Raw genomic sequence first — 143,167 nt, forward strand, 5'->3', positions numbered from 1 at the left:
GTTTTCTTAGCAGGGGCTTTTAGGACCCTTGATGGCTAATCCAGCGCCCTTATTTTAGAGACACATCTGAAGGGGTGCAGAGGGAAACCTACTTTTTAATACTGGGCAGCCCATACTGCATTGTGGGGACCATATAATGTTCCTGTTGGGTTATCATTTAATAATATTAATAAAAGTGACAAAACAGTAACTGTAAGTAGGTGTGGTGTGTGCGTGTGTGTGTGTGTGTGTGTGTGTGTGTGTGGTACAGGAGAGTGAACCCAGGGCTGCTCTGTCACCGAGCTACATCCCTAGCCCTTAAAAACTTATTTTTAGGGCTGGGATGTAGCTCAGTGGCAAAGCGCTTGCCTGGCAAGTGCACCGCCCTGGGTTCGATCCCCAATCCAAAAAGACAAAAAAAAAAAAAAAAGAACCCCTTTAAAAAAATTTATTTTTAAAAATTTTTATTTTGAGATAGGGTCTTGCCACGCCGCCCAGACTGGCCTTGAATTTAGGATCCTTCTGCCTCCGCCTCCCGAGTTTCTGGGATTACAGTCATGTGCCACCGTGGCTAACAGGAATTTTGTGTGTGAGTGTGTGTGCGCGCACGGTAGGGATTGAACCCGGAGGTGCCCTACCAATGAGCTATATCCCCAGCCCTTTTCCGTTGGGAGACAGGGCCTCACCGAGTGCTGAACCTGCCTGTCTCAGCAACGCTAGTCCTGTCTCAGCCTTCCACGTACTGGAATTACAGGCATGCGCCATTGTGCCTGGCAGTAATTTTGATTTTTAAACCCAAACCTATTAATGCAAAAAGGAAAAAAAAGCGCCTAATATGGACAGCACTCATCCTCCCAGTAGAGGAAGAGCCTTTATCACACCTGTTTCTTGGTTTTGGGTGAGACAAGATTTGCATGTGTTCTTGGGCAGGCAGGGAGAGCATCCCATGGGCGCTGGTGAACGGCCAGACCCTTGCTCATCTAGTCTAGAAAGAAGATCACATGTCTCCCCGGCCTGAACGTGAGGGGCTACGGCAGTCACTCAGGCTTTGTGGCTCTGGAGAAATTACTGGTTTGCTTGATAAATTCGAGATGGGATGACTTTTGTGCGTTGTGCTGGGGACTGAACCCAGGGGCACTCTTCCTTGGAGCTACACCTCCCCCCTTTTTATTTTGGAACAGGTTTTGCTAGGTTGCTGGGGCTGACCTCCAACCTGGGATCAACTTGTCTCAGGCTCCCAAGCACTGGGGTGATGGGTGCGTGTTCTGCACCCAGCCAGCTTGCAGTAGGATTTCAGGCTTACTTTTTGGGAGGAAAGTTGGCGATGACTTAGAACAGCTCAGCGAAGAAGCAGAAAACACTGAGGTTAGCCTCAGATGGCCACGGCCTGCGGACTGCTCCCACTGACCATCTTGGTGTTGGCTGTCACCTTTCCACTCTCCCAAGTTTATTTTGGCTTTTACAGTTGAGCGTTGTTGGGAGTCCCCGGACGCTATGGTTGCAGTAGGGTCTCACGCCACTGCTTTCTAGAGGCTTTGTGGGCTGTGGGTGTAGCTCAGGAGTAGAGTGTGTGCTTGGCTTGCACAAGGCTGGGGTCCAATCCTAGAATCACACATGTGTATTATTTTTTGTTGTTGTTGTTGCTGTACTGGGGATAGAACCCAGGGGCATTCTACCTCCAAGCTATACCCTTAGCCCTATTTTTTAGTCTTTTATTTTTTGAAACAGTTTCTCACTGAGTTGTGAAGGGCCTCGCTAAGTAGCAGAGGCTGTCTGGGAACTGCGATCCTCTGATCTCCGCCTCCCAAGTGCTGGGATTACAAGTGTGTGCCACCACGCCTGGCCACAAATATTTTTTTAAAAAGCACTTGTTAAGTTTGGCGTGGTGGTGCACACTTGTAATCCCAGCACTTGGGAGGAGGCTGAAACAGGAGGATTGCAGGTGCAAGGCTACCCTAGCAATTTGGGGAGACTATGTTTCAAAATAATAAAATAGGGCTGGGAGTATAGTGTGAAGGTAGAATGCCTCTGGGTTCAACCTCTAGTACCATAAAAAAAAAAAAAAAAAAAAAAAAAAACTTATTAGCTGGGTGTGGTGGTGCAGGCCTGTAATCCCAGTACTTGGAAGGCTGAGACTGAAGGATTGTAGTTTTGAAGCCAGTCTCAGCAATTTAGGGAGACCCTGTCTCTAAATAAATAAATAAATACCCATTATGGCTCTGGGCATTCTACCAGCACCAAAGGAAAAAAAGGACCCAGCCATTGGGGGCAGGGCCAGGGCTCCCTCCTGTCCTCAGCGTGGCTCCCCTCTTGGTGCTTCCAGCAGGACTCTGGGATCCTGCTGCCTGCCAGCCTGCCCCTGAGGAAGCCCAGGGTAAGGGAGACTGCATCTGTGTGTCCTCCACCCCCAAACGCCCGTCCCGAGTGAGACTTGCTCCAGCCTGCTCGGCTCTTGGTGTTTCCTGAACCTCTTGGTCACAGCTGCTCAGCAGTGTCCTCTGATGAGAAAGAAGCGGGCGGAGACGAGCGCTATGCAGTTGTCATTCTGGCATTTCATGGCAGGCGCCAGTGGAGACACCCTGGCCTTCGGCCTTTCCTTTAAACGAGGTTCTGGCTGCTCCTTTGGACTTAGCTTTAAGGAGATTAGGCGACTAAAGGCCCTTTTTGGGCACTGGATGTTGAGTCCAGGGGCATTCTACCTCTGAGCTACACTCCCAACCCCATTTTATTTTTATTTTGAAACAGGGTCTCATCAGGTCGATGAGAGTCTCACTACTTGCTGAGGCTGTCCTCAAACCTGTGATCCTCCTGCCTCTGCTGGGATTACAAAGGTGCGCCACCATGCCCGGCCTAACCATAGTTCTTTTGAAAGAAAGGGAAGTGTTAACACAAAGTTCTTGCTTTTGGTATGTTTAGCTTACTCAAAACAAAGAACATGGGATGCTCTTAGGAAATCTTTATTCCTTAAAGCTTCCCCCCCCCCTCTCTCGTGCAGGAGTGTGAACCCAGAGAGCTAACTCTGAGCTAATCCCCCACCTCATTTAATTTTTTAACTTTCTCTCTCTCTCTCTCTCTCTCTCTCTCTCTCTCTTACTGGGAAATGGAACCTAGGGACATTCTACCTCCAAGCTACACTCCCAGCCCTGGTCTTTTTGTTTGTTTGTTTGTTTGTTTTTTGTTTGTTTTTAATCTTTATTTTGAAACAAGGTCTCACTAAATTGCAGAGGGCCTTACTAAGTAGCTGAGGCTGACCATGAACCTGGGATCCTCCTGTTTTAGCCTCCCAAGTACTGGGATTACAAGCATGCACCACCTGCCCTGCTCTAATTTTTAAAATTTTGAAACAACCTTGCTAAGTTGCTAAGATCCTCCTCCTGTGTCTCATCCTCCAGGTACTGGGTATAAGCAACACCAAGCCCAGCTTCTTCCTCTCTCTCTCTGTTTTTTTTTTTTTTTTTTTTTTTTGTGATACTGGGGATGGAACCCAGAGGCTTTCTACCTTCGGGCTATACTCCCAGAGCTATTTTTTATTTTTTTTGGAAACAGGGTCTCACTAAGTTGCTGAGAGCCTCACTAAGTAGCCGAGGCTGGCTTTGAACCTGTGCGATCCTCCTGTCTCCACCTCCCAACCACCGGGATGACAAGCGTGCGCCACCACGCCCGGCTCTTCCTCTCTTTTATGAGTGTCAACCAAATAGGAAATCCACACTGAGGCCATAATGCTGCTGGGTTACTAACAACATCTGTATGGTCATTGTATTCTTATTTTTCTGGCATTGGGGATTGAATCTTAGCCCTTTTTATTTATTTTTTCAAGTTTGAAAGAGGGTCTTGCTAAGTTCCCGAGGGTCTGGTGAGTTGCAGAGGCTGGCCCCAGACCTGCCGTCCATCTGTCTCAGCCTCGCGAGTCCCGGGTTATAGGTGTGCACCACCTGCCCAGCGAGAAGTGGGACTTACTAGTACAGCACACCAATGGCCAGCGTCCCTTTGAGTCACCGGGAAGCACTCTCCCTACTTATCAGTTCCCCAAGAAATTTCCAGTTTTGGCTTTAGATAATGATCCAAGTATGTGTCCATTCCTGTTTCATTTTCTTTGATTTAGAATCGCACACCGTCATGGTGGCTCTTGCAGAACACTGCTGTCAACCGGCGGGAGCTTTGTAGAGGCTGGGGCTCACTTCTGTGACTGCGAGAAGTTCTGAACCTGAGATTTACCAGGTTATCGAAGGCCCTGTAGAGATGAGGCTGCCCATGACCCCATGCCTGCGGACCATGTGAAGTTCCTGGATTCACCTTAGGAAGACAACTCCTAGAGCCAGGCAAGGTGGGCACGCGTGTAAACCCAGCATTCAGGAGGCTGAGACCGGAGGATCACGGTTTGGGGACAGCCTCAGCTACTTAGTGAGGCCCTCTGCAACCCAGTGAGTACTGGTTTCAAAATAAAAAATAAAAAGTAGGGCTGGGAGCTGGGCGTGGTGGCGCACGCTTGTAATCCCTGTGCTTGGGAGACTGAGACAGGAGGATCACACAGGTTAGAAGCCAGCCTCAGCTACTTAGTGAGGCTCTCAGCAACTTAATGAAACCCTGTTTCCAAATAAAGTATAAAATAAGTCTGGGAGTATAGCCCAGAGGCAAAGTGCCCCTGGGAACCCCCAGTACCACCAAAAAGAAAAAAAAAAGAGAAAAAATAAAGTCAACTCCTCAGCCAGGTATGGCGGCATACACCTGGCACCCCACTACTTGGGAGGCTGAGACAGGAGGATTGCAGGCTTAAGGCTGACCTTAGCAACTTGGTGAGGTCTTGTTTCAAAATACTGAGGCTGAGGGTATAGACCTCTGAGCTACAGAGTGTCCCTAGGTTGAATCCCCAGTACAAACAAAAAGTTAGAGGAGGAAAGGGCACCTGGCGGTTGAAGGGCAGGCTTTGTGAAGCATGTGGAACCTGCGACAGTGTCGCGGCACGCTCAGTGTGGGTGACCTGCCCTCTGACCTGGTGAGGATCGTGGAGCTTTGAAACAGCTGAACCTGAACGTTGCCTTCTGTGTTGGAGAAGCAGGTTCCGCCCCAGGCGCCTCCTGGCCAGCCTTGGCCTGTGGCCTGATCTCTGAGAGTCAGTCACAGCTGTCCCTCTTCCCGCTCTGTCTCTTGCACCGTCTCTCTGACGGCTTCCCATTTGATGACTTGTCTTGGGCTGGGCATGTAGCTCTGTAGTAAAGTGCTTGCCTAGACTCCTTGAGCCTGCGTCTGTTTCCCAGCACCACAGAAAGCAAACAGATAAGCCGGGCATGGTGGCACACACCTGTAACTCCTGTACACCTGTAACTCCTGTACTGTAACTCCTGTTTCAAAACAGAAAATCAAAAGGGCAGCCAGGCATGGTGGCGCACGCTTGTAATCCTAGTACTTGGGAGGCTGAGACAGGAGGAGCTCAGGTTTGAGGCCAGCCTCAGCAACTTAGTGAGGCTTTCAGCAACTTAGTGAGACCTGTTTCCAAATAATAAAATAAAAAAGAGATAGAGATGTAGCTCAGAGTTAGAATGCCTTTCAGTTCAACCCCTATTACAAATAAATAAATAGATAAATAGCTAGCTAGCTAGCTAGCTGGCTGGCTGGTTGGCTCGGAGGTAGAATGCCCCTGGATTAGGTCCCCAGTTCCCACTCCTGCAAAGCAATCAAAGAACGTAAGTGCCTTGGGGAGACTGGTGTAAGAGCATTTTTATGGCGTGTGGAGATACAAAGTCTGGCGAGTTGGTGATTTCCTTGTTAGCAGTCAAGCATATTATGATGTAAAGGTACAAGGTAAGTTTTTGGGATGTGTTTCAAGGCTGGCCTGAGCAATTTATTTTATTTATTTATTTTTTTATTTTTTTGTGGGTCTGGGGATGGACCCCAGGGGCATTTGACCTCCGAGCTACACCCCAGCCCTATTTTTTTTTTTAATTTTATTGGTGCATTATATTCATACATCATATTGGGGTAAAAAACTTGTGTGTAGAGACATGCACACATCACTGATTTAACCCCTACCCAATTCCCACCCCGTTCCCTCCCCCCTATTTTTTATTCTTCATTTTGAAACCGGCTCTCACTAAGTTGCGGAGGGCCTCACTAATAGCTGAGGCCGTCCGTGAACCGCGATCCTCCGGTCTCAGCCTCCCGAATGCTGGGATGACAAGCGTGCCCACCACGCCCGGCTTGGCCTCAGCAATTTAGTGAGAGCCGGTTTCGCAGTACAAATGGCTGAGGGCGCAGCTCAAGATAGCGTGCCCAGGACTCGGTGACGCTTAGTTCCTGATGGAGGGAGGCAGGAGGGAGGACTGCTAATCCGTAGGCCCGTAACCCAGTTCTGTTCTCTTCTGTAGGAACACAGCAAGACCCGGACACCGTCTTCTGCCTCCTTGGCTTCTGCAGTGTTCGCATGGTCATCTCTCCTCTCGGGTCCTGGGGTGGAACCCAGGGCCGCCTGCCTCTGAGCTGCATTCCCAACCCTTTTTGTTCTTTTAATTCAGAGGCCAGGCCTTGCTAAGTGAACTGGAGGTCTTCCTGCCCCGGCCTCCTGAGTTGCTGGGTCGCAGCGCCTCTCATGAGCCCCCCAGCGCCCCGGGAGGAGCCATGACTCTGGGGAGATGGAGGCTCAGGAGGAAGACTCTTTGCCTGTGGAAGAGGCGGAACTCTCTGCTGTTGACAGCCATGGCAGTTTTCTCTGCTGTGCTTCTGTTCTGTGAATTTTTAATCTATTACTTAGTGATCCTGCAGTGTGATTGGCCTGAGGTGAAGACTCCGGCCTTTGGGGGTGCAGGGGAGCCCGTGCTGAAAGCCATGTTTCTGGCTGACACCCACTTGCTTGGGGAGATCCAAGGCCACTGGCTGGACAAGTTGCGAAGGTGAGAGGCGGAGCGGGACTCTTTCTGGCGCTTCATAGGCAGAAAGGTGTTGCCCTCTCCTGACAGGCCAGACCCAGTGCCTTTTGGCTCCTCTTCTTTTCCTCCAAAGAAGGACTCGGGGGCATTGACTTTGCCTAGAGTTTAACGTTTACTGAGCATCTATTGTAGGTGGCTTTGTAACTCAGGAATCAGGACTGGGCCACGGATGAGCTTTGGACGAGGTGCTTGGGTCCCCCTGAGCCCCGCCTCCTTGTTGGTGCCTGCGTTAGTGCTCAGCGATTTAGCAAGGCTCTGTTTTTGGTGGCACTTAGGATGCAATCCGAACTAAGCCCCCATCCCTATTTTATTTTATTTATTTTTTTATTAAAAAAAATTTTTTTTTTTGGTGGTACTGGGGGTGGAACCCAGAGGCTTTCTACCTCCGGGCTATACTCCCAGACCTATTTTATACTTTATTTGGAAACAGGGTCTCACTAAGTTGCTGAGAGCCTCACTAAGTAGCTGAGGCTGGCTTCGAACCCGTGCGATCCTCCTGTCTCAGCCTCCCAAGCGCGGGGATTACAAGTGTGCGCCACCATGCCCGGCCCTATTTTATTTTTTATTTGGAAACAGGGTCTCACTAAGTTGCAGGGGGCTCACTAAATTGCTGACTCTGTCCTGAAACCTGTGATCCTCCTGTCTTAGCCTCCCCAAGTACTGGGATTACAAGTGTGTGCCAGGACATTCAGCAGCAAGACTCTCTTTTCTTCCTCCTCCTCCTCTTCCTCCTCCTTTTTATGGTACTGAGGATTGAACCCAGGGGCAATCTGCCTCTGAGATACACCCTCCAGCCCTATTTTTTATTCTTTATTTTGAAACAGGGTCTCACTGAGTTGCTAAGGGCCTCACTAAGTAGCTGAGGTTGTTTGTGAACTGCGGTCCTCCCTTCCCAGCCTCCTGAACGCTGAGATTACAAGTGTGCACCACCACGCCCGCTCACTTAGTCTTTTTTTTTTTGCGGGTCTGGGGATGGAACCCAGTGGCATTAGACCTCCGAGCTACACCCCCTGCCCTATTTTTAGGTTTTTATTTTGAAACCAGGTCTCACTGAGTTGCGGAGGCCTCACTAAGTAGCTGAGGCTGTCCGCGAACCATGATCCTCTGGTCTCTGCCTCCCGAATGCTGGGATTACAAGCGTGCGCCACCACGCCCGGCTGACTCAAGTAGCCTGACTCAAGTAGCCTAGAAGACAGAAGTGCCTGGACCCAGGAAACAGAGCACCGCCTTACCTTTACCTCTGCTGCTGTCCTCCAGGGAGTGGCAGATGGAGAGAGCCTTTCAGACGGCTCTGTGGTGGCTGCAGCCGGAAGTCGTCTTCATTCTTGGTGACGTCTTTGACGAAGGGAAGTGGAGCTCCCCCAAGGTGGGATCCTGTTGCCTGGGCACCCTGCTCCTGCTCTGAGGTCAGGGTGGCGGCTGGACAGTCCTGCAGCTTCGTTGGCTCAAGTTGGACATTTTGCTTAGTATCGGCTTTAAAAATTTAGTCTATTTTGAAGATTCTAGGGATTTGTACAAAATAGTAGTCGTGTGTGTGTGTGTGTGTGTGTGTGTGTGTGTGTGTGTAAGAAAGAGAGGGAGAGAGAGAGAGAGAGAGAGAGAGAGAGAGAGAGAGAGAGAGAGAGAGGGAGAGGCAGAGACTGGATATCAAACCCAGGACTGTGCATGCTAGGCAAGTACTCCACCAGTGAGCTACATCCCCAGCCCTTTTTATTTTATTTTATTTTATTTTATTTTGAGACAGTCTTGCTAAATTACCCAGGCTGACCTCAAACTTGGGATCCTCCTGCTTCAGCGTCGGAAGTAACTTGAATTACAGACGTGTGTCACTGGGCCTGACTCATAGTGCTAATCTTTTCTTTATTTTCTCATTTTTTTTTGGTGTGTGTGTCTATTGGGGACTGAACCCCAGTGCATTCTACCTCTCTGCTACACTCTCAGCCCCACTTATCATCATCATCGTCGTCATTGTTTATTGTACTGGGGTTTGAACCCAGGGGCCTTCTACCTCCAAGCTATACCCCCAGCTCTTTTTTTTTTTTGGAAACAGTGTCTCATTAGGTTGCTGTGAGTCTACCTGTATTGCTGAGGCTGGCCTTAAACCTGTGATCCTCCTCTCTCAGCCTCCCAACTACTTAGATTATAGGTATATGCCGCCATGCCTAGCTCCCCCAGCCCTTTTTATTTCTATTTTTGAAACAGGGTCATACTAGGTTGCTGCGAGTCTTGCTATGTTTCCGAGACTGTCCTTGGACCTGAGTCTTCCTGTCTTAGCCTCCCGAGTACTGGAACTACAGGCATGTGCCACCATGCCTGGCTTCCTCATGCTAATCTGCAGTCAGGCTTTGCTGCTCTTACATTTGTCTGTGTATGAGGTCTGTCCACGAATCAGACATCATTTGGTTGGGATGTACCGTCCTGTTAAACTTTGCGAAGGGGCAAGACAGGAAGATGGACGCTATTCCAGCTGTCACCAAAATGAGAGCGTCTGTGTTGGAAGAGCATCTCATTTGCTGTGCGTGGTGCCGGCGTGGGTCCCGGGGCCTCGCGCTGCCAGCGGAGTGCTCTCCCACCTGCACCCCGCCCTGCTTTACGCACGTGAGGAGAATTGTGCTACCAGAGTTCCTTGCTCCTCTCCTGATTGTCTTCTTTCTGAGAGAGAAGTGTAAAGGAGCCGTGGAGGCTTGAGAGGAGCCCGGTACGGGGTGGCGCAAGCGTCTCATCCGACTCGGGGGCAGCTCGCCCTTGCTGGCTTTGCGCATTGCATTTTGAGAACCAGCGCTGGCTCTTGCAGGATCTCAGCCAGCCCCAGTATCTTAGTGAGGCCCTCCGCAACCTAGACCCTATTTCAAAAATAAAAAATAAAAAAATATTGCTGGGGGTGTGGCTAGGAGGTAGAATACCCCTGGGTTCAATCCCGAGTGTGGGGGGAGACGAGCAGTAGGTAGAATGGGAACTCACTGTTTACAGAGTTGCAAAATCTGTGGAACTTAGTGTAGGCTTTAGCTAACTATGAGATCACAGAAATATTGTATGTAAAACTTAGACACTGTTTCCAAGTGAAAATGAAAATAGGGGTAGGGGCATAGCTCAGAAGTAGAAGGCCCCTGAGTTCCATCCCCAACTCATGCACGCACGCACACACGCACGCACGCACGCACGCACCATAGTACTATGGGTGTATCTCTGAGGTAGAATGCCCCTGGGTTCAATTCCCAGTACCACAAAAACAAAACACCCACAACACTGAGAGGCCCCTCCTCATCACTAGCGTCCATCCGTGGGAGCAGGGAATTGCTGGCTGAGCTGAGGTCGCGTGTCCGGTTCTGCTTGTCACCGTGACCTTCCTCGTAGGCCTGGCAGAGGGACGTGAAGCGGTTTCAGAAAATGTTCAGACACCCGGGCCACGTGCAGCTGAAGGTGGTTGCTGGCAACCATGACGTGGGCTTCCACTACCAGTGAGTACCTCGGGCCTGGGACCCCTGCCCCTCACTCCAACCCTGTCACAGCAGAGAAGGCCTCCTAGGTGCAGGGTTGAGCAAATCTGTCTTCTGAAAAAGGCCTGAGCTCCTTAAATGTCGGCACACGGCCCCCGCGACAGGTGTCTGCTGCGAGGACTGATGTGCCCTTGGCAGTGGACCTCCAGATGTTTACTGACTGGCCCGAATCTCCTTAGGGTGCCGGAAGCAGCACTGCTCTGCTCTATAGCCCAGACTCAGGTGCTGGTGCGGAGTGTGTGCGGCCTGTCTTCTTTACTTGCACCACTGTTTGATGAGCCCCACGGTCCTGTCATGCTCTTCTGTGTTCCCACAAGGACTGGCCCTGGGGAGTGGAGCAGCAGCACAGTGAGCAGGCCATGCTGCCAAGATTGGAACCTGCCGAGGAGCTCAGCGGGAGCCCTGGAAGTCACCTTCCATGGGCACGGCAGCTCCCATGTGCGTGGTCTGAAAAGTGTTTCCTTAGCTGGGCATGGTGGCGCACACTTGTAATCCCAGTACTTGGGAGGCTGGGACAGGAGGACTGCAGGTTCATGGCCAGCCTCAGCTACTTAGTGAGGCCCTCTGCAACTTAGTGAGACCCTGTTTCAAAAAATAACATGGGGTTAGGGGTGTAGCTCAGAGGTAGATTGCCCCTGGGCTCAATCCCCGGTACAAAAAAAGTGTTTTCTTTTACAATTGAATACAGGATGAACCAATATAGAGTAAAACGGTTTGAGGACGTCTTCACCTCTGAAAGGCTGTTTTCTTGGAAAGGAGTTAAGTAAGTACTATTTGAGAATTCTTACACAGACATAGATCCTTGGAAGCTGGGTGTTTTTTTTTTTCTTCTTGGTGCTGGGAATTAAATTCAAGGGCATTCTACCTCCAAGCTATATCCCCAACTTTTTTTTATTTTTATTTTTTGTGGTACCCAGGATTGAACCCAGGAGCATTCTACATCTGAGCTACACTCCAGCCCTTTTCTGTTTTGTTTTGTTTTGTTTTGACAGAGCCTCACTAGATTGTTGGGGCTGTTCTGAAACCTATGACCCTCTTGTCTCGGCCTAACTACGGTAATTACAGGCCTGCACCGCCAGGCCCAGCTTTCGTTATTTGTTTTGGAACAGGGTCTTACTAGGTTGAACTTGTGATCTTCTGTCTCGGCCTCCCGAGTACCGGGGTTACCAGCCTGCGCCCCTGCGCTTGGCACTGTCCTGACTTCTAGAGCAGAGCCTCCCTGGCCTCGGCTGGCTACTGGCATTGGTGCCCTGGCCAGGCCATTCTGATGCTGCTCTCTTGTCTCTTCCTGGTCTGTGTGTTTGCAAGACAGTGGCAGGCCTGCGCACACTCCCTGGTGGTAGACGCAGTGGGGAGGGCCGTGGAGAGGTGTGCACGCACCCTGTGCAGGAGTCCCACACCGTGGCTCTGGCGCCAGAGAGACTCCGTAGAGCACCTAGAGATGAGTTGAGTGCACCCCAACACTTTGCTCCCCCTCTGCTGGAGGGGAGTCCCTCCTGGGCAGCTCCTTTCCTCTGTCACCATGGAGAAATGATGCCTATTTGGGAGCATTTCTCTAGTGTTTTGGAAACTTTAAAATTGTTGATATTTCTGGTTACCTGGTAACTGAGTTCCTGAGCACTATCATTTGTCTAGATGGCAGAGTCTTTGCTGACAGATGCTGTTTCTGACCAGGTGGTGCGTGCGTAGGGCAGAAACAAGTTCAGGGAGCGCAGGCCACCCCAGGGCTGGGCTGAGGGAGGGGCCACGGTGTGAGGACGGCCCCCTTAATTAGCAGGACCCTGACCCAAAACAAAAGCGAGCCGGGCTTGGTGGGCACCCTTGTAACCCTCGCTCTTGGGAGGCGGAGACAGGAGGATCGTGCTGGCTTAAGAGACCCTGTTTCCAAAAAAAAAAAAAAAAAAAAGTATAAAATAGGTCTGGGAGTGTAGCCCGGAGGTACAAGGGCTTCCAGGACCACCAAAAAAAAATTGGACTGGAGGTGTAGCTCAGAGTTAGAAGCCTTCCTTGGTTCAATTCCCAGTACCACATATGTGTATAGACATACATACACATACAAAAGCATATGTATAGTGGGAATCTTTAAAAAATAGAATTAAGGCAAAGTTTCTGTAGAGAGTTGAACTTAGCTTCGTTAGTACCCTCGTTTGGGATCGTCCAGATCCAGGTAGCTCTGACCAGCTTGTGCCCTCTGCCTCCTGGAGCGCACCTGGGTGCCGAGAGCTCCCGGCTTCCCGCGTGGACACAGCTCCTGGCTCTCACTGAGTACTTTCTTGGCACTGTCAGCACGGCTGACTTATTTCACTTAACCCTCCCAACCAGCTGATGGCCGGGCTCTGTTCCTAACCCACCCTACAGCTGAGGCTCAGGGCGAGGGGCTTACCTGAGGACACACATTTCTGGCTAGAGACTGAGCTGAGAGGTTGTCCAACCTCAGAGCTTCTGACATCTGGGATTTCTCACAAGTTTAGGGGTAAACATCCTTTGGCGGTGTCTTGGGTACAGCTCCTAGTAGTGCAATTTTTGCTTGGTTAATATTGTCTCATAAAACACGGGCATTTAGCTGGGTGTGGTGTCCCACACTTGTAATCCCGTATGTGGGGGACTGAGGTGGGAGGATCGCAGGCTTGAGGCTGTCCCCTGCAATTTAGTGAGATCCTCTTTCACTGAAAAGGGCTGGGGGTGTAGCATGGAGGCTGAATGTCCTGGCGTCAGTTTCCAGCGCCCTCGCCCCCTGGTTCACCTAGCTGGGTTTCAGGCCCTGCACCTGTAGTCCTGAGTTTGATTTCCCCAGACCCATGGGGGAGCGCAGGCGTTGCCCCGCGGCCTGACCGTCTGCCCGCCCATCTGCCTCAGTTTTGTGATGGTCAACAGTGTCGCTCTGGAGGGGGACCGCTGTGACATCTGCTCTGAAGCAGAAGCTGAGCTCGTGGAGATCTCTCACAGGCTGAATTGCTCCCGAGAGGTAGGAGCCTGCTGGGCGGCTGAAGGCCCGGGCGCCTTGTCCCAGCCTCTCAGCACCTCTGCCCTTTGTTGAGCGCAGGGCTGGCAGTTTAACCGGCTGACTCCCGAGCGGCAGGAGCGGCGTGCCAGGCAGTGTGGCGAAGGGCAGGGGCTCCCTGCGTCTGCCCCCATCCTCCTGCAGGTGAGCGGGCAGGGAGGGGGTGGCGCGCACTGGGCAAAGCCACTGGGTTTTGTGACCTTGCCCGGCCCCTCTCTGGCTTCGGGCAGCATTACCCGCTCTACCGGACCAGCGATGGGAACTGCTCGGGAGAAGACGCGGCTCCTCTAGAGGAAAGAAACGTCCCGTTCAAGGAGAGATACGACGCGCTCTCTCGGGAGGCGTCGCAGAAGGTGCGCAGATGGTGACGACTGTGCCCTGCTCAGGGACCTCTGCTGGGCGGGAGGACCGCAGCCCCAGCCGCTCCCTCCTGTCCCTCTTGTCCAGTACATCCCCTCCTTCCTCCCAAGCTGTTCATCTAAGTGGCTTTGGAAGTGTTAAGGGAGCTGAGAGTCAAATGTTTAGAGTCTTAACTAAAATGCACTTTCTTAAAAAAGTATACACGATATATAGCATTTATAGACGATAAAGTATATAATTTATGTCAAAATTTATGTCTGTATTCTTACACAAGTAAATATAAATGAATATATTTGTACTTAACATAAATTTAACATGCATTTATACCTCCAGCACTTGTGTGTGTGTGTGTGTGTGTGTTACTGCGGGTGGAACTCAGGGGCTTTCTACCTCCAGGCTACACTCCCAGACCTATTTTATATTTTATTTGGAAACAGGGTCTCACTAAGTGGCTGAGAACCTCACTAAGTAGCCGAGGCTGCCTTTGAACCTGTGCCATCCTCCTGTCTCAGCCTCCCAAGTGCGGGGATTACAAGCGTGCACTTTTTGTTTTGAAAGAGTTCTGCTAAGTTGCTAAATGTCTTCCTAAATTGCCCAGACTGACCTTGAACTTGTGATCCTCCTGCCTCAGCCTCCCAGGTACTGCAGTTATAGATGTGTGGCTCTTAAATATTTTTATAAATTTGTTTCATAAATATGTTTATAATTTACATTTAATATAAATATATTTACAGCACCTAGCAAGACTGTTTCAAAATTTTAAACAAATCTCAGTTGTAGAAAGCCCCAGGATTTAACCCCCAGTATGAAAAAAATCTTTTTTTGAAAAAAAAAAAAAAGTGTGATAATAAATGTATCAAATCTGGGATGGGGCCCGGCATGGTGGCGCACGCTTGTAATCCCTGTGCTTGGGAGGCGGAGACAGGAGGATCACGCAGGTTCGAAGCCAGCCGCGCTGGCTTAAGAGACCCTGTTTCCAAATAAAATATAAAATAGGTCTGGGAGTGTAGCCCGGAGGTAGAAGGGTTCCATTCCCAGTACCACACACACAAAAAAAATCTGGGATGGGAAGAGTATATTCTAAGAGGCTCCGTATAAACTAAACACAGGGTTTTGAGGAAAGTGCCAGCCGATGTAGCAGTTGGTCGGTGGGCCTGGCCAGCAGGGGCGCTCCTCTGAACCTGTCACCTTGACCCACAGCTGCTGTGGTGGCTGCGGCCGCGCCTGGTCCTGAGCGGCCACACGCACAGCGCCTGTGAAGTGCTCCACCAGGGAGGAGTCCCTGAGCTCAGCGTCCCGTCCTTCAGCTGGAGGAACAGAAACAACCCCAGTTTCATCATGGTAATGGGAAAGTTTATTTTTGTCTGAAAGCTCTCATAAGAATTTAAGCCAACATAGTCATCAACTATTTAATTGCTGCAATCTCGAAAAAGGTACAAAAGCCAGAAACACATCCACCCCCTGCGTACTTAGATTCGCTGCCTCCCTCACCCCGGCAGGCGCGCAGGCGCAGAGGCTGCCCCTGCAGTTCCCTTCCCGAGGCACCAGAAGAGCTGCAGACCCGGTGGGCAGGGCGGTCGGCACCCTGGCCACACTAAGAACAGTGCGGCTTTCTGATGAAACCGGGCCGGTTGCCCCTCAGCTGTACTTGGCGGCTCTTCCTGCCCACGCGTGCCATTTGCCGGTTGATAAGTGTGTTTCACGCGATGTTTTAGCTGTGGGCTTCTGCACCCGGTTCATGATGACTTCATGGCAGTACATTTCCTTAATCAAAAGGCTGGGGACCCTCCCGTTTTCACATTCACAGCAAATGACATTCTCCACTTCATTTGATACCACAAACCTGTCTGTAAGGAGAAGCCCTCAGAGGGGCTGGGGGTGCGGCTCTGTACAGAGGGGCTGGGGACGCCGCTCTGACCCTGGCTTCCACCCCTGGTGTTGCAAAATCAGCCTGCGTGTTGGGTAACAGCTTATTTCTGCATCAAGCGGCATAAAAAGACCTTCACGTTTCTTTTCCAGGGCAGCCTATCGCCCAGCGCATATGCCCTTCACAAGTGCCACCTCCCCCTGGAGACCACAGTTCTCACCATCTACTGCACAGCAGCCGGACTCCTGCTGGTCCTCGCCTTTGCCCGGGTGGAGCCGTTAGCCCTCTGCCTTCTTCTTGGTTGGAACTTGCTCAGAAGGCAAACTCTGGGGGGAAGAGCAGGCGGCCGTCGCATCTCATAGCAAATATCAAAGCCAGAGACGTGGGACTTGGGGTGCTGCTCACTTCAGAGTCCTGAGAACAGGACCCTCCTCAGGCCGGTCTATGCAATCATGGAAACCTGAGTCATCGGAGTGGCCGCAGAATAAATAGTTGACCCTACTGTTCTCATGCTGTGAAATGAAACATAAACTCAACAATAAATATGGTTCCCCACGCTTATCAAATCTATGCATAATCAGGTGCATCTGTACAGTGCGGATACCACTGGTGGGCACTTGCATGCATGACAAGTCCTGTTTCCTCAGCAAAGCCGTGGCCCTGGCACGCACTGCGAGTACGTGGCATAAACCCTGGATTTGCTGCTGTCTGTGAAGCGGCTCTCAAATCCCGATATATTGCTGTGCGCGTAGAAGTACAGAAGTGATGTTTTTATAGACTTTCTGTGCGAAACCGTTGAAATCAGATTTTTAGATAAGTGGAAATATTCTCCTGGTGACCGTGGTGTTATTTCAGAAATTAATGCCTGCCAGTGGTCAAAACATGAAAAATGGCTTTTGATATCTAGAAATAAATATTTTAGTAACTTTAAATCAGGTATAATGGATTTTTTTTATCTCCCCAGACTTTTTTTTTTTTTTTTTTGCAGTACTGGGGATGGAACTCAGGGCATCAACCTCTGAGCTACACCCTGCAATCCTTGTTTCAGCTTCCCAAATGCTGGGATTACAAGTGTGTGCCACCACACCTGGCTCTGGCTCTCGTTTTTAATCCAACTTCTATATATGAATGTATGGTGGTACTGGGATTAAACCCAGGGCCCATGCATGCTGAACATGTACTTTGCCACTGAGCACACTCCCAGGCCTGCTCTTTTTTTTCCCCCATTGGTACTAGGGATTGAACCCAGAAATGTTCTACCTCTGAGCTAGCACCCCCAGCTGTTTTATTTTGAAACAAGGTCTCACTCAGTTGCCACTTGCTCCTGGCCTCGAACCCCCCCCCCCCATTTTGGCCTCCCAAGCACTGGGATTGCAGGCTGTTTCCTTCAGGAGTAACAGTTGGAGGGGAATTGCTGAGTAATGATGTCTGACTTCACTTTTTTCCTTTCCTTTCGTGTGACGGTGTCGTTGCTCCCCGTTTTCTTCCTGTTTTACTTTGAAAGTGACACTGAAAATCCTTTCCGGCTTCTGGGCGGCATTCACTTCTGTCAGCAGTGGAGGGCGGGAGGCAGGGACCGCGCCAGTCCGCGGAGTAGGAGTAGGCTTCCGCGCTGGCTGACTACACACTGTCCTTTCTTGGAACAGGAACATTTAAGTCTGGATGAGTTTATAAAAGATTATAAAATGCTGATGTATAGAGTAAACTTTGCTATAATACAGACTGAAAGGAAATTAATGCAGACATGGAGGCTGTCACTTCTCTGGATATGAAATGCTGGAAATTTAACTGCAAACTCTACAGATTATTTTGGCCGGAGAAAACTACCCAACGAGCCGTGGCCATTGCTGCAGCAGTTCTAACTTTTTAGGTCCTGTACCGTACATTGAGGCTACATTAGAAAATCTTGCGTGTCTGAGAAATAGCCATATAATTTATCTTTATATTTCAAATAAAGGTCTTGTGGGGCTGGGGCATAGCTCTCTGGATTCCATACCCAGCAATAAGGGTTGTCATGTTTCTTCTTCAGAAGATAAATCAAATCTCAGCCAGACACGGACGTCTGGCCCCTCAGCTCCTCTCCCGTCACGTGTTGACTGGCCAGTGGAGCCTCTGTCCAGAGCTCCTATCCAGGGAACTTGAAAGTTAGCTAGCGAAGTAATCAAGAAACATTACTGGGGGAGAAAAACCATTCCTGGTTCCCAGAAAGGTTAGATCGCAATTTGTACCTGGAACTGAGTGTAAGTTTTTGCAGCTGAGGCGCAGGGAGGAAGCCGGTTGCCGTGACGGGGCCAGGTGGGGCGGCCTTGCTGTAAGGTGGAGGTGGGTTTTAATTAAGGAGTACTTGGTAAAGTGACAGTCTGACTTTTAAAAAGTCCCCACATCTCCGGATGCCATTTATTTCTTTGTTGGAGTAAGCAGCAGGTTATGTTGATATTAAGCTGTTTAGTACAATAAAGACACATTTTCCTTAATTTTACAGGCATCGCCGTCAACAAGGCACAGAAATCTACAAGGATTTTTCTTGAGTGATACAAAAGAATATTAGGTTTTATGGTCCATACAGTGTGGTAAGCCGGCAGTAACCACCAACAAGAACGTATAAGAGAAGACTGTGCCCCAGGTCACAGGGTAGGGAATGGCTTTTAGACTGGACACGGTTCCCAACAGTGGAAGGAGCAGGTTTTCTACCTAGATGTAAAGGCTTAAGGGAGTTCTAATTCAAATGCCTGCAGCTGACAGTGACTGGAAATGTGGCTGGAAAAGGCTCTCTGCTGTCACGGTCTGGGGACTAGTCTAAGCCAGGGGCCGGTGTAGATCGGAACGGGGTGGCCACCTGTCAGCCTGCAGCTTCATAAAGGGAGACCTAGCGGAACCTCAGCACCCGGCGCTTTCACGGGCCCTTACAACCATGCTGGAGAATTCGAATTAGAAAAATAAGTCCTTCCCCATCACCAAGGTCTCCTTGATAAGTCAGCCCACCAGTCAGTGGGTGAAGGGTCCCCACCCGAGAGGCTGCCCGGCCCGGAGGCTCCCAGGACACAGGGGCGGGGCGGGGAGGCGGGCGGCCGCAGAGCTCACAGGAGCTCGTACTGCTTGAGGTGCATTCGCTGGATGATGTCCCGGCAGTCGTTGAACACGCGGCGGATGTTCTCCGTGTCCACGGCGCAGGTGAAGTGCGGGTAGCAGTAATGTTTGCCGTCGCCGGTGGCTGTGCTGATCCTCTGCAACAGGGAAGGAGAGCGCTTGCCGGGGCGGCAGGCTGGGGCACCTGCGGGCAGGCAGAGCGGCCTCGGAGAGGACCAGGCCGCCAAGGACCTCCAGAGAGGGGCAACTAAGTGGGTGTGATGGCGTGCTCCCCAGGGAAGGGTCTCCATCTGCCCCCCTTTTCTTTTCTTTTTTTGAGTACTGTGCATTCTACCACTGAGCTACACCTCTAACCCTTTTTAGTATCTATTTTGAGACAGGGTCTTATGACCTGCTGAGGGTCCAAGCTGCCTTGAATCTGCGATCCTCCTGTCTCAGCCTCCCAAATACTGAGATCACAGGCATGTGCTGCCACGCCTGGCTCTGTTCATAATGCACACGAGGTCCATTCACAAACATATCAAAGTCAGTCACTAAGCCAAACATGGGAGGGGGGGGAGGGAAGCGGGAGAAGCTAAATGAGTGATGTGTGGTGTGTGCCTCCACCATCGTGTGCTCTATGAAGGTGTGTGGCTACAGGGCACCAATGAAAAGTTCAAAACGAATGATAGAGGTAGACGGGTCCAGGAGAATCAGGCAGGCCCAGATGCTCTGCACGGCTGGGTCCCTGGCTGCCACCCAACTCCCTGAGGAATTCAAGAGAAAACAGAACCAAACCTCACGTGTGGCTGTAAACTACTGGCAGGCGGCCGAGGAGGCAGAAGACCTGTCACGGTGCTGAGCGCGGATGCAGGCGTCACCCCGTCACCAGCGTCTGCAGCAGGCAAAGGCTGGCGGCTCTAAACCTGGGCTCACGGCTGGCTCCCAGTCTGAGGACAGGGCTGCTCTCTGTGACCAGCAGAACCCGGGGGCTGGCGCTTGGCTCTCCTGCTCTCGGTTCCTGGTTCTAAGTTCCTTTTGCCTGTGGGATGGCTCCTGCCTCACACTGGGAGGAGCAGACCCTGTCTGAGGCAGACCCCCGTGGCTAGTACCCTTCTTATACAATGACCACAGCCTGCATCTAAGGAGATTGCCCACAGAGCATGTGGCCTTTCTCAAAATGGACTCAAAGCACACTCCGAAATCCTAATACTTAGGAGGCTGAGACAGGAGGATCACAGATTCGAGGTCAGGCACACCAATATAGTGAGGCCTTCAGCAATTTAGTGAGGTCTTGTTTTCAACTGAAAGAATAAAATAGGACTGGGGGTGTAGCTCAAAGGTAGAATGTACCTGGGTTCAATCCCCAGTACTAAAACATATATTTGGTCAAAGTATGTATGTTTGTATGTATGTATGTGTGTGTGTGGGATTATGATGCTGGGGACTGAACCCAGTGGTGTCCTATGGGGGTAGAACATCTCCAGCCCTATTTTTTTTTTTTAATTGAAACAAGATCTCACTAAGTTGCCAAGGGCCTCAGTAAAATGCAGGAACACCTCGAGGTTGAGGGCCTCCACCGCAGCCTCCCTCTTATGGGGGTGACGGGCGTGTGTCACCACACCTTCCTGAGCAGGTCTATTTTTCTGTTAACCTTTATCTGCTTTTGGGTAGAGGAAGTTGGTACCAAAGCAGGAGTGCTTGGGTTTCAGAGTGCGCTGGAGGGCTGTCCTTGTTAAAAGGCAGTGAGCTGTCCCGGCCATGAGAACTGTCACCTCTGGCCTCGCAGCCCGGCTGTGAGATGAGGCGGTGCACCCACTCTCGCAGCTCATAATTTTGGGGAAGATTCAATGACATCACAAGATGGCGAGCGATTTGCAAAGGACAGAGAACAACAGAACAGTAGGTGAAGGGGAACTTAGCAAAATTGCTTACCAAAAACAGATCTCGGATAAAGAACTTGGCTCTTGTAACTTTGGGGTCTTCTCCCGCATCTGGTGTTGCTGTAGAAATTAAAAATGAAATTTTAAGTGAGGTAAAAGATATAACTGTGTGGAAATATCGAAAAATTATGAAATGGGGCTGCTGTGTTAAAATACAGCATTAAATATGTATATGGCAGGTAAAAGTGAAAATGAAATGTCCATTTCCTCTTTTCTTTTCTTGTGTTGCTGGTTATTGAACCCAGGGGCATTCTAACTCTGAGCTATACCCTCAGCCCTATTTTATTTTTTATTTTGAAACAGGCTCTTGCTGAGTTGGTGAGGCTGGCTTTGAACTTGTGATCCTCCTGTCTCAGCCTCCCAAGTACGGGAGTTATAGGCATGGGTCTTCTCTCCTGGCTAACCCTAGCCGTTTTTATTTTTACTTTTGAAACAGAGTCTTGCTAAGTTGCTGAGACTGGTCTTGAACCTGTAATCCTCCTGTCTCAGCCTCCCAAGTACTAGAATTACAAGTGTGCACCACCTGGCCTGACGATTTTAATATTTCTATCTCTGGCAAAACTTTTATTTAGTATGTCTGGAAGTGAGAACGCCCCCTACTCTGATTCCTACAGAGAAACCTGGTCTCCAGTACACTGGGCTAAGGGGTTGCCTTTGGAAGGTGACTGGGTCTTGGCTCTGCCTTCGTCCGTGGGATCAGTACCCTTATACACGAGACCCAAGTCACTTTGCAGACTCCTTTCACCCTGTGAAGATGCAGCCGGAAGTGCCATCTTTGAGACAGAGAGGAGGCCACACCAGGTCCGAATCTGCTGCTCTCAACCTGGGACTTCCTGGCCTCCAACCGTGAGCAGGAACTTCTGTTGTTTATAAATCACCTGGTGAGCCGGGCGTGGTGGCGCACTTGTAATCCCCGCGCTTGGGAGGCTGAGACAGGAGGATCGCGCAGGTTCGAAGCCAGCCTCAGCTACTTAGTGAGGCTCTCGGCAACTTAGTGAGACCCTGTTTCCAAATAAGTATAAAAAACAGGTCTGGGAGTATAGCCCGGAGGTAGAAAGCCTCTGGGTTCCACCCCCAGTACCACCAAAAAAAAAAAAAAAAAAAAAAAAATCACCTGGTGAAGGTAAGTTTTTACAGAAACCCAAATGGACTTTGATACTGGGGACTGAACCCAGGGACATTCTAGCTCTAAGCTACACTCCCAGGGCCTTTTTATTTTTAATTTTGAAACAAGGTCTCCTTAAGTTGCTGAGGCTGACCTCAAACCCAGGGGCCTTCTACCTCCAAGCTACACTCCCAGACCTATTTTATATTTTATTTGGAAACAGGGTCTCTTAAACCAGCTGAGGCTGGCTTCGAACCTACGCGATCCTCCTGTCTCAGCCTCCCAAGCGTGGGGATTACAAGTGTGCGCCACCACGCCTGGCTAAATCTGTGATCCTCTTGTCTCGGCTTCCCAAGTACAGGGATTCCAGATTCAGTATCAGACACTTTAATACAAGTTGAGCATCCCTATACATATGTGTGAAATCTGGAATGCTCTAAAATCCAAAACCCATGAGTGCCAGTGTGACACCACTTTGGCCTCTTCCACGCTGAGCCCATGGGACTGGTGACACGAGCCCAGGGCTGCCGATACATCCCACTCATCTGCTCCTGAGTCTGGGCTCCACCCCAGAACTGCGCACACCGGAAAGACAGGTATGCTAAAAATGTCTTCTATAATATTCTTCAAGCCAGGCATAGTGGCGCACGCTTATAATCCCAGTATTTGGGAAGCTGAGACAGGAGGATCACGGTTCACGGACAGCCTCAGCTACTTAGGAGGCCCTCTGCAACTTAGTGAGACCATGTTTCAAAATAAAGAATAAAAAATAGGGCTGGGGGTGTAGCTCAGAGGTAGAATGCCTCTGGCTTCCATCCCCAGTACAAAATAAATAAATTAAAAAAATCTTCAGGCTCTGTGTCTACGGTGTACGTGAAGCATGAATGAGTTTTGTGTCTAGGTTTGGGTCCCATTGTCAAGATATCTCATTACATGTGTACAGATTTTCCAAAGTTAGAAAGGTGTGCGATCTGAGACTCTGGTGTCCCAAGCATTCTGGACAAGGGACGCTCAGCCTGTATCTAGCGTGTTAGGACAGGACAGAAGGAGAGTGGACTGATGGATTAGTGACATTTCTTAGATTCATCAGATGTGTTTGAATTGTGGGTACAGGACTCCTGGAAATAGAACCCTATTCCTTAATTGTAAGAGCCATGTTTTGAAACCTACCATCTTCAGGAACAGTGTAATTTGCGTATTCTGGGAAATAGTCTTCGATCTTTGACTTCCCCGCTAAGACCTTCTCTGCCAGCATATCCTGCTTGTTCAGGAACAAGATGATGGAAATGGTCCGCAGCCACCTGCAAAGGAGCGGACCGCACAGTCTCACTCGTACTCCATGGAGGCCCTGGCGCAGAGGCTGCTGGGTTAAAGGGGGGCCTGCAGCTGGGGAAGTAGTTGCTGTGTGCACCTGCCTCGCAGGCGCCAGGCCCTGGGTGCGGCCCAGCACGGAAGGGGCCAGGTGTGGCCTTCTGGATGTGGGATCGGTGGGTAGACCAGTACCCCAGCCGGCTGCACCGAGCAGTGACAGATGCAGGGACCCAGATAAGCAGCAGGAGGGCACTTCCTAGTTCAGCTCCAGCGAGGACAGCAATCCATTGATACTGAAGCTGAGATTTATTCACATGATGGGCACCCTGAGATTTTCGTGGTGTAATTTAGTAATAATGGGCCAGAAAATGCACAGAGAAGAAGTTAAAATGTTAACAGCAGCGGCAACAACAGACTAATGTGTTGCTTGTGAGCTAATGGTCTGGAGCTCAGTGCGCCGGCATGAGTCGCCTCCCACTCCTCTGAGCAGGTGTATGGGGCTTCATGGGACGCCTCATGGGGAGCGTGACCTTTGAGGGGACTGAACTCGGGGGCGTTCCACCTCTGAGCCACACTCACAGACTGATTTTATTTCTTACTTGGAAACGGGTCTCACTAGGTTGCTGAGAGCCGCAATGAATTGCTAAGGCTGGTCTCAAACCTGCCGTCTCAGCTTCCCAAGGGCTGGGATTTCAAGCGTGTGCCACCAGGCCCAGCTTTCCATTCTTATACCTGTTGTTCCAGATGCTTTCGAATAGGTCCAGGGATTCTCGGAGCCTGTTGGTGTTGTTGTCTTCCCGGATCACCATGTTGTAGCTACTGCAGGCAGCGACGTAGATGATAGCTGTGACATCTTCATGGAGAAAGAGAGAAAGAGGCGTCCCTTAGTTGGGTAGAGACTCGCTAGCTGTGGTCAGGCACACACCCGGAGCCTTCAGACCCACAGACGGCACGCGTGGCACAGGGGACAGCGCTGCCCCAAAGACCCATGGGAGCCGCTGTGTGACGCTTGGGTCACGCCTGGGCACCCCGGCCTCCAGGGAGCGCCACGGCCGCATGGTGGTGATCACGAGACAGGTGAGCTGACCCAGGCACCGCGCCCGCCATGGGCAGAGAGAACGCAAACGTCACCGTTAAAGCACTGGATCCACTTTCTCCTCTCGTCCCTCTGGCCGCCAACGTCAAACATGCTGCGGGAGAGCAGGGAGGCGTTACTCAGGGCGCTCTGAGGACGTTCGAGTCCCTGCCTGGACAGACCTTCAGGTGTCTCATCCCAGCTCTCAGGGCACTGCGCCTCACCCCCCACCCCCAGAGAGAAAGTCTCCCTGTCCACCTGGCTCTGTCCACATCCCTCTCCGATGCCTCTGTCCCTTCTGTGGAGGCACCATCAGCCTCTCTACTCCTCTGCAGGTCTTCTGCCGGGATGGGCCCCTCTTCTGATGGCTGCCTGCTCAGTGACCCCTTTCCGGAAGCTTCTGTCCATGGGAGGGCGTCTTTGCACCCAGCCGACTCCGCTGGGCTCCCAGGCCCGGCCAGCAGCTGCTATGGCCGCTCCCTCCCACTCATGACACATGCTTTAGGAGCACACAGCCTGTTTTTTTTTTTTTTCTCTCTCTCTTTCTTTCTTTCCTCTTTCTTTTTTGGTGGTACTGGGCATGGAACCCAGAGGCTTTCTACCTTCGGGCTATACTCCCATATCTATTTTATATTTCATTTGGAAACAGGGTCTCACTGCGTTGCTGAGAGCCTCACTAAGTAGCTGAGGCTGGCTTCGAACCTGTGTGATCCTCCTGTCTCAGCCTCCCAAGCGCGGGGATTACAAGCGTGCCCACCACGCCCGGCCCCACAGCCTGTTTTTAATTGGCTGCACTGAGAGGGTGTTGGGCACTGTGGGCGTCTCAGACCACACAGAAGAACACGGAGCTCTGCTCTGAGGACCTCACCATGGACTCAGGAAAGCACAAAGGCGCAGAGGACCGAGTCCTGGGCTGCACAGCGAGGCGTAGGAGTTCCAGGGAGTTGGCCTGGGCCGATACTGAAGGCTGCTTGTCAAGACATCTGTCGTCTGCTCAGCCCTGGCAGCACCTGGGGCTCAGAGGGCAGGCTGAGCAAAGGCCCTGTGGCAGGAGCATCGGGGTGGCGAGGCCAGGGCAGGGGGCAGGGGGCAGGGCTCAGGTGTGGGGGTCTGGGCCACGGGGAGGCTTGGGCCCTAGGGGTTGGAGGCAGTGATAAGCCTGCAAATCTTTACTGCTCTTGGGGAAGATTCATGTCCTGGGGGTGGGCAGGATGGCCTGGAATGGGTAGGCGAGGCTTCTAGGTGGTTGGAGGGAGGAGGGCTAGGGCCACTGCCTCAGCGCCCCAATGAGCCCCAATGAGCCCCAATGAGCCCCAATGAGCCCCAATGAGCCCCAATGAGCCCCAATGAGCCCGCAGCAGAAAGCTCGGGGCAGAATGAACTTTTTATACAAGGGAGGAAAGTGAAGACATTAATCTCATTCAGGGAAGTGGCGAGGACAGCTGGACAGACTCCTCCAGGGACGGAAGAGGCTGCTTCAGCTCTGCAGCTCCTGGCTTTAACAAAGGGCCAGCGCTGAGTGTGCTGGTGAGCAACTGTATCCCGGTACTTGGGAGGCTGAGACAGGAGGATCACAGGTTCAAGAGCAGCCTCAGCAAGATGAGCGAGACTCATCAACCTAATGAGAGTCTGCTCCTAAATAAAAACAAAATCGGGCTGGAGTGTAGCTCTGAGGTAGAATGCCCCTGTGTTCCGTCCAAAAAAAAAACAACAAAAAAACAGTCAGTCAAACCCACAGCTAGGGGAAACCGTCCTCGTAGGGGTTCTTTCCCTTTAACCCTAACTACTTCTCGTACTTCTCTGGGTGCACCGCGACAGGCATCACAGTGAGACGCGGGGCTCCATTCCCACCTGCCCACACTCCGCACCCCCATGCATGCCAGTGGATTTGGCGTGACACCTCTGTATATGGACATGGCGTTATTTGAACTGTCCTGTCCTCGGCCCTTCCCCATGGCCCTCCGCTCTTTGGTCTCCCCTCAGGTTGGGCCTCATTTTTAGGTGAGGGGCTGGAGCCGAGGCCTCACCCAGAGGGCTGGCCAAGCGCCTTCCAGAGAGCCCCAGCGCCCCCCGCCCCAGCGTCCCGGCCCGGCCTCTCTGAACTCACTGGAAGTTCACTTTGTCCACTTGGAAGCGTGTCTCGAAAATCCCGGACGTGAGCACTCTGCACCTGAGGAGGTCCTGCAGCAGGGAGCACAGCAGCCGGGCCCTGGGTCAGCCCAGATACCAACCACAGCCTCCCCCACCGGCAGCTAAAGACACGCGCTCGGGTCTTCCCTCTCTTGAGGAAAATCACAATGGACATATTGGTTTGGTTTTTAAAGACTTTATAGCCGGGCGTGGTGGCGCACGCTTGTAATCCCCGCGCTTGGGAGGTGGAGACAGGAGGATCGCGCAGGTTCAAAGCCAGCCTCTCTAGCTTAAGAGAGTGTAACCCGGAGGTAGAAGGGTTTCCAGGAACCCCAGTACCCCCCCCCCACAAAAGACTTTATAACTGTGATTTGTTTTCTTTCAGACTTAAAAAAAAAAAAACAACTTTGTATCAGCTGGGTGTGGTGGTGCACGCTTGTAATCCCAGCATTCAGGAGGCTGAGACATGAGTATTGCGGTGTGTGGACAGCCTCAGCTACTAAGTGAGGCCCTTTGCAACTCAGTGACACCTGGTTTCAAAGTAAAGGATAAAAAAATAAGGCTGGGGGTGTAGCTTGGAGGTACCACAAAACCCCCCAACAACTTATTATCATTATTTTTTTGCATGTGTGGTACTGAGGATGGAATCCAGGAGCATTCCACCGCTGAGCTACACTCCAGTTCTTTTTATTTTTATTTGGAAACAGAGTCTTGCTGAGTTGCTGAACTGGCCCTGAACCTGTATCCTCCTGTCTCAGCCATCCAAGCACTGTTGTGATGGACATGTGCCATCCATCATGCCTGGCTAAAAGTCACTTCTGACCGCGCCGTGCTGTCTGCTAGGTGCCTGACAATCAGGTCATAGCGCCCAGCCTTGGGGAGGGACCTTCCAGGTGCTAGAGTGGGGGCTGTTCAAGTCCTGGGTCTTTGGGCCAGGTGGATGTGGTTGATTTGAGCTCTGCTCTCCCTCCCCAGAGAGCCCTGGGCTTCACAAAGCTGACGTCTCAGTTACACTGGCAGATGTCAGGGTTTTTCTTACCGCCAAATCCATCCTGATGTGAGTGAAGCGGCCTCAGCATCGATGCCAGAGCAGCCCCACTGCTGTGGCAGCGTGAAAGTGTGTAGGACAGTCCTGAGGGGCCGTGCCCAGAGCGGACCTCAGGCCTCCAGGGAGGCAGAGGCCCAGCTTCCGGGACCAAGGATGCTGAGAAGGGCTGGGGGCAGTTTGAATGGAATCCCTATCTTTCTTGAGGGTCACCAGCTCTAGAAGCATCTGGGGACCCTAGACCAAGGTCCCGGGGCTCTCCAAGCTTCTTACATGCCAGGAGGCTGAAGGCACATCGAGAAACCCTCTGTGCTACTGACAAGTGTGGAGAAGGCTGCTTTGCTCTGCCCGACCCAAGGAGACATGCTGGGCACAGCCAGGGGCCCCCACTGGGCCCACAGCAGGACGTTCAGTGTGTGCGGGGGAGTTGAGGTTACAGAAGGAACAGGAATCCCACACTCCTAGTCTGCATATGACCTTCCTTCCAGTGGCAAATCAGAGGTCTGCAGGGGTTGGAACCCCAAGCCAGGGAGCAGGGCTCAGGCTGGCGATGTGCACACCACGAGGGGCAGCGGCGAAAGCAGTTACCATTGTGCTTATTATTTCTGGTACTAGGAATTGAACCCAGGGATGTTCTAGCTTCGAGTTACATCCCCAGCCCTTTTTATTTTCTGTTTTAAAACAGGGTCTTGCTAAGTTACTGAGGGTTTCCCTATGTTGCTGAGGCTGGCCTCGATCTTGTGATTCTCCTGCCTTAGCCTCACAGGAACTGAGGACACGGTGTGCGGCGTTCTTACTCTGTTCTAAGAGTCGCCAATGACCTGTAAGTCTGCCTCAGAACTGGGGGCAGAGGTGGCCCTGCGGTCACATACCTGGTCCGTGGGTGTGTAGTCCACTAGGCTGACGCTGTCGATCCTTTCCAGGAAGCTGCAAAGAAAGCCAGCAAGTGTTGAAGTGCTGAGACCTTTCTCCAGGTTCAGTAAGGCTGAGGCCGAGGCCCCCATCCCTGCATGAAGTCAGCCTGGATGCCAGTAGTCCTGATGGATGGCAAAGGCCTGATTTTTTTTTTTTTTTTTTTTTTTTTTTTTTGGTGCTGGGGATTGAGTCCACGGCCCTATGCTCTAACCACTAAGCTACATTCACGGCACTTATTTATTTATTTGTTTGTTTGTTTATTCGTTTGTTTGTTTATTTATTTATTGGTACTAGGGATTGAATGAAGGAATATTCTACCTTCAAGCTATACCCCCAGCCCTATTTTATTTTTTATTTTGAAACAAGATCTCACTAAGTTGCAGAGGGCCTAAGTTTCTAAGGCTGGCTTCAAACCTACGATCCTCTTGTCTCCACTTCCCAAGGACTAGGATTATAGGTGTGTGCCACCATACCCGGTCCTTTTTTATTTTTTGCTTATTTTTTGTGGTACTGGGTATTGAACCCAGGAAATAAGCCCCTAGCCCTATGTTTGTATCTTGAAACAGGGTCTCACTAAGATGCTGAGGATATCAAACCTGTGATCTTCTTGTCTCAGTTTCCCAAGTACTAGGACTGCAGGCATGCGCCACCACACCTGGCTCCCTTTTAATTTTGAGACAGGGCTTCACTAAGTTGCCCAGGCTAGCCTCCAGCTTGCAATCTTCCTGCCTCAGCCCCCAGAATGGCTGAGATGGCAGGCCTGTGACGCTGCGTCTGGCTTTTTTTGTTTTTTAACTTCTGTCTCCCCTCTTTTCCCTTCCCCATTCCTACTGGGCTGAGAATTAGGAAGGGGATGGGGCCTTCCTTCCAAAGCGAAGCCAGCAGACGGCCTTGTGGCAGATATAAGGAAGGCATGTTCTCCTGTGGTGTGATAAATCCTAGTAAGAACCTAAGGTGTGGGTGTGGGGTGGGCATGCAGGTCTGTGACGAGCTGTACGTGCGCCTGTGGGAGTGTGGTGGCTGGAGGCGGAGGGTGAGCTGGCTCAGCGGTCCCTCCAGTCCCACCCGAGGGGGCGGGGAGGCCAGGAGTGCCAGCACGGCAGGGCAGGGCCACCCCACGCCATCCTGGCTGGGCCTTGTGTGGGGCAAGGAGACTGAGCCAGGGCTTCTAAGCTAAACCTCACCGGTCCCAGCCCTTTTATTTTTTATTTTGAGACAGGGTCGTGCTAAGTTGCTGAGGTCGGCCTTGAACTTGCCATCCTCCTGCCTCAGCCTCCGGGTAGTAAGGTGCCAGGTGTGGTGCCATCTGTCCCAGGCCAGCTCACTTCTGTAGTTTTTCTTTCCTTTTTCTGCCTTCCTTTCTTTTCTTGTTTGTAGTGGGGATTGAACCCAAGGGCATTCAACCACTGAGCTACACTCCAGCCTTTTATCTGGAAACATCCTGCTAAGTTGTTGAGCTCGACCTCAAGTCTATAGCCTCCCAAGTACTGGGAGAACAAGCACTACTGTTACCACACCCGGCTCAGCCCTCCCACCTGTACTTCATAATGACACATGATTATAATGCATCGGTAAATTAAAAAACGAAGAACAGGACTGGGGTGCAGCTTAGAGGTAGAATGCCCCTGGGTTCAGGTTCAATCCCCACTACTTCCCCCTCCAAAAAAGAAAAGAATATCCTCAGTGTGTTACTGAAACTCAGCTTATCATACCTATCAACAAGATATAGCAATTTTAGTGGAGAAAAGCATTACCTGTGCCCCTAGAGGACGCCTGGCAGTCCCAGTGCACCGCAGGGCCGCTCCAAGCTCCTTGGGGGTCCCCGGCCAGCGGCACCCCGCCCTGCTGGCTGGCGGAGGCTGAGCCTGCCGCTGGATCTCGGCCCAGGCACCTGGTAGCAGCCCAGGGGCCTGGGCAGCGGCGCGGCGCCCCTCCAGGCTCTCCCGTGCTCCTTGCTCTGCCAGGACAGTGGTTCTGGTGACTTCTGCACCTGCCCCTGTCCTTTGGTAATGCCGACGTGCCTTTTTAGTACGGGGATTTAACCCAGAGGCTCTCTACAGGTTATATACCCTCAGCTCTTTTAAAATTTTGAAACAGGGTCTAAGTTGCTGAGCCTGGCCTTGAACTGTGAGCCTCCTGTTTCTTAGGTAGGGGGATTGTGCCCAGAACAGTCTGCAATTTAATCCGGCCTCCGTCCAGCCTCTTTCCACCCTCTGTCACTCAAAACTCAGTCAGCTCAAATCTCCACGTAGTTTTCGACCTCCTATGTTATTCACACCTTTATTTTCTTTCCTAAGATGAAAATCCTACCTGGGCCCAGAGGTCCATCCCTTTCTCCTAGTACTTACTGAATCATGACTGGATGAGCTTGGGGCATCGCCTTATGTTGTGATTTATGTCCTTGATAGTAGTTGAGGTATAAGACACATAAAGCATATAAACTGCAGTAATATATATATATATGTATATATATACATATATATGTGTTATACATGTTTATGTTTATACATGTTTACATATATGTTACATATGTATATACATATATATGAAATTTATTTTAAAGAGACAAGGCCTTATCCAGGTATGGTGGTGCCTGTCTGTGACCCCAGTACCTGGGAGGCTGAGACAGAAGGATTCCAAGTTCGAGGTCAGCTTCTGCAATTTAGTGAGACCCTATCTCAAAATAAAAAAATAAAAAGGGCTAGGAGTATAGCTCAGTGGTAGAGTACCCCAGGTTCGATCATCAGTACCAGGAGTATAGCTCAGTGGTAGAGTACCCCAGGTTCGATCATCAGTACCCTCCAACAAAACAAAACAAAAAAGCCAAAAACCAAAACGAGAAGGAAGGGAGAAAGGCAGAGGTAGGCATAGACAAGGTGTTGCTGTGTCACGATTCTCCTGCCTCCAGGATCGCTGGGACCACAGGTGTGCACCACCACGCTAGGCCTGGCTTCCACTAATTTTAAGTGTTCATTTTGATGATTGTTTTTACACTCATGTCCATTTCCTTTTTATGTGAGGGTCCTATCTGTCTAACTGTATTTAATGACATTTAAGAGCAGAAGTAGCGGCTCGGTGGCGCACGCTTGTAAATTGGGAGGCTGAGACTGGAGGATCGCGGTTTGCGGACAGCCTCAGCTACTTAGTGAGGTCCTACACAACTTAGTGAAACCCTGTTTCAAAATAAAGAATAAAAAATTGGCCAGGGGGTTGTAGCTCAGAGGTAGAATGCCCCTGGGTTCCATTCCCAGACCCACACACAAAAAAAAGAGCAGAAGTGTCTTTTAATTTCTAGGAAGAAATGCCCTATGTATTTTGATCTAATACTTTTACTGTCCCCCGCCACCTTTTCTTTTTTGTGAATCGGGGGATTGAACCTAGGGATGCTCTATCACTGAATTACATCATTAGCCCTTTTAATAAACTAATTAATTAATTATTGGGCATTCTCCCTTCAAGCTACCCTCCCAGCCCTATTTTTTTATTCTTTATTTTGAAACACGGTCTCACTAAGTTGCAAAGTTGTAAGTAGCTGAGGCTGGCTGCAAACCTGAATCCTCCTGTCTCAGCCTCCCAAGTGCTGGGATTACAAGCGTGTGCCACGTCTGGCTAGCCCTTTTTTATGTTTGAGGCAGGGTCTTGCTAAGTTGCTAACTTGTGATCCTCCTGCCTCAGCCTCCCGTTCAGGTAGGAGAGACTCTTTATAAACCCGTGGGAGCAGGCAGTGCTGTGAAGAGCAGGGACACGGTACTTCCGGAGATGGTTCCTGAGCCTGAGCTTCCTGCATGGTGTTGCCATGTGGGTCAGCTGCCATCAGAGGGCTCCAGACACTATCACGGAGGACTCAGGGGAGGCCTGCATTCGCCTTGCAGACATTCACTGCCAGGCTCCCTGTGCCAGAAACCACACGAGGCCAGGAACTGCCCAGGGCTGACCCGTCTGATTCTGTTTTCCATGGCCCTGACGGTCAAGATGTAGAAAAATAACCTTGGAAGCTAGATGTGGCACGTGCCTGTAATCCTAGTGCGTGGGGGCTGAGGCGGGGGACTGCAAGTGTGAGGCCAGCTTCAGCAGCTTGGTTAAAAATAAAAAGGGCTGGGTTGGAGCTAGGAGGTAGAATGCCCCTGGGTTCAACCTCCAGTACCAACAAATAAATAATAAACTTGAGGTGACTTAAAAATAGAGGTCTATATGTCAATTTAATACCCCCTGGCGTATAACCTTTTGTCAGTAGTACCCAAGTCTCGAGTTTGGGGTCTGGCTACAGAACTACCTCTCTTGAGCTCTTTCTTTTTTTTTCTTTGCTGGGGATGGTACCCAGGGCCTCACACATGCCAAGCATGGCTCTACTACTGAGCTACATCCTTGGCCCACAAATTACTTTAAAATAGGATCCAAGGCAGGTGTAATCACGCACACTTATAATCCCACTATTTGGAGCTGGGCGTGGTGGTGCATGCTTGTAATCCCTGTGTTTGGGAGGCTGAGACAGGAGGATCGCTCAGGTTCAAAGCCAGCCTCAGCTACTTAGTGGGGCTCTCAGCAACTTAGTGAGACCCTGTTTCCAAACAAAGTATAAAATAGGTCTAGAAGGATAGCCCGGAGGTAGAAAGCCTCTGGGTTCCACCCCCAGTACCACCAAAAAAAAAAAAAAAAAAAAAAAAAAAAAAAATCCCACTATTTGGGAGGCTGAGGCAGGAGGATAACAGGTTTGAGGCCAGACTCGGCAACTTTGTGAGACTCTGTTTCAAAATAAAATTAAAACAGGACTGAGGGAGTAGCTCAGATGTAGAATGTCCCTGGGTTCAATTCTCAGTACCACAAAAACAAAACACCAAACAAAAGCCAAAAAAACCTATAATCCCCACAACAACCATACTTGTATGCAATTATATGCAGTTTAAAATGATTTATTAAATGCATTTCTGTGATTCACATTTGACACTGAATCAACTCCAACAAGTGAGGAAAAAACTCATGGATCTGTAGTGCTTCTGAAAATAATATTTGATTCATAAAAATGTACATTCATATAGTATGTAATGAACATATTTTAAGAAACTTCAAGCATATATAAGCATTATTTAATCTCAAAATATATTTTGATGGGACTATTTGCACTATAAAAGGGTTTTCAATTATCAAAGGATTGGAGACCAAGCTATTTCTTGGGCTGTAACTGGGCCTTTCTAGTCTGAGGGGGTTAGGACCACTCACAACTCGCTGCCTGCTCACTGTGTGTAGGAGGACAAGGCCTGCCGTGGGCCTTGAGAGATGGAGGCCCTCAACAGGTGTCCCCCACGGCAGACTTCTGAGCAACAGCTGGTAGGTGGGAAAGAACTTAACTATGACAGTCATCTGCATACACCCATTATTTCTTTCCTTAAACACTCATTCACACTGGAAAACATGTTTTAACAATGAATATTTGTTATAGATTTTTCAAAGAGCCTAGGAGAGTCTCTACACTTATTTTTGGAAGCACTGGAATTCTTTTATGGAGAAATATTTAACTTAATATACTGCCAAGTCCAAAACTAGCTGCTGTTCTCCACGTTTTGAGGCTATGAAAAAGTGGTAGCTGCACGATTTTCTTTTCAGCCAACACACACTGCCACCCCTGGAAGATGCATAAGTTACATATTAGCTCCAATCTTTCTCTTCTTCCACTTATAACTCTGTTTCTTCTTTCATAACTTTCAGATCCAAACTCTCTCTCCCAACCCTAACTCTGTTTCTCTTTCATAACTTCCAGACCCAGGAATGCTAGCTGCACATTCTGATTATTTTCATCGCTAAGTAAAACAGTACAACTTATAAGGTTTTTGTGCCTTTAAGACAAAATAATAAATGCAAATAATTAGAACTTAAAATGCAGTTCTAATTTTATTTCACTTTTGGTTGTTAAACCAAAGCAAAGCCTATTAACACAGTCCCAGGCCAATCAATAGTTCTTTGGCAATGTTAGATGTGTCATGTGACTGCCAGGCTAATTAACATTATGACAAGTCTGATTAAAGTGTTTTCTTAGGAAAATAACTATCGTCAAATGTTAAACCTTCTAAGTCTTTTTAAAAACTCTACTTCGTAAAGAAAATATAAATGAACAAATTTAAATTTTTCCTGATAATAAATTATGTGGGTTTTTTTTTCAGTTACACAAACCCCATTATTACATAAAAAACTTACAGAATGTAAACAGTAAGAGTATTATGCAAAATCTCCTAAGGTAATTTTGATGTACGTTGTGAGAACAAATTAAGAGTCCACTGCAGTTTTGCTTTGATGGTAAAAAAAACAAGGAAAAAAGAACCCCAAACAAAGGACATACAGAAACAGCCCTATTCACTGAATAAATTTAAGTGTTTACAGTTGTGTAACCAAACGAATCATTCCCCCTTCTAAGTTTAGTGCACCACCCGACATCCTATGTATCAACTGCACGCACACACACACATTCACACAAAACAACCTTTAACCTGATAATTTTTAGTGGAATACTGAATAATGGGAAGAAGAGTTCTCACTGAATTTTTGAGATGCATACACACCAACTACTTCTGTTAGAAGGCAGCTATAAAAATACACATCATCACAAGTTATACAGAACTTTAAAATCCAGTAAAGAGTGGTGAAAGACTGAAATTTCTTAATATATCTGGAGCGGGCTGTAAACCCAAATGTGGAACGAAGGGCTTTTGAGCATTCTGGCATGTTTCTAGGGTACGGCATCTCTCCGACATCCGGGGAGCGTGTCCAAGGTGGCGCCTGCCCGGAAGCCTCAGCGTGGGTGCTGCTATCCATCACACTTGATCCCGAAGGCGGGCCAGTCTCTGGGACAGTTCGTCCTGCTCGGCCGAAGCCACGCTGGTGCCCACGGAGCCCGTCTGGCCCTGCGGCAGCTCCATGTTGAGGTCGAGGCCCGCCTCGTCGGCCATTTCCTGGAGCAGCAGGTCTACTTGGTTCTGGGGAGTGGTCAGCGTCGTGGTGCTGCTCATGGTGTCTTCCATTTGCTGCGTCTGGACGTCCAGCGTCTCAAACTGGTGCTCGAACTTGTCCATCAGAGCAGAGATCTTCTCCAGATTCATGGTCTTCAGCGTCGCGTCCATCGACTTGACCACACCGGCCATCGACTTGGTCACCTTGCCCATCGTCACCGCCGTCTGGACTCTGGCAGCCACCGCGTCGACCCGAGCACTCATCCTTAAGAAATTCACCGCCTGGTTCTTCTGGCGGATGGCATTCTCTGCGTGTATCCTGGCAACTTCCATGTTGCCCTTCTGAATGGCCTTTTTAATTTTGGCCTTTTCGGCCTTTTCTTCCTTATCGCATTTTTTGGCACTCCTGCTCAGTTCTTTGGCCGCGAACTTCAGGTTGAACAGGTGTTTCTCCATGTTGGACATGACTGGACGTCTCCTCGGGATCCCAGGCCGGGACCGGGAAAAGAGCGGAAGAAAGAAGACGGAAGACAGGTCAGCTCCCGACCGCCGCTCCTTTGTTTTGGTTCCACTTCCTGCTTCTACCGAGCGCGGCGCAGACACTGACGTCAGAACTTGGCGCCGGGGCGAGGCCTGTGGTACAGAAAGCGCGGGCGGGGCAGGCGGTCTAGGGTGCAGGGGCGCGGCCCACGGGTCAGAGGGCACCAGGGGCGGGCCCAGAGAAGAGGGGCGGGGCCTGTGCTATGCTCGGCGCCGGGGGCGCGGCCCACGGGTCAGAGGGCACAAGGGGCGGGCCCAGGGGCCAGTGCGGAAAGGGCAGGGTCTGCGGACGCACGGCGCGGCTCAGGGGTCAAAGGGCACAGGGACGCGGAAATGACGCGAGGGGCGGGGCCTGCGCGACGCACGGCGTCCGGGGGCGCCGAGGCGGGGCCGGCGCAGGTAGTGGCCGGCGCCGGGCTGACCTTGGCGCCTGCCAGGCTTTGTGAAGCTTTAGGGCACGAAATTCACACCAGCAATGTCCCCAGCGCGTTCTCAGGGACGTAGCCAGATCCGCACGGATAAAGTACGCAGGCTTCGGCTTCACGAGGGTGCCTGTCCAGGGTGCTCAAGGCCAGCGGGGTGCCCGCCCAGCCTGCTCGCTGCACGGCGACTCCCCGGCCTCGGGACCCTGAAGCCACGAGTGGACACCACCAGACGCAGGCCCAGGACCGTGCGGGATGTGACAACTCCAGGGCCCTCCTCCGCCGCCGCGTTGATCACCCGCGGCCCCTCTTGTGGCTGAGCAACGAAAAGACCCATTTTTGGCTGGCACGATTCTATCTCCTTGATGTTTTAAAAATATCCAGGAACTTCACTCACTTTTAAGTTTGACAGGCGCAGCTGTCATTTTAAATTATGCAGGCAGAGAGAATGGTGAGGTGCTGGGACCCACACGCATTGGCAAACGTCAGAACTGTCACACACAAAACCCTTTAAAAATAAACGCAGAGCCCGTCGTCGTAGCTGGCCACGCTTGGAATCCCAGCACTTGGGAGGCTGAGACAAAAGGATTGAACGCTTGAGGCCAGCTTCAGCAATTTAATGAGACTCTCAGCGACTTTGTGAGGCCGTTTTGAAATAAAAAGTAAGACAGGGCTGGAGTGTATGTAACTCCTGTCAGCCTCCCAAGCAAGTTCTGGGATTATAGGTGTACGTCACCATTCTCTGCGGAAAGATGAACCCAGGGGTGTTCTACTTCCAAGATACACCCTCGGCCCTATTTTTTATTCTTTATTTTGAAACAAGGTTTCATGAGGTTGTGAAGGTCCTCACTAAGTAGCTGAGGCTGGCCACAAACCTGTGATCCTTCTGTCTCAGCCTCCCTAATGCTGGGATTACAAGTGTGCACCATCATGCATGGCTAAACCTCTGAGACTTTTAACTCCTCAAACCTTCAAAAATCTGAGGATCACTGTCCCTCAGATTATGTTAAACTTCCAGGAGTGGTGTCCTGAGACAGGAGGGTGGAAGGTTGGAGGCCAGTCTCAGCAACGTGGCAAGACTGTATTTCAAAATAAGAAATAAAATAGGACTAAGTCTAGTTCAGAGGTAGTATATGTGTGTGTGTGTGATTATACTATTAACATATTATTATAACATAGTAACATATAATATACACACATATACAAACCTGCTGTCAAATTTTAAAAGTGTGAACAAGAGAGAGGGAAAAGGAAGCAGAGAACTGGCACATGGCTGGAGCTCCGCCCTGCTCTGTGCCTTGACATGCTGGTCTGTTAGTCCTCAGGGTGGTGAGGGAGCTCGGGCTGTAGGGCAGCCTGACTGTGGCTGTCCTAATGCGCCTGCCCAGCACCTGCTGTTTGCTGGTGTAGGGACTCCTCTGCACTCAGCAGCTGCCCTTCGAACGGCCTTCGGGACTCGGCACCGGGTGGAGCAAAGGCTCCTTGCCCTGGACTTCGTGGTAGGTGGCCTTTGGATTCATTCCCAGTCTTCCTTAGAATAGAGAATGATCGGCCAGGCGTGGTGGCGCTTGCTTGTAATCCCAGCATTCGGGAGGCTGAGACTGGAGGCTCGCGGTTCAAGGACAGCCTCAGCTACTTAGTCAGACCCTGTCTCAAAGAATAAAAATGGGGCAGGGAGCCTAGCTTGGAGGTTGACTGCCCCTGGGTTCCATCCCCAGATCCGCAGGGGAAAAAAAAATCAATAGTAATTCTTTTAGAGTACTCTCTATACGACTCTCTCTGCTGAGAGTAACTTCAGATTCTCCTTAGTTCAGCCTTTTGTTTTGGTCCTGGGGATTGGACTCAGGGGCATTCTACATCCAAGCCAAAGCCCTGGCTGTGTTCTATTCTGTCACTGTTGTTTGTTTGTTTGTTATTTCTGGTCCTGGGGATTGAACCAAGGGGCATTCCACCTCAGAGCTATACCCAGCCCTGGTTTACTTTTTATTTTGAAATAGGGTCCTGCTAAGTTACTGTACTTGCTGGCCTCCACCTACAGTCCTCCTGTCTTGACCTCCCAGGCACTGGGATGACCGGTGCGGGGCACTGTGCCCGGCTCACAGTTCAGTCTGACTTAACGAAGCCTTGGACGTCCCCAGCACTGGACTCAGCGTGGTCGTCCCGGGCAGGGCCCCAGCTCTACCTCGTCTGGAGTGAAGCAGCGCTGTGGTTTGTGTGAGCAGACTCAAGCTGTCTTCTCCAGCATGCTTCTCACTTGCAACACTGGGAAACGAGATGTACGATCTAACAGTTGGTGTCAGCACCTGCGCCAGGTCTGAGCACAGGGAAGTCCCCGGAACTACTCAGTCCCCCCAACCCCCCGGCAATCTGTGTAGATTCACTGTCGATCTTATTAGGGGAAGTTATTGAATGTCTTTTTTTCCCCCTGGCAGTTTGTAAGGGGACTTGCAAATCGTGCAGGGATCTCCAGAGTGCTCTGCGGAATAGAGCAGGAAGCCTGTGTTTACTTCTCTACGTGGGGAATGTTGTATGGGAAGAAAGACTGTTCTACTTAGGAGTAGAACTGTGAGTTCTACTCCTAAGGAAGCAGGAGACACCAGCAAGGACTAAAGAGATGTGGCAGGAAACTAAGGACCTGAAATGCTGGATTTTAGTCCTGCTGATTGACCCCAGAGACATTCTACCTCTGAGCTACACCTCCAGCCTTTTGACATTTATTTACTTATTTATTTATTATTTATTGTGGTACTGGGGAGGAACCCAGAGCATTCTACCTCTGACTAACACCCCGTCTCAGCCCCTGAAATGCTGGGATTGCAAGTGTGTGCTACACGCCTGGCTGGGTGAATGGCTGTTCTGCTTTAGTGTCTCACTTACGCTAGGTGTAGTAAATCTCACTCTTACTCCTCCTGCTGCTCTGCAGTTACATGACCAAATGTGTAGAGAACTTGGAATTTTGGTGCTTGGGGCCAGACCCAAAGCTTTTGCTTTCTGAGCCTTTACTAGTGAATAAAGAAACCTGCTTTCCACTGTCTTCTGTCTTTAGGTCCTAGTTTCTCTGCAACACTCCTTCAAAACAAAAAATGTAAAAAGGGAAAGGAAAAAAAAAGCCACCTAGCTACAGCAGGGTGGAGAGTGTTCCTTCCAACAGTCACATATTCTGGGAGCCGCTGACAACCTGGCGATCCTAGCCTGACCTGAGCTGCCGGGTGCATGCTCTCAGAGCACTCACCCTGGGCTTTTCTTTTCTTTTGGTCAAGGAAAACCTGAAATCTAACTGAGTCAAAACAAAGATTTTTTAGTTTAAGCTAGTAACGTTAGTTAGAAAAATGGCACTAGAAATCAAATATCGCTTAGTGAGTCCTATTGGAATTAATTTTAAATGCTTCTAACTAGAATGTAAAAGATTCTATAACAAAGGAGAATATTTTTACCCGTTTTTGAGTCTCCCTTATTACCTTAAACTCCAGGTCGGACTCCTCCTCACCTCTGCACACCGGCAGTTCGTCATATGACTGCAATTCTAGGTCGTTCGCCCTGAGTCTACCAAGTGCTCTTGTCGCCTGCCGAGGCTGAGGCACAGAGTGACTAAGGCACCTTCCAGATCTGCAGGGACCTGCAGCTGCAGACCCTGGAACAGAGCCTGAGTCTGCGGTCACTCCCCACACTGCAGCACCTGGGGCCCCACGGACGCCAGCAAGCCACCAGGACTGAGTGGGACAGCGGCCATGATGTTACCAGGTCCCCCAAGTGCAAGGTCTTCTCCAGAGTGCCCTTGAAGAACCAGAACAGAAGTGATGCTGGCCTCGGACGCTGCGCCTCTCCGCCCTGCTGCCAGCTCTCCTCTGTCCCACCCTGCAGCTAATGCTGGTCCCAGAGTGAGGCAAGGATGCCGTCTTTCTCATCTTCCTGACGTGGTCATGTTGATTAAAATTCCTTTCCTGCTCTTCACCATTATTGTTCCTGTCTGATTTTGGGGTGAGCAGTCAGCCTGATGTGTCGGTACCTCAGCATCAGTCCTCTGGATTAGGACTCTGATAGCAGACGGGCCTCTTCTGTTGAGGCACAAAGGTGTTGGCTGAGCGTTCTCAATTGATATGTTTTCTGGTCCTGGAGTTTGAACCAGGGGTACCCTCAGCCTTTTTTTTTTTTTTAATGTGGTACTGGGGGTGGGACCCAGGGGCTTTCTACCTCTGGGCTACTCTCCCAGACCTATACTTTATTTGGAAACAGGGTCTCACTGAGTTGCTGAGAGCCTCACTAAGTAGCTGAGGCTGGCTTCGAACCTGTGTGATCCTCCCGTCTCAGCCCCCCAAGCGCGGGGATTACAAGCGTGCCCACCACGCCCGGCTGGCCCTTTTTTATTATATATATTTGAAAAGGTCTTACTAAGCTGCTGAGAGCCTCGCTAAGTTACTAAGGCTTCAGACCAACCGCTGGGATTACAAGTGTGTGCCACTGTGCCTGGCTTTCTCAAGATTTTTGACAAGTGAGGCATCCTAGCAGATGTTTTTCTTCCAGAAACCGCCAAACAGACTTGAAAGTTATAATAAACCTTAGCTAAGATCAACATCTGGAAAGCAATCCTGAGCACAGCATCCTTTGAGGAGTAGTTGAGGAATTCAAAGAGAATTCCACCCAAGCTGAATTTCAACTCTGCTATTGGGAATGTTGCCGATTCCACACTCATTAACGTGAACTCCACGAGGAAATAAGGACAGAGCGCATCCCGCCCGGTCCCTGGTGTTTCCTCTTCTCTGCAGACCCATGGCTGCTTCTGTCCAGCTTCATTTCCCAGATGTGCCCACACCCCCTGGGTCCTTACGAGGGAGCTGCTAACCAGAAGAGGCACATGGTCAGCAAGAGGGGAGAGAAAGCAGCTTCGGAGGGCTCCTGGGTGAAGAGCACCTGAGACGGTGCCCGAGGCCAGACGCAGTTGAACCCTGGACCCACGAGCCCCACATCTGTGGATTCACAGCCGCGGGCCCCAGGGAGAAGGAAAGGAACTACTGAGCACGTGTCCCCCTCCCCCCGCCATTAATGAACATCACAGCAAAGCTCACAGACACAGCACTTACGCCCTGTTAGGCGTGACAAATGCTCTCGAAGCAGGCCTGGCGACGCATGCCCGCAATCCCAGTACTTGAGAGGCTGAGACAGGAAGATTGCAGTTTCGAGGCCAGCTTCAGTAACTTAGAAAGGCCCTTAGCATCTTACTGAGATCTTGTTTCAAAATAAAAAATAAAAACGGCTGGGAGTGTAGCTCAGAAGTAGATGCCCCTGGTCCCAATCCCCAGTACCACCACCATAAAAAAAAAAAGTGATCTAGAGATGATTTGAAGTATATGGAAACTGGGTGTTGTGACCACCTATAATCCCAGTACCTGGGAGGCTGAGAGAGGAGGGTCTCAGGTTTGAGGACAGCCTCAGCAACATAGCAAGACTCTTAGCAACCTAGTGAGACCCTGTTTAAAATAAGTAAATAAATAAATAAAGGGTTGAGGGTGTTTCTCAGAGGTAGAACACCCCTGTGTCTAATCCCCAGTAACACACACACACACACACACACACACACACACACACACGGATATGGGTATGGTGGTGCACACTTGTCATCCCAGTTCTTGAGAAGCTGAGAGAGGAGGATCACAGGTTTGAGACCAGCCTCAGCAACCTAGTGAGACCGTTTCCAAACAAAAAATAAAACGGGCTGGATAACTTAGAGACAGAATGCCCTTGGGTTCAATCCCTAGTGCTGAATACATGCACGCGCGTGCATGCATACACACACACACTCACACACGTGAGATGTCATTAGAATTCCCTTTTTTGGCAAAACGATCTGTTAAATCTTATCTCTCTCAGAAGAAGATATTTTTAGCCACCACACGTAGCTTAGCAGAAAGTCACAGCAAAGCAGCTTCTCAGAGATGGCTGCCTGCCTCAGGTGGCCAGGTAAGGACTCTTTCGTTCCTTCACAGCAATACTGCACGTCCCACACTTTTATAAATATCCAGTAGGACGAGAACAAGTGCGTCCTATGAACAGAATCGAAAGCAAGCGGGACTCTACTTGCATTTAGCCCTCCTAACTTTGCTTGTTTGTTTATTTATTTATTTTTTGTGATACTGGGGATTGAACCCGGGTACATTCTACCTCCAAGCGACACCCCCAGCCTGAGTTTTTATTCTTTATTTTAAAACAGGGTCTCACTATGTTGCAGAGGACCTCACTAAGTAGCTGAGGCTGGTGACGAACCTGCGATCCTCCTGTCTCAGCCTCCCAAGTCCTGAGATTACAAGTGTGTGTACCATGCCCAGCTAGCCTTCCTAAGTTAACATAATAATAGAATAAAGCTTATATTTCAAAGGTAGTTTTTGTTGATATCAGGGATCCTGGTTATTATGTGATCAGTGGAATCTGGTGTAATAAAGATACTTAATTCTAATCACTGATGCATGAAAGGTTTTTCTTTCTTCCTTTTTGAATGCTTTCTTTGATATAAAATTATCAAAGAGCAACTTTCTTACACCCTGAATTCTGCCTTAAAAGCTTTAACTACATTTCTTGATCTCATGAACACATTCTCATTATTTACCGGGAGGAGGGAAGTCCTTACATAATGGACCATTACAGCTTAACGTGTCCTCCAAGACAGCAAACTCTGGTGTTCTTAAGAAAGCCAAGTTGCAGCATTTGCCAGAATTTTATTCTTTTCTTTTTGATTCTTTTAACACTGGGATGGAACCCAGAGCCTCACCTGCTAAGCCCACCCTCCACCAATGAGCAGCGTCTCCAGCTCCGAGAACTCGCTGTTTTTACGCCTGAATACTATCGCTTTGTTTGGCCGCACCACATTTGTTACCCACTCGCCAGTTGATGAACACGCAGTTCCCTCCTTTTGGTCACTGTGAGTGCTGCTGATGTGAACAGATGTTGTACTTTTATTTTTTTGCAGTGCTGGGGATCAAACCAGGGCCTTGCATGTGCTAGGCCAGTGCCGTACCCTGGAGCCACATCCCTGTCTTATTTAACTAGCTGAGCTTTATAGAAAAACTAAGTTTGTGCACATGAGGATGGACCATGATGGTAGAGAAAGCAGGAAAAGCACACCTGTAATGTAAAAATGCACTGATTTATAAGCTCATGGAATCTCCACTGCGCAGACGCGGTGGGGCACTCCAGTCCACAGTGAGCAGCTGTCACATACCAACCAACCACAGGGAGGAGCTCCTGGATCCGGAGCAGGCCCCTGCACCCATGCTCTGGAGCCGCAGAAGCACAACCCTGTCACAGCCTCTCCTGGCAACAACACGCCCCGTCCATGGAAACGACTTTGTAAAACTACCTGGTCAAAGATGCCTTGTTTTTAGAGATTTAAGAAAAACTGCCGGTATGAGAAACACACTGATGACAGATATTCTGTCACAGAGGGCATGTGACTTTGGAGGGATCTGTTCCCTACTTGTGTGTGTGTGTGTGTGTGTGTGTGTGTGTGTGTGTACTGGGGATTGAACCCAAGGGAGTCTACCTCTGAGCCACACCCAGCCCTGTTTTATTTTTTTAGTTTGAAACAGGGTCCTGCTAGGTTGCTGAGGCTGTCCTCAAACCTGCCAGCCTCCTTTCTCAGCTTCCCAAATACTGGTATTACAAGTGTGCACCACCACGCCCAGCTGTTGCCTACTTCCCAATGGCATCTCTTTCACGTAGTCTCCCTTTGTGCTGTAGAGGAAGGCCCGAAACTGGGTAGACTCCGATGATTAGAAGTCTCTAAGTTAATTTTACTGACACGTCCAAGAAAGTACACTATCCAATGGCTTTGTTGCACATTCAGACTCCCATGGCCATTTCTCCTCACTGTTAGAATGTTTTACTCACTCCAAAAAGAAACTTGTACCTGTTACAATTGCTCCTGGTCTCTGACTCCCCACTGCCAGCCCCTGTGACCCTGGCCCACTCTGCCCCTGCAGATGTCTCCATTCTGGACATTTATGGAGGTGGAATCACAAACATGTAGCCTCCCATGCCTGGCCCCAGGACTTAGCATAGTGTTTCCAGGGCGGATCCTGTTGTCGCAGGTAAGGGATATTCCACGCGTGGGCGTCTCTCCCTCCACCCACTCAGCAGCTGCTCCGCACTGAGGTGTTTCCACTCGGGATAATGCCGCCGTGGACGTGCATCCAGCAGTTTTTATGTGGATGAGAGCTCTCGGTTCTCTTGGGAATCACCTAGGAGCGGGAGGGCAGGCCCCACAGTCATTGTGCTCACTCTGGAAAGGCCCTACTTCTTACCGACATGATTGTGCCATTCCACATCCCGCCAGCAGTGGCAAGCAGACGGTGCTGACAGCACCACATCCTGGCCAGGTGAACTCCTCCACTACTCCTTCTTCCTCCTCCCTCCTCCTCCTCCTCCTCCGCCTCCTCTTCTTCTCCTTCTTCTTCTTCTCCTCCTTCTCCTTCTCCTTCTTCTTCTTCTTCTTCTTCTCCTCTTTCTCCTTCTTCTCGTTCTCCTCCTTCTTCTCCTCTTCCTCTTCTCCTCCTCCCCCTCCCCCTCGCTCTCTTCCTCCTTTTTGGTATGGTACTGGGGTTTGAACCCAGGGACATTCTTCCTCTGAGCTACACCCCCAGCCCTTTTTCTTTTCTTTTTTTGGGGGGATCTGGGATGGAACCCAAGGGCATTTGACCTCTGAGATACACCCCCCAGCCCTATTTTATATTCTTTATTTTGAAACAGCATCTCACTGAGTCGCAGAGGGCCTCACTAAGTAGCTAAGGCTGTCTGTGAATCACGATCCTCCTGTCTCAGCCTCCCAAATGCTGGGATTACAAGGGTGCGCCACCATGACCTTTTTATTTTTTATTTTGAAAGAGAGTCTTACTAAGTTGTTGAGGGGCTCGCTAAGTTGCTGAGGCTGGCTGCGGTCCTGTGATCCTCCTATCTCAGCCTCCCACCACGACGCCCAGACAAGCCATCCTTTTTTTATGTATTTCAAAGAATGTGAAGACAGATAAGGGTCTCCTTCCTAAATATGTCAGCATGAGGATTGTTAATGATCTTCAATCAGCTTGTTCATTTAGTTTTTGTTTTTGTTACTTTGTACTGGGTATGGAACTCTGCAGCATCCTAGTCTGAGCTAGATCCCCAGCCCTTCTTTTTTCTTTTATTTTGAAACAGGGTCTTACTAGTTGCTGAGGCTAGCCTCGAACCTGCGATCCTCCTGTCAAGTACTAGGGTTACAGGTGTGCACCAGCATGCCTATTCAGTTTCTTTCACTGTGAACTTTACATCCAATGAAACAGAAATCTTAATTGTATAATAAGGGTCTAATAAACTACCACTTTGGTTTGATATATTTGTTCTAGGAAAATAATACTTTGCGTGTGTGCGTGTGTGTGTGTGTGTGTGTGTGTGTGTGTGTGTGCACGTGCGTGCGGGGTATTGGAGATTGAGCCCAGGGGCAGTCTATGTCTGAGCTACATCCCCAGCACTTTAAATTTTTTTTAATTTTTAAAATTTTGATATGGGGGTCTCATTAGGTTGCTAAGAGTTGAAGCTGGTCTTGAACCTGTGATCCTCCTGTTTTAGTTTCCCAAGTATTGGGATTGCAGGCTAGCATCACTGCGCTTGGTTTGCTTTGGTATTTGCTGAGTTTTGATAAATTCATGTGCTGTGTGACCCAAACTTTTATTAGTTGTGCACATATTTTCAATTTCCTTCAAATATATTATTTTTTGAAATAAGGTCCTTTTTCTTTGTTGGGTGTGTGTAGGGCCTTGACCCTGGGCTTGCTCAGCTAGGTGCTGGCTCCATGGCTGAGCACGCCCCAGCCCTCTGGGGCTCTGGACCTCAGCGGGCCTGGAGGTGCGTGTGCTAACGGAGAAGGCAGAGCCAACGAGCTGCGCTCACCGGTGGACTAAGCTCCTTGCAGACAGCAGCCGGATGCTTTCAGAGGAAGATGGCAGCCACTGCAGGGCACAGATATAGTGCGGACTTGATTTCACATTTATTTAAAGGGCTGTGAAGTGCTTTTGGAGACTGGTAGGGATTCAACGTGGAAAAACATTTCCGATGGCATCCTTTCCACACTTCCGCATAATTTAGCTTTGGCAGTTTCTTGTGATCACAAGGCAACGTTTTTCCTTTGTCTCCTTGTAGACCTGCATGCCAGAATATTCCACATGGCTCCTTCCCCAGACAGAGCAAACTGGATGTGGGAAGGCTCCTCTGTGGACGCAGATCGCTTGATTCCAGCCTTGCTTTCATCCAGATAGCCATAGATGTCTTCAGCTTTCTCCTTGATGGGTGCCCATAGCCTTCGGTGTGAATCTACCCATACCTGGTAAACGGCAGACACCACCAGAAACTCCAGTGCTTGCTGGAAGAGGCAGGGCTTGGCCCCGCCCTGTCTCAGCGGCCCCTTCTGCTTTGGGGCCTCTGGGGTGTAAACCCAGGCTGGCATTTCAGGTCTAGAATGCCCCTGGAGGGCACTCTACCTCCCAGCTACACCCCCACCACTTTAAAGGTCCATTTTATTTTTGAAACAGGGTTTCACTAAGTTGCTGAGAGGGATCTTGAACTGCGATCCTCTTGTCTTCCTTTTTTTTATTTTTTATTTTTTGGTGGTACTGGGGTTCCTGGAAACCCTTCAACTTCCAGGCTACACTTCCAGACACCTATTTTATTATATTTTTATTTGGAAACAGGGTCTCTTAAGCCAGTGCGGCTGGCTTCGAACCTGCGCGATCCTCCTGTCTCTGCCTCCCAAGCGCGGGGATGACAAGCGTGCCCACCACGCCCGGCTTGTCTCCCTTCTTTATACAACGTCTGAGGGTTAAATGAGAGGACGGTGAAGTTCACTGGGATTCTCCATTCAGGCGAGTGGTTGCTCTGAGATATTTTAAGACTTTTTTACAGAAAACATTTGTGGTGAGCCATCTCAAGCCTTCTGGATGCTTCTTGGCAGGAATAGCGGGCAAGGGGGCTCAACACCAAGGTCTATTTGCTTGGCCCTGCGGCTACATTTTTCCTATTTTCATAACAAAACAACCAAAATGAGGCTCAAGGAGGTGAAGAGTCAGATTGTGTTGTGTGGTGCAGGGAGGAGTCACAGCGCGCAGAGAAGGGGAGGAGGGGCGCGGGTCCAGAGGGGAACCCCAAGGGCTTCCTTCCTATGGTGCTACGCTGTATAATTACAATGCACCAATAAAAGTACAAAAAGTAATTGTGCTGCCCATAAACAGGAACAGTTCCAATTTTCAGATACAGAAAATAAGTCTGAAAATAAACTTAGGTAGAAATAAATCTCAAAATGAGTTAGGAAGACTGTGTATGTAAGTAGCTGTACATTTAATGAACTGGACTGTAATATCTTATCTTTTTGTGTGTGTGGTACTGGGGATGGGACCTAGGGGCATTTTATCTCTGAGCTACACCCCCTGCCCTATTTTTTTTTTTTTGTCTTTTTTTTTTTTTTGGTGGTGGTACTGGGAAGTGGAACCCAGAGGCTTTCTACCTCCGGGCGATACTCCCAGAACCATTTTATATTTTATTTGGAAACAGGGCCTCACTAAGTAGCTGAGGCTGGCTTCGAACCTGCGTGATTCTCCTGTCTCAGCCCCCCAAGTGCGGGGATTACAAGCGTGCGCCACCACGCCCGGCTTGTCTTTTTATTTTTGAAACAGGGTCACACTGAGTTGTGAAGGGCCTCGCTAAGTAGCTGAGGCTGTCTGTGAACCTCAATCCTCTCCGCCTCTAGAATGCTGGGATTACAAGCAGACTATGCTATCTTAAATAAGAGTTCTTTTTATTTTGTAAAGTTCTGCAAAAGGTCAACTTGAAGCTGGAATTTCACGGGTGCTAACAATTTCCAGCTTGTCCTGAAAGCCTCTGTGGCGGCCTTGACGGTCGTCCCAGTGACCAGCCCTGAAGACATGAACGCACTTGTGGAAACTGGCAGATGACGAAAGACAGCCCGGTGCAGCAGGGAAGCCACGGAGGCTCCAACGCTCCTTCCTTTCTTTTTTTTTCTGAGATATTCGCCGAGAGTATGCAAAACCAATTATTCAGATGGATGCCTTCGAAAGGAGCCTCTGTATCCATGCAGAGCCAACAAACCACCACTCTGGGAACTGTTGCGTTCAGAGTTACACTAAGCCGAGCCTGACTTTATCAAGCTATTCTAAAGATCCAGTTTTCTCTGGCTTTTCTTTATCTTAAAATAGCTGTTGCCATAGCTACATAATCACTTCTTATTAAGACTTGGAGGAAATGCATTTTGGGGGATAATTCAGTAGAGATTGAGTTTAAATTCTCACAGTGGGAACTGGGAAATTCTATATCAAAATATAATCTCCATTAATTTGCACAGCTTGCCTTAGGCTTCAAAGAAACTAATTTCTATAGAAAGTGCAGTATTTCCCATTCAATCATAGTGAATCATTAGGAAAAAAATTCTTTTTGTGGTACTGGGGACTGAACCCAGGGAATTCTACACTGAGCTGCCTGTTCCGCCCCTTGTTATCTTATTGTGAGACAGGGTTTCGTTAACTTGCCCAGGCTGGCCTGGAACCTGTGCTCCTCCTGTTCTAGCCTCCCAAGTACTGGGATTCCAGGCATGTGTCAGAGCCAGGCTGAGATTAAGCACAGCCGGTCAGTGACCACCAGTTCTCCTCTTCCTCTGACTGGGCCAGGGGCCTGGCCCCTGCTCTCCTCTGGTTCCTCCTCCTTCCACCTCCTTCCCGGTGGCCTGAGTGCCTCCTTTCGAAGCCAGCTCCCACGGGTTGTCCCTCCTCAGGCCGGGGTGCTCTCCCTCTCTGCCCTGGCCCATAGCATGCTCCTGAAGTTACCAGGGTCTGAATACCACCAAAGACAACCATCTGGCAGCTCACCTGTCCTGCGGTTAGAATAGGGCTTGCCCCAGCCGGGAGTGGTGGTTCATGCCTGTAAGCCCAGTACTTGGGAGACTGAGACAGGAGGTTTGCAGGTGTGAAGTCAGATTCAGCACTTTAGCGAGACCTTCAGTAATTTAGTGAGGTCTTGTTTCAAAACAAGAAGGGCTGGAGTTGTAGCTCAGAGATAGAATGCTCCTGGGTTCAATCTCCAATGCCACAAAGTAAATAAAATAGGCTGGGGGTGTGGCATCGCTTGATTATCTCCACCTCAGCTCACCCAGAGGATCTATCTCCTTCAGCAGGGCCTCGAGGTGGGACATGAGGGGCATGAGGTGGGGGCAGGTGCTTGGCTGTGGGGCCGAGCCCTGCTGAATGGATTCTCTGCCAAATGGGTCAACTCTGGAGGGAGATCAGCCCTCTCCTCCCCTCTGCTGCACCAGCTTGCACCTCCACCGGGAGGCGCTCTCCAGAAGCCGACTCAGGCCACTACTTGATCTTGGGCTTTCTAGCTTGCAGCGCCTGAAGCGCAAGTAAACCTCTTTGCTTTATCAGCTACCCAGTCTCAGGTGCTCCATTACAGCCACAGACGCTGGAGGAGTCTCCCGGGTGCCGCCTGATGCCTGCACGAGACATCACACATGGCTCACAGTCAGACTTGCCCCCCCTCCGTGTGTCCACATTGCTAGCGCAGTCCTGTGTCTCTGCTGTGCCAGGAGGCCTTCCTCCCGTCCCATGTCCTGTCACCTGTGGCTCTGTAGTGGGCTTCCACTCGCTGGCGCGATCCCACCATCCCTTCCCGCTCCCCTATACTCTCTCTCATGGAGCTACTGAGCACTCGCTCCCTCTGGGAGAAACTCCCAGCTCCTCCCTTGGCCACCCGGCCCTGGCCCAGGCCCGCCAGGTAGGAGAACGGTACCAAGTGAGCAAGCAAGGCCCCGGGGCCTCACACCTCCCTGCTCCTCAAAGCAAATTCACAGCACAGCCCGGCCGGCCGGGTCCAGTGCTGCGGCTCGACCTCACCGCGCTCCCCAGGGCTGTCTCCACTCGGGAATCTGCACCGCAGACTCAGGGCTGAGATACACGCTTTGCAGCCCAGAGAACACAGAGCTAGCTGGACACTGTCCTTGCTATTGCAACAGCAAACATTTCTGGAGCCTCTTGGTGATCTGACAGTTTTCTGTGGACCATTATTTTCTAACAGTAACAGAATCTATCTAAACTGACAAAAAATAGAATATTAAGTATTTGGGGAAAACATTAAGCCAGCCCGGGTATATCCTCTTCTCTCTTCATTTCGGTCTTTCCTGCTTGAGCATCCATGGTTACATAAATACCAACTCCACTTCTCACCATGTATGACATCACATTACTTTAAGAGCCTGGCCTTGACTGCAGATGTTGATAGTATTTTACAATTTAATTTGGGACCCCCTGCTCCAAAATTAAAATATAATAACGAATATTTATGTACATTATACTTTACAAACATGCTTGTAATTATTGTGAAAGGAAAAAATAATAGAATTGAAAACAACGCCAGGATAGAAGGGGTGAAATTTGATGTTTCCTCCTGAAACAGTCACCCCTATTGGCTTTCAATTCTCCATCTACTAAACGCATCGTGTTTAAAAAGGGGGTGTGTGTGTGTGTGTGTGTGTGTGTGTGTGTGTGTCACTGGGGATTGAGCCCAGGGATTCTGTGTCTGAGTTATACTCGAACCCTAAGTTTATTTTTTATTTTGAGACAGGGTCTTGCTAAGGCTGGCCAGGCTGACCTGTGAGCCTTAAAAAATCGACTTTTATAAGCCAGGTGCAGGCATAGCCCACATGTGTAATCCCAATACTTGGGAAGCTGAGATAGGAGGACTGCAAGTTGCAGGCCAGTCTCAGCAATTTACCGAGGTCCTCAGAAACTTAGTGAGACCCTGTTTCAAAATTAAAAAAAGAAAAAAAAAAAAAAAGGTAAAAGGGCCTGCGCAGCTCTGAGGCATAAAACCCTGTTCAAGCTCCGGAACAACAACAAGAAAACAGAAGAGAGTGCCTCGGCGCTTGTCTGGGACCCTGGGTGTGGGGCAGGAAGGAGGATCAGAGGAGGAGGCCAGCCTCAGACTTGGAAGTACAAACGGGCTGGGGTGTCGCTCCGAGGTAGAGTGGCCCGGGGTCAGGCCCAGAGCCACACCACACGTGCACGCGTGCAGTTGGCGGTCGCCGTGAAGCGTTTGTTATTTATTCCGGGAGCAGCTGGCGGGGCCGCGCTCCCCAGGGCTGGCTCCACTCAGGAGCGACTTACTATTGTGCGCAGTCGATCAGCTGGTACTCGTTGGACCTCTCGAAGCACGCCTTTACCCCCTCGTCGTCCCAGAGTTTCTTCACATGATCGAAGAACTCCTAAAGTTTAAGAGTTGCAAATATGAAAACACATTATAATCTTTCACAAAGTTAAAAAGAGAAACTGCAAAAAAATTTTTGCAGGTGTCAAACAAATTCTTTTTTTTTAGAAGTGGACTTTTTCACAAACACAGAGATCTCATGTTCAGTGTGATGAAACATGTACACAACTGAGTCATGGCCTCGTGGTCCAGGTGGGGACATTCTGATCCTTCCAGAAAGTCCTCCCAAATGAGTGCGTGTGTGTGTGTGTGTGTGTGTGTGTGTGTGCATGTGCGCGCGTGTGTGTGTGTGCGTGTGTGTGTGTGTGGATGGAACCCAAGGCATTTGACCTTTGAGTTACACCCCCTGCCCTATTTCTTATTCTTTATTTTGAAACAGGGTCTCACTGAGTTGCAGAGGGCCTCAGTAAGTAGCTGAGGCTGTCCGCGAACCGCGATCCCCGTCTCAGCCTCTCAAATGCTGGATTACAAGCGTGCGCCGCCACACCCAGCTCCAAATGAAATTTCAAGTGAAACATTAACGCCATTCATTAACCCTAAGGACGAGCAGCCCAGCTTTGCAGCTCCTCATGCTGGGCGCCTCGCAGTCAGAGCTCGTGCGGTCAGTTCTGTTCTGCAGCCTTCCTGTAGCTTTTCTATGACCCATGGTCAGAACAGGACTGAGCAGATGGTGTAAGTTTGGTCCATTAGGTACATAGAAAGGGAACTTTTTTTGGTGGTGGTACTGCAGATTGAACCTAGGGGGTTTTCTATCTCTGAGCTACACCTCCTGGTCCATCTTATTTTTTTAGTTTGAAACTGGGTCTCACTAAACTCATTAAGTAGCTGAGGGTTTGGCTAAATTGCTGAGGCTGACCTCAAACCTGTGAGCCTCCTGTCTCAGCCTCCCAAGTACTGGGATCACAGGTGTATACCACCAATGCTGCCTCTGCCTTTTTTTTTTTTAAGAAAATCTCTGCCATTGTATTAGTTCATTCCAACATTGTTTCTAAAAGACTTAAAAATAGTTATAGAACCACTGTCTTAACCCCCCCAAAATTCCATAAGCAAGAAAAAAGACTGTAAGACCACTCAATATTCAGTCAGTATAGTTCTTCAGTTACAAAGTGACTGTTTGTCTGACACTTATCTAAGTTCTGGAGGGGATCAGAACACACTACCCTAAGTGTCATGTGGGCATATGGATTGGTTATTTGTTTATTTACTGCAGTACTGGATTTTGAAGTCAGGAGGTTCTACCACTGAGTCCTATTTTATTATTTTATTTTGAAACGGGTCTTGCCAGGTTACTGCACACTGGCATTGAACTTGTGAACCTCCTGGCTCAGCGTCCCAAGCATAGAGGTTATTTTGAGCTAAAGGCAACTGAGATCAGCAGGCAGGAAACATCTCTATCCCCCCATTTCTGCCCAAAAGAAGGACAGAAATTCTGCCCTCCTGAGCCAAGACAAGTCTGCTTAAGCGAACCCTGACTCCCACGAGCCTCTCTTCACGGAGTTTCTAGCCATTTCTTAAGGTTTCTTTCCCTTTATTAAGATGATATTTAAGCTCCGAGCCAAATTGGTTTTTTGGGGCTTGTCATTTCTTCTCTGTGATTTTTTTCTGTACACACACACACACACACACACACACACACACACACACACACGAGGCTGGGGCCAGGCAGGGTGGCACAGGCCTGTAATCCCAGTATGTGGGAGGCTGAAGCAGGAGGATTACAAGTTGACAGTCAGCCTCAACAATTTAGTGAGGCTCTCAGCAGTGTACTGAAACCTCATTTCAAAATAAAAAATAAAAGGGTAGTTTAGTAGTACAGCATTTCCCTGCCATGTATGAGGTTTGATCCTCAGCACTGGAAAAACCCTATATCTATCTCTACCATCTATATCTATCACCTATCTTTATCTATCTATCTCTATCTATCTATCTATCTATCTCTATCATCTATAGCTATCATCTATCTTTATCATCTATCTCTCTCTCTCTTTCTCTATCATCTGTATCTATCATCTCTCTTTCTCTCTCTCTCTCTCTCTCTCTCTCTCTCTCTCTCTCTCTCTCTCATCTATATCTATCTTAATAACAGCTGTATGCCTTTTCCCCTGTCAACCTGTCTGTTGTCAGTTTAATTCACAGGCTACAGCCATTTTATGTAAGAGGGTAGAGAAACAGTTTTTTTCTGTTTCTATAGTTCATGCATTTTCTAAACCATTGGGAAATTAATATGAAAAATATTTTTGGTGTGCCTCCATTATGTAACTAAGATGAATAATACTAAACAAAATCAACTTCAGTGTTGTGTGTATGTTTGAGTCTGAGAAGAAAGGGTAAATCACCGTGCTGTGTAATCCATCTTTCTTTCTTTTTTGGTGTTACTAGGGATGGAACCCAGGGGCCTTCTACCTCCAAGCTACACCTCCAGCCCTATCATTCATTCATTCATTCATTCATTCATTCATTCGTTCATGCAGTACTAGGGATGGAACCCAGGGGCATCTACCTCCAAGCTACATCCCCAGCTGTATTTTTTATTCTTTATTTTGAAACAGAATCTCACTGGGTTGCAAATGGCTTCACTAAATCGCTGAGGCTGTCCTTGAACCATGATCCTCCTGTCTCATTTTAACTCTGAGTTGTATACCTCTGAGCTACACTACAGCCCCATTTTATTTTTTTAGTTCTGCTAAGTTGCTGACAGCCTCCCTGTGTTGCTGAGGCTCCTGTTGAACCTGTGGTCCTCCTGTCTCAGCTTCCCAATTCTGGGGTTATAGGTACGCACCACCATGCCTGGCTACTGAAACTCACTTTGTGTGTGTGTGGGGGGTACTGGGGATGGAACCCAGGGGCCTTCTACCTCCAGGCTATACTACCAGACCTATTTTTTAAATATACTTTTTATTTGGAAACAGGGTCTCTTAAGCCAGCTGAGGCTGGCTTTGAACCTGCGTGATCCTCCTGTCTCGGCCTCCCAAGCACGGGGATTACAAGCGTGTGCCACCACACTCGGCTTTTCAAAACAAGGCTTTAAAGTTGGGCGTGTGGCGCACGCTTGTAATCCAGCATTTGGGCTGAGACAGGAGGATCATGGTTTGCAGACAGCCTCAGTTACTTAGCGAAGTCCTTTGCAACTCGGTGAGACCCTGTTTCAAAATAAAGAATAAAAAATAGGGCTGGGGGATTAGCTCAGAGGTAGAAAGCCCCTGGGTTCTATCCCCAGTCTCACGAAAAGAAAAAAAAGAAAACAAGGCTTTAAAATTATAGAGAATCATTTTGATTTTAATGCAGCTAAAATGATTAAAAGCAGAACTCAGTCCCTAAACGCCTCCTCTTGCGTGCACGCCTTCCTTCCGGCGCCATCTAGAACCACCTTCTAGGTCTAGAACCACCTTCTTTTGAGGGTCTGCGCAGGGCTAACCTGGAAGTCTTAGTAACATTTCTGTTTTTGTTTTAACTTTCAAATTCTTAAACACTGCTTTAAAGTGGAAACAAATGACAAAACAGAGCTGTAAGAATACCATTCCACATCATTCCACATAAAGGCTTAATGTACTTCAGACACAGGCGGTTGAAGCGCAGAGGCACAGTGGGATCCAGTGCTGGGAGCGGAAACAGGAGGACCTCAGGTTTGAGAAAGGCCAGCAATTCAGTGAGACCTTGTATTCAAGGAAAAATATAAGGGCTGGGGTTGTCATTCAGAGGTAGAACGCCCCGGAGTTCAATCCTCGGCACAAAAAGAGCAAAAAGTAGGCTGTTTCAGGATGCTAGCCCTTTTTAAGTGGAATTTACTTTAAAAAGGAGGGGGGAGTGGTGGTGGGAAAACATATATAGAATTTCCTAAAACTTAAGTCTGTATCTGATTAAATGTACCTACTCAATTCAACCCCTCCAATCACAGAACGACCTGGTAGGTTTCTGTGTTTCATTTCTCAGGGAGCTGGTGGATATCAGCTTGGACGTGCACCCGGGAGCTGACTTGACTTGGTTATTTATAACTTATGACTGTCCTCAAAATTAATGCAATATGGTGTGGCCATCCCTCAGTAGCCAAGGGACTGGTTCTAGTACCCTCTATGGATAGCAGGACCCCAGGGTGCTTACTTGCTAAGATGTCACCATATTTTTGGGTAAGCCATGCACACCCCCCAAGAGTTTAGCTGAGCCTGGGTTCTCAGAGGAGGGATGGTGTGTAAGTGCGCTGTGGACGGCGGCTAGAGGACTGCTCAGCCTGTCCTGAAAAAAACCTGTGCTCAGGAATGACAAGGGTGGGACTCTGCCTCTGTACTGAAGAGGGTGTTGCCTCTGAACCACACCATAGCCCTTTGTATTTTGAAACAGGGCCTCGCTGAGTTGCTGAGGGTCCTCCTAAGCTGCTGAGATCCTGTGATCCTCCAGTCTCAGCCTCCCCAGGACTGGGATCACAGGAGCGCGTCAGCCGTATTATCCTGGCTGGGATGGAGTTTTCTCCCCCTCGGATGCCTCCCACTCTAGATTGGTGAAGCTCTAATGCAGAGGCTGTGGGTATGGAAGGTAAACTCATGTCTAAAAGTCTGTTAGGAACAGCATTCAGAAACTGCTGGCTTGGGCACAGTTGTCTTCTCAGACACTTGGGAGGCTGAGGTCGGAGGATTGCAAATCCAAGCCAGCCCGTCTCAAAATAAATACGTTATAAAAAGGGCTGGGGATGTAGCTCAGTGGTATAGTACCCCTGGGTTTTTTCTTCAGTACCAGAAAAGAAAAGTATACTTAACACACACACACACACACACCTCAAAGAAACAAAAAATAAAACACACACACATACAAAAAAAAAAAAAAAGAAAAAAAAGAAAAAGGAAGGGAGGGAGGAGGAAGGACCGGTTCAGCAGGCCTGCACTCCTGCTCCCTTGACTGCGTGGAGCTGGCTCTGGGGCCTGCGGCCTCCAATGTGAAGGTGCAAGTACAGGCTGCTCTGCCTCCCCATAGCCCACTTCTCCCATTCCTAGCACAATTGTAAAGTAACCTTTGGGGTACATTTTATACACCATCAATTTGCCCTTTGTTATATAGTCACAAGCAGCAGCAGGAGCACCAGGCTGCCCTCCTGGGGGGCCCAGCCCAGCAGCCACCCCCTGCGGCTGGGGCCTCGCCTTGTCTAGAAACCTCAGATTCTGTGGCACTGGGGACTGAGTGCAGAGGCATGCTACCGCAAAGCCACACCCCTGGCCTGACTTCATTCTTATTTGGAAACAGGGTCTCACTAGTTTGCTGACAGCCTGGCCCAGTTGCTGGCTTTGAACCTGTGACACTCCGACACTCCGACACTCCGACACTCCGGTCTCGGCCTCCCCGGTCCCGGGATCGCAGGCGGGCTGACTGTACCCTTTTATGTCTAGCATTTTTCACCTTGTGGAATATATCTGAGGTTCATCTATTTTGTTATGTGTATTAGTTCATTTTATTTATTTTAATTTTTTGCAGTGATGAAGATTGAACTCAGGGGCATTTTACCTCTGGGATACATCCCTAGCACTATTCTATTTTTATTTGGAAACAAGGTCTTGGTAAGTTGCTGACTCTGGCTTCAAACCTGAAATTCTCCTGTCTTGGACTCCCAAGCACTGGGATTGCAGGTGTGTACGATCCATCGTGCCTGGCTTCTTTTCTCTCTCTCTCTCTCTCTCTCTCTCTCTCTCTCTCTCTCTCTCTCTCTCTCTCTCTCTCTTTCTCTCTCAGAACTGGGGATGGAACCCCAGGGGCATTCATTCTACTTTTGAGCTACACCCTCCCTCAGTCCTATTTTTTATTCTTTTTTTCTTTTGTGGTACTGGGGATTGAACCCAGGGGCATTCTACCTCTGAATGACACCCCCAACCTTATTATTCTTTCTTTCTTTCTTTCTTTCTTTCTTTCTTTCTTTCTTTCTTTCTTTCTTTCTTTCTTTCTTTATTCCTTTCTTTCTTTCTTCTTTCTTTTTCTCTTTTCTTTCTCTTTTTTATTTTGGTGGTACTGGAGTTCCTGGAAACCCTTCTACCTCCGGGCTACACTCCCAGACCTATTTTATACTTTTTATTTAGAAACAGGGTCTCTTAAGCCAGCACAGCTGGCTTCGAACCTGAGTTATCCTCTTGTCTCTGCCTCCCAAGCATGGGGATTACAAGCATGCGCCACCACGCCCAGCCTATTCTTTATTTTTGAAACAGGGTCTCACTGAGTTGCAAAGGCCTCACTAAGTAGCTGAAGCTATCCATGAACCGCGATCCTCCTGTCTCAGCCTCCCAGATGCTGGGATTACATGCATGCCCACCACACCATGGTCTAAGTTGCGGAGGGCCTCATTAAGTAGCTGAGGCTGACTACAACCTGTGATCTTCCTGTTTCAGCCTCCCAAGTACCAGGATTATAAGTGTGTGCCACCATGCCTGGTTCTTTAATCTCCAATATGAGCCCACTCCTAAATCTACAATTTTTATTTAATACTATATATATATATATATATATATATATATATATATATATAGTGTGTGTGTGTGTATGGGTGGTACTGAGAATTGAACTCAGGGCAGTCTACCTCTGAGATATACACCCCAGCCCTGTATTTTCTACTTTATTTGAAACAGGGTCTCACTGAGCTGTGGAGGGCCTCACTAAGCAGCTGAGGCTGACCACAAACCTGTGATCCTCCTGTCTCTGTCTCCCAAGTACTGGGATGACAGGGTGCACCACCATGTCTGGATTCATTTGCTTATTTCTTATGCAGTGGGTGGCCACTAGCTTCCTATTTTATTTTCATTAAAGTTTTGCAGTGCTAGATTGAAAGCAGGGCCTCGCCATTCTTAGCAAATGCTGTATCCCGGGCTCTGTCCCAGCCCTGGTTCCTTTTTAGAAGCAATGTCAGTTTCCTTGCATTCTGTGGATACACAGTTGCTGCTCACCTCCTAGCAGACATCGGGTAGTTTCCAGTTTGACTGGCAGGAGCAGGGCTGCGGGACTGAGTGCGCAGTCTTCTACAGCCATCTCACTTCCCTCCACAGATGTGGGACTGCGGGGTGGGGTGGGTGGGGGTGGAAAGCGAGGCTTTAGCGCAACCATCTGCTCCACAGTTTCCACAGGGGCTATCCCATTTTACATCTCTGGGTCACTTCTCAGGAGCATCGCCATTTTAATCAGGAGCCCTCTAAGCCACGGACATGATCTATTTCTTTATGTCTTATTTAAATTCTCTCAATGGTGTTTTGTAGTTGGAAAAAGAGAAATAGACCTTTTACATCTTTCTAAGCAAACGCTTTGGCTGTTACTTTGAATGCACATGTCTTTAACTTTTCATATTCATTGGTTTTAATGGCTGGTCCATAGAGATGCAGGTGATGGCTAGATGTGGTCTTGTCTTCTTTCTATTAGCCTCCAAGATATCTTCAGCTTAGGGCTCCATCTACCTCGGGAGCAGCCCAGGGACTCTCCTGGCCACCACGGCCCCATTCATGTATTTTGTAGCTTTTCTACTTCTCTTTAAAAGATACCTTAAGATCGCTTTGTTTCCAGATTGTAATTTCACAAAACAACCATGATAAGTATAAAGTTCTGGTAATCAGATCCATGACCTGTAGTGGGGACATTTAAGTTAATCTGCCTTCCAGCAATGGGAACATATAATTTTCCTTAAGTATCTTTTTTCCACAAAATTAATTTTTTAGCCTTTGAGACTTTTGTCTTCACCATGCTTGTACTCCTACACCTAAGATCCTCTCTGTAAAAATCCCAATTCTCTGAAAGAATTGTACAGTTGCAGCATGCCAGAGACTCGCAGGAGAAACTTATTTGTGTGGGAACAGAAATAAAATAATTAGGTATTTTCATTAGAGAAGAGACTCCAAGAATCACGACTTTAGTCTTTGCTCCTAGACAAGGTGTTAAGTTATCTGACAAAAATTCTCCTCAGAACATCAAGCCCAATTATATAACACTTCAGGGTATTATTCTTATCCCTGGTCTTCTTAGTCACTCTGAGCCTTTTCTGTTTTAGGTACTGAAAGGGAAAAATGGAGACAGGAGATCCCTTCTTCGGGGAAAGAAGGTTGGGTTTAAAGCAGATGTTTGTACACACAGGTTTGCTAAGTCCTTGCGATGCGGACCGCAGAGTTAGACATATATTTCTTCGGGAAAACTGAGGTGTGAACCCCACTGGCTGCGTCTCATGAAGAGCCGTGCGTGCTGTTCACTGAGGTGTGCACGTGGGCTAGCATCAGAGTCCGCTGGGTGGGTTCTTAGAGCTGACTCCAGGACTCAGTTTCCTCAGCTGTCTTAAGGTGTCACGCATGGTGTTCTGGACAGAAGGTGGTGCTGTGGCCAGGTCTGAGCAGTGGTGAAGGTCAGGGGTGAAGGTCGAGAAGGTCAGGGATCAGGAAGGGGCAGCAGGAGGATGAACCCCCAGGGGTGGGGTTGCATCAGGGAGTGCAGGCTCAGGCTCCGCCGGGCTCGGGTGGTCCAGGAGAGCGCCCAGCCACCTGGACACAGGGCCTGTAGCTTTGCCGCAAGGTGGCAAGGCTGGCTGTACAAGGCCCAGAGGAAACCTTGGATAGGGTTAGGGTTGGACATTTTCCCCCTTCTCTTAGTATCTCCCTAGAATGGGGGTGCCACCCTTTCCCAATAGAAACATCTGGACCTATTTAGTAAGAGCCACTAGCTGGGATGGCTGATGGAACACGTTTAATTCATCTTTCACCATTTAAGAGATTCACTGGCGTGTACGGGTGCATACCTGCCATACCAATACATAGGAGGCTGAGACAGGAGGGCTGCAGTTTCAACACCAGCCTCAGCAACTTGGAGACCCGTAGTAACTTGATGAGACCCTATTTCAAAATAAAAATGAAAGAAGGCTGGGGATGTAGCTCAGTGGTATAATGCCCCTGGACTTAATCCTTAGTACAAAAAAAAAAAAAAAAAAAAAGAGAGAAAGAAAAAGAAAAAAGAAAAGGAAAGGAAAGGAGAGGAGGGAAACCTGAGATGACACTCCTGTCTCAGCCTCCCAAGTACTGGGTTACAAGCCTGCACTACCACACCCAGCCAGAACATTGTGTGTGTGTGTGTGTGTGTGTGTGTGTGTGTGTGTGTGTACACGTGTATGTCCACAAAAAAAAAATTAGAAAAAAAAATTAGAAAAAAAAGAGTTAAAATTAGGTCAGCCCAGAAAAACAATATAATAATATAAATCCAAAGCCTTAAAGCTACTGTCTCTTTAAGCAGTTCTACTAAGTTGCAACAAGCTACATGTTATATGCAGGGTTATTTATTTCTTTATTTACTTTTTGTTGTGGTACTGGGGATAGAACCCAGGAGCATTCTACCTCTTGACCTATACCCCCAACCCAATTTTATTATATTTTGAAACAGGGTCTCACTAAGCTGTGGAGGGCCTCACTAAGTAGCTGAGGCTGGTTGCAAACCTGCCGTTCTCCCAAGTTCTAGGATTACAGCATGCACCAGGGTGCCCAGCCACAGCGCCTGGCCAGTCTTGGCTTTGATGAACCTCACAACTGCGTCTCACCCTCTTGGCAGAGCCAGTGCCCATCGCTGATGGGAGCTGCATCTCCCTTGCCTGCAGCGGGCGAGGCGACCATCTCTTATCCTCAATCGTGGGGGACTTTTCTCCTTGGAGAAGCCCGTCTTCCTTGGTGGAGTCTGGTGGGACCGGAAGAACCCCCTGAAATCGAGGCTTTCAACCCAGGGCTCATCCCAGCCAAGGACTGAGCCACCAGAAGGAGCCAGAGGCAGAGACAGCATAGCTGAGCCCGGGGCCTGCAGCTTGGTGGCACCTAGGGCAAGGACCTGTGTCTAAAAGGGTCTTGGTGTGACTCCTCTGCTGTGGTGTCCAGCCGCCCGCCTCCCGCTCTGGCCAGTACCCTTGTCTCTGCAGCAGCAGCAGCAGCAAAGGACACTGGGGAAGAAAGGGTACTTGGCAAAACCGCCATATTTATAAACGCTTTTCATCTGTCTTTCACTAAACAGAAATTTTTAAATAGCTAATTTTTCTGATGACTGGCACAACTGTTGTTAGATGTTGGTTTTTTTATGCTTTTTCTCATGTATGTATTTTGTTTACTTATTTATTTTATTTTGTATTTGGGATTGAATCCAGGGATGGATTCTGAGCTACACTCCCAGCCCTTTTTATGTTTTTATTTACTTGTTTGTTTGTTTGTTTTTAAACAGGGTCTCACTAAGTTTTTGAGGCTAACTTCAAACCTGCAATCCTCTTGTCTCAGCTTCCCTGGTGCTGAGATTAGAGGCACGCACCGCCGTGCCCTGCTGACTACGCTATTTTATATTCTTACAAGTAATGCATGAGAAGGATCACAAGTTTGAGGCCGGCCTCAGCAACTCAGAAGTGAGTAGTTGTCTGGGGATATAAGCTTAGTGGTCGTGTGCCTCTGGGCTCAATCCCCAGTGCCACACGCATGCACACACACGCATGCACACACACGCATGCACACACACGCATGCACACACACAGCTGAAGCTCCTGAGTTAGGTGACCATGCTGCCAGTAACCTCAGTATTTGTTAACGATAGTCTTACCTAAACGTAGGTTGGCTTTTGAGTGTGGTTGCTACATGACAAGTATCTTATTTAGTTAATTATAGTTATAGACTTTTTAGTTATAGGTTTATCCCCCTCTCTAAAAGCTTCTAAAATGTTTTACCAAGAGAAACACCCAGGGGAGAAGTCAACTCATTTACTTCAAACAAACAAGCATGATCTCTTGACAATTGCCCTGTTTAGGAGGCAAATGGCGTCCCTGGTGACTTCTCAACTTCAACCCTCTGCCCTGGGTCTCCCTTGCCGACAGGGGAGCCATCTCTGCTGTGGCTACCGAAAAACACCTGTGGTTCCCACGCTTGGGGCTGGCAACAAAGACACAAACAAGCAGGGGTGTAAAAGAACTGTGTTCACTGGGGCTCTGGGATGTGGACAGCACTCTGGTGCAGCCCTCGAAAGGACAGTGGCTGGAAACCCACAGGACCCGCATGGTGGAGAGAGGACAGGCTGGGCAGAGTCGGCCGGGCTTTCCTTTGCAGTCACTCAAGTGACAGCTGATTTAGAAAAAACTCTCTTTCCCTGAGTGTGGATATTTTGCTGTATAGCCCTAATCAGTAGTTTTATTTACTTTATTAAGAATTGGAAGAGTTTTAGCGAAGTAGGGTATCACTCGCCTGTGATTCCAGTATTTAGGAAGCTGAGACAGAAGGATCTCAGATTGAGGCCAGCATGTGGTAATTTAGTGAGTCTCTATTTTAAAATAAAAAATAAAAAGGGCCAGGGGTGTAGCTCAGTGGTACAGCGCCCCTGGGTTCAGTCCTTAACACAAAGACGAACAAAACACTGGAGTTGAAAGAGTTTTATAGAAAACTCAGCAGACTGGAAACTGCAGATTTGAGGTGATGCTAAGTGTCAAAGGGGTTTCAGAGACAAAAAGCAGACATTAACAGACTCCTTTCCAAAATTAGGAGGTACCCCAGCCCTCCTGTATTGTTAAAAATTGCTGAAATAAGTGGCAAAAATATGTCAATAAAATAAGTAAAAGGGTAATAAAAACCAAACCGTCAGTGCTTCTGTATTAACAGCACAGTCTCAGTGCAAACTTACATGGTTGAGTGGTAAACATGGCGCCCCCAAGGACAGAGTGACGTCAGAGCTCAGATGCTGGGGAGTGCGGGCGGGCTGGCCAGCGCCCTGGGACCTGTGTTGTCCTGGCAATGCACCTGAGGCCCAGGAAGTCCATGGGCTATGCGCGCTGAGCGTCCCTGCTCACATGCAGGGCAAGTTACATCCAAACTGTTAAAACCATTCTGCCATTTTAATTTTTTTCAGTACTGGGATTTGAACCCAGGGATGCTCTTTAAAAATTTCTTCGTATAGCCGGGCGTGGTGGCGCACGCTTGTAATCCCCATGCATGGGAGGCTGAGACGGGAGGATCGCACAGGTTCGAAGCCAGCCTCAGCTACTTAATGAGGCTCTCAGCAACTTAGTGAGACCCTGTTTCCACATAAAGTATAAAATAGGTCTGGAAGTATAGCCCGGAGGTAGAAAAGCCCCGGGGTTTCACCCCCAGTACCACCAAAAAAATTTCTTCTTATTATTTTATTATATTTTTTATAGTTCTGGGAATTGAATCCAGGGGCATTCTACCTCTGAGCTATACCCCCAGCCCTATTTTTTATTCTTTTATTTTGAAACAGTGTCTCATTAAGTAGCTGAGGCTGGCCACGAACCCGAATCCTCCTGTTTCAGCCTCCCAGGTACTGGGATTACGAGGGTGCGCCACCAGGTCGTTTCTCATTCTGACACAGGTCCTGCTACGTTGCTGAGCTGGCCTGGAGCCTGCCATCCTCGCCTCAGCCTCATGAGTCCCTAGGATTCCAGGTGTGCATTCCCATGCCAAGTTCCTACTTTCATTTTTACTGAGAAAACATTTGACCTCTCATTGTTGTGAGAAAGAGCCCTGTCCTGGTCTCCTGGAACTTCCTAGGAACACTGGAGACTTCGACTTGGCTGCCCAGGTTTCTCTTCTCCGGCGACCGGAGGCTTTTCTTCTTTCAGTTGTCTTATGTATTACAAGTAAGCAGATTTGCCACGTATTTTGCTCATGTAAAATATTTACTTGTATCTGAGACTTTTTCTCTGAGACATGGTCACGTCAAGGAGTGACAGCTCCCTCTGGTCACAGTGTCACCCGTGATAGCGCCCGCCTTCAACTCCTGGGTCTAGACGCTTCGTGTCCTCCCTCCGGAAGTGAGAGGAGCCGATTGTTATTATCAGCACGTGAGACTCTGAGTCACTCTAGGATGCTCAAGTCACTCTATCACTCACTGTTCCAAATTATGGCGCAAACGCCAAGACAAAGGTGGAGGTAAGATTTAAAGAGAAAGGAGAGTCCGGAGGGCTTTGTCAAAACAGCCCACTCGAAAGGTGTTTAGCTTCTGTCTAAATCTACGCAGAGCCCGGAGGGCTTTGTTAAAAGAACCCACTTGAAAGGTGTTTTGCTTCTGTCTAAATCTACGCAACGCTCTGCCCACGGGAGGCGCCGTAACTTTACGTCTCATGCGTGTGCTGTCGTCCGCATGAGCGAACTTGTGAGGAAATGGCTAGAACAGGTCTGCAAACCCTTTTAAGCAATGCTGGCAGGGCAGGGCAGGGGTCTACCCTCACAGCCCATACCACTGGAGAACCCGGAAACTGCTTTGTTGGTGCCATAATTTAAAAGCCATTTTCGGGTTCTTTTATCACTCACTGTTTGCCCAGGTGCACATGTGCTTTCCTGAAAGGCACCGTGAAAGAAAAGGGATGGCTGGGTGTGGGTGCACACCTGTAATCCCAGTACCTGGGAGGCCGGGACAGGAGGATTACAGGGTTGAGGCCAACCTCGGTAACTAAGTGAGACCTTGTTTCAAAATAAAAATTAAAAGACTTGGAGTACAGCCTTGCCAAGACATCCTGCTGCCTTGGCATCTATGTGTTGAGACCCCACTCCACATAGTTAATCGGCAGAACGCCCCGAGAAAGAGGTATCGTCTCTGGCCAAAATATCCCCCACTTTTACCCTTCATGACTATTAATATTTCCTTTAACTTTCTACACGAATTGCTCCAGTGATGTGAAATCAGGACTATAAATAGAAATTGAGTCCGTGGATATAAATTTTCTAATAATTTGCCTAAATGTCCTTGGCTTTGCTCAAGAGTAAGGAAAAAACTGGCCAGAATTCAGATGCTGTGATAAGCATTCCAACTGCAGCAATTACAAAGGGTCTCTGACCCTCACTATCACTAACTTAGGTTAAGCTATTAACTCCGGTAACCCGGTAACCCGATAGCTCAGTTTAAGGAAACTTTGTTTACCCTTGAGATCCTGCCTAGAGACAGAGAAGATAAAATTTTGTGTGTGACTTCAAGCAATTTAGTTGATGAACAACTTAGTTGCCAAAATACAATAGAGCCAAGGAGAAAGATTGTTGACCTTCATGCCCAGTGTGAGCGTTCCCCGAAACAGGGAGAATGCCGCATGGCTAGAAATGAAAATGACAAAATAAAGGACAGATATTCTAAATATATATGTATGAAGGAAAGGAAATACCGTAAGAGTAAGAAAGCACTTTTTCATGAAGAAGAGCTTATCATAAGAACGTCCCGACTGGGAAAGAAAGGAAATAGAAAGTTAGAAGCAGGTTGCAGAGGGTTTGTGATAAGGAAATGGATTATTAGAGACCAATAGGCCTTTAATAGGCTTTTTGTCTAAAAAAGAGTGTTCAGCAGTCAAGGAAATACATCTGACAACTAAATCCAAGAACTTCACAGTGTTGTTTGTGGTGTCTTATTTGCCAAGCTGTGTTGTGAGTTTTTGTAAGCTTTCAGACTTCAGAAGGCAAAGCGGATGAGATCTGAGAGACGCCCATCGCATCTCCCTGGACCGCCACAGCTCCCCATGCTTGTCATATGGATATAGATGGAAACTTCAAAAAAGAAAGCAAAAGAAGATTCCATGAGAAGGCGTACTCTCCAAGCCCTGGGCCTTGGGCGTTCCTGTATTGCCTTTGGAATTTACCCTTGGACCTGCCCTGCTGCGATATCTGAAGAAAGATCCTGAGCTTATCTCCTAAATGCTGGACTAGTCATTTACTTTGTTTATATGTAATCCACTATTGTTTTGCTGTGATTGCCCCCCTTCTCTTTTTTTTCTCTCCTATTATTAATCTCACTGGTTAAGGGTATAAATTTCTCTGGGTTCCTGTAATAAATTGTCATTGGCTCAAGAAGCCTTTGTCCACCTCAAATTCTTTCCCAAGCGCCGTACCTAAAAACTTAGGGAATTCATAGAGGGGAAGGAATTGCTGCAGATAAGTTTCTGCAGAACTCCACCTGCCTTTTGCCCCATCTTTCTGAGGATTTGACCGGGAGCTGACAATAACGACCCAACTGAGATTAGTTGGCGACACAGCCTGGAGGTGGAATGCCCTGGATTCACTGGGTTCAATCCCTAGTAAAAAGAAAAAAGAAAAAAAAGAAAGAAAAAAAAGAAACAAGGGGGATACTCCCAGTAGACTCCCCACTTCTGCCTTGGGGCTTCCCTGGCTAACTTGTTTTTGAGCAAAGCCATGATGTCCCAGCGCTCTTCTGTACCCACAGTGAGTATCGTTGGACTGACACCAACGCTGAAGCCAGCAGGTATCAACCAACCAACAGGAAGGACCGGGGGAGGCCACGGGGGTGCAGAAACTGAGAAGAGTCTCGAGACTGTCTTGGTAGTACTGAGTCATCTTTAAAGGCAACACTCGTATTTAACTTATCACACGCATTTCCAGTCCCTTTTATTTTTCTGCTTTGAAACAGGGTCTCCCTAGGTTGCTGAGAGCCTTGCTCTGTTGCTGAGGCTGATGTGAACCTGCGATCCTCCTGTCTGCCTCCCGAGTGCCGGGGTTACAGGTGTGCGCCACCTAGCCTGGCTCTGCTAGTACCTTTTGGCAAGTGTAAACGTGAAAAGGGCTGCAGGAACATAGCTGCTGGTGAGGTTGTGACCGTCCCTGGAGCAGAGGGGTCGCTGACACGGAGGGCTCTGCTCTGCTTGTCACTCGTCGGGGACAAGGAGGTCACCGCAACTCGCTGTGTGTTTTATGGTCACAGCCTAAGGTTGACTAAGTGCTGAGGGCCATGCTAGGAGCTGTGACATTATTTTGGTTGCTGGCACAGTGCTGCGAGCTGTCACTGGGAAGCCTTGGAGGTTGAGACAGGAGGTTGCAAGTCCACGGCCAGCCTCGGCAACTTAACAAGTCCGTGTTTCAAAACAAAAAATAAAAAGGGCTGGGGGTATAGTTAGAGGGAGAATGCCCTAGTACCAAATAAAATACCACAGCCAGATTCCCTAACCCTTCACCCAAGAATGCCTGAATCTCTGAGGAAACCGTTGGGGTCTGGCTTTAAAAGCCCCCAGGCGATTCTGAGGCATTTGGCAATAGCAGGAGGATCCCAGGTTGGGGACAAGCTTGAAGGCTGTGTAAGTCCCCCAAGGCCCAATTATGTCAATGGCCTGGGGCTGACTTACTTGGCACAGCAGGAAATTAAAGGGACCTTTGCAGAAGGAGGGAAATGAGAACCTGCAATGTCAAGTCAGATGCCTAAACCCACGTGTTGCTTTTCTTTTCTTCTCTCTTCTTTTCTTTTCTGGTACTGGGGATTGGAATCAGAGGTCTTCTACCTCCAAACTACACCTCCAAACCTATTTTTAGTTTTTATTTAGAAACAGGGGCTCACTAGGTTGATGAGAGTCTCACACCTGCTGAGGCTGTCCTTGAACTTACAACCCTCCTGTCTCAGCCTCCCCAGCATCGGGATTACAGGTGTGCGTCGGCATGCCCTGCCCGGTGTCCTTCTTAGTACTGGCTAGTGCAGGATCGTCCTGATCCTATTAAGCACAGATTCTCCCCTAACTCCCCCTACATGAAATTTCAGGAAGATCTCAAATATGGGCAAAGCATCAGGCTGCTTTAATGTCTTTCAGCTAACAACGGCTGCCAATCATCCCTGGATTCCAGACACAGCTTGGAAAGTTCTCTATCCATACCTTGTAGCAATGTTGCAGAGTCACCAAGTGACCACATCGTGAGCCTGCGGTAAATGCTGAACTCCGGCACAGCGGTGCTTCAGGCACAACTAACTTGCTTTCCTTTGTAATTGTTGGGGGCAAGCAGAGACTGAGCTACATCCCTAACCCATTTCATTTTTTACTGTGAGACAGGCTCTCACTAAGGTGCCAAGGCTGTCCTCCAATCTGCAATCCTTCTGTCTCAGCCTCACTAGTACTGGGACACAGGCGTGTGTGGCACATCGAGCAGAAGCCATTTTTAACTAAGATTTTAACTTTAGCTTTTGATGAGGGTCTGTCTTTCCTGAGAAGATCACAGCCCTAGAAGAGGGATTATTTAAAAGATCTGATTCCTTCCTGTCCCACCCTCCACTCCAGCGCCTGGCCCCGTGGAGCTCAGGCAAAACCAGCACATATAGAATCATCACATCATTACCTCGGGATGTGTAATGGGGAGGTAACGACGGTGTCCTTAAAACAGAAAAAGATTTATATAGAAATGTGCAGAAATCCACCCAGGACACTTCTTTTGCCATGAATCCTGGCCAGCCCTGTCCTCTCACTCAAGTCTGACCCCAGTGGACTCAGTTTCACCAGTTGTGCTCGAAGGAATAGGAAAAATAACCTGCTCTAGAAATCCCGGGGTCTCTGCGCACAGCGGCCCTGTGAGGGCCTGACCTACTGTCAGGGCCAGGCGTTTGGGCCTGCTGGCCCGCCCCGCCCCGTGAGAGCGGCAGCTGGGGAAGGGCGACGGCTCAGTCCCCTGCCTGGTTCTGCAGTCAGGATGCTCCCCTGCTCTGACAGTCCCCTCCGCAGGTAGGGAAGAAGAAAGGAGGGCGGGCCGCTTTCCCTCACTCCTTTTAGAACAGGGAACAGTCATGTTCTTTCACTCTGATAATTTCCTCCCTTGCTGGAGGAATTCAGATGTCTTTCACTTGCCAGGAGAGTGGGAGGCGGTGGGTGGAAGTCTTTAAAGACCTTCAATAACAGCTTGACACCGCGGTGCTTGGAGCTGGTGCTTAACCCCTTCGAGGCCGGGTGGCCTCTGGCGTCCGCTGGCGTTTTTTGCAGAAGTGGGAGGATAAAAATAGGTGTCAGAGTGGCCCTTCTGCACTGACTGGGACCCCGTTAAGAAAACAAAACAGAACCAATGCATATCACTGGCACGGATTCCTTCACTTGTGATAATTATCTTCATGCTATCAAAAGAAAGAAGGGAAACACACAGAGGCTGGGCAGGGCGGCCCCCGGCGGGCTTGGCCAGTGAGACACCAGGCTGGGCCAGAGGGGAGCACGCGCGACCTGGCATCCTGCTTACTCCTCATCCTTACAGGGTTTTGAACTGGATCTGCCAGCCGTCTGAATCTGTGACCTTAGCATCCTTGGATTCTACCACCCAGGGATGGAAAATACTCGACCAAAAAATCATTTGTACTGAACACTTTCAGACTTTTGGGGGTCATTGTTTCCTAAACAATACAGTATAACAACATTTACAAAGTTTTTTTTTTTTTTTTTTTTTTTTGGTGGCACTGGGGGTAAAACCCAGGGGCTTTTCTACCTCCGGGCTATACTTCCAGACCTATTTTATACTTTATGTGGAAACAGGGTCTCATTAAGTTGCGGAGAGCCTCACTAAGTAGCTGAGGCTGGCTTCGAACCTGTGCGATCCTCCTGTCTCAGCCTCCCAAGTGCGGGGATTACAAGCGTGTGCCACCACGCCCGGCTTTACAAAGTTTATATTATATTAGGAGTTACAAACTATCTAGAGATAAAGTATTCAGGAGGATATGTGCAGCTTATATGCAAAGACTATGCCGCTTCCCACAAAGGACGGGAGTGTCTACAGACTTTAGCATCCACAGGGCTCGTTGGGCCGTGTGGACGGAAGGACGACTGTGCTCCCCCACCCCGTTCTGCTCACCAGCTTCGGGGCTCACAGGAGGGCCGCGGAGCACCTCTACCCTCCACGTGCCCGGGGATGCCCATTCCATGATAGCCAGGGCTCCCCGGGGCCAACACCATGGAGAGTGTGGACTCGAGGCCACCGCGGTCTTCCCGTTCTGCCTCCCTCTGAGCTTTCTAGACTACTCTCCGGGCTCCGCTGGGCTGGACACTTGTGTGCAGTCCTCTGGAGGGGTGGGAGGCAGGGAGGAAACCCAGCAGGGGCTGGTCAAAAAGTGGAAATCAGTAACTCCAGAACCTGGAGAAACGAAACAGCACGACACCTGGAATTTGCTTCCAGTGCTCGCAGTAGCGACGGAGCAACCCTTCTCGTCTATCCCCCTTCCCAAACTCCAGCTCTTTCTACGCTGTGAGCACACACTTCCTCCCACCTTGCCGGCGGCCTGGAGTGTGGGGCTAGTCCTGCACCACTCTCTGACCCTGCAGGGGCCGCGCGGAGCAGGCCCTTGGGTGCGGAGGTCAGCGTGGCTTCATTTGGGTTTCACCCAGTTCCAATGAGGCTGACGAGAATCTTTCCTCATATATCTTATTCAGATATAAAAGAGTGCTCTCCAAAACGCACACAGACCAGAGCCAACTTCTTGGCTTGGAAATAAAATGCTAACTTGTATGTTTTGAGTGAATTACGAAGTGCCCTAAAAGTGTATGCAGAAAAGAAAACAGAAAGAACAAAGTCACACAGTCTGCTGCTGCTCAGGCAGGATGTGGCCACGAGGCTCTTCCTGAGCAGAGGCATCGGAATGTGTAAGACCCGGGTGCAGCGGGCACGTGGCAGGTGTGAGGCCCTGGCTCAATCCCTAGCACCACGAAAAGAAAAAGTGTTTCAAGTGCATGGCATCAGCTAGGCATGGTGCTGCACGCCTGCAACCCCAGCACTTGGGAGGCGGAGACAGGAGGACTGCAGGTTCACGGCCAGCCTCAGCAACCTTGTGAGACCCTGTTTGAAAATGGAAAAATCGCAAGGACTGAGGATGTAGCTCGGAGGTAGAATGCCTCTGGGTTCCATCCTCAGGACCAGTATTGAGAGGTACAGGGTGTTCCCACGCAGGTGCGAAGCTGAGGTCTAGCAGTTGTGCTCGCAGGTATGAAGAAGGGTCATGTGGGGGATCCAGCCTCCGCACTGAGACCCTGAGGCCCACTCAGGAGACTCAGGAGCAGTTGGTTGGGTCAGGGGTCATGCCCACTCAGGTGGACACTTGCTCACCAGCCTGGAGGTGGGAAAGCCTTGCACAGAATTCTCCAAGAGCAAGGGGCTCTTGTCATCAGCAGAGGACCGCAGCAGGTGTGTACAACCCGCCAGCACTGAGCAGTGTCCACTCCTCAACCAAGAACTCTGTGCGCCCACTGCAGGGCTGCTGGGCCACGGGGACGTGGGGCGCGCTTGTCCTCTCCCTCCAGAATAGTGAGGAGTCACGCCGGTCACCTCCCTGGCCTGCGCTTTCCTCACCTGAGCCCAGCACTGAAGAAGAACCAGCGCAAGGCCCTCCATACAAGCGGGAGCTGGTAAGTGCTCGAGGCCTCTACAGAAAACGGCACGGCTGCTACCAGTAAGACATGCACACCCTCCAGTGTATTTAAAATCACCTCAGCCACAGTATGATCCCTAATGACAATGGAGATGCTCTGAAGATGCTCGCTGTACTGTGCTGTAATGAGAAGCAGAAAAGTCTCTATTTGTTCAGTATAGAAGCATTTTTGGGAGTTGAACCCAGGGTATGATGTGTCTCTAAACCACTCCCTAGCGCGCGTGCGTCCTCTCTCTCTCTCTCTCTCTCTCTCTCTCTCTCTCTCTTTGTGGTACTGGGGGTGGAACCCAGGAGCTTTTCTACCTCTGGGCTATACTCCCAGACCTATTTTATACTTTATTTGGAAAAAGGGTCTCACTAAGTTGCTGAGAGCCTCACTAAGTAGCTGAGGCTGGCTTCGAACCTGTGCGATCCTCCTGTCTCAGCCTTCCAAGCGCGAGGATTACAAGCGTGCGCCACCACGCCCAGCCAGCCCTTTTTATGTTTTAGAAATAAAAACTTAGGCTGGGCGTGGTGGCGCACGCTTGTAATCCCCGCACTTGGGAGGTGGAGACAGGAGGATCACGCTGGTTTGAAGCCAGCCTTGCTGGCTTAAGAGACCCTGTTTCCAAATAAAAATATGAAATAGTTCTGGGACTGTAGCCTGAAGGTAGAAGGGTTTCCAGGAACCCCAGCACCACAAAAATAAATAAATAAAAGAAAAAAAGAAAGAAAAGAAAAAAGAAACAAAAACTTAGAGTCTTCTAAGTTGCTGAGGGTCTTGGTAAATTGCTGAGGCTGGCCTCAAACTCAAACCTGCAATCATCCTCCCAAATACTGGGATTACAGACGTGCGCCAGAATGTCAGGCTGAAGCAATTGTTCTGGTAATTATTTTCTGTAGCTGGTTGAACTTAGCAGTCCAGCACTTAAGACTTGGAGGGCCAACTGTATTCGCTTCTCCACAACCTCTGATTTAGACGTGTCCTGTCTCATATGGTGGCCACTAGCAGCAGAGGGTTCCGAGCCCTTGAAACGTGGCTTGACCAAACTGAGATGTGGGAGGCATGTAAATACACACTAGATTTCAGATTTATTTTGGAAAAAAAGTACAAAGTATCTCCTTAATAATTTCTAGACAGTTACGGTGGTGCATACTTGTAATCCCAGTATTTGGGAAGCTGAGACAGGAGATCACAGGTTTGAGACCTGCCTCAGCAATTTAGTGAGACCCTGTTTTAAAATAAAAAAGAAGCCGGGTGTGGTGGCGCACGCTTGTAATCCCGCGCTTGGGAGGTGGGGACAGGAGGATCGCGCAGGTTCGAAGCCAGCCGCGCTGGCTTACGAGACCCTGTTTCCAAATAAAAATATAAAAAATATAGGTCTGGGAGTGTAGCCCGGAGGTAGAAGGGCTTCCAGGAACCCCAGTACCACTAAAAAATAAAAAATAAAAAATAAAATAAAAAAGAATAAAGTAGGGCTGGAGGTGTAGCTTGGAAGTAGAATGTCCCTGGGTTCAATGCCCAGTACCAAAAAAAAAAAAAGAAAAAAGAAAAAAAGAAAAAAAAAGAATTCTAAAGGTTATATGTTAAACTGACATTTTGGACATTGTATGTTAAGTAAAATACATATTTAATGTTTATATTATAATTTACTTTAAAACTGTGGCTACCAGAAAAGGTAAAATGACTTGTGTGGTTTCCATTTGTGGCTCAAATTTGATTTCTGCTTCTACAGCTACTTATAGCGCTATGCTGGTTGAATGCTGTCTGCTAAAACAGGTCTGAGCACAGTTAGAATGTCCACATGGTCACTGCAGGGTGGGCAGATCCTCAGCTTTGCAAACACACAGCACAGAACACTGACTTGAGCATGCTCTTCCTCTGAACTACTGTGCAGAGCATCAAGAGGGCATTGAAAGAGGACAGACAAGGAGGGCATAAGGCGCATGCCTGGCATCCAGTCCTTGGGAGGCTGAGAGAGGCAGGAGGCTAGGAGGTTTAAGGCCAGCCTCGGCAGCTCGGTGAGGCCCTCAGCTCAAGGAGCCCGTGGCTCTGGGTTCTCCTGTGTGCCGTGCAGAGCTCCCTTTCCACGGCACTTTAAAAGTGCAGGTCCTCAGTAGATGCAGTGATTACCTGAACAATGTAGATCAGAATTCTCACAAAAGACAAGATTTACCTTCAAAGAAGTCAGTAATTTGTTAATTTGTTCCTTATGTAAAATGGTGTTTTTTAAGAATTATGAAATTAGCCAAAAAATGTCTACAACTGCTCTTTTTTAGAAGCAATATGATGTTTAATTTTCTACAAAATGCTATATTTTCTTCATTCTCGATGTGGTACCTCTTTAATAATAGATTTTTTTGAGGCTGTGGGGGTAGATGGGGGGAGGAGAAACACAATTAAATAATAATAACAATTAAATGTGCATGTCTATTATAAGACGCAGAAATCCGCATTTTAAAAGATGTCTACTAAGACTTTCTTAACTCAAGGTTGGGCTTCCTGGCTTGGGTAACCCAGTGGAACTTGGAGTTGTTCTGAGCTAGGGTTTAGCAATTAGGCATTCCCAAGAGCAATTTTTAATTAAAAGTTGGGAATGTTTGTTTAAAATTATCACATCTATCACGTCGAATAGATGCGTGTAAGAGTAAATGTAGATAAGAAAATGTAAAACATATTTGCCTTACACATAAAGTCTTAATTCAAAACAGCTCACTAATAAGTTTAGTCATGCCTGTCCTCATCCACTGGTTAATACTGAAATTTTAACTTGTAGAATATCACTCCTGTAGTCAAAGGCTCGCTGTCAGTTAAAATGCAAAGATACCTGGTAGGTAACAGGTTGGTAATCTTTGATCAACCTTTTACCATAGCGTGACGTAGGTCTTGGCTCTCACACTTCTAGAAACAGAGTTGTCAGGATGCTCATGTTAAAGTCCTCCCTGTCTCCGGCCAGTTCTCACTGTCATCCCTGTCCCTTGCTGGCTCTGGGACTTGAGCATAGCCAGTAATAATAACAATAACAACTCCCATTCATTGTGGGGTTTTCACCGTACAGAGACTTTCATGCTTGTGTCTCTTCATTCCTCGGTGTGACTCCATGAGGTCGGTATTCATATTCCACATCTTCATTATAGGTGGGGAACTCAAAGGCAGGATGGCTAAGAGAAGGCGCCCTGCCAGGGGCTGATGCAAGCCTTTCCAGGCCTGGCCCTTTCCATGGGACGCAACTCAGGGGCGTTCTACCTATGAGCTACACCCTCAGCTCCTTTTTTATGTTTTATTTGGAAACAGGGTCTTGCTAAGTTGCTGAGGCTGGTCTAGAACCTGTGATCCTCCTGTCTCAGCCTCCCAAGTACTGGGATTATAGGTGTGCACCATCATGCCGGGACATCTGGAATATTTTTTTTCTTTTTCTTTCTTTTTTCTTCTTCTTCTTCTTTTTTTTTTTTTTTTTTTGGTGCTGAGAATTGAGCCCAGGGGCATTCTATCTCTGAGCTACATCCTCAGCCTTAAAAAATTTTTTCTCCTCCTCCTCCTCCTCCTCCTTCTTCTTCTTCTTCTTATTTTTTTTTTTTTTTTTGGTGGTACTGGGGTTCCTGGAAGCCCTTCTACCTCTGGGCTATACTCCCAGACCTATTTTATACTTTTTTATTTTTGGAAACAGGGTCTCTTAAGCCAGCGCCGCTTGGCTTCGAACCTGCGTGATCCTCCTGTCTCTGCCTGTCAAGCGTGGGGATTACAAGCGTACACCACCACATCCGGCTTTTTTTTTTCTTATTTTGAAACAGGATCTTGCTAAGTTGCCCAGGCTGGCCTCGAACCTGCAATCCTACTGTCTCGACCTCCCAAGTACTGGGATTATAAGTGTAATCACCATGAAAAACTATTTGGGCAGAAACTCACCTTCTAATTTATGGCTAAAATATCTTTCCTTTAAATGGCCAAAGAGGCTCTCAGCACACAACCACACACATCTATTTTTTTGAAGACTTTAAAATATTTAAAAGCTTCATCCCAGATGTGGAGGAGACGCACCAGGAGCGTCTGCACATGTGTCTGTATTATGTTGAGTTTCACTATGATGAGGTTCAGTCTCAACACACTAACAAAGTTATTAAAAATAAAATAAAGCCGGGCGTGGTGGAGAACGCTTGCAATCCCAGCATGTGGGAGGCTGAGAGCAGAGGATCGCGTTCACAGACAGCCTCAGCTACTTAGTGAGGTCCTGTTTAAAAAAAAAAGAATAAAAAATAGGGCTGGAGGTGTAGCTCAGAGGTAGAATGCCCCTCAGTTCCATCCCTAGTACTGCAAAAGAAAAAAAGAAAAGAAAAGAAAAAAAAAGCAACTGATGTGAAATTGCAAATAATAATAATAATAATAATAATAATAATAATAAGCCTAGAGTCGGCATGTATTAAATTGAACAAAAATCTATCATTTTTATTTTTCAATGCGAGAAGCATAATAGAAGTCCAGATATTTGCTGTGAGGGCCGTTCACACTAGGAGCACACACAGTGTGTAATAACACAGGACAGGCTCTGCCCCAGAGCGACTGCCGGAATGCCCGCGCTCCAGGAGAAGTCTAGGTCACAGCACACAAAAAGAAGATATCAAAAAATAGAAAGGGTCTCAGATATATTTTCCATTACATATGAGAAATGTAACACAAACCAGCAGAGTGAGACGGCAAAGCCCAAGTGCCAAGTCCTCACCGAGTTAGTGACCGGTGTCCTAGTGACCCAGGTTCCTGCAGACCATTCAACTCAAGTCAGTTACCCATCTTGTCCCGCTGTCCAGATGTCCGCACCCATAAAAACTTAAATGCAACAATAATATGCTTGCGTTACATTCCAGCAGTTAGAATGCAATTAAGTAATATAACAAGATTAGCATAATAATATATATGCTCTATACTTAGTGAGGCCCTCTGCAACTCAGTGAGACCCTGTTTCTAAATAAAGAATAAACGATAGGGCTGGGGGTGTAGCTCAGAGGTACAACGCCCGTGGGTTCCATCCCCAGTACTGCAAAAATATATATATATTTATATATAATATATATTATATATAATATATATGCTCTAGATTGCGATTTCAGTCTATTTCCATGCACCCGTGTCAATTTTGTTAAAACATCTTCAGAATTGCGAAATTGGGACTTAACTAAAGGCACTTTCACTACTGAAGAACCTGTTAGGTGCATGGAAAAGACAAGCCCAGGTTGACAAGCCCAGGTTGACAGTTCCCACCTGATTTTTGCCGGTGACTCCACAATGAAATGTTTAGCGCACGATGCAGGGGCCCCAGGGAGACGCTGGGACCCCTGGGCCTCGAGGGCAGGGCCTGTGGTGGTCGCCGTGACCGCCGGTCCCTGAGGACCCAGCCTGCTAAGCTGCTCGGGAAATGCACACAAGTGTGGGGTGCCTGGCAACCCCCAGGCTCACCCCCCCCAAGCTAAGCGACTCGTAGTCCCGAACACAGTGAACGGAAAGCAGCCTCTGTGTGCTTGCTGGTTCTCCCTTTTCAGGCTGCTCCATGAAGTTTTACCCCACCACAGCAGCTCCTGTCAACAGGTCCCTCTTCTCTATAAGACAGCCACCCTTCAATCTCAAAACAGGTCATCAAATAAATATGTCTGGCACCACCAGCCATATCACCATAGATAGGTAAGGTGTAGTTATGAGCACTAACACAGGTAGCGTACACTTGCAACCTATGGAAGAAATCTAAGAATATACATTTTAGGTAAGATTTGGTATATGAGGAAGATGCTTCTAGTGTAAAATGGCTCATAACCTCTTCTGATCCTTCTGACCCGAGCACATCTGACGACTCTCTGAACTACAGTATGCGCCCTCCGCTCCCCTAAAGCCCCTTCCTTACCTTTCCTTTCTGCCTCTGGGAGTACAGGTGTATGTCGCCACCCCTAGCAATCGACACTGTTTTTGAGGAAGTAAATCAAAGCAGAAATAGAGAGGACTTAACATGGACATACAGTGACCTTATTTATACATTCATAAATGGTCATGGTCCAGATATTCCAGAGAATGAAACAACCTTTTTTGGGTGTGTGTGTGTTTGTGTGTGTGTGTGTGTGTGTGTGTGTGTGTGTGTGTGTTACTAGGGATTGAACCCAAGGGCATTCTACCTCTGAGCTACAGCCCCAGCCCTATTTTATTTTGAAACAGGGGTCTCACTACGTTGTTGAGAGTCTCGCTACTTGCTGAGGCTGTCCTTAAACCCGTGATCCTCCTGTCTCAGCCTCCCAAATACTGAAATCACAAGCATGCACCATCATGCCCAGTTTGGAACAATCTTTTGATCTTTAGCTATGGTTGTTTCAAGAATGAACATCATGAGGAGTCAAAAGAAAAACTTTTCAACTCGTGTGTGTGTGTGTGTGCTGGGGGTTGAACCAGGGCATTCTACCTCTGAGCTACACTGCTGACCCTTTTGAATTTTTTTTTTTTAATTTTTGAAACAATGTCTAGCTAAGTTGGTAAGGGTCTTGCTAAGTTGCTGAGGCTGGCCTGGGACCTGTGATTCTCCAATCTCTGCCTCCCATGTACTGGGAGTCCAGGGTGCGACCTGGGCCTGGCTAAGCCTTTTTGCTTTTAGGCAGGTCATTAAACAGCTGTGATCACAGCTCACTTCAGTCCCCAGTGTTCACAGGGCTCATGGAACAGGTAGCCAGGGGTTTCCTTTCTGAATAATGCGTCTGAAGATAGCCGGCAGGGAGTGGAAGCTCAGGAGGCAGAGACAGGCCGGCGAGAGGTGCAGAACACAGACTCCAGCCTCGAGCTCCTGGGACTCCAACCTGAGCCTGCTAGCTGTGTGACTTGTCTCTGCGCTGTGGTTTCTCTTAGTGACGGATGCTGTGAAGCCCTGTGAGTTCTTAGGCCCAAGTCTCTTAGGAGGCAAAGAATGCCATCCTCCTGAGTAGACTGAAACCCTCAGCAACCTTCAGAACCACATCGATGCCCAGAGGGTTACCTCCTCCATTTGGGCCTCAGGACCTGCAAGGGAGAGCAGGAGGGGCCTGGCGAGGGAAAAGACTTTCTGGGGTGGGGGGCTGGTCTCTCTGTACTGCCCAAGCACATCACAGACTCCTGGGCTCAAGAGATTACAGGTGTGGGCCACCACGCCTGACTTTTCACTTGTGTGTGTGTGTGTATGGTACTGGATATTAAACCCAGAAGCATTCAATCTCTGAGATACATCCCATGCCCTTTTAGTTTTTATTGTGAGATAGGGTGTCACTAAGTTGCCCAGGCTGGCCCCAAACTTGTGACTGTCCTGCCTCAGCCTCCGGAGTAGCTGCGACGGCAGGTGTGTATCACCAGAACCGGCATCAGGAACACATTTTAAGGGTGCTAATCATAAGACAGGTAAAAGGACATGCTATTTTCTGGTCTTGTACCCTGAGGACTTGAAGTGTCTTTTTATTCTCACATTCTGCATTTCTGTTGGCCCCCCCCAAAGGGAGGTGTTGCTTAGAAGATGTGTGTGTCTCTGTTTGCATACCTTACGAAGTTCTTACTGCAAGCAGTGGCACTTGCTATTGCTGAACACACAGTACTATAAAACGGAATCAGCATCAGCGTGATGCTACTGAGTCTTCTGAGATGCCAGGGAACAGCTGTGGTGTGTTCCTCCCGGGGGCCACAGGGGGTAGACGGTGGCGCTGGGATCTTCTCTGCAGCGCCGGGGAAGCGCATGCTACAGGCACTCTGCCACTGAGCTCCAGCCCATTCCTGGATGTGGCTTCAAGTCGTGCAGTCACTGTGCCTCAAAGGAATGGATTTGCACTACGTTCTCTGTCTTCTGACCTATGAGTCATAGGAATACTGCTCTCAAGATAAAGATGTAGCTAGTCTTGGTTTTGCCCCTAACATGCTATGAACTTGGACAAATCTCACCATCTCCTGGGATTCTTGTTTCTCATCTAGTAAAGCAGAAAACATGCTCTGAATTAATTTCTACACATTATAGACTTATTTTTTAAAAGGGGGATCAGCAAGATGTGATGGCAAATTCCTATAATCCTGGTACTTGGGAGGCTGAAACAGAAGCATCACAGGTTCAAGGTCAACCTCAGCAATGTAGTGAGACTTTCAGCAACCTAGGGAGATCCTGTTTCAAAACAAAAAAATGAACAGGGTTGGGGGTAGCCCGGTGTTATGGCGCAGGTCTGTAATCCTAGTACTTGGAAGGCTGAGACAGGTGGGCTCAGGGACCTCAGCAACTTAGTGAGACTCTGTTTCCAAACAAAATATAAAATAGGGCTGAGGGTATAGCTTGGAGATAGAACGCCTCTGGGTTCAATCCCCAGTGCCACAAGAATGAACACATTAATAAATAAGGCCCTGGGTGGTGCTTGAAGGTAGACTGAAACCCAACCCAGCCCCCCAAAAGAGGAGCAAAGGGTTTAGAAGAGTGATAGAAAGATGTATTTGTCCTCCTGATTTCTAATATGGAGAAAAGTGGGTTTTTATCTTGATATGACAAGCTCAACATATCTTTCTGACTTACCTACCTTTTTGGTTCCATCTTTGGGGAGCCTCTTGGTAGGCACAAGTGACTTATGGCAGGAGGCCTGAACCCTAACTCAGGAGCAAGTCCTAATGAGGGACAGAATCTAGTTTTAGACAAAATAATGGTAGTTGGCTAGGAGGTCCAAGGATGAAGAGATCATGGTAGGCTTTCAGAGTTTAAATTCTTATGATGGGAGTTACTGCTTATTGTATATATCAGAAAGTGCCGTGGAAGTGTGAAGTCACTTTTAACATACTCTTTACATAAAGGTAGTTTTTTTCCAAGAGTATGGAAATCTCTTTTCTGATGAGCAAAATGAAGCCTGCTTGTTATCTAGGTAACACCTTAAGGATCCACAGGGGTTGGGTGGAGAAAAGCGCACAAGAAATGTGTGCAGAGCAGAGGGAATTAGGTGCGGGAGACAGGAGGCCCGGAACCCGGGCGACCTCACCCAGCCAAGTAACCCAACATGGAGGAGTTGTTGGAAAAAAATTCTTTTTGTAGTTCTGGGAATTGAACCATGGCTGCACCACAGAGCTACATCCCCCGCTCTCTTAATTTAAACACTTTTGAAACTGCAATCCTCCTGTCTTAGCCTTTGAGTAGCTGGGATTACAGGTGTGCCACTGTGCCTGGCTGCTGCTGCCGGGTCTCCAGGCATCAGTGGGGCCTGGGGTGCAAAGACAACAGATGCAGGGACGCAGAGTTTATAACCCACTTCTCTCCTCTGGGTAAGACTCCTCAGCTGATGCTCAGGCAAACGGTGAGCAAAGCAATGGGGCCGCGGCACCCAAGCAGACGAAACCTGGACACTGGAGGATTTAACTCCCAGCAACACACTTCCCGCCTCTCAGTGTGTGAGTGGAACCCTTTCTGAAGCATTGCATACCCTGCTCTCTGAAAAATATTGGAATTGCTGGGAGCAGTGCCGCACACCTCTAATTCCAGTACTTGGTGAGGTGTGGCCCCTGGGTTCCCTCCCAGCCAGACACACATGCGCGCGTACACGCACACACACGAGTCTCTGCCTTCTTAGAAGTACTGGAAATTAGCTTCTCTCTCCTCAAGGACCCAGCACCTAGCTGATGGGTTTAGTCACTGTACCTGTGTTGAAACACAGTGACACCCCAGGAAATGCGCTGCAAGCTGTGTCTCCGGGGAGCTGCCTTCTGGATTCTGCCGCATGTGTTCCCTAGTCTGGGCTCCTCCCTCAGTGGCACAGTCACTGATGGCCACACCTGTGGTGGTAGTGATGTGTGACGCCCAGCCGTACAGTCCCTATCACTGAGTGACTGTCTTAACACCGAGGGCAACGCCTTCCGCAGATGTTCATGGCCATGCTGGTGTAAACTGGCCTCTGGTACTGGAGAGGAGGGGGCTCTGTGTGGTGGCGCACGCCTGGAATCCTAGTACTTGGGAGGCTGAGATAGGAGGAGAGCAGGGTTGAGGCCAGCCTCGGCAACTTAAGTGAGACTCCCAGAAATCTAATGACACCCTGTTTCAAACAAGAAAGGGCTGGGAGTGTAGCTTGGGGGTAGAATGACCTATTCCCCAGTGCCAAAAAAAAAAAAGATTTTTCTTGGTAAGCAAAAACTCACGTGTTTTGGGGAGGCACAGCTTGAAGCCCCGGCAGCCAGACCCCACTCCTCCCTCTCTCACAGCAAAGGGGCAGGCTGTGGTCAGTTCCAGAGCAAAAGTGCTAATCGGGCCCCTCTGGAATTACTGATTAAGGATTGGGAAATGCCACAGGACAATTCCTTCCTGGGAGAAGGTCATCTTCCGCAAGTGAATCAGAAATATGAAAGCTGCCAGTGGTCAAGGGACAAGGACAGGAACTCTGCCACATGCTGGGGCTGCTGATGGCTGCTGGGCCTGCTTGCTGCAGGAAGAGTGGCCGCCATCTAGTGTGGTGGTGAAAGAGGGCCCGATGGGGCGAGTCCTGCCCACCATAGGGCCTGCTCAAAGATCACACTGCTATAATAAGCCATTCCCCTGGACTTCAACTCTGAACGCGCATTCAAACCGAGGGACGGTGAGGGGCCTGTGCAAGTCCGCAACGGATTCAGGGCCCGGCACAGGCTGCCTGCGCTCGAGTTCTGAGCCCCCACTGCCAGGACCAGCAGGTCAGGGACCTTCGCTGTCTTGTTCTCACTGTGGGCACTCGCAGGAGCGCCGTGACCCCGCCTTTCCAGGCAGGCTGCCAGTGGTACCAGGAAGCATGAAATGATGAGATTAATCTAAACGCCAGGATTACTCCAGACCCATGCGTTTTCGGAAGAACGGGCATGGCAGACTCTGCCCATCAACACCAACCCTTGAGAAGCCAGGGGCGGCAGAGAGTCCCTGAAACCACCATGGACGGACCGCACATTCAGAGCCCTGCTGGGCGGAGGTACTGAGACAGTCACTGGCGCCCGGTGGGGCTTCGGGCCGTGGTGCTTGGGAGGTGTCTGAAGGGGGAGCTGTGGGCCATCTTCCCATCTCCCTGGACACCCACACTGCTCCTGCAGAGACCTGCTGATCTCAAGAATCCAGCAAGGGTGGGAAGCACGGCCCTGATTCTCTAAGGGGAGAGAGAATGAGAACGTGCCCCATCTCGGGAAGCTGCTAGGCTCTGTGTGCTCCTGAGAGGCAGATTTGGTAACAACCCCCCAAATAAAACGGCCACAACTTTATCACTTGGCAACATCTAGAAAGTCAGTATGCAAGCCAGGCATGGTGGTGCACACCTGAAATTCCAGTACTTGGGAGGATGAGATAGGAGGATCTTAGGTTCAAGGTCAGCCTCAGCAACTTAGCGAGAACCTGTTTCAAAATTAGAAAAATAAAACCCCAAATCCCCAGCAGTATACACACATTCATAAACATGTGCGGGTGAGTGGGACAAGAGCTGACCTCACTGGAGGGCTACATTGCTGCACACAGTGCCAAACACTTAGGTACTTTATTGAATTGGTTCCCAAAAGATCTTCCTGTTTTGTCTTTAGTACCTCCACTGGATAGAAAAGAAAGCCGAGGCCAGGAATGCTAATAAACCTACCCAGTTTTCTAGAGACAGAACAAAGCAGAGTGAGATGAATTACAAATTCTATACCCTTAACTTTTTTTTTTTTCCTTCGGTTCTGGGGATGGAACCCAGGGGCCTTCAACCTCTGGGCTATACTCCCAGACCTATTTTATATTTAATTTGGAAACAGGGTCTCAAATTTGGAAACAGTTGCTGGGAGCATCAACAAGTAGCCAAGGCTGGCTGTGAACCTGCGCGATCCTCCTGTCTCAGCCTCCCAAGTGCTGGGATTACAAGTGTGCGCCTCCACGCCCGGCTTTGTACCCTTAACTTTAATGATGAGGGACTGTTAGTGCAGCTGCCAAAAATACTCAGATAGAGTGCTTTAAATAGAATTTTATATGTAAAACTATTATTATTATTATCATATTTTGGCACTTTATTGTTTTCTTTCTCCTTTTCTTTCTTGGGCATTCTACTTCTGAGCTATACCCCCAGCCCTTTTTATTTATTTATTTTTAATTATTATTATTTTTTTGGTGGTACTGGGGTTCCTGGAAGCCCTTCTACCTCTGGGCTACATTCCCAGACTTATTTTACATTTTTGAAACAGGGTCTCTTACGCCCGCGCAGCTGGCTTCGAACCTGCGCGATCCTCCTGTCTCCGCCTCCCAAGCGCGGGGATGACGAGCGCGCCCACCACGCCCGGCTCTATTTTTGAAAAAAGGTCTTGCTAAGTTGCCGAGGATCTCATTAAATGACTGCGGCTGACCTCAAACCTGCTATCCTCTTGTCTCAGCTTCCTAAGAACTGGAATTACAGCCATATACCACCACGCCTGGTGTTTCTTTTCAAAGAAGAACCTCAAGACACAATACAAACCAACCACGGGATGATTCCATAGACTCAGATCTGTCCTCTGTCCTGTCCCTCAGCATAAACAGGAGTCTTTGGGGCGATCTCACATGAGATCCTTTCAGCAGGTTGCTTGAGCTTCTAGCCGTGATGATCGTGGATAAGAACATGTTATGTGTCTGGCCACCAGGGAAGGGAGCTAGGGCGTGGGGTGCAGGGGCACTGGCCTCGGCGCCTCTGGGTGGGCGCCACCTCTCGTTTCCTGGTCAGTAGGGGGCGCTACTGGCCAGACTGAAGGGCGCCTGGTCACGGTGGCAGGCCTGCGCCCATCAGTCCCTTGGGCGCTTGCTGCCCACTTGCAGGGCCAGCTTCTGGGCCCAGGACACAGGGATGTTACCCAGAGGCCAATGGGTGATGGGCAATCTGCAAGGCTGGGCTCAAGCCGCGAAGCCGGCGCTCCCTCATGGTTCCACTTAACGTGTCCACAGTGGCCCATGCTCCTCTCCGCAGCTCAGAGCAAGCACGGCAGCCAGAGAGCTGACCCAGAGCGGATTGTGTTCCGGCCGCCTGCATCCCAGGCCGACACCCGGGTCTGCCAGGGCTCCTTACTCAGGCCAGTGTCAGGCCCCAGGACAGTCCCAGCCAAACGCAAGGATTCAGGGCTCAGCCCCCTTAGTGGCAGAGACCAGCTGCACAGCACCCTGTGGTCCACAGGCAACAACAGAGGGGCACGCGAGAGCCTGCCTGGGCCTGTCCTCCTGGGTCTCATGAGGAACCGAACCAGAAAAGAAGAGTCATTGGCTTAAGGAGCGACAAGCCAGTGTGGTGCACACGCCTGCCATGCCAGCGCTTGGGAGCCTGAGACAAGAGGACCCTAAGTTTGAGGCCAGCCTCCACAACTTAGCAAGGCCTCATTTGAAATTAAAGTAAAATAAAAAGGCTTGGAGCTGTAGTTCAGTGGCTGAGCGCTCTGGGTCCAGTCACCATAACACACGCACACACACGTTACAAACTTCTCCTCAATAAAATTAATAGGCCTATGACTATAATCCCCTATAATTCCAGTACTTGGGAGGAGGAGACATGAGAATCATAGATTCTAGGCCAACCTCAGTAATTTAGTGAGACACTCAGCCGCTATTGAGAACCTGCTTCAAAATGAGAAAGAAGGACTAGGGTGGGTTGGGGAGGTATGCCTTGGAGAGGGAGTGCGCCTGGGTCCCCAGCACCACACACACGTCAGGAGATGATTTAAAGGGAAGCGCCCAGGGCTCCTGAGCCTTGCGTGGCCTTTTCTGCCTCTGGGAAGGGTGTACGGATCCTGCCCTGGCGCACACTGCGTCCGCGTGCCAGGTGCTGCGCTGCAGGGTCAAACGTCCCGTTGAATTACCTAAGATTTTGCTCCAAGAAACTAAGATCGTTGCCACAATCCTCTCGCAGGGCTGGACTCTTTGAAGCTCCTTCTGTGAAGTGGGGGTTCCTGAGAGAGCCCTGAGGAAGCGGCCCGGGTCAGGCGCCGTCCCTGATCACCTGGGGCTCGTTCTTCAGAGGTGGCTGTCCCAAGACAGCAGGTCGGCCACTCCACCAGGTCCAGTCCCTCTCCCTCCTATGCTGTGTCCTGAGGTCTTTTTTCTACCCGGTAGGTCTTGCTGGACTGTCTCCTGAATATACACTACTCAGCCTGTTATTTGCGGTGCTGAACAGATGTTAGACACTACCAGTAATTACTTAAAAAAAAAAGGAACTGTCTGGGTGTGGTGGCACATGGGCCTCTGATCCCAGTACTCGGGAGGCTGAGACAGGAGGATCACAGATTTGAGGCCAGCCTTAGCAACATAGTAAGATCCTGTTTCAAAATAAAATAAAAAGGGATAGGGGTGTAGCTCGAAGGTAGAATGTTCCTAGGTTCAATCTGTGGTACCACAAAACCAAAAACCAACCAACCAACTAAAACTGATTGTCTGCTCAGATAAAACATATTGGCTTATTTAAAATACATTAATTCCCAGGAAGTCATGGAAACTCACATGATGATAGACGCACTACTTATCAAGTGCGATACTTTAGGGAAGAAGAGAAGTACTAGTGATAACGATCGTGGCCTGATGCCCCCGGCTCAAGATCACCAGCTGCGGCCATTTCAGTCTGTCAGTAGCTGATTACACACTTCATATGAAGTGATACGTGAACAACCACTTACGAAGAAGTTTAAAACAGAATACCCTGAGCCGGGCGTGGTGGGCACGCTTGTAATCCCCGCGCTGGGGAGGCCGAGACAGGAGGACCGCACAGGTTCGAAGCCAGCCTCAGCTACTTAGTGAGGCTCTCAGCAACTTAGTGAGACCCTGTTTCCAAATAAAATATAAAATAGGTCTGGGAGTGTAGCCCGGAGGTAGAAAGCCTCTGGGTTCCACCCCAGAAACACACACACACACACCCCACCCTGAAGTCATCACTCAGTGTGTGAGGCCAGAGCAGCTAGACCATGTCTAAACTGCAGGAGAAGGAGGCTCCCAGGTCCTCCTCCAAGTCCTCAATTCACCGACTGGGGGCATTCTCTACAAGGCCATTGTTTGGGGGCGGTCACACTGTGTGAATAAAAAGTGCCTTACTGATAAGTGCACAAAACCTCCAACATGATTTCTGATAAAATGAAAATTCAAGTGACAGTTATCCTTTTCTACAAAATACTGGCTAAATTTCCTCATTTGGTTGGGCAGTATAGATGGTGGTAGAAACCATAAAGATATCGTGGGACACTCACTGCACTCCTTTGGCTGGTGGCAGGCTGGAAATCAAGAGTAATGCATTTTCCTTTTTGGAGCTGACTAAACTTTTTTTTTTTTTTTGCTGTGCAAAAATCTTTCTTTCTTTTATCTATTTTTTGTATGTGTTTCTCTGTGTATGTGTGGTACTGGGGATTGGAGCAGGAGACTTTTGCCACTGAACTATAGCCCTATTTAAAAATTTTTTTAGTTTGTTTATTTTTGCAGTACTGGGAATGGAACCAGGGACATTTTGCCTCTGAGCTACACCACCAGCCCTATTTTTTATTCTTTATTTTAAAACAGGGCCTCACTAAGTTGTGCAGGGTCTCACTAAGTAGAGGAGGCTGGCCACAAACCTTCAATCCTCTCATCTCAGCCTCCCAAGTACTGGGATTATAAACGTGTGCCACCATGCCTGGCCTTATTTTTATCTTGAAACAGGGTCTTGCTAAGTCACTGCATGCTGGTCTCAAGCCTCTGTTTTCCTATGGCAGGCTCCCAAGGGCTGGGGCAGGACCGCACCACCCAGCGCATCCTACATGGCCTTTCCTTCTTTCTAGATATTTTTGAAGAATAATCACAAAGCTGTGTGTGTCTGGGTGGTATTTCTAAAACAATGTTCACATTTTAGATATTTTGTGCATGATTTACTCTGTGTGTGTGTGTGTGTGAGTGTGCATGTGTGTGTGCATGTATGCATGTGTGTGGATAAGTAGGAAGAATAAACCATATTGTGGTAAGTTTCATTTGTCTTCAGTTTGGGGTGAGAAAGTTTAAATGGGAATGCATAAAGAAACTGACATTTACCTCTTTTTTCCCCAAGTTTACATGCTTTTTAAAATGAAAAAGCAAAACATTGTGTGCCACTATCCTGAGCAGATTTTTACTGCCAGCACTCCTTCCCACACTAAGTGGCTGTGTGCGGGCCAGGGGGCGTGCACCTGTGAAGGGTCAGGACGCACCAGCTCTTGCGCACGGGGCTTGGCTTGAGCTCTGCAAGGGCTTCCTGAGCATGGCGGGAGCCCGGGGGCTGCCAGGAGAGTGGCCGGGGATCTTCCTCAGCAGGGGAGCCCTGGCATTAGGCTTCTTTCCCATCTCTGTGTTTTTCCTTTCTGTCCTTTGCAGCTGTGCCCCAAACCTACACTCTGCACACACTCTTTTTTTCTTCTGGTGCTGGGGATTGAACCCAGGGGCATCCCACCTCCCGGCCATGTCTCCAACCCGTTTTAGTTTTTACCATTTTTAAAATCTGAAACAGAGTTTCTCTAAGTTGCTGAAGTTGTCCTCCAACCTGTGCCGCCCAAGCGCTGTCTCAGACTCCCAAGTACTGGGGTTACAGGCTTGTATCACTATGGCTGCCTCAGTCTCATTTTTAAATGTTGAGACAAGGTCTTGCTAAATTGCCCAAGCTAGCCTTGAACTTGGAACCTCCTGTCCTGGCCTCCTGCCAGGTGGGCATTGCATCTGGCCAGGGCATTTTGAAGGAAGTCATGGGCACAGATTTCTTTTTTTTTTTTTAAACATACTTCTCTTGGTGCATTGTAATTATATGTCGCGGCGAGGTTCGATGTGATACGGACACACAGGTCACAGCCTCTGTGTCCTTTCTCCAGCCCCAGCCTGCTCCCGTCATACACGTAGTGACCGGGTAGCGGTTCGTTCAGAGCTAGACATGCATCATTTGACCTGGTTCCCTCCTCAACCTTCCCTTTCCCCTCCCTCGTCCTCCCCACGCCATCCACTATCCCACTCTTTCCTCTTTTATCTTAAGTCCCTTTTGCTTCCCATTTACCTCCGGCTTCCACATATGAGAGAAAACGTATGAGCCCTGGTTTTCTGAGACTCCGATCTCACTTAGCGTGATACTCTGTCTCCATCCATTCCCTGCTTCTTCTGTGCTCTATGGATGAGCGAAAGTCCGCTGTGTGTGTAAACCACACCTTGCCACTTGTCTGTCGATGGAACGTGCCTGCAGTGAACCGTGCCTCTAAAAACACAGTCACGTGTGTATCTCAGACTACGTGAATGGACAGGCACGAGGGCAGGCGTCTTGGACAGGGAGGAGGCGCTCGGGACGGGCAGAGAGGACCCCGGGGAGCTCATCGCAAGCCTGCTGGCCGTGCAGGGCCGCAGCCGCTGTGCAGGGCCGCCGTCTCGCCACCTGTCTCCTTCGCGACCTCCCTGCACATGACAGAGCCTGGGGTGGTTACTGCAGATGCCAGTGTTCAGCAGAGGCCGGATCAAGAGCGCGTTCTCTCTCAGCCACCCCACTGTGCTGTTACTTTAATCTTAAATTTTATTTGAAAAACATTTACTTGGCAATCCAGATTAGCTGGGATTACATTTTCTAACAGATTATCCTCAGTATGAGATAAAGTGGTGTTAAGGCCAGAGAGTGACTGAGTGGTGGGCTTGGCCCCCGCCCCTCCCCAGAACCCGCTAGGGACTGCTCTGGGCACTCCCTAGCCTGCCCTCCCTCCCAGCCCTTCCAGGGACACACCGCTGCCACCTGCTGGGCGCAGGAGAGGGGCGTAATCTTTTATAGCTTTTGGACTTTATGCCAAGCACAAATAATTTCCTATTCAAAAAAATACAAACATGATGTATAAAATGAAATAGCTGTGCAGAAAGAATGCTATTCAGAAAACGGACTTAGTGCAATTTACATGCCACAACCAATGACTGGATTAAAAAACAACGAATTATTTCAAGAGGTAAAAAGAAAATCCCTCTACCTTCATGGATGACATTCTTGCAAAACTAACCAACTAAATAGAGTAAAATAGAACAAGCCAGTGTTTCGAAGAGCCCGCCTAGGAGCCGCTGTCCTTCTGACTCCCAACCTCACTGTTCTTTTCACACGAGCCCCATGTATTGACTCACTACTCTTAATTTGGCATAAGAATAGCCTACCTACCTGCCACTTCCCAAGAGACAGCTGGAAAGTTCAAAATATGTTCTCTCAGAGTTACATAAAAGTCACAGTAATAAGGACAGAATGCTCTGATCTGAAGGTCTTTTTCATGTCCTTTTCTGAAAAGAGCAGGTGTCCTTAGATTTGAACTCCCCCCTTGGTACACAGCAACTGGAGGAGATCTCTGGGGGCAAGTCTTTTTTTGCTGACCAACCTACTTTCATAGGATTTGAGGTTTCAAGGAAAAAAAAAAAACCAATCATCATGACATAACTGTGATCTCACTATTTGGGAGGGTAAGCCAGGAGGATCCCAGGTTCCGGGACAACCTCAGCAACATAGCTAGACTCTCAGCAACCTAGCTAGACCTTGTTTCAAAAAAAAAAAATCAAAAAAATCAAGAGAAATCAGAGGTAGAGCACCCCTGGGTTCAATCCCTCCCTCACACCAAAAAAAAAAAAAAAAAGGAATTAAATGTTGTGGTTGGTCCTGATTTGATTACTGACAGGAATCATAGCGATCATATTATTATTATTTTAATGTATTATTATTGGGACCCTTGGGGAAATATGAGTATGGTTTACAAAATAATAATGATTTCCCCATTCTCCTCAGTAATTACACCCAAGCTGGGCCGGATCAGGCCAGGCTCAGCTACTTACTGAGACCCTCAGCCACTTAGCGAGACCCCCGCAGCTTAGAGTTAGTTCAATCCATAGTACCCCCCCAAAAAAGCCTACATCCAAATATCTGACAGTCTGAATGCTCCCAGCCGGGCCATTTCCCTCTGCCTCCATGGTCATCATCTTGTGCCAAGTCACCCCATTATCTTTCACCCGGATTATTACAAGAGCTTCCCAAACAGCTGCCTGACTTCAATTCTGTCTTCTATAATCTCTTCTCCACCCACAGCCAGCAAGTCCTTGGTTAGACATCATCATGTCAGCCACCGCTCAACACCTCAGAAGCCCTTGCATATCACACGCACCCAGTGTAGGAGACCTGGCCTCTGACTCAGTCCTCCACAGTGGCCCCTGGCTCGAAGCAAAGGCCGCATTTACCCTCCTTCCTTTACAACTTAAGTTTCTTAGAATTCAAGTGAAATGCAAATGAAAGAGCAAGAGGAATTCACCCACGTTTGCCCCGCGAGTGATGGTCTTAGAGGAAACTCTTAAGATACTTCTAAGTTCTTCTAATTTTTCATCCTCACTTGAAGATCTCAGAAATTATTATTTATTGATATTTTGGGTGCTGAGGCCAACCAACCCAGGGCCTCTGCATGCTAGGCAGGTATGCTTCTACAGTGCTACATCTCCAACCCCCGAGCTAATTTTTAACCATCAAATGTATTTGGCTCATTTCACTGGGGCTAAGATGTAAGTCCAGGGTAAAGGAAGAATGTTTGCTGTGCATGTGTGAAGCCTTGTGTTCCAGCACACACACACACACACACACACACACACACACACACACACACGCCGGGCGTGGTGGCGCACGCTTGTAATCCCTGTGCTTGGGAGGCAGAGACAGGAGGATCGCACAGGTTTGAAGCCAGCTGCACTGATTTAAGAGACCCTGTTTCCAAATTAAAATATAAAATGGGTCTGGAAGTGTAGCCCGGAGGTAGAAGGGGTTCCAGGAACCCCAGTACCACCAAAAAAAAAAAAAAAAAGACTACCGGAGATAGCAGTGACACACTTACTACTAAACACTAGCTCTACTTTACGATGTTCACCAACATACATTCCTTTCAATAAAAATTAAACTCCAGATTCCCTAGTACCAAGTATTACTAGTATATGTCAGAGATTGTCTTGACGTCTTTCTGAGAACCATCAAACTGAGTCCAAGAACTATTTAATCTAATAAAACAAATCGTGTGTTTCTAAGCACAATGGGCTAAAGTCATTGAAAATTGGTTAATTTTAAAATAAAAATAGTGTTTTCACTAGGAATGCTATATATTTTATATTAATTTTCTTATTCACATAAGTCTAGGTTATATTATATATAAAACTTTCTCTTCTGGCAAGAATGTAGACATAACAGAATGTTAAGATTAAAATAGGAGTAAAATCACCTCCTAAAAAGTATTACCTTTAAGAGTATTATAATGACATTTATATCTGCTGGTGCCAAATTCTCTTTGTTATATTAATTATAGTTTCCAATAATCATTGTTAAGTAAACTTAACAGGTCTATAAGAAGAAAATCCTAAAAGGAAATGATTTCTGGAGCCAGGCATGGTGGCCTATGCCTGTAATCCCAGTACTTGAGAAGCTGAGACAGGAATCACAGGTTCAAGGCCAGCCCCAGCAACCAAGTCAGACCCTGTTTAAAACAAAAAACAAAAACAAAAGGACACCCAGGGTTGGGGTGTAGCTTGGAGGTGGAATGCCACTGGGCTCAATTCTCAGTACCATACACATACACAGAGAAAATAAATGGCTTCTCAAATTTTATATTTTTATAAAAAATGTCTGGTTTAACTCAAAAACCACTTTCACAAATCAAGTAGATCCCTTAGATAATATACATGAGAGTTACAAACAGCTTCTGAATTTTAGATTGAGTGAGGGATTTCTTATTCCATAAGTTATCATGAACAAAAGGAATAAGATGTGAACTTACCATATGGCAAAAATTATGTTTTTCCTAAATGTATTAGGTATTTTATGATGACTTTTGGCAAACATGATGGGCATATCTTAACACCAAGTGCTTGTCTATAAATGTCTACACCAGGCAGGGCATGGTGGCTCATACCTGTAAACCCAGTACTTGGGAGTCTGAGAGAGGAGGCCTGTTTACACACTGACTAAAGGTGTGCAGCCAGCCTCAGCAACTCACTGAGGCCCTCTGCAACCTAGAAAGTTCCTGCTTCAAATAAAAACTACAATAGGGCTCAGGGTGTAGCTCAGAGGCGGAACAACCCTGGGCTCAGTCCTCAGTATGGCACACAAGAACAAAAAGCTCTGCTTGAAGTTGGATGGGACGCCACCCCTCGCTCCCCGGATGGGCTAACTCTGGCTGACCTCTCCAGTAGGCAAAGTGCCACAGGGAACCGGAGGACACCCAGCAGCTCTAGGAATACCAGGAGGCCCCCAGCTGTGGCTTCTTCTCGTCCCCCCCGCCATGGTCTGACCTCTCTGAGCATCCAGGACAGTCTGGCAGAATCACTGCCTAACACAGACACCGAATCCCTGCTCGCTGGTGTGCCAGCTGAATGTCTTCTTTGTAGAAACTGGAGGTGACGCAGGCTAAGTTGGGATGCTTATCAGAGTTAAAATCACCTTAGAGGACGCAAATGAAAGCCTTTTGGGGGGATATTTGAACACGGGCATTCTACCTCTGAGCTATATTCACAGTCCTTTTATTTTTTTATTTTGAATTAGGGTCTAAGTTGCCAAGGTGGGCCTCGGACCTGTGGCTCTCCTGTCTCAGCCTTCCAGATACTAGTACTGCAGACATGTGCCACCATGCCTGGCTAAAATAAGGCTTTTTATAAAAAGTAGTTCTTCTCTATCAGCTCTGCACAGAGTACATGGGACAAGGAAGCTCAGTTGAGCAGTGAAGGGCAAGGCCTTCTTTGGAAGAGAGGATTCTGAAAATGCAGACTATGTCCAAACCATCATGCCAGGCTATTAAAACTCTGGAATATTCTTACTGATGGGTACGTGCATGTGTGCATGCGTGCATACACACACACACACACACACACACACACACACACACACACACACTTTTTTCCTTAACTGCAACCAAAGTGACTTTCTGAAAATTTAATCAAATTTGCTTTAAAAACTGCTTTGTAGCCAGACACAGGAGCACACCTCTGTAATCCTAGTAAGCCTTGGGAGGCTGAGACGGAAGGATCACAGGTTAGAGTCCAGCCTTAGCAATTTAGTGAGACCCTCAGTAACCCAATGAGATCCTGTTTCAAAAAAAAAAAAAAACCAACAAAAACCAACGGGGGTGTAGCTCAGAGGTAGAATGTCCCCTTATTCAACCCCCAGTATCAAAACCAAACAAAACCTGCTTTGTCAAGTTACCAAATGACAATATTTTTAAGAAATGCAAATCCTCAAATGAGAGAAAAGTAATACTGCCATCAGCCTTCTGCATAAACAATACTGCCGAGCGAGCGGGGAGCAGCCTGCACTCGGGGAGGCCACCAGAGCCAGCGCGGCGCCTCCCGGCATGACCAGGAGCGCGCCTCCTCGGGCGGTCTGAAGTGCGGCTCCGGAGTGGGAATTCCGCTCCATCAGCATAGCGCACACTCAGCATCTCCTCACGGAGCTGTTCCGTGGACACTGCCTCACGTTCATTGGCAAGCCCCCACCGCACTCCTTAAAGCTTGTTTCCCTCCTGCTCATCGACTGCCTACCCGCTATAAGACCATCTCCTACAGTCCTGCTCTCTTCAATATTGTGAGCAGACGCGAATATTTTCATTCAGAGGAAACATTCATAGAACTAGGCCTTGAAGTAAGTTAATAAGGAATTGGCATTAACACTGCTTCTCAGTAAGCAATCTCACTGACAATGGATCAGTCTTTCACTTTTTAAGACACTTCAACTTCAGTCAGGATTTACTTACCTGGGAATATTCAAAGTCAGTGATAGGGGCTATGCTCTTGATATAGTCTGATCGAAACTGGTTTTCGGGGTTGGCCAGTGGGACGGGAGGTATTATGGTGCTCATTGCCGAGACGATCGTCTAAGATAGAATGAAAAAAAACATGGAGAAGTGTAACATGTAGGCTCCATGTACGACAATCCGAAACACCTCATTCTTGCCAACACGGTTTTAGAGCACAGAGTACTTAGTCTTTCTGGTAAACAACATTAAGAAGAAGTCCTTACCACAATAGCATCTTTGACATTTTTCCTGATGTCCAGAATTTTCTGTTTCTTTTCCCTGTATTGAAAGAGAATCATCACTAATTTATTTTGCACTAGTACTGATTGGAATCAATCGAGTGAAGTGTAAAACTCCCAGGGCAGCACGAGCTACACTGTTCTCACTGGAGGTCAGCACCGGCCTCAGGGCATCTGCCTTGTCAACCTGGGGAGGTAACCTTCCCCTCTTCTGATCTGCACTCTAGCAATCTCAAAGGCACCGATCTTATAACCTATAGTTTTAGTTACTGTGCAGGCCACACAAAGACAAGACAGAATTGTTATGAATTCTGCATATGAATCCAACTATAAGCTGGGCGTGGTGGCACTTGTCATCCCAGCATTCGGGAGGCTGAGACCCGGAGGATCATGGTTTGCAGACAGCCTCAGCTACTTAGTGAGGCCTTCCGCAACTTAGTGAGACCTTGTTTCAAAGTAAAGAATAAAAAATAGGGCAGGGGGTGTAGCATGGAGCTCCAATGTCCCTGGGTTCCATCCCAGACCCACCCACCCACACACAAAAGAACCGACTGTATAGTTATACTTAAATCTACTTATACGTTGATGGCCAGAGACTAAAATGGATGTAAGGAAATGATACTATAAGAAATTATACACTAGCCGGGCGTGGTGGCACACGCTTTAATCCCAGCATTTGGGAGGCTGAGACCGGAGGATCACGATTTGCTTTGTGGACAGCCTCATCTACTTAGTGAGGCTCTTTGAGACCCTGTTTCAAAATAAAGAATAATAAATCGGGCTGGGGGTGTAGCTCGGAGGTCGAACGCTCCTGGGTTCCACCCCCAGACCCTCAAAAAAATTAAAAAAAAAAGTATACACTAAAATACGTCGGCCCTCCCCATGGGTGCAGTGCCCCACCAGAGGCGGAAAATATTTGGAAACAATTGCACCTGCACTGAACATGTACAGACTTTCCCCATTATCATCATTTCTCAAACAGTATAACACAACAACTATCTACATAGCGTTCATGTTATAATCAGGCATTAATTAATGTATATTAAAGGGTGTGTAACGTCTCATGCAAACACTAGGCCATTTCACGCAAGACTCAAGTATTCCCGAATTTGGGGAACTGTTCTTTGTTTTTTTACTGGAGATTGAAACCCGGGGCACTCTATCACTGAGTTAAACTCCCAGCACTTTTCATTTTGAAACAGGGTCTCACAAAGTTGTCGAGGCTGAGCCCAAAGCCGCACTCTTTTATCTCAGCCTCCCCGGGACTGGGATGGCAGACTGCATCCCTGCACTGTGGTATCTGCAGGGGTCCTGGAGCCAGCCCCTCCCCGACTCATGCTGCGGACGTGGGGCGCCCAGATCCTACTCCAGGGACACCTCGGCCATCCTATTCTGTCGGGCAAGTTTCAGGGCAAGCCCAGCAGTTTCAAGGGGCTGCTTACTCGGGGTTGAATCCGTTGACGTGCAGGATGCGCATCTGTTTGACGATGGTGCTCTTCCCCGACTCGCCGGCCCCTGCGGACACAGACGGAGCGGGCAGCGGTCAGCCGCGGCCGCGCCGCCCCCCGCCCCACCCGCGCGCTTACCCAGCAGCAGCAGGCGGTGCGTGGCCTTGTACGCCAGGCGCTCTTTCTGCAGCTGTTTCTCGATCTTCTTGTTGGCCTCGCGCCGCTCCTTCTCGTCCACGCCCTGGTCCTCGGCCGTCTTGCTGTTGCCCAGGCAGCCCATGGCTGCGGGCCGGCGGGCAGCGGAGCACGACCGCGGCGCGGGGTTCGCGGGTTCGCGGCGGCGGCGGCGCTGGAAGAGACGGCGGGTCCTTGGGGCCGCAGCGCGGTCGCCCCCCCGCCCGTCCCCCCTGGCGCAGGTGGCCGGGTCCTCGGCGCCCAGCGCGGTCCCCGCCCCCGACTCCGGGCGCGGGGTCCAGCTTGGTCTGGGGTGGGGACCGCACGAGCGCGGGGCCGGGCCGAGGTGGCCCCGCGCCTGGCGGGTGATGGGAGGGGGCCGGCGCGGGGCCACCTGCGGCTGGGGTGCGGTGCCCGGGAAGGGGGGCGGGACAGAGCAGGGCAGCCGTGCAGGGCAGCCGGGCAGGGGCAGGGCAGGGGCAGGGGGGCCGGGCAGGGCAGCCGGGCAGGCAGGGGAGCCGGGCAGGGGAGTCAGGCAGGGGCAGGGGCCCAGCAGGACAGGGACAGGGGAGCCGGGCAGGGGAGCCGGGCAGGGACAGGGGAGCCGGGCAGGCAGGGCAGAAGCAAGGGAGCCGGGCAGGGGCAGGGGCCCAGCAGGACAGGGACAGGGGAGCCGGGCAGGCAGGGCAGAAGCAAGGGAGCCGGGCAGGGGCAGGGGCCCAGCAGGACAGGGGCAGGGGAGCCGGGCAGGGGAGCCGGGCAGGGGAGCCGGGCAGGCAGGGGCCCGGCAGGACAGGGCAGGGGAGCCGGGCAGGCAGGGGCCCGGCAGGACAGGGCAGGGGAGCCGGGCAGGCAGGGGCACGGCGGACAGGGCAGGGGCAGGGGGAGGGCGGGAGGCGGCGCTGGCTTACTCGCAGCCCGCAGCTCCCGAACCGCAGCCCGCTCGCCGCGCCCGCCTGGAGCCTCTGGCGCTGCAGCCTCCGCCGCCTCGCGGCCCCCGGCGGGTGGGCAGAGTCGGAGCGCGCAGAATCATGCATATTCTATAAGGAGGAGGGCCTAAGAGGCTCGGCAGGCACGCGCGGGGCGGCCCGCGGGTTTCTAGACCTTTCCAGGCTCCCAGCTCCATCTTTACTGCCAGCCCCTTTGCTGGCCTCCCTGCTAGCCCTCCCGCCCCTCTGGAAAGCATGGAGGGGGACGGCGGCTGGCACCTGCTGCCCTCCTCTGTGATCGAGGATGAGAGCCTGATCCCTGCCAGGCCCTCTGGAAGCAGGGCACAAGTTGACCCGGCTGAGGCCTAACTCAAAATATTCTTCTCGGTGGCTTCCGGGGGTCTAGCCCTCTCAATGGCTCGCTCCTCTTCTTCGTCTTCTGTTGTGGCACTTGGGATTAAACTCAGGGGCATTCTACTGTTGAGCTGTACCTCCAGCCCTATTTATATTTTATTGACGACGACGACGATAATGATGTGTGTAGGGTACTGGGGATTAAACCCAGGGGCATTCTACCTCTGAGCTACACGCCCGGCCTTATTTTTAATTTTTAAGCAGATTGTCACTTGGTTGCTGAGGCTGGCTGTGAACCTGTGGACCTCCTGGCTCAGCCTCTGTGGCTCTGTGGGCCGTGGCTTACCACAGGCCCTTTGGGTCTGCTGACTTCAGCGAGGCCCAGTGCTGCCTGTCGCTTCTGACCCAAGGTCCTGGGCTGATGGATATCCACATGGGATCTCTCTCCTGCCTCTCAGCCCTCAGGTATCTCACTGGGCTTGCCAAGGCCTGGGATCAGGGCTGACCCCTGCCACCACCCACCGGCTCTCTTCTCTCTCTGGAACCAAGAGAAGTTGTGGCCAGCTTAATCCCTTAACTCCTCTTGACCAGCTCCAAGCTGTCTCCAAGCTCCAGCTGAGACTCACTGCCTCCCATAGTCAGGCACGCGCCCCTCTCTGAAGATGGAGTTCCAGCCCCATCATGCGGAAGTACCGTCTTGCTTACTGTTCCTCAGAACGCCATTAGATCCGCTGGGTGCCGTGGCCCAAGCCTGCGATCCGAGTTACAGAGAGACTGAGGCAGGAGGGTCACAAGGTCAAGGCAGACTCTCGGCACCTAGAAAGGCTCTGTGAATGTTGGTTGGATGGATGGATGAATTCACAGAAGCCAGAGATGACTCCTGGTCCAGTGTCAGACTCTCACAAAGGTGATTCATGATCAGATCGAAACTTCACAAAAATGTTTCTCCACTGTGCCGGGCTCAAGTGGCACCACCTGCCATTTCAGTACATGGGAGGCTGAGACAGGATGGCAGCAGGTTTGAGGCCAAGGCAAGATGACGTAGTGAGATCCCCTTTCTTTCTGTCTGTCTGTCTGTTTGTCTGTCTGTCTCTTTTTTTCAACCTGTAGCAGATTCCTTAGCAAATGTTCTATGATCCTGACACTTCTTAATTTCCTCTAGAAAATTCATGCACAGCCCTTTCAGGGTCTGGCTGCAGGATTGAGGCTGGCGCACATGGTCTGGCTTATCAGGCCTTTCTTTGCACGCCTGCAGAGCCTGCACCATGTGGGCCCAAGTTCTGCTGCCAGCTTGAGCAGTAGCCTCCAGTACTTCAGTAATACTGGGCAGCTGAGCACGGTGAAAGATATCCTGAGGAAACACTGGGTGTGCTGACTCACAGGTGCACGTGGCGGTACCAACCCAGTGGGTCCCATGACTAAGGGGACAGTGAGAAGGTGGGCCAGTATATAAAATCGTGGTGTAGGGTATTTGCAAGGATTTGTCAACTTTGTAAACACCAAGATTCCTATACATTGTTAGAAGGCAGGGAAGAAAGGAAAGCTCATACAAATTTATAAGAGAGAGTTATGTTAAAACCCCGAAGTTACATTTTAAGACAGCAAAAGGTTTGACTTATATTTATAAACAAGGGACAAAGATGACATATTTTGAAATTAAGAAGGATTAGATCATGAGATGTGATTGAACACATCCTGCAGTGTATCCAGAAAGCTACTATTAGCCAATAAACAACAATAATGCATGCATTGCAAAATAGTCATGGAGTAAGGACTGGCACCAGGCTAAATCTGTTCTTGGAATAATTTATTTAGTATTTGCAATAATCCAGAAGACAGGAGCTCTTGTGACCATCATGTGAAGGGGTGGGGGCAGGTGAGTTGGGGTCTCCTTCCACATCTGTGTGTGCCTCAACACTTGGCTCTAAGTGGCGTATGCAGCACTCTACAACATGAACCTACCCTCATCATTCAGCGATGAGACACTTTTGTGAAAAGTGCCCAGTCAGTGGCAATCTAGGCAGGAGCTCAAGACATCATAATTTCTTTATTGATTTATTTGGTGCTGCTGCAGATGGAATCCAGAGTCTTGGGTATGCTAGGCAAGTGCTCTACCACTGAATCACATCTCCGATCCCAAAACTTTTACTTTTTTTTGTTAATCTAACAACCTGCCTTCTAGAACCAGCTATTCTAGTTTGGGGAATCTACCTTAATTTCTGTTTTGAACCACTGGATCAGAATCCAGACAATAAGATTACTCATCTGGAGCAGAAGAGTGGAGCTGTTGGGTAACCCACAAGAGACTTGCTCTGGCAGCAGTGGAAGCATCTGTTGCCAGGCAACCACAGGCTTCCCAGGCAACACCCACCCACCTGCATAGCAATGGCTGTAAGCTGCACCAGCAGACGGTGCAGGCCAGCAAGGCCAGCAGGACCAGGGAGGTGCCAGTGGCCCCCAGGTCAGAAGACAAAGCATTGTTCACCTTCAGGAGATGAAAGGCAAAGGACAAAGAGAGCCGGGCGTGGTGGCGCACGCTTGTAATCCCCGCACTTGGGAGGCAGAGACAGGAGGATCGCGCAGGTTCGAAGCCAGCCTCAGCTACTGAGTGAGGCTCTCAGTAACTTAATGAGACGCTGTTTCCAAATAAAGTATAAAATAGGTCTGGGAGTATAGCCCGGAGGTAGAAAAGTCACTGGTGCCCCCAGTACCACAAACTGAAAAAGGTGGTAAGCCATAGCGCTAGAAAAGCAGGGTACATTGCTGTACACCTATTACCCCTGTGCTCAGGAGGCTGAGACAGGAGGCTCGCAGGTCTGAAGCCAGCCTCAGCTACTTAGTGAGACTGTCAGCAACTGCCTCACTAGGCCCTGATTCAAAAGAAAAAATGAAGGGGGCTGGAGGTGTGGCTCAGAAGTAGAGTACCCCTGGATTCAACCCCCAGTACAGAAAATAAGTAAATAAAAGAAACTAGAAAATAAAATGACAGCAGCTGGGGCCAGGAGACAGGAAGTGAGGAGCCACTCTTTAAGGGGTTTAGAGTCTCGGTGTGGGAGGATGTGAAGGTGTCAGAGATAGATGGTGTTGATGGTTGTATAACAGTGCCAGTGTGCTTACTGCCATCAAACCGTACCATCGAAAATGGTTAAAATGGCAAATTTTATGTTATAAATATTTTACAAAAATGAAAAACTGAGAGAACTGTTCTGGGCTGAGGAGGTGCCAGCCTCCACATCACAGGCTCTCGGATTCCACGGCTTCGGTACATTTGCTGCAACAATAGGTTCTGACCAGCAGGTGGCACTGTGGAGACCGAAGGACAGGCACAGGCTCTAAGAGCCACCCTGCTTTCAGCACTGCCGTCATTCATTCATTTATTCACCATACAGCATGTTTTAGACATTTAAATTAAAAATTTTTGCAGTCATAGGGATTGAACCACCCAGAGTCTCATGTATGCTAGGCAAGCACACTCTACCACTGAGCTGTACCCCAGCACCACGAAAATCTTTTGACTTCCTACTACATATCTAGCCCCAGACCTCAAGTAGTGGAATGACAGTCAGGTTCTCAAATTCTATGCAGATTACAGAGGGAGCATGGCCAATTCTTTTCTTTCTTTCTTTCTTTCTTTCTTTCTTTTCTTTTTTTTTTATTTTGGTGGTACTGGGGTTCCTGGAAGCCCTTCTACCTCCGGGCTACACTCCCAGACCTATTTTATATTTTGAAACAGGGTCTCTTATGCCAGCGTGGCTGGGTTCGAACCTGCGCGATCCTCCTGTCTCCACCTCCCAAGCGCGGGGATTACAAGCGTGCCCACCACGCCCGGCCTGAGCACGGCCAATTCTAAAAGTGAAGGAAGAATGCTATCGCTTTACCAGAGAAACTTATCCTGGCTGGTGTGGTTTCTGCTTCTGACTTAATCATCACGAGGCACACATTATTACCTACAATTTGGTCTGCAAGGAGTGGATAACTTGATTTTCAGAAGGAACTTGAAGGCCCTTATAGACAGAAAGAAACCACACCATTCTCACTAATTCCAAAAAGATTAAAAAAAAATCAAATAAGCCCACCTCTGTTCTCACAAAGGCAGGTTAATCTGCATATAATGACTGCTGAATTATCTCTGCCCAGTTGCCTTAGAAACTGGTTTCTTTTAGAATTTGGTTTAGTTACAGAGCTTAAAGCCACCGTATTTCTTATAATATAATTTCAAATTGTAAATGAAATTTAACCAAACATAACTAATTTTATCTCAGGTGGAACCATGTGCCTTCTCAGAGTTGGACAGGCTCATCCTAAAACTTGGAGGGCTATGGACAAAGAACAAGGAGGGACAGAACACCATACCGGTCTACATTTCCATTTAATGGTTTGCTGTATTCACCATCAAGTAGGAACCATTGGCTGAATCTAAACTATGGAGTGCCAGAACTCTGGGCTTGCCTGCAGGATAACCTGGGGCTAGTACCCAGCACCCAAACAAAACAAAACACCTCCAAAATGTTAATTATACATAAAGACGGACATTCAAGAGGGATCTTCTTGTCGCAGATGAATCTAGATATATTACATGGTTGAGAAAATGGGAAATGGGCTGATGTCATGATTGACAGCCAGGGTGTTCAGAGAGAAAGGAGGGACAGACAAACATGGAATGGGGGAAATCAGAAAAAAATCCCAAGTGGAATTGGTATGAACTCACAATTTCCAAGCGATGTAGCTTTTCTGTTGCTATTTTGGTCACCAAAATCCTTGACAGGAGCAACAGAGAAGGAGGAGGTCTTATTGGGCTCATGCTTTCGAGGTACAGTTCGTAGTTGGCCGACTCCAAGGCAGGCGTCATGGCGGCACGGTGTGTGGCAAAGGATGGAAGCTCACTCATCTCATGGCAGTTGGAAAGCTAGGAGCAACAGGAAGCAAGCAGGGACCAATAAAGGCACCGAGGCCACCCAGATCTACCTCCTCCGGCCACACCCCTCTGCCTGAGTTACCACCCAGTAAATCCACTCACTTTTTTTGTGTGTGGGTCCGGGGATGGAACCCAGGGGCATTTGACCTCTGAGCTACACTCCCCGCCCTATTTTTTATTCTTTACTTTGAAACATAGTCTCACTAAGTTGTGGAGGGCCTCACTAAGTAGCTAAGGCTGTCTGTCTCAGCCTCCTGAATGCTGGGATTACAAGCGTGCACACCACGCCTGGCTTCCACTCACATTATTAACCTTTCTGTGGATTCAATTATTCCACCTCTGAATATTTTTACATCGGCAATACATGAATTTTACCAGGGGGAATTCTATATCTAAACGATAACAGATATGTTCACAAATATGTCCACACAGTATAGTATCTTTGCCTGTGGTTCACTAGCCCGTGTGCACATGTGCACACACATGCCTGGATTTCTTAGTTCTGTCTGCTGAGAGCTCAAGAAGACTTCCCATCAGATGCAACGCACAGATGCCCGGGGCCAGTCCTTAGTCTTTAATATTATTCACGACTGAAAGAAACCAGAGTTACTTCAAGCAAACGTCTACTTGCAAGCCCCTGTCCAGCAGCCCTACCAGGAGATGGTTGGCTTCCTGTGTGACAGCACCACCCAGTGGCCGCCTCGGGGAGCAGTTCAGCCCAGAACCCAGTCCCGGGCCCTTTCCAACTCTCTCTAGGGTTGTCTGCACAACTGCACTGCCTAATTTCCCTCTAGGCATGACCACGATTTCTCCTTTTCTCTCTGTCCACTATTTCTTACAAATCAGTTAGTCACAACTTGGAGACTCCTGTTTCAAAAACAGACCGCCCAGGCATTGCTGGCATCCTCTTCCTTCTTTCTCATTTTTCTGATCCTGGCTCCCGGACTAACTAGTACTTCTGATTGTGCTCTTGTTGCAGCTGTTAAATTGCTATGTTAATCACAGGCAATTAGAACCTACTAACAACATTCACATCACTAAATCAATGCTTCCAAGTATATGGATGTTTTGCTTGGAAATTTTTCTATACTCCCCCAACCCTCAAATTTGCAAATATCAGTAAGTCAATATTTACAACTTAGAAATAAGACTACCAACATTGCTAATATATGACGAATTGAAATGATAAAAACAGAAGCAAAACTGGACACCATTCCCTATGGAAGAGAGATAATCCTGTGAGTCAGGATGTAGGTAAAGTGAGGAATTATGCATGGTTAACGATAAAAGGACAAATTACTCAAATATGGACGAAAGATTTGAATAGCTACTTCTCTTGAGGAAATATCCCAAAGTCCAGTTCACACAGGGAAGGGCGCTCCGCGTAATCTGTTGTTAGAGAAATGCAAATCAAAGCATCGTGAAGAGTGAACCATGTTGCATGCCCGTGATCCCAGCACTCGGGGGGCTGAGGCAGAAGGATCACAGGTTCGAGGCCAGCCTCAGCAACTTAGTGAGGTACTGTCTCAATAATAATAAAAAAAATAAGATGAGGCTGGGATGTGGCTCAGTGGCAGAGTGCTCCTGGGTTCAGACTCCAGTAACTCCCCCTCCCCCAGATCATTGTGAGAGCCATTTCACACCCGGTGGGAAGACCAGGCAGGACCATGTGCTGATGAGGAAATACTGGGATCTCGTACACTACTGGTCGGGATGCAAAACGATACCACCACTTCAGAAAATTCTGACCTTTCTCAAAACCTAACGGACCCAGCAGTCACACTTCAAGTAATATCAAAGGGAAATGAAGCCTATGTCTAGCCCAGAAATGTGTACATGAATGTTCAGAGTGTGATACAGTGAGCTCAGGCCTTAGCTTTAGTGATAGTCATGCCAGGTTGGACTCTATGTGACTCCGAGGCACTGAGGCTCGTCAGCCTGAGAGCTAACGTTTGTCACGAGGTGCCAGTCACGCAGAACTGCCTGTTTGGCTTCTGTAACTCCTGCGTAGCTTACACCTGCACAGAAACCAAAGCTGTTACGGACTTTCTATCCTTAAAAAAATGGAAAGTTGGGTGACAGAAGGGACAGACATGGGCTGTTGAGCTCGTGGGTGACAAAAGGGACAGACATGGCCTGTTGAGCTCCTGGACAAGGCTGCTCCTGGCTCCTGTACTTTCTACTTGACTTGTACATCCACTGAAAGAAACTGTTGTGAACTGTCCCGTCTGTATCTGTGGGAACCTAAACTCTTCACTCTTGAGCTTGTGATCTGATGTATAAAAGAAGCCCTGAGAAATGGCTTGGGGCCGCACTCAGGACTGAACACCGTGCAGCGTCGTCACTGGCCGGCTAATAAAGACTTTCTATCGGCTTACACTGAAGTCTGAGTGGTCCTCTCTGATGGTCACCCTAGAACAGCAATGCTGTTCATAATAGCAAAACCAATGAACAGGTCAAGCAGAACATCATTCAGCCATAAAAAGATGAAGCATTGATGTGGGTTGCACATGAACGAAACACTACGCCAAGCGGAATAAGTCAGACACAGGCAAGCACGTACAAGATTATTTGTGCAAAATATCCAGATAGCAAATCTATAAAGATAGAAAATAGACGGGCGATGGGGAGTAACTCAGGAGGGGAAATAGGTAGGTAGTATAAGAAGGATAAAAATCTTTTCTATCAAACAGGTTGTCCCGACAGCAGCCACTTTAGCTTACTTAACTTTCACCTTCTCTGAATCTTACATTTAATTTGTCAAACTCCAAAAGTCAAAACCCTGCCTGTCTTTGGACTACCAATCACGGGGAGTTGTGAACCTAAGGCCTCACCAATTAGGGTACAGGGCAGGACTCCATTAGATTAAAAAAAAAAAAAAAAAAAAAAACCGAGTGGATTTCCTGCGTCCTGTGCTTGCTTATCAGACTTTTGTTGGTGGCACGCTCTTTGCAAGAAGTAACAAGTTGCTTGACCGAGTGACTGTTGAGTGTTTCTATCACTGGTTCACATATCCCACAATTGGGGGTATGTCCAGACCATCGCCAGGGGACTGCAGGGAGCCTTCTCTGGAGGAGCCACATCCATCTGCCAAGTTTCCATAGCCTTGGGATGAGGGAAGTGGAGGAGGGAAGTATTATCCCCCCACCCCCGGCCAATGGTGACATCAAAAGTTGATCAGCAATGTTGGAAGGGCCTTAGCAAACATGTGACGGCCAGGTCATTGACCGAAGCACAAAACTTTTTTTTTTTTTTTTTTTTTTTTGGGTCTGGGGATGGAACCCAGGGGCATTCAACCTCCGAGCTACACCCCTACCCTATTTTTTATTCTTTATTTTGAAACCGGGTCTCACTGAGTTGCAAAGAGCCTCACTAAGTAGCTGAGGCTGTCCGCGAACTGCGATCCTCCGGTCTCAGCCTCCCAAATGCTGGGATTACAAGCGTGCGCCACCACGCCCGGCTGTGCACAAAACTTTTAACATCTTGGTGGTCAGGATATCTCAAAGGTTTTTTTTTTTTTTTTTTTTTTTTTTTTTTGTGTGTGTGTGTGTGTGTGTGTGTGACTGAGAGGCATCTCAAGATGCCAAGCCAGGTGCAGACTCCCAATTCATCTCGATCCATGGTTCCGGGCAAAAGGGGGGGGTCTCTGATGAGCACATGCAAACCAGGGTGCTGAGATGGTTGAAGTGCAAGAAACCTCCAGGCAGAAAGGGAAGGTACCTAAAATAACAAGATTAAGGACACGATTTCTTCTGATAGTCCCTTAGGCCTTCTATTACAATATTGGGGAGATAATCTATGGATTTAGGGCCAAAAAAAAAACCCCAAAGGATAATTAAATGTTGTTTTATCTGGACCCAATAACCCAGATTATGACCCGACGTCTTTTGGCCAAAATTCAGATCAGATGAGGACTGCGTATGTCAACTATAGATAAATGAGCATTTATAAATTGGAAACAATAAAATGGATCCAAATACCTTTGAGTTTATGTGACTTAAATACATCTTTAACACATAAGTTTATCTGGGTTTGGTAAAGTAGTAGTAAAAGATGAAGCCACGCCTGGTGGTGCATACCTGTAATCTCAGGATTGGGGGCTGAGGTGGGGAGACAGCAAGCTGAGGCTGGTGTCAGCAGGTTCGCGAGACGTCAGTGCCTTTGGGAGAACCCGTTTCAAAATAAAATAATTAACAGGGCTGAGGGTGTAGCTCGAAGGTAGAATGCCCCTGGGTTCAATCCCCAGTACCCAAAACAAAACAAAAGCCGGGCGTGGTGGCGCACGCTTGTCATCCCCACGCAATCCCCGCGCTTGGGAGGCGGAGACAGGAGGACCGCACAGCTTCGAAGCCAGCCGCTTGCTGTGGCTTAAGAGACCCCGTTTCCAAATAAAAATATAAAAATAGGTCTGGGAGTGTAGCCCAGAGGTAGAAGGGCTTCCAGGAACCCCAGTACCACCAAAAAATAAAAACAAAAACAAAAACAAATAAACCCCCATAAACCAAACAAAAAAAACCCCAAACAAACAAACAAAAAGTAAAGATGGCATTAAAACTTGTTTTTTCAGGCTAGCCAATTAGGGTTGTATGTTTAAAATACATTGCACATTGTTAAGATTTTTGTAAAAAAATAACGTAAAGTGCTAACTATGCTTGTTCAATTTCTTTGTTTATATGGACAATCTCAAATAAAAATGGTATTGCCAGAGGCAATGAGTCTCCCTTGTTCTTGTTACTTCAAAGGTAAGACTTCATTTGGGAGACACAGGGTAAGTGTGGGTGAGTAAGCACCGGTGAGTTCACCAGGAAGGTTTTAGACCTGTCTGGTCCTGGGTGGAGAAGAGAGTGGCTGCCATGTGGCGAGCTGTTGTGTTATTTATCCGGGATCCCCCCTCCTCATGCATAGTGGTTTGAGGTGGTCAATTCTGGGTTTCCCACCACAGTGCAGTGCGACTGAGCCAACTTCACCAGGTTGGAATTTCCCCATGGGTGTCCAAGGCTCCAAGTCTCTGGCCACAGCTGGGCAGGGCAGTCTCCATATCTCTTCTCAGGAGGGCTGGCTGGATTCCCCCATTCTGTTTCTTAATTAAATATAAAGTACTAAGAGTTAAATTGTAACTAATATGTGATTCTATATATAAAAGGTTAAAGAATTTTTAAATTGTGTTTTGAAGAAAAAGCTATAAAGGACATATAGTATTTGTCTTACTGAAAAGGAATATTTGTTTATTTGAAATATTTCTTATAAGGATTGTCTTAAAGGTAAGGAAGAAGATATTTATTGGTATGAGGTTTTTTTTTTTTTTTTTTTTTTTTTTTTTGTACTGGGGGTGGAACCCAGGGGCTTTTCTACCTCCGGGCTATACTCCCAGACCTATTTTATACTTTATTTGGAAACAGGGTCTCACTAAGTTGCAGAGCCTCTTGGTCTCACCTCAAGTGAAAAGCCTGCTTGCCACTAAAGCATTTCTGTCCTGCGCAGTGTTCACAGCCAGTGACTTGTGGCAGAGGGACTGGGGCTGAGCCCGTGCACGGGGTCAAAGCAAACCCATGCGGTCAGGGCCTGCTGAGTGCAACAAGCCCGGGTAATTCTTCTCCCGCTTTTTTCTCTCCACCTCCAGGAGGAATAGCCACTGCAATTTCATCTGCATCCTTCCAAACCATCTCTTTGAGGGAATTGTGGAGGGGGGTTGAGGATGAGGATAGTTTGTCCTCTTTCGTTAAAGTCCTCCCAAGAACAGGGCTTCTTCAGTGTTTTCAGGATCTTTTTGGTCTTTGGCCTGTTCATCACCCATGAGCTGGCAAGCCCGGTGCATTTCTTTTCAGTCCTCATTACCTTTGAACTCCTGGTTAAAGCTACCCAGCCTTCCTTTCTTCCCCAAACTCTTCTTTTTCTTGGCTCTTGCCAGTTCTTTTGCGGTTCTTCATCCTCTTCACTCAGCACCAGGAAGGCTGGAGTCCCACCAGCTCCTGTCTCGGTCCCAGTCCCTTCCTCCTGCTCCACACGTTCCACCTGGGGACGGGGGTCAGTCCTGAGCACTCTCTCTCTCCTGTCTTTCTCTTGCTGCAGACCCACAGCAAACACCTGACTGCTTCCTACATACCAACCGCTGGATTCCCAGAGGCATCTCAGGCACAAAGCTCATCTCCCCCAAATACCTCTTCCTCTTAGATTGGAGAATGTCATCACTGTTGTTGTAAGCTAGAAAATGGAGAGCTCAGAGAGATGTCACCCCCCACATTCTTCTTTTCCCCCACCACATTTCACCACCAGGTTCTTGAGATTCTGCTTTGCTGTTATCCACGGTCCTGCCTGTCCCTTCCTCTTTGTCCCTGTGGCATTCACATCCTTGAAACTCTTAACTGGAACATGCCGTCTTTCCCAGCTGGCCACTCAGCCTTGGCTCCACCAGAGGGCAGTTATGTGAACCTGAAGTTGCAGGCACCTCTGTCCACAGATTCTCACATCACCGTTCAGTTTACACTTCAGAGCTCGGGCATCGCAGGGAGACTGATTTTGTTCCATTGGTCCAGCTGAATTCAGAGCTCACCCCAGTGTTGTGCTCTATGCTAGGTAAGATTATCTAGTCCTCTCAGTAATTAGATTGTGACTGGTATGGAAGCTGAAGCTCTGAGAGGCTTACCTCAGCGGTCTTAGCTGGTAGTAGGAAGGACTCCCTAAGAAGTTGGGGATTGAGACCAGCCTTGGATTAGAGCCCAGAAGAGTACCGAGGCCATCCCACTCTTCCCCGAGCCCAAGTTCTGTCCCCAGAGCTAGCTCTCAACAGAATCAACGCACGAATGGGTTTGGTGAGCAGAGACCAATAGCTTCTGAACACACAGCAGCAGAAGTAAATATTTTCGGATATTAACAGTCCACAAGTCATGTTTCTGACCAAAGATTTCCAGCCAAATAAATCCATTCTAAACCCTAACAAAACCAAGAGCCTTTCTGTGTTTAACTCATATCTACAAAACGTCTGATGAACGGTGTCAGTCTGATGTAATTCTGTGTTTTCCCGCTGACACGCTTGGGTGGAAGAGGAAATACAGCCCCTGCCGAGACAGACCTCGACGAAGTGCCACTTGAGAATCACTGTCGATGTGCACTCAGTGTCAGGCTGGGAGACAGACAGTGTCTTCACAAGATGTCTATAAAGAGCACAGACATTTGAAATGTGTGAAAGGAAACTGTCTCTTCAGACCTCCCATGGCATTCTTCAGACCTCATCTCCCATTTATTTTTCATAGAACCATAGTTTACTATATCAAGACTTTCTTGCGTCCTCTATCTTTTTATTATTATTATGATTGCTATTATCATTATTTTGGTGCCTGGGAATCGAACCCAGGGTCTTGCATGCATTAAGCACACATTCTACCACTGAGTGACACTCCCAGCACCTCCTTTTATTATTTTCTTAGGAGTTATGAAGCCAGGCATGGTTGTGCACGCTTGTCATCCCAGCATTCGGGAGGCTGAAACAGGAGGATCCGAGTTTGTAGACAGCCTCAGCTACACAGTGAGGCCCTCTGCAACTCAGTGACACCCTGTTTCTAAATAAAGAATAAAACATAGGGCTGGGGGTGTAGCTCGGAAGTAGAATGCCCCTGGGTTCCATCCCTAGTACCCCCCCCACCCACACACACAGTGTTATGTTTGAGTTGGGTGCATTGGTGCATGCCTGTAATAGCAGCTCCTTGAGAGACTCGGGAGGATTGCAAGTTCGAGGCTAGTCTGGGCAACTCAGTGAGACCCTGTCTCTAAATAAAAATAAAAAAGGTTGACCCGAGGGTCCCCTGGGCTCAATCCCCAATACCACAGACACAGGAAAAGACTGTTTGATTGTATGATCACGGTAAAACAGCATCATACTTCCACAATCCTAAACCTTATTTCTGTTTCTTGGGATTACAACCCTCTCCTTTCTGAGTATTTTAGTCTAATTTATTTTTATTTTTTATTTTTGTTGTTATACTGGGGATGGAACCCATGGGCATTCTACCTCTGAGCAACACCCCAGCACTATTTTATTATTTTATTTTGAAACAGGGTCTCACTAAGTTGCAGAGGGCCTCACAAGTAGCTGATGCTGGCTGTGAACCCGTGATCCTCTTGTTTCAACCTCCCAAGTACTGAGATTACAAGTGTACGCCACCACACCTGGTTAGTCTAATTTATTTTAAAAAGACTGAACAAGCAGGGCATTGTGTCACACGCTTGTAATCCCAGCATTTGGGAGGCCGAGGCAGGAGGATCTGGGTTCACGGACAGCCTCAGCTACTTAGTGAGGCTCGCTGTGAATCAGTGAGACCCTGTTTCAAAATAAAGAATAAAAAATAGGGCTGGGGATTTAGCTTGGAGGTAGAATGCCCCTGGGTTCCATCCCCAGACTCACAGCCCGATTCTTTATTCTTTACTTAGAAATAGGGTCTCACTGAGTTGTGAAGGGCTTTACTATGTAGCTTAGGCTGTCTGCAAACACCGATCCTCCTGTCTCAGCCTCTGAAATACTAGGATAACAAGTGTGTGCCACATGCCCAGCTGTGCTTTATATTTGCTTAACATGATCGTCAGGCTTATGTCTTCCCACGTAGAGGCAATTAAATTATAAATAATGCACCAGACAGAGCCACAGTGATGGCCCAGGAGAAGTCTCCCAGCTCTCCAGAATCTCTGAGTCCTGACTGCCTGTCTACTGAACCGTAGCTATCCTTCCCCCTCATCAACCCTTCTCAGAAGGAAGCGGCTGGAGCAGCCATTGCCTCTGTTCCCTATGGGCAATTAGGAATACCAGTACAATCTGGGGGTTGCTGATAAAGGTTGAAGGGTGGCCGGAGAAGGAGTCAGTCTGGGGTTGCAACTCCCCTGACCTCTAGGACAAGACTAGGGATTCCAAAAAGAGATTGAAAATGGACCAATCTGGGCCAGCTCTATAGGCCAGTCAGAGCCCAGCTCTAAGGACCAATCAGAGCCCAGAACTAAGGACCAATCAGAGTCTAGATCTAACGACCAATCAGGAGAGTTGTCAGGCTACATAAGCCACCTTCTGTCCTCCAAGTAGAAGTGGTAGAGCTACCTGGCGGTGGCGGCTGCTCCTGATGTAGTGTTTTAACTTCCTACTGGCAGGAGAGCAAAGGCAGTAGTGACTGAAGATACTGACACACGCAGAGCGGTTGTGCTGAAACGCAGAGTTTGCGACAGATTCTATGGTGCTGTCATGAGCCCAACGCGTGCAGAGCCATGGTACTGGACAGCTAGAGCTAGCATTTGATTCGACAGAGCTTCCTCTGCAGTAGTGGTGGCCCAGGCCCTTCATGAGCTCAAAGCACAGAGACCTTTTCAGGCTCTTCCATGTGCATAGGATCTCTGTGCCACTGGGAATCATGGTGCGCCACCAGGTTTGGCTTCTGCATGTCCTTTTGAATTGTTCATCTTTCTCCACTCAAGGCTTGCTTTCTCCCCCCTCTGTGCACACCCACTTCCCCAGTCCAATGAGGCCAGAGAAAATTGGAATTAACAGGCTACCTCGTCTGGGAGGCTCTCCGGAGTCAGCAGTGGTATGAAAACAGTAAATATGTCAAAGAGCACTGCTTCTCCCCACCCTGAAACTGAGGTGAATCCCTTTCTCGGGAGCTCTGGAGGTCCTCCATTTCTGCCCACTGTGGCTCTCAGGGGAGCAGAGCAGGTGGTCCTGGCCCCGGGCACCCTAATTTGATAAAAGAGGAGGCTGGTCTGCAGACCCAAGGGCCATGACACATGGCCACTGGCAGAGCTCGCTAAGTGAGGGGCCACTCCAAGCTACATGGGCAGCGAAGCCATGGGCATTGATGAGATGCAGAATGGAGTGCCAGTTGGTGGAGCGGGCAGAGAACCTTCTCAAAGGGCAAAGTATGGGATGCCATCCAGGCAAAAGGCTCTCTGGGCCTCTCTTTAATGCTGAACTGGACTTCATTCTGGATGTAGGCAGCTAAGGTGCATTTTAATTAATTTTGTTGGTGGTAATGGTTATGGTTCTCAGTGGCATTTCACCTCTGAGCTACACACCCTATCCTAAATTATTTATTTATTTATGTATTTTTTGCGTTATTACATATTAACGATTTTATTATCATTAAGGTAAGCTGGGCCTGGTGGCATACACTTTTAATCCTAGCATTTGGGAGGCTGAGACCAGAGGATGACGGTTTGCAGACAGCCTCAGCTCCTTAGTGAGGCCCTCCGCAACTTAGTGAGACCCTGTTTCAAGCTAAAGAGTAAAAAGTAGGGCAGGAGGTGTAGCTCAGATATTGAATGCCCCTGGGTTCCATCCCCAGACCCACAGGAAAAAAAAGATGCATTAAAACCAGAATAAGCCGGGCGTGGTGGCACATGCCTGTAACCCAGTACTTGGGGGGGCTGAGACAGGAGGATAGGTTCACAGCCAGCCTCAGCAAAGTGTGAGCCCCTCTGCAACTTATTGAGACCCTGTTTCAAAATAAAATATAAAATAGTGCTGGGGTTTAGTTTTGAGGTAGAATGCTTGGTTTCAATCACCATTACCAGACAAACAAACAAGCAAACAGTAAATAGGAGACTCAAAAGTGAGGAAATAGTCTTATTCATTCTCTAAGATCTTTAAGATAAAAAGTGCTGGGTGTGGCTTGCACACACATAATCCCATTACTCCAGGGGCTGAGACTTGAGTAGAGCAGGTTCTAGGCAATCAGCAAGACCCTGTTCCAAAAGGAGGGAATGCAAAGGAGCTTCTATTTCAGGGTCAGAGGCAGTGACTTTGTTCTCCACTAAGTTAGCTCTCTTCAGGCCTCTAGGCCTGGGGGTGGGAGGTGGGGTAGAGTATCAGCCAAAGCAATCTGGCTTCCTCTTCTTGTTTTCAGGATCTGTGAATCCTTATTCTCATACACAGTTTAAAGTCTATTTTACTAAGAATTAAATTTTAAAAATCAAGGTGGATTAAAAAAATGTTTTTTGGTGGTACTGGGGATTGAACCCAGGGGTATCTACCTCCATGTTATACCCCAGCCCTAATTTTAATTCTTTATTTGGAAACAGGGTCGCACTGAGTTGCAAAGGACCTCACTAAGCAGCCAGGCTGTCTGCAACCTGCAGTCCTCCTGTCTCAGCCTCCCAAATGCTGGGATTAGGAGCCTCCACCACCATTCCCGGCTTCTGTTATTTTAAAACAGTTTCACTAAGTTGAAGATGGCCTCACTACATTGCTGAGGCTAGAACCTGTGATCCTCCTGTCTCAGCCTCCCAAGTACTGGGACTGTAAGAGAGTACCACTTCACTTGGTAAACCAGAATATCTGAAGGACCTAGCTTTATCATTACTATTATACCTAATTACCTAGGAAGCCCAAGAAAATTGCTGTGCTCATGGTTGGCTAGGAAATCTCTACGTTAAGTTGTATCCAAGATGGTTGTGATCACATCTGGAAAATGGGAAGACCGCAGTCACTTGTTTTCTGCTCCTGCTTTATGAGAATGACCGGCTCACTCTGTCCTGCCAATAATACCACACGGCAGCAGAATGGCCGCAGTTCTGGTGAACCTAGTAAAAGAAAACAACTTCACTTCTGTGAACTACTCTGTGGTGTTTGGATTTCCCTGTTGCTGTGGACGAGGCTTTGGAATTGATGAGGACAGAATGCTGAGACTCACCTCCCAGCAAAGGGTGCCCTGGTATCAATCCTGGCCAGCTGTCCGGCTCCTCGGTTCCCTCCAGGTGACCTCTTTCCTTGCTAGACACCGTCCTGTGGGCTGCAGTAACACCTGGAGTGAGACAGCACAAGTGGTCGCTTAGGTATACATTTAATGTCATAGTAGGTGCAGAAAGTCTTCTTGAAACTCTTGAGAAGCTTAAGTAATGCTTTTGACTTGGTTTCTTTTAATGCAAGACACCTGAAGTGTGCTGAGTATTCTGTATTGTTGTATTTCTTCTGCCCCAAAGGTCAAGCAGAATGTAATTGGTAAGCAGAAGTCTAGTTGGTCACTGAGCTGGTCAGGATGATGGAGCTTAAAAGATACTAACATGTCACCATTACTAAGCACTTCCTAGTGTTAGAAGCCTGGGGGAAGCACTGGGCTGAGGCCCCACCTCTGAGGGTGGAGGCTAGCTTGAGCAGCCCCTTCCCTGCCCTCCACTCACGCCCCCAGCAGCCTTAAGCATTTAAGCCCCGTGGAGCACGCCCTCTTCCTTTTTTCAGGGAGCTGGGAGCTGGGCTCCTGCAGGAGGGCTCTGCAGGCCCTGCATCTGCTACCTCACCAGACACCTTCCCGTTTCCTCTTGTGCCTTTGGGGACCTGACCTCAGCTGTGGAGACCTGCCCCTGCTGAGTCTCCTTGGGTCTGAAAGCCGGTGCTCCTGCAGCCCTGCCCTAGGGCAGGACATGGCTTTCTGCCCTCCAGGCATGAGGGAGAGGCTTCTTGGTGCTGCTGCATCCAGGTTCCTCTGGCCCTATTGCTCTTTGGAAAGTGTATTCCTTGAGACATACAGCACACCACGGTGGATTTCAGGTAAGTTTGGGTGCGAACTTGTTGGATCAATGTGGGTCAGAGTGTTAGTAGACCCCGCTGTGGCCCTGAGGTCTGCTCTAGGGCACTGGGCCTGTTGTACACCAGTCCGTAGATTGGACAAGGAATTTTTTCATAGTGGGCTTCAGTGCCAGATACCTTGTCTCTTACAGCTGGCCCTGGAGGCAAAGTACCTAGAATCCTACTATTTGGAGCAAGAGACTGGAGGGTCTCATGTTAGAGGATGGCCTCAGCAAGTAGTGGGACTCTCAGGACCCTGTGAGACCCTGTTTTTGAATTAAAAATATAATAGAAGCTGGGCATGGTGGCGCACGCTTGTAATCCCAGCATTCGGGAGGCTGAGACCGAAGGATCGCGGTTTGCTGACAGCCTCAGCTACTTAGTGAGACCCTTTGCCAGCTCAGTGAGACCCGGTTTCAAAATAAAGAATAAAATACAGGGCAGGGGCTGTAGCTCAGAGGTCAAATGCCCCTGGGTTCCATCCCCCAACCTGCAAAGACAAAAAAATAGTGTTGGGGGTGTAGCTCAGAGGTAGAATGCCTCTGGGTTCAATCTCCAGTACCAAAAACAAGAAAAAAAAAAAAAAAAAAGAAGATACTATTTCTGGTGAATATATTCTTGTTTAGAGGTATGAAGGAGCCTCCTTTTTTCTTATTTATTTATCTATTTACTTACTAGTTTTTTTTTGTGTTACTGGAGATTAAAGTCAGGGGCATTCTACCTTCGAGCTACACCTGAGCTCAATTTTAGTTTTTGTTTTGAAATAGTCTTGCTAAGTAGCTTAGATTCTCACTACGTTTTGAGGCTGCCCTGGAACCTGTGATCCTCCTGCCAGCTCCCCCCTCCCCCCAGCACTGGGATTACAAGTGTGCACCACCACATGGCTCTCCTCCAGTCCTTTACATTTTTTATTTTGAAATGGTGTTTAAGCCTTGCATGGTGGCACGTGGCTGTGATCCCATTAGTTGGGAGGTTGAGACAGGAAGGTCATAGGTTTGCAGTCCTCCTCAGCTACTTAGTGAAGTATTCTGCAATTTATTTGCACTTTGTTTAAAAAAAAAATAAGCCAGGCTTGGTGGCGCATGCTTGTAATCCCAGTATTTGGGAGGCTGAGACAGGAGGATCTTTGGTTTGCAGCATGGCTAGCCTCAGCTAAACAAACAATAAAAACCAGGGCTGGGTGTAGTTTAGAGGTTCAATACCAGCTGGGTTCCATCCCCAACCCCCCCCCCCCCCCCCCCCCGCCAAAAAAAAGGAAAACCATCCTGGAGGCTGTGTCCTTGGGCCTGAGCCTTGGGAAGGAAGGGTTTCTGTAGTCACTGCTCTGAAGATTCCTGTGACCTCTAACCTATTCAGTAAACTCAGGGATGTTGCGGAGTTGTGGGAGCTTGATAAAAACAGCAACACCTGAACATTAAGTCCCTCCAGTTTGAACTGGTTTCTGTGGGAACCACTTTTAGATGCGAACTGAAATGACCACTTAACAAAACAGCTTGCTGGGCTGTGGCTGTAGGCTGGCAGTCGAGTGAACTCTTTGCTCAACTGAGGGCTGTGTACTGTGGGTGTGGGGAGAAAGTGTCCTAAATGCTTACACCTTGGCCTTGCAGGCGGTCCACTCCCCTGTGATGCCTGCAGAGGGCTCCTGCCCATGGGCCCTGCCTTCCAGGCCCTGCCTGCCTTTGCTGCCCGATGGCCAGAGCACGGGGATCAGAGCAGGGAGCATGGAGGAGTCGCTGGTGGGATTCTTAGCTGTATTTTTTAAAAAGTTCATGCTCAAATTTATAATCTGTACTGACTCACTACTGAGGACAAAAAACTGTAAAAGATCATAGTCAGTTACTGGCTACAAATGATAATAAAGAAATGTAGTGGATAGTTGGAAGCTTGAGATAGGAGGACCACAGGTTTGAGACCAGCCTCAGCAATAGTCTGTCAGCTACACCCTCAGGCCTATTTTATACTCTTTTAATTTTATTTTATTTTTGCAGTGCTGGACATGGAACCCAGGGGCATTCTACCTCTGAGCTATACCCCCTGCTCTATTCTTTTATTTATTTTGAAGCAGCGTCTCACTGAGTTGCAAAGGTCCTCACTAAGTAGTAGCTTAGGCTGTCCTTTAACAGTGATCCTCCTGTCAGCCTGCTAAATGCTAGGATTTCAAGCATGAGCCGTGACCACGCCTGGTTTATTCTTTATTTTGAAACAGGGTCTCACTGTGTTGCAAAGGGCCTCACTAAGTAGTTGAGGCTGGCCTTGGACCAGATCCTCCTGTCTCAGCCTCCCAAAAGCTGGGATTACAAGCATGTGTCACCACGCCTGGCTCTTTTATTTTTGAAATAGGGCCTTGCTGGGTTACTGCACTGGCCTTGAACCTGTAATCCTCCAGTGTCTTCCTCTGAGTCTTGGGATTGTAGCCTGAAGGACACAAGTTACTCAGAAAATCCCAATGTCTGCAGGGGATTTCTTTCCCACATCCTTAAACAGGTGTGGTTTAATATTAATATTGTGGTGTGATTTCTATTCCCATTTCTCTCTCCAGGGAAGGTCTGAAGACCACATTGACATCTCCCCCCCAAAACTGTTCAGGAGAAGCTGGGTATGGTGGCTCCTGCCAGTAATCCCAATACTTGGGAGGCTTAGATAGAGGGTCACAGGTTTGAAACAGCAGCAGCAATTTAGGAAGGCTCTTAGCAACCTAGACAGACCCTGCTTCAAAATAAAGACTGTAAAATAAGATTGGGCATGTAGCTCAGAAGTAGAATGCCCGAGTTTAGTCTCGGATATCACAAAAGGAAGAAAGAGTGTGAAGGCATGATGCAGGGAATGGGCAGTGGCCAAGTGAAAAGCAAGAGGCGCTTTATTCTGCACTGAGGTCCAGAGGCGTCCAGGGCAGCGCGCCTGGGGGCAGCAGGTTGGAACTTTTTATGGGGCTGTTTTCTGGGGGTGGGGGAGAGTGGGGAGTTGGGAGCTTTCCAGGCAGGTAGGTGGTTATTTCTTAAGCAGTGGTTCATGTTGAAGTGTTTGGAACTGTGTGCCACCTGTATTGGGAACCGGGTAACATGTGTTTGTGGTTGCACACATTGGTGTTGGCCAGGGTAGGAAACTGGTGTTTACCTGCATCTACATGCGTCAGCCAGCTGGAATTGCCAGGGCCTGGGGCAGCCACTGTCCTTGCTGACCTAACTGAGACAGAAACAGGAGTTCAGCTCCGAGTTAGAATGCCCTGGGTTCTGCCCCCAGTACACACACACACACACACACACACACACACACACACGTACACATGCACACACACACACACACACACACACACACACACAGCATGTAGAGGGCGCTGCTTATACTGCTGGGCCTAGTGACAAAAGCCCTTCTTCACTGATGCCCATGTGGTGTGAGCACTCGCTGTCCTGATGGGCGGCCTCACCTGGCCCAGCATCACATCCCTATAGATGTGCGTTGAGCGATCTATTGCCTGCAAACATAGCCCAGAGTGTTCACTCGAGTCCATCTCAGCAAGGGCGGTCACAGTGCATGAGCGGGGCCAGCCCAGGCTGCGGAGGCTTGGCAGCTGGACTCCTAGGGAGCCGGCGACACGCACAGGAACCAGTCCTGAGGGGCACAGCGTTGTCCACCGCCCAGGAACTAAGAGAAAGTGGCTGCGGGTGGCCGCAGGTTGGCTTCTTTCTTTGTGTGCCCTAATGAGCTCCTGGGATTCCAGGTTTTTGGTTTTTATAGCACTGGGGATTAGAACCCAGGGCTTCCCATGTGCCCAGGAAGTGTGCAATCACTGAGCTGCACCCCCAGCCCCCTTTACAAAGTTTGTTTTGAGGCCAAGTCTTAGTGAGTGGCCCAAGCCGGCCTCAGGCTTGCTCTCCCCTGCCTTATCCTCTGTAGCAGGCCTGCACCGCCATGCCCAGCCAGATTGGTTTCTAATTAGCAAGAGAGAACTCAGACTGCAATATCGGCCCCACTTTCCTCGGAGCCAAGACTGGGGGACTGTGCTCTCTGGGCCCAGTACTCAGGCCTTGACCACACTGGCCTTGGCCTCCACTCCACTCCCAGCCCTCCAGGAAGTCAAGCTAACTAAGAGTTCTGCACTGCAGATGTGCAATGTGTTAAGATTTGGTGTATAGAACATTGCGTTGTGTGAGTTATTCTTTTTTCTGTGGTGCTATGGATGGAACCCAGGGCATTCTACCTCCCAGCTACACTCCCAAACCTATTTTTGTTATTACATTAATTTGAAGCAGGGTCTCACTGAGTTGCTGAGGGGATCTCTGCCATCCTCCTGTCGCAGCCTCCAAATGCTGGGATTACAAGCTTGCGCCACCACACCTTTGAATTATTCTTTTAATGCTTGTTCTTTATAAGAATAGCACAAGCAAATCCTAAGTTCTTTGTGGAACACTGAAACATGAGTGAACCCTAAATTGCAGATGGGGACCATCACTCTGGTTCAGTGGTAAAATCCCCTCCCCTCTGCGCAGCGCCTTACCAGAACTCCCTTACACCCAGTGGGCAAGTGAATCAGAAACACCCCGTGCTGTGCACACTGCTGTGAGCCCACCCTCCCTGCCCCAGCTCCCCACTCCTCCTTAGGCAAGAGGCTGCAGTGTCAGGATCCCCCAGCCTCCATACCCACTCACCGCGTGTCCTCGGGCCCCCTTCCTCCACACACACGCACCCACACCCTCGGGCCCCATGTCTGGGCCACAGACCCCAACGGGGCTTGAACTCACACCTGTGCCTCCTGCGTGTTCTTGTCATGAGGGGAAGTTGGCTTAGTTGTTATTAAAATCAAAGGGGACATGTTTTCTTAAAGTTTGTCAGAAATTATTTGGATCATGACCCAGCATAACAGAATAGATCGACATGATTTATTAGAAGATAGGCTTTCCATCTCCTCATCCTGCATTTTATTCCTTTTTTATAGTTCTTTTTGGGTTACTGGGGATGGAACCCAGGGGCATTCTACCTCCAAGGTACATCCCCAGCCCTATTTTCATAGTTGTTGTTGTTGTTGTTGTTGTTATTATTATTATTATTAATTATTATTATTATTATTTTGGTGGTACTGGGGGTGGAACCCAGAGGCTTTCTACCTCCGGGCTATACTCCCAGACCTTTTATATATTTTATTTGGAAACACTAAGTTGCTGATCCTCCTGTCTCAGCCTCCCAAGCATGGGTATTACAAGCGTGCGCCACCACGCCTGGCATAGTAGTTTTTATTATTTATTTATTCGTGGTGCTTGGCAGCCCTATTTTTTATTCTTTATTTTGAAGTAGGGTTTCACTGAGTTGTGAAGGGCCTCACTAAAATCACTAGTGCAAGAGGGTGCTGGCAACCCTGTGTGCTCGAGAGAGAAGCCTTGCGGAAGGCCAGTGCCCAGAGGCAGAAATGCTGCTTCTCACCCCAAGGTTTGTGAAGGTCTTTGTATGGAATGCTTCCGCATCTGTTTTCACATATTCCTGATGCATCCTGTTTATGGCAATCAGCTCAGGGACTTGGGCCTCAGCACAGATATGTCTGTTTTGCACTTGGTTTCTTTTAAGGGGTGTAATGGTTTGGAAGCCCCAATGAATAATGCAAATCCCTGTGGCTTCTGGGACCCTGAGAAGCATCAGAAACTTGAGTTATGATAATTTAGGTTTTTTTCATTAAAAAATTTTTTTGTTGTTGGTGCTGGGGATGGAACCCAGGCGCAGCCTACCTCTGAGCTACACCCCTAGCCTGATTTTTTTATTCTTTATTTTGACGCAGGGTCTCATTAAGTTGCAGAGGGCCTCACTAAGTAGCTGAGGCTGGCCCCAAACCTGCCGTCCTCCTATTTCAGGCTCCCAAATGCAGGGATTACAAGTGTGTACCACCACGCCCTGGTATTTAGGGCTTTAAAAAATTTACTTTAGCTGGGCATGGTCATGCATGCTTGTTATCCCCATGCTTGGGAGGCTGAGACAGGAGGATCGCCCAGATTCCAAGCCAGCCTCCCTGGCTTAAGAGCCCCTGTTTCCAAATAAAAAATATAAAATAGGTCTGGAAGTGTAGCCAGGGTTTCATCCCCAGTACCACCAAGAAAAAAAAAAATTACTTTAAAGTTTCTCTAGGTTGTTATTTTTGTGGTATAAGAAGGGTCCACTTCACGTGAATATTAAATGCTTTAATGTTGTAGCGAGCATAACTGTCCACAGCCAATTAATTATTTATTAGACTGTCAAGCCACACTTTATTACAGGTTCGAACCTAGACCCAAGCACCTCTGGCACAGCAGAAATGGCATGGGCCCAGAGCTCCGTTTGGGGGTCAAATTTATAGTTTTACATCAAATTGCAAGTCATTTTTACATCATTGATGACGTTTTTTAAATTTCCCGCTTTACATTCTCATAACAGGGGTAGGGGCAGAGGGTCTCTTATCTAGATTTACAGCCCTGGTAGGGGCGGGTGCTCTTAGCCAGGGCGGATACTCTATACTTTTAGCTTTTCTAGGAATTTGCCCATTAATATTGGCCACTTGAGCTTACAACTTATGGAACTTCTATACAATTAAAAACATTTTCTAATCACCTATTATCTTATTTTTATTATTAGCTATTATAAACTTCTGCTATTAAATTTATAACTATAGGCTTATAATTACCACCCAATACTATTGAACTATTGGCGCACAATACTACTGATCACAATACTATTGATTCTTATTATCTCATACAATAATAACAATGTTATTACATAATATTATTGTCACAATTACTAATTTCATTTTTTGTCACAGCAAACTTATAAAACTTAAACCAACTCCTAAAGCATCTAACTTCAAATAAGGCATAAGCCGGGGTTTCTTTTTTTTTTTTTTTTTTGGTGGTACTGGGGTTCCTGGAAGCCCTTCTATCTCCGGGCTACACTCCCAGACCTATTTTTACATTTTTATTTGGAAACAGGGTCTCCTAAGCCAGCGCGCGGGGCTGGCTTCGAACCTGCGCGATCCTCCTGTTTTTGCCTCCCAAGCGCGGGGATTACAAGCGTGCGCCACCACGCCCTAAGCCGGGGTTTCTTATCTGAGACATAGGTGGGCTAGGCCTGGGCAGCTGCTATCTGCCGGTCAATTTTTTTTTTTTTTTTGGTAGCAATGGGGGTGGAACCCAGAGGCTTTCTACCTCCGGGCTATACTCCCAGCCCTATTTTATATTTTATTTGGAGACAGGGTCTCACTAAGTTGCTGAGAGCCTCACTAAGTAGCTGAGGCTGGCTTTGAACCTGTGCGATCCTCCTGTCTCAGCCTCCCAAGCATGGGGATTACAAGCATGTACCACCACGCCTGGCTTGCCTGTCAATTTTAAAATAAAACTTACAAGCATCAATCCATATATGACATTAAAAACTTTTTACTTAGTTATTAACTAAATTATCTGTCATTGATTATCAAATCTTATTAAAACGGCACACAACACTGCACTCATGAATATAAAGACACACTATAACATTAAGACATTGTCATATCTCCTTTTTCCTAAGTTGAAGACTATTAAGTTTAACTTGTTAGTTTTATTTATTTTTATAAATTTTGATTTTATTTATTTATTTTTGTGGTCCTGGGGGTGGAACGCAGGGGTCTTTCTACCTCCAGGCTGCACTCCCAGACCTACTTCATACTTTATTTGGAAACAGGTCTCACTAAGTGTACCAGTGTTGGGAATGGCCTAGGAAGATTTGAGAAAGCTCTGATTATTAATATATTTCAAAAATGATTGTGTCAAAATGGCCGCAGACCTGGAGAGGGAGAAAGGCTTGGCTTTGGTCAGGAAGCAAAGAGCTATTGAAACTTAGGTAGACTGAGCTAAATGTAATTAGCAAGTCAATAGGAGAGGAGAACTAAGCCTTTATCTAAAGACAGATCTACATGATTAGATAAGCTAGCTAGGAGGGAGGAGGGTCAACCTTCATGAAAGGAGACACCTTGCCACACCTTGCTGGGGGAGGTACCTTACAGGGTCATTCACTATGTCAGAATTCCGTAAACAAGATGGAGGTCATGGGTATAAAAAGTCCAGTCCACCTGCTGTATCTTGAGGGGTGGTGAATTGCCCCCCCCCATGCCATTTTGGCATGGGGCTGTAACTATCTCCTGTATTTCTATCTTTTTCCTCTTTTTCTATTTTTCTATCTTTTTCTCTTTCTGTTTTTTTTTTTTTTTTTTTTTTTTGGTTTGTTTGTTTCTTTGGGGAGTTTTCGGGAAATTATTCCCAGGGGTCCCTATTTTTTATTCTTTATTTTGAAATAGGTCTCACAGAGTTGCAAAGGGCCTCACTAAGTAGTAGCTGAGGCTGTCCATGAACCGTGATCCTCCCATCTCAGCCTCCCAAATGCTGAGATTATAGTTATTCGCCACCACGCCCAGCTCCCTAAAGACTTTTATTTTGATGCAGTTTGTCCTCATGAAGATGTATCTTATATTTTATCCCTAGATTATTTTTCCCTATTATTTGAGAAAATGGGTGTATGATGAACAATTTAAAATAAGAGTTGAAGCCGGGCATGGTGGCACACGCTTGTGATTCCCGCGCTTGGGAGGCAGAGACAGGAGGATCGCGTAGGTTCGAAGCCAGCCACACTGGCTTAAGAGACCCTGTTTCCACAAATAAAAAATAGGTCTGGGAGTGTAGTCCGGAGGTAGAAGGGCTTTCAGGAACCCCAGTACCACCAAAAAAAAAAAAAAAAAAAAAAAAAGTTGAAGCCGGGCGTGGTGGCGCACGCTTGTGATCCCAGCATTTTGGAGGCTGAGACAGGAGGATCACAGTTCCGCAGCCAACCTCAGCTACTTAATGAGGCCTTTTGCAACTCAGTGAGACCCTGTTTCAAAATAAAGAATAAAAAACAGGACAGGGGGTGTAGCTCAGAGGTTGAATGCCCCTGGGTTCCATCCTCAGACCCGCCAAAAAATAAAATTTAGAAATATATTTTTAATGTCCTGTAAAGTTCCTGAGTACGTATCTCTTATTAAGAGTTCAAATCCCAACTCAGCTCTTTTTCCATTTATCAAACCCACTTCAGAGTTTTGGAAAATAGTGTATTGGTTGGTATGTTTTGCATGGAATTATTATAAATGAAGTACAATTTCCCTTACTCTGTCTTCATAAATTCAAAGCCGAATGTCTGCCGGACACATTGATTTGATGCTTTCCTTGTAGTTAATCTTTTCCTTATCTCTTTCTCAGTATCACTCATGCATAGTAATAGAAATCTTTTCTTATTCTCCTTTATACAACTTTCTTAAATTTTATTGCAGTTAGCAATACATTTATATCTAGAGATTCCAATATTATGAACTGCTTTAATCCTATTTTATATCCGAAAGGTATGCTCAGCACTATCTTAGAGTATCTCATGAAGTTCCAATTCTCTAAGGTTATCTTTCAGAGACTACATGGGAATTTTAAACACCTAGAGTTCAAAGCGAAGTATTACTTTCACACAGAGTCCAAATGATCCAGCCTGAGACTGACTTACGGGGCTGTGAACAGTAAGGGTCTCCCAGCGTTTGTGTGTATAGTCACAGCAGTTACGGCCCTAGTGAAGCAAGTCTGTCTCCCCGGCACCCAGGCCCTGCAGACTGTTCTTCCTGAACATCAAGGGCATGGCAGCCCTCAGCACACAAGCGACCCTAACACGTGAGCAGACACCCGCGAGGCTTGTAGGTATCACAGCGGCAGGACACAGTTTGAGGAGAATTCAGCCACAACTCAGAACTCTGCCCCCGAGGCACAGTACACTGAGTCTTGGAGTCCTCCCGATACAGGAGCTCAGAGTCTCCAGCTGCTACCTCCCCTGACCTGAATGCCAAGGCCCAATGTCTTTCTAGGCCACTGTGTGATTTTTCCAAAACCATGACCAAGAAATCTGGAGATAAAATAATTGTGACCCATCTTGTGAACGTTTAGAGTTAAAAACAAAAGTAAATGAAAAAACAGTAAATAAAATATTCCATGTGGCTGATCTAGTTAATTTTCATGCTGAGTTTATCCTAAAATGACTAATTCATCAAAACACTCTTAAATTCCTTATAAACGCTCTCAGTATCTATTGCATTTTAAGAAATATTTTTTGGAGCCAGGTGTGGTGGTGTGCACTTGTAATCCCAGTACTTGGGAGGCTGAGACAGGAGGATCCTTGATTTGCAGCTAGCCTCAGCTACTTAGTGAGGTCCTCCCTCCACAACTTATGGAGACCCTGTTTAAAAATAAAGAATAAAAAACTAGGGCTGGGGGTGTAGCTCTGAGGTAGAATGCCCCTGGGTTCCATCCTCAGAGCTGGGGAAACAAAAATAAGATTGGGCTGTGAATGGAGAATGGAGTTCAGAGGTAGACTGTCCCTGGATTCTACCCTGAATACTAAATTTTAAAAAAGGGAAATTGGACTTTTATTCCTGTGTCCTCCGGAAGTCCATCTGCAAGCTTTGCCGGCCCAGTGAAGCACACATTTTCTCTGCCTCACTCATCGTTTGGACCGTTTTTATAAAAAGCTCTTACTACTTTTGTAGTTTGCAGTAATGCAGAGCCTCTTCTGGGTCACATGGAAAATTCAGGCTGTGTTCTTAGAGGAATTTGCATAGATATTATAGAAATTATATGTCGTAAGAAGCTAGTTTTCATTCCTAGATGTTTATTTTTTATTTATTTATTTTGTTGGTACTGGGGGTGGAATCCAGAGGTTTTCTACCTCCGGGCTATACTCCCAGACCTATTTTATATTTTATTTGGAAACAGGGTCTCACTAAATTGCTGAGAGCCTCACTAAGTAGCTGAGGCTGGCTTCGAACCTGTGTGATCCTCCTGTCTCAGCCTCCCAGGTGCAGGGATTACAAGTGTGCGCCACCACACCCGGCCATTCCTAGATGTTTAGGATGAGCCAACCTGTAAACAAAAAATAAGATGAAGGACACAAAACCAAAATTAAATAATACAAATTTATTAAGGACACTAGGAACATACCACTGAATAGTCAGGTTGCTCTAGTGGACTCAGGCCCAAATGTGCACACTCCCATTCTTGAGAAGGTCGGGTTACCCGTGTAGTTAGAGCTGTCCCACCTAGACTTGCCACAGCACACTGGCCGTCTCTGCATTATGCGTGCGTGGCCTTAGCTGCTGCTTTACTCAGAATTCACCTTGGAGAGGACCCCGCTGTCACCACAACTAGAGTGTGCTGAGAAACACCAAGAGCCTCTGTGCGAGAGCGGCCGTGAATGCCTCCCCTACACAGCAAGGCGACGAGTGAGGGTCCTCCTGGGAGAAGAGGCATGTCCAGACCTTACGCCAAGCTGGGCTGAACCCTGCCTGGAGATGCCATGCCAACGTGGATGGGGCTCCAGCAGGGCTGAGAAGCCTTAGGCCAGAAAATGCGATAGATCCATGGCAGGAGGGCAAATGTTTCTTGCCTGAGCAGCATCCGAGGCCTTGGTTACAGGAGAGCGGAGACTGCAGTCCACATCCGTCCCCTCGTTTCCATTGCAGAACAGAGTGAGGGGGAGGACACAGCGCAGTGTGGGCATTCTGAGGAAAACTGAGTGGGGCGGGTGTGGAGGGAGTGACATAGAGCTGCCCTCAGGGAGAGCTCAGGGAGGAAGAGAGGAAGGAGCCATGGTAGGAATCTGGTAAAGAAGACCCCAGTCAGAACAAAAGCAGCACAGAGGCCCCGCGGTAGGAACATCTTGGGAGTGTTTTATGCAGAGCAAGGCTGATCTCAGGAGGTTAGTGGCCAGACTAGAATGGTGTTTAGGGCAAAGGAAGATGCCATTAGCAATAAGGGTCGGGAGATTCTCTGCTTTCGAAGCAGCTCCAGGTCACCTGAGTGCCTGCCAGTCATGTCTTTACAAGTGTACATTAGGAGACCTCATCCAGATATCTCAGCAATAGAAATTCATTGCTCTAACTTCCAGAACAAATGCACAGCAAGAAGAAATGAAGCGTGACTTAGTTTCTTCCAGAGTGCCTGTCACTCCATTTCTGGGTGTCTCCTGTCCTGAAGGCACATGGTGTGGAGGTTGGTTTTCCTGTGGCAAGTGAGGACTCGTCAGGTGTGTGGTGTGTGCCACATACTAGTGATCCCAGAAATTGGGAGGCTGAGACAGGATCAGTGGTTTGAGGACAGCCTCACCAGGTAGGGAAACTCTTCAACCTAGTGAGACCCTGTTTTAAAATTCAAGAAAAAAAAAATTGGCTGACGATGCTGCTCAGAGTTCGAATGCTCCGGGATTCAATCCTCAGTACCACAGAAAAGGGGAACTCTGAGTGAACCCCACGCATTGCAGAAGGATCATGGAGTAACAGTGGCCACTGTCTTGGCCAGTCCCTTGACTCTCCTCTTGGCCCTGGACTTGGATGCCTCGAATAAGTTCTCTCTGCCAAATGGAGCTGGATGCCTCCTTCCTCCCTGCGGCCTTGCTAAGTAATGCTTGCTCAGGGCCACCTCCCTGTCCTAACCAACCCTGCCCCTCACAAGTTTCTTTTGACCCACAACCCTGCAGTTGATGCCTGCAGCTGCTCCAGAGCTCCTGGCAGCCTTGTGTGAAGGGATTTCTCCGCCTCCTTCCACTGCGCCAGGTCACCAGGAGGAACCAGTGTTATAGGCCATTTCGCCCTTCTTGCACACCAGGAAGGAGAAAAAGAACATCTTTCACAGGCAGGGAGAGAAAAAAATCTGTAAATGGTGGGAGGCAAGGCCAGTGCAGTGACTGAGGTAAATTAGGTAGGGAGGGTCCCCCCAAGGCCAAGCATGGCCTCAGGGCAGCTCCTGGGAGACTGAGACAGGAGGGTCATGAGTTCAAGGACAGGACCTAGAACTTAGCAAGGCCCTGTTTTAAGGTAAACAGTTTAAAGGGCTGCAGCTCAGTGTTCAATCCCTAAAATCACCAGAAGAAGGGCCAGGGAGGGGTCGTGTCCCCTCCCCTTCCCTCTGCTCCTGACAGTCAGGGCTGCATCAGAGCGCTGGAGGCCTGCACCCTCCCTTGGAGTGAGCATCCCTTGGCGTGGGCTGCTGCCGTGGCCTTGACCGACTTTCTAGATCAAGCACAAGTACCTTTAGGTTCTGGCTGGATGTGTCCACTAAGAAGGACCCTCAGGTGTGTTTCTGAAGCGGGTTATGGTCTACTTAGACAGTAAGCAGAGTGCTATCGAATCCTGGGAGTGAGGTGTAAGCGCGATTTAGGCAAAGAGACCTTAGAGACACCGTGCCCGCTGCCAAAAGGGATAACATTCTCTATTCTTTGCCGGTCTGGCGGTGGAACCTGGGGCATTCGACCTCCGAGCTGCACCCCCTTCGCCATTTTTTATTTTTAATTTGAAACAGGGTCTCCCTGAGTTGCAGAGGGCCTCACTAAGTAGCTGAGGCTCTTCGTGAACCGCGTTCCTCCGTCTCAGCCTCCCGAATGCTGGGATTACAAGCGTGCGCCACCACGCCCGGCTGGATAACATTCTCTTACTTGTGCGCTAGAATGTGACTTTCCAAATATTGGACAGGAATATATAATTTATATATATATATATAATTATATATATAATTATATATAATAATATATATAATATATAATTTATAATGCCTGCTTTATAAAGTGCCCATTAGCCAGGCGTGGTGGCCACACTTGTAAAACCTGCATGCTTGGGAGGCAGAGACAGGAGGATCCTGCAGTTTCAAAGCTAGCCCCCCTGGCTTAAGAGACCATGTTTCCAAATACAAAGTATAAAATAGGTCTGGGAGTGTAGCCCAGAGGTAGAAGGGTTTCTAGGAACCCCAGTACCACCAAAAGAAAAAAAAAAAAACAACAAAAAATAAACAGGCCAGGGCTATGGCTTGGAGGTAGAGCACTCCTGAGTTCAGTCCCCAATAGCACACACGCACGCTTGTACTACACACAATCATACACTGCATGGTTTATTACTTTACCCAACCGAGATGTGCAGTGCCAGTCAGTTCTCTGAAAAAAAGTGCGTTTACACAATAGGATGGGGGAATTTCTTTGTCCCCCTTCCTTCTTCCTCCCAGGAAGCAAAAGGAGCATCAGGTAAGATAACATACTTTCCTTCACACTTAGCAACTTCTGTCCCCCTTGGCTTACCTGTGCAGTTTCCATCAACTGAGGAGACCTGGGTATTGTGTCTATAGGGAGAACCAGCGATTTCAAATGGCATTTCTCGTTGTGGCCGCCTAGGAAGATTTAGTCTTTATTTTGAAACTGGATCTCACTGAGTTGCAGAGGGCCTCACTAAGTAGTTGAGTCTGGCCTCGAACCATGATCCTCCCAACTCAGCTCACAAATGCTGGAATGACGAGCGTGCACCACCATGCCCGGGTTCATGCTGATGTCCAGCTGCGGCCAGTCCAGGGGTCTTGAAGGAGATGTAGGTTCAGAAAAATTGAAGAACGAGAAACCCTGTGTTTAGTACAGAGAGAAGGCATCTCTGCCTGTGCCCTAGAATATGCTTTGTTTGTACATTAATCCAAACAGATGACAGCAAGCCACGTCATACATATTTTGTTTTACATTTGGTATTTTTATTAGCCTAAATTTCAAGAAGCAGTCACCCTTAAAACCATCTATTTTTTCTGTTCTATTTTTCATTTAAATCTGTTAGGAGGTGACCTACAAAACTTATTCTCATCCATAATCTTTTAAAACTTTTACTTACCTATGTTTAACCTATGACCTTATGTCATAAATGATGTACTGCAACTCACTTTTATTCTCTATCTTAAAAGTAAGTGCTGGATTTACTGTTTCTACTTCTAAGCCTAACTGCTATTTTCATCCACCATTTTAACCTTGGGGTATTCTGTTAACTTAATCTTAACCACCAAACCTACACTGAACTTATTCTATTTCTCATGGTCTCAACATACATTGTCTATACCTTAGTTTTCTTTTCTTTTTTCTTTTTTTTTTTGTGGTACTGAGGATGGAACCCAGGGGCATTCTACCTCCGAGCTACACTACCAGCCCTTATTTTTTATTTTAAAACAGAGTCTCACTAAGTAGCTGGGGCTGTCTTCAAACTGCGATCCTCCTGTCTCAGCCTCTCCTGCTGGGATGACGAGGGTGTGCCACCACACCCAGCTATACCTTAATTTTCTATAAAGTTGTTTAAGTTTCTATTAAGTTTCTTAATATTTCTATTAAGTTGTTTGCCAAGAGGACTCTTGTGCTTTAGTGAGCAGGCACCAAGGAGGTCCCTGCCTGCCCATCCTCTGCAGGAACAGCAGAGTCTTGACCTCAAGCCATTTTCTACTAATATTAACTCTGCTTTCCAAAGTGGAGGATCACCTGGAGGTGAAAAAGTATTCTGATGAGTGCGAGCCCCTGAGGGGTATACCACAGCAGACCCCCTATCTTGGAGGTGACATGCCGAGGGCCTGGGACAGTAAGTACGGTTTATTTAGAATTACCTTTTCAGCCGGGCATGGTGGTGCATGTTTGTAATCCCAGCATTTAGGAGGCTGAGATGGGAGGATCGTAGTTCTCGGACAGCCTCAGCTACTTAGCGATGCCCTCTGAAACTCAGTGAGACCCTTTTTCAAAATAGAGAATAAAAATAGGGTAGGGGATGTGGCTTGGAGGTCAAATGCTCCTGGGTTCCATCTCCAGACCCACACAAAATAAAAAATAAATAATAAAGTTACTTTTTCTTTTTATGGCTAAAACCTTAGGTGAGCTAAGTGTTGTAAGCAGAGGAGAAAAAAAAATGCTCTTTTCTACGTACCTCTTTGAAAAGTTCCTCATGAGTCATATTCTTAGTGCTATTCCCAGCACAAACCTTAGGACATTTTCCAGTCATATTCATATCAATTTCCTAATTTATTACAGAACAGCAGTCTCCCTTCAAGGCTATTTTCAGTTTTCCCCAAAGAACCTTTAATATTGTCATTATTATAACTAAAATCATGAGGCATCATTGAGTCTTATGGAGGACTCCATTTCATAGGATTCCAAGTCATAATGGAAGAGTCTTCTATCCCTGTGGAATTCTCTTCCCAGCTGCGACCCTGTCATAGAGCAGGAACGGCCCTGCCTCTGCTGCCTTTATTCTTTTCATTTTGAAACAGGGTCTCCCGAGGTTGAGGAGGGCCTCACTCAGTAGCTGAGGCTGGCTGAAAACCACGATCCTTTCATCTCAGCCTCCCAAGTACCGGGATGGCACGCGTGTGCCTTCATGCCCGGCCAGGTTCTGTGTTTCTAACATTCAGTGTTCAGCTGTGCTGACAGACAACCTTGAGCTGACCAAGGTCAACCTTGGCTGCAGCTCTGGCTGAGAGCTCAGAGACATAAAAGGATTGTATTGTTTTCTGCCTAAGTAGCAAAGCTTGTTCTTATTAGCCATCAACACGGGCTCCATCCCCATCAGGTCAGGCAAGATGCCATGATGAGGCAGAGCATCCTTTCTGGTTCCTCCAGAGGCAGCATCGGGGCTGGGATTTACAGGGGCTTTACCTTGGCCTCTCCAAACTGGATGTTGTGTGTGTGTGTGTGCATGTGGGTGTGTGTATTTGTGGTATTGGAGACATCAGGGTACAGTTTGTTCACCCTTCAGGCCTCCAGACATGGCTGGGCCGTGGTTTAGTGACGCTGGTTCTCACCGTCTTGGTCCTCCTTCTCCCTGGGAGTTTGAGAGAGGAGACCAGGCCTCCCGGAGTGTCATCTGGGACGTGGCTGCCCTCAGCACCTGTAGCCTTTGGGGCCATAAAGGTGATGGTGGCGCACCTGGTATGGTGGCTGACCATGGGCAGAGTGCTGTGTCTGTGTCCTCTGCTCAGCAGGGAGGGTCTGGGGTCAACTGTCTGTGGGGACACACTCCCTCTAGAGCTTCTGGGAAAGGGTCGCTCTAGGCCTCGCTCCAGCAGCTGGTGTAGCCCAGCTGAGGCAAATTCCGCAGGGCTGGAAGATGCTGGCCAAAACGAAGCCGTTGTCCCTCTTGATTTCAGTTATAATAATGATAATATTGATGATTCTTTGGAAGAAATTGAAAATTGCTTTGAGTGGGAGAGATTGCTGTTCTGTAATAATCCAGAAATTGATATGAATATGACTAGAAAATGTCTTAAGATTTATTTGTGCTGGAAATAGCACGAAGAAGAATATAAATTTTTCATATTTTTATTTTTTGTAATTGGAATTTTTCTTGGAGTGACATAGAAAGAGCTCTTTGTTGTGTAGTTGGGAAGTTTTCAAGGACCTATATAGAAAGAGCTCTGCCGGGCGTGGTGGCACACGCTTGTAATCCCAGCATTTGGGAGGCTGAGACCGGAGGATCGCGGTTCACGGACAGCCTCAGCTAATTAGTGAGGCCCTCTGCAACTCTGTGAGACCCAGTTTCAAAATAAAGAATAAAAAATAGGGCAGGGGGTGCAGCTCAGAGGTCAAATGCCTCTGGGTTCTATCCCTAAACCCGCAAAAAAAAAAAAAAAAAAAAAAAAAGAGCTCTTTGTTCCTCTGCTTACAACTCCTAACTCACTTAAGCTTTTAGCCTTGAAAGGAAAAGTTAACTTTAGGAAATTTATACCTACTGTGCAAGGCCTTCTGAATGTCACTTATCAGATAAGTGGTCGCTGGGCGTGGTGGTGCACGCTTGTAATCTCTGCGCTTGGGAGGCAGAGACAGGAGGATTGCACAGGTTCGAAGCCAGCTGCTCTGGCTTAAGAGACCCTGTTTCCAAATAAAGATATAAAATAGGTCTGGGAATGTATTCCGGAGGTAGAAGGGTTTCCAGGAACCCCAGTACCACCAAAAAAAAAAAAAAAAAGAAAAGAAAAGAAAAACGGTGGTTGGTCGACTGTGGTATCCCCTGTGGGGGGCTGGCGCTCATCAGAATACGTTTCCACCTCCAGCCCACCCTGCACTTTCCTGTACAGGAATGTGTGATGAATGGAAAGCGCAGAGTTAATATTAATGGAAAGTGGCTTGACGTCAGGACTCTACCCTTCCTACAGAGGGTTGGGCAGGCAGGGATCTCCTTGGTGCCTGCTCACTAAAGCACAAAAGAGTTCTCTTGGTAGACAACCTGATAGGTGTTACAAGGAAATTAAGTGCAGACATTGTAAGATTATGAGAAATTGAATAAGTTGTGTGGTATTGGTGGTTGGGACAGAATAAGTTAATAGAATACCTAGTGGTTAGAATGGCAGATAAGATTAGCAGTTGATTTTAAAACCAGAGACAGTATGTTTAGCACTAAGTAGTTAAGACAGAGGATAGGAAAAGTTCAGTTAAAGTTTATCATCGGTGACGTAGAGTAGTAGTACATTTTTATAGTTCACCTCATAACTAATAATGAACAAAAACAGGACAAACAGGCTGGTCTGAGGTATGCTTGCTTCATGAAATTTTGGTTAATGAAAAACTAGATGAAGAAGTATGTGTGACGTGGCTTGCTGTCATCTGTTAGACTCATGTATAAATAAATTATATTCTAGGGCATAGGCAGGGACACCTTTCCCCCGCTAATAAGCACATTATCTCTCATCCCCTCGTGTGCCGACTCCTCGACCACCTTCAGGGACTTCTGGCTTGGCTGGAGCAGATCTCTGGCACCTATCCTCTTTGTTAAATTTTATTTTGTGTTTATTTATAAGTTTGTTTATTTATTTAATGGTACTGGAGATTAAACCCAGGAGCATTCTACTTCTGAGCTACACCTTCAGCCTTTATTTATTTATTTATTTATTTATTTATTTATTTATTTATTTGGTGGTACTGGGGTTCCTGGAAGCCCTTCTACCTCCGGGCTACACTCCCAGACCTAATTTTACATTTTTATTTGTAAACAGGGTCTCCTAAGCCAGCACAGCTGGCTTCGAACCTGTGTGATCCTCCTGTCTCTGCCTCCCAAGTGCAGGGATTACAAGTGTGCACCACCACGCCCGGCTAGTTTTTATTCTTTATTTTGAAGCAGGGTTGCAAAGGGCATCACTAAGTAATTGAGGGTGGCCATGAACCACGATCTTCCTGTTTCAGCCTCCCAAATGCTGGGATTACAAGTATATGCCACCACGCCCAGCTTGTATATATTTTTGGTACTGGGGATTGAACCCAGGGACATTCTGCCTCCAAGCTATACACCCAGTCTGATTTTATTTTATTAAATTTATTTTTTAGGTACTGGTGGTTGATGGAACCTAGGCACATTCTACCTCCAAGTTACACCCACAGCCCTATTTCTTATTTTGAATCAGGGACTCACTATAACTTGCAGAGAGCCTCACTAAATAGCTGAGGTTGGCTGTGAATCTGCGATCCTTCTGTCTCAGCCTCCCGAGTACTGGGATTACTAGTGCGTGCCACCACTCCTGGCTAATTTTTTATTTTGAAATGGTCTCGATGAGTTGGTGAAGGCCTCTCTAAGTTACTGGGGCTGGCTGTGAACCTGTGTTTCAGCCTGCCAAGGACAGGGATGACAGGCTGGATCTCTGGGATCTATTTTCAAAAACAACACTGACCAACTAGTTTGCTGCCTGAGTAATATTTACAAGCTAAAAGTTCAGTTTTGCTATCGTTTCTATAATAACATTTGGTGTGAAGGAAAATCCTTAGATCAAAATAAAACTTCACAGATAGAAACCCCAAAAACCCAACAACCAAGAAATCCCAGGAGCCGGGGGGTGGTGGTGCAGGCTTGTGAACCCTCAGCTACTTAGGCCCCTTGTAGCTCAGTGAGACCTGTTTCAAAAACAACAATGCCAGGTGTGGTGGCACATGTTTCCAAATAAAATATAAAATAGGCCTGAGAGTATAGCTTGGAGGTACAAGGCCCCTGGGCTCCACCCCCAGTAACACACACACACACACACACACACACACACACACACACACACACACACACACTTAGGGCTGGGGGTGTTGCTTAGAGGTAGAATGCTCCTGAGATATGTCTCCAGTACTGCAAAGAAAAAGACAGGAACGGAAGTGAGTGGAACAGAAAATCCCAGAGCAAAAGTTATATAATAGAGCACTTTATCAGAACCGATAGACAGGAATGGAAGTGAACAGAAGAGTAAACCCGGAACAAAAGTTAAATAACAGAACATAGTATCAGAACCAGGAAATAGCGACCCTCCCAGACATTCTCAGGTTCTTCCAGGTACACAGTACATAGGATTTCTGCATCCCCAGAGATCATACTCTGCCACCAGGTTTGCCTTCTGCATGTCCTTTGAATTGTCCATCTTTCACCACTCAAAGTTTGCTTTCTCTCCCCTCCAACTCTCTCCAGTCCAATGAGGCCAGAGAAACCAGGACTCATCAGGGCATCTAGCTTCTGGGAGGCTCTGCAGTCAGCGCATCTTCTCCCCACCCTGAAACTCGGGGGACTCCCTGAGAGCTCTGGAGGGGTGCAGGGACAGATGGTTCCCAGGGAGCGACCCAAGTATCTCAAATGGAACTTGATTGTCTTTCTTGTGGCCGGCTCATAGGATCAGCACAGTCCTGCAGTGTCCTTCAGATCAGTTCACTTCATGGGAAATTTTTTCAGCTTGGGAATGATCTACGTCTGGATCTGGTAAGTGCAATTTATTCCTCAGGAGGGTCTCCCCAAAATTTGGCTTCAGCCACGTGTGGTAGCTCATGCTTGTAATCCCAGCATTTAGGAGGCTGAGATAGAAGAATCCTGGTTTGAGGACAGCATCAGCTACTTAGTGAGGTTCTCTGCAACTTAGTGAGACCCTGTTTCAAAATAAAGTATAAAAATAGGTCAGGGGTTGTATCTCCAAGGTAGAATGCCCCTATTTCCAGACACACACACAACAAGAAAGATGGTATCACTGGGCAAGGGAGATGTGCTGTCTATGGTCCCCCCACCTTCCCTGGCCCTCGGAGAAGTGGTACCTAAGCGGTGTGTGCACAAGATGGTGGGGCTTCAGCCATAGGTACAGTGGGGAGCTGTGGTCTTGAGTCTGCATGCGTTCCGTCCCTATGGGCCCCGGCCAGGCGCCCTATTACCACGGAACTTTTGTTCTGCCTTTGGGGTTCCGGTCTTGTCCGTCCCTTTGGGCCCCGACCTGGCGCCCTATTAACGCGAAAGGTTCGTTCCGGCTTTGGGGTTCCGGGACTTCCGTTCCATCCCTTTGGGCCCCGGCCAGGCGCCCTATTACCGCTGAACTTTTGTTCCGCCTTCGGGGTTCCGGGACTTCCGGTCTGTCCCTTTGGGCCCCGGCCAGGAGCCCTATTACCGCGGAACTTTTGTTCCGCCTTCGGGGTTCCGGGACTTCCTGTCCATCACTATGGGCCCCGGCCTGGCGCCCTATTAACGCGAAAGGTTCGTTCCGGCTTTGGGGTTCCGGGACTTCCGTTCCACCCTTTGGGCCCCGGCCAGGCGCCCTATTACCGCGGAACTTTTGTTCCGCCTCTGGGATTCCGGGCACTTCCTGTCCGTCACTATGGGCCCCGGCCTGGCGCCCTATTACCGCGGAACTTTTGTTCCGCCTTCGGGGTTCCGGGATTTCCTGTCCGTCCCTTTGGGCCCCGGCCAGGCGCCCTATTACCGCGGAAGGTTTGTTCCACCTTCGGGGTTCCGGGACTTCCGGTCCGTCCCTTTGGGCCCCGGCCAGGAGCCCTATTACCGCGGAACTTTTGTTCCGCCTCTGGGGTTCCGGGCACTTCCTGTCCGTCACTATGGGCCCCGGCCTGGCACCCTATTAGCGCGAAAGGTTCGTTCCGCCTTCGGGGTTCCGGGACTTCCGGTCCGTCATTATGGGCCCCGGCCAGGCGCCCTAATACCGCGGAATTTTTGTTCCGCCTCTGGGGTTCCGGGACTTCCTGTCCGTCTCTTTGGGCCCCGGCCAGGCGCCCTATTACCGCGGAACTTTTGTTCCGCCTTCGGGGTTCCGGGATTTCCTGTCCGTCCCTTTGGGCCCTGGCCAGGCACCCTATTACCGCGGAAGGTTCGTTCCGCCTTCGGGGTTCCGGGACTTCCGGTCCGTCCCTTTGGGCCCCGGCCAGGAGCCCTATTACCGCGGAACTTTTGTTCCGCCTCTGGGGTTCCGGGCACTTCCTGTCCGTCACTATGGGCCCCGGCCTGGCACCCTATTAGCGCGAAAGGTTCGTTCCGCCTTCGGGGTTCCGGGACTTCCGGTCCATCATTATGGGCCCCGGCCAGGCGCCCTAATACCGCGGAATTTTTGTTCTGCCTCTGGGGTTCCGGGACTTCCTGTCCGTCTCTTTGGGCCCCGGCCAGGCGCCCTATTACCGCGGAACTTTTGTTCCGCCTTCGGGGTTCGGGGATTTCCTGTCCGTCCCTTTGGGCCCCGGCCAGGCGCCCTATTACCGCGGAAGGTTCGTTCCGCCTTCGGGGTTCCGGGACTTCCGGTCCGTCCCTTTGGGCCCCGGCCAGGAGCCCTATTACCGCGGAACTTTTGTTCCGCCTCTGGGGTTCCGGGACTTCCTGTCCGTCTCTTTGGGCCCCGGCCAGGCGCCCTATTACCGCGGAAGGTTCGTTCCGCCTTCGGGGTTCCGGGACTTCCGGTCCGTCATTATGGGCCCCGGCCAGGCGCCCTAATACCGCGGAATTTTTGTTCCGCCTCTGGGGTTCTGGGCACTTCCTGTCCGTCACTATGGGCCCCGGCCTGGCACCCTATTAGCGCGAAAGGTTCATTCCGCCTTCGGGGTTCCGGGACTTCCGGTCCGTCATTATGGGCCCCGGCCAGGCGCCCTAATACCGCGGAATTTTTGTTCCGCCTCTGGGGTTCCGGGACTTCCTGTCCGTCCCTTTGGGCCCCGGCCAGGCGCCCTATTACCGCGGAAGGTTCGTTCCGCCTTCGGGGTTCCGGGACTTCCGGTCCGTCCCTTTGGGCCCCGGCCAGGAGCCCTATTACCGCGGAACTTTTGTTCCGCCTCTGGGGTTCCGGGACTTCCTGTCCGTCACTATGGGCCCCGGCCTGGCACCCTATTAGCGCGAAAGGTTCGTTCCGCCTTCGGGGTTCCGGGACTTCCGGTCCGTCATTATGGGCCCCGGCCAGGCGCCCTATTACCGCGGAACTTTTGTTCCGCCTCTGGGGTTCCGGGCACTTCCTGTCCGTCACTATGGGCCCCGGCCAGGCGCCCTATTAACGCGAAAGGTTCGTTCCGGCTTTGGGGTTCCGGGACTTCCGTTCCATCCCTTTGGGCCCCGGCCAGGTGCCCTAATACCGTGGAACTTTTGTTCCGCCTCTGGGGTTCTGGGACTTCCAGTCCGTCCCTTTGGGCCCCGGCCTGGCACCCTATTACCGCGGAACTTTTGTTCCGCCTTCGGGGTTCCGGGACTTCCTGTCCGTCCCTTTGGGCCCCGGCCAGTAGCCCTATTACCGCGGAAGGTTCGTTCCGCCTTCGGGGTTCCGGGACTTCCGGTCCGTCATTATGGGCCCCGGCCAGGCGCCCTAATACCGCGGAATTTTTGTTCCGCCTCTGGGGTTCCGGGACTTCCGGTCCATCCCTTTGGGCCCCGGCCAGGTGCCCTATTACCGCGGAACTTTTGTTTCGCCTCTGGGGTTCCGGGACTTCCGGTCCATCCCTTTGGGCCCCAGCCAGGCGCCCTATTACCGCGGAACTTTTGTTCCGCCTCTGGGGTTCTGGGACTTCCGGTCCGTTTCTTTGGGCCCCGGCCTGGTGCCCTAATACCGTGGAACTTTTGTTCCACCTCTGGGGTTCCGGGACTTCCGGTCCGTCCCTTTGGGCCCCGGCCTGGCGCCCTAATACCGCGGAACTTTTGTTCCGCCTTCGGGGTTCCGGGCACTTTCTGTCCGTCACTATGGGCCCCGGCCAGGAGCCCTAATACCGCGGAATTTTTGTTCCGCCTTTGGGGTTCCGGGACTTCCGGTCCGTCACTATGGGCACCAGACAGGCGCCCTAATACCGCGGAACTTTTGTTCGGCCTTCGGGCTTCCGGTACTTCCGTTCCATTCCTTTGGGCCCCGGCCAGACACCCTATCACCGCGGAACTTTTGTTCTGCCTCTGGGGTTCCGGGGACTTCCTGTCCGTCCCTATTGACCCCGGCCAGGCGCCCTATCACCGCGGAACTTTTGTTCCGCCTCTGGGGTTCCGGGACTTCCGGTCCATCCCTTTGGGCCCCGGCCTGGCGCCCTATTACCGCGGAATTTTTGTTCCGCCTCTGGGGTTCCGGGACTTCCTGTCCGTCCCTTTGGGCCCCGGCCAGGAGCCCTATTACCGCGGAATTTTTGTTCCGCCTCTGGGGTTCCGGGACTTCCTGTCTGTCTCTTTGGGCCCCGGCCAGGCGCCCTATTACCGCGGAACTTTTGTTCCGCCTTCGGGGTTCCGGGATTTCCTGTCCGTCCCTTTGGGCCCTGGCCAGGCACCCTATTACCGCGGAAGGTTCGTTCCGCCTTCGGGGTTCCGGGACTTCCGGTCCGTCCCTATTGACCCAGGCCAGGCGCCCTATCACCGCGGAACTTTTGTTCCGCCTCTGGGGTTCCGGGACTTCCGGTCCGTCCCTTTGGGCCCCGGCCTGGCGCCCTATTACCGCGGAACTTTTGTTCCGCCTTTGGTGTTCCGGGACTTCCGGTCCATCACTATGGGCCCCGGCCAGGCGCCTTATTACCGCGGAACTTTGGTTCCGCCTCTGGGGTTCCGGGCACTTCCGGTCCTTCACTATGGGCCCCGGCCAAGCGTCCAAAGTTCTGCACCAACATGCCCTTATCGGAACCCATAGAGAGGGAACAGAAGTGAGTGGAATGACGGCGGCGGCAGCAGCGTGCTGTGATGAGAGGTGGCGTCCGACAAGCGGCCACGTCCAACGAGCGGCGGCAGACTGATGCTGACTCTGTACTACTTATTTCCCAGAGAGGAAAGGCAGTGGTAGCTGAAGATGCTGACCAGTCCAGAGCTGTGTCTGGAAAGCAGAGCCAGCAACTTATTCAACAGGTCTTCTGCAGTCGTGGCAGCCCCGGTGTACCATGAGCTCCAGGAAGCAGCGACCCTCCCAGACCTTCACAGGCTCTTCCAGGTACACAGTACACAGGATTTCTACGTCCCCAGACATCGTAGTGTGCCACCAGGTTTGCCTTGTGCATGTCCTTTGAATTGTCCATCTTTCTCCCCTCAAAGTTTGCTTTCTTTCCCCTCCAACTCTCTCCAGTGCAATGAGGCCAGAGAAACCAGGACTGAACAGGGCACCTAGTTTCTGGGAGGCTCTGCAGTCAGTGCCTCTTCTCTCCACCCTGAAAATCAGGGGACTCCCTTCCTGAGAGCTCTGGGGGGCCCCCACCTCTGCCCACTGTCGCTCTCGGGGGCAAAGCCTTTTGCTCCGCCCTGGGGCACCCTAATTTGGCAAAAGAGGAGGCTGCTCCGCAGACTCAAAGGCCATGACCCATGCCCACTGGCAGAGCTCACTAAAGAAGGAGGAGTAGCTATTGGGGCTTCAAAGCCACGGCCAGCAAAGAGGTGTAGAACAGAGTGTCAGCCCCAATCCTTGAAGCCAAGCTTGTTGGTGAATGCTTGTAATCACAGCGCTGGGGAGGCTGAGACAGGAGGGTCCCACAGGTTAGAAGCCACCCTCAGCTACTTACTGAGGCTCTCAGCAACTTGAGACCCTATTTCCAAATTAAAATATAAAGTATGTCTGTGAGTATAGCCCAGAGGTAGAAAAGCCCCTGGGTTCCACCGCAAGAACCACTAAAACAACAACAAAAATAACCCCCCAATCCTAATTTATTTATTCATTTATTTATTTCCGCACTACTGGTGATAAAATGTAGGGTCATTCTACCTCTGCTCCACACCCCAGCCCTATTTTTTATTTTCTATTTTGAAACAGGTCTTACTGAATTGCAAAAGAACTCACTAACTAGCAGAGGCTGGCTATGAAATGCAATTCTCCTGCTTCAGTCTCCCAAATGCCAGCAATTTGGAGACTAAAACAGTATGATTATAGTTCAAAGCCAGCCTCAAGTGAGCAAGGCCCTCCTCAAACAAAAGTAGTGGTGTCATATGCCTGCAATTCTACCTAGTAGAGAGGTTGAAACAGGAAGATAGCAGGTTCAAGACAAGCCTGGGAAACAGTCTCAAACTACAAAAATAAGAATGTCTGGGGAAGCCAGATATTGTGGCACACGCTTTTATTTATTGACAGTACTTGGGAGGCTGAGACAGGAGGATCTTATTGATTGTGGCCAGCCTCAGCTACTACTAAGTGAGGGCCTCTGCAACTTAGTGATACCCTTTTTGAAAATAAAGAACAAAAAATAGGGCTTTAGGTTTAGCTAGGATGTAGAAAGCCCCTTGGTTCCAATTCCAATACCACACACACACACACACACACACACACACACACACACACACACACACAAATAGTTCCAAGGAGACCAAGCCCAAGGTGAGGTTTGGATTCTTTATTTTGAAACAGGGTCTCACTAAGTTGCAGAGGGCCTCACAAGTAGGTGAGACTGTCCATAAACCTGCAATCCTCCCATCTCTGCCTCCCAAGTACTGGGATTAAAAGCTTGCGCCACCACACCCTGTTGGATTTACATTTTAAATGCTGACAGGGAGCCCTGCATGGTGGCACAGATCTGTAATCTCAGTGTTTGGGAGGCTGAGACAGGAAGATCACACAGGTTCAAAGCCAGCCTCAGCTACTTAGGCTCTCAGCAACTTAGACCCTGTTTCCAAATAAAATATAAAATAGGTCTAGGAGTATAGTCTGGAGGTAGAAAATGACCTGGGCTCCACTCCCTGTAACACACACACACACACACACACACACACACACACACACACGTGACTACTGATACTGCATGATGCCTAAAACCATTTAAAATAACACTTCTTCAGGAGTTAATTATTAGAAAATGTGAAAACACAAATCAGTAGCTTTTTTTTTTTTGTAAATAGCATAGATCTACTAAAAACAATTTATTTTTACTTCGAGATACTTAGACAAGGGTGTATCCTTTTTATATAATTTTTGTCCAGTGGTTTTCAATGAATGAAGTCCGAGGACTAGCAAAGGGTATAGAAATGTGAAAGTTTATTTATTTGCTTATTGTAGTACTAGGGAATGAATCCAAGGGCATTCTACCTATGAGCTGCACCCCTGGTCCTAATTTTTTTTTTTTTTTTTTTTGGTGGTACTGGAAGTGGAACCCACAGGCTTTCTACCGCTGGGCTATACTCCCCGACCTATTTTATATTTTATTTGGAAACAGGGTCTAAGAAAGGTCATCCGAGAAAGCGACCTCTTGGGAAGTGGGCTTTTAAACCTTCCTGAGGTTTTCTATCTGTTCTTTTATGATTGGCCGGATTTGGGCTTTGGGGACCCTATGACTTTTGTACAATTTTGATACTTATTTTGAATTGCTATCTTGTAGGCTGGTCAGGGCCTTCATTTTCTAGGACTCAACAGTCTCACTTTTCTGCTTAGCTTCCCCACCCTCACAGAAAGGAGATGCAAATGTTTTTTTATTTCCTGTTCCAAGGTCTTCTGCCTTGCCTCAATAAATTTTTATTTTATGTATTTATTTTTGCAGGCCCGAGAATGAAAACCAGGAGCATTTGACCTCTGAGCTACAACCCTGCCATATTTTTTATCATTTATTTTGGAACAGGGTCTCCCTAAGTTACAGAGGGGATAGTTGAGGCTGTCCATGAACCATGATCCTCTGGTCTCAGCCTTCCGAATGCTGGGATTACAAGCGTGTACCACCATGCCCGGCTAATACATTTTTAAATATTTTTCTTTTCTTTTTTAAATTTAGAGACAATCTCTTGGCTTGACCCCAGACCCTCCCTTTTTTACTTTAAAACTTTTTTTTTTGTGTGTGTGTGTGGGTCTGGGGATAGAACTCAGGCATTCAACCTCCGAGCTACACCCCCTGCTTATTTTTTATTTATTTTGAAACAGGGTCTCACTAAGTTTTGGAGGGCCTCACTAAGAAGCTGAGGCTGTGTGTAGAAACCATGATTCTCCAGTCTCAGCCTCCCCAGTGCTGGGATTACAGGCTTGCACCACCCCACCCGGCTTTTTAAAACAAAAAACTTTTTTTTTTTTTCAGTACTAGGGTTTGATCTCAAGGGCATTTGACCTCTGAGCTATACCCCCAACACTGTTTTTTGTTTTTGTTGTTGTTTCTGTTTTTTAATCCAGCAGCATTCTACCTCTGAGCTACACCTCCAGCCCTATTTTTTTATTCTTCATTTTGAAACAGGGTCTCACTGAGTTACAAAGGGCCTCACTATGTAGCTGAGGCTGGCTGCAAACGTGAATCCTCATGTCTTAGCTTCCTAAGTACTGGGATTACCAGCATGCACCACCACACCCAGCTCAAAAGAGTTTATTGTCAGGAGCCTGAAATGCTGTTTCTGGTTGTTAAGGTTTCAGTGATTCAGAGGGCTCTTTTCTTTATT

At 48.6% G+C, this 143,167-nt stretch overlaps 3 protein-coding genes across 3 annotated transcripts; 1 reads left to right on the forward strand and 2 right to left on the reverse strand.

Annotated features, from left to right (window-relative positions):
* Positions 1-6,669: 6,669 nt before the first annotated feature.
* Positions 6,670-15,986, forward strand: MPPE1 (metallophosphoesterase 1; the record flags this gene model as incomplete). The annotated part of the gene is made up of 9 exons (XM_080714744.1): positions 6,670-6,863; positions 8,157-8,265; positions 10,254-10,357; positions 11,085-11,159; positions 13,253-13,361; positions 13,476-13,541; positions 13,628-13,750; positions 14,958-15,098; positions 15,777-15,986. 9 exons carry the CDS (start codon positions 6,670-6,672, stop codon positions 15,984-15,986), a joined length of 1,131 nt encoding a protein of 376 aa, XP_080570870.1.
* A 2,715-nt stretch (positions 15,987-18,701) lies between these two features.
* Positions 18,702-96,171, reverse strand: GNAL (G protein subunit alpha L; the record flags this gene model as incomplete). The annotated part of the gene is made up of 12 exons (XM_080714392.1): positions 18,702-18,848; positions 20,626-20,693; positions 22,909-23,039; positions 23,782-23,902; positions 24,181-24,239; positions 26,232-26,305; positions 28,172-28,226; positions 51,297-51,394; positions 94,163-94,282; positions 94,429-94,483; positions 95,886-95,958; positions 96,030-96,171. The coding sequence occupies 12 exons, from the start codon at positions 96,169-96,171 to the stop codon at positions 18,702-18,704; spliced, it is 1,143 nt and encodes a 380-aa protein (XP_080570518.1).
* Positions 35,018-35,617, reverse strand: CHMP1B (charged multivesicular body protein 1B; the record flags this gene model as incomplete). The annotated part of the gene is made up of 1 exon (XM_080714851.1): positions 35,018-35,617. One exon carries the CDS (start codon positions 35,615-35,617, stop codon positions 35,018-35,020), a length of 600 nt encoding a protein of 199 aa, XP_080570977.1.
* Positions 96,172-143,167: the final 46,996 nt, after the last annotated feature.

The sequence above is a fragment of the Muscardinus avellanarius genome (assembly GCF_963383645.1).
Source record: "Muscardinus avellanarius genome assembly, chromosome: 17".
Classification (NCBI taxonomy): domain Eukaryota; kingdom Metazoa; phylum Chordata; class Mammalia; order Rodentia; family Gliridae; genus Muscardinus; species Muscardinus avellanarius.